General features: G+C 47.5%; 1 protein-coding gene across 2 annotated transcripts; it reads right to left on the reverse strand.

Moving 5' to 3' along the window:
* Nucleotides 1-57,026: 57,026 nt before the first annotated feature.
* Nucleotides 57,027-110,718, reverse strand: CENPF (centromere protein F). Of its 2 annotated transcripts, none has more exons than XM_037497953.2 (20): nucleotides 110,646-110,718; nucleotides 108,033-108,228; nucleotides 106,934-107,130; nucleotides 104,511-104,632; nucleotides 104,040-104,131; nucleotides 101,175-101,466; nucleotides 99,950-100,152; nucleotides 95,563-95,688; nucleotides 95,106-95,234; nucleotides 83,874-83,996; nucleotides 78,435-78,570; nucleotides 73,695-77,008; nucleotides 69,884-72,628; nucleotides 68,297-68,449; nucleotides 66,211-66,384; nucleotides 65,765-65,926; nucleotides 63,816-63,978; nucleotides 62,601-63,062; nucleotides 61,608-61,786; nucleotides 57,027-59,829 (listed from the first exon to the last, which is right to left on the reverse strand). In XM_037497953.2, the coding sequence occupies exons 2-20, from the start codon at nucleotides 108,192-108,194 to the stop codon at nucleotides 59,671-59,673; spliced, it is 9,093 nt and encodes a 3,030-aa protein (XP_037353850.1). In that variant the 5' UTR covers nucleotides 108,195-108,228; nucleotides 110,646-110,718; the 3' UTR covers nucleotides 57,027-59,670. The 2 variants fall into 2 exon arrangements, with proteins under 2 accessions (XP_037353850.1, XP_037353851.1); XM_037497954.2 differs by lacking the exon at nucleotides 110,646-110,718 and adding an exon at nucleotides 110,354-110,408.
* Between the last annotated feature and the right edge of the window lie 16,730 nt (nucleotides 110,719-127,448).

The raw sequence follows: 127,448 nt of genomic DNA on the forward strand, positions 1-127,448 counted from the left end.
ATTGCAACCCCCTTATTTTGACCCCAATCCCTCCCCTCCCTGCCCCTCACCCCCCATAGAGTGTCTCTGGTTCATAGTTGTTTTTTGATTTTGATTTTCACTTTCTTATAGCTATTCATTTTCCTGGTCCCTTATTTAAGTTTTCTAGATTCTTGCTATGAGAGCTTCCATATGATCCAGCAATTCCACTCCTAGGTATTTACCCAAAGGACACAGAAACATCAATTCCAAAGAGCACCTGCACCCCTATGTTTATAGCAGCAATGTTTACAATAATTAAGCTTTGGAAACAGCCCAAATGCCCAAAAATAGATGACTGGATCAAGAAGATGTGGTACATATATACCATGGAATATTACTCAGCATTCAAAAAAGATAAACACATGCAATTTGCAGCAACATGGATGGCGCTGGAAGGGATCATGCTCAGCAACATAAGCCAGAAAGAAAAAGAAAAATACCAGATGGTCTCACTCATAGCAGGAATCTAGAAAACTTAAATAAGGGACGAGGAAAATGAATAACTATAAGAAAGTGAAAATCAGAGATCATCACTTTCTATGTGAAAAAAGTATTGCTATAACATGAAAAATCATTGGCAGTTTCTGGAATAATGGTTAAGAGAGATTTGAGATGGCAAGTGGTTCAGATCCACGTTCCAATAGCCAGGGCCTCGTGGATGAAATCTGTGAAATGTAGCTTCTTGGCCACAAAAGGAAGATAGAGATGCCTACCTCCCAGCTCCTGCCAGATGAGGCCTGCTAGAAAGGTGCTGCAGGCCTGGGCCTAGTAATTGCTCAGGGAAATAACACCTGTGTCTTGATGGTGGTGGTGGCAAAGATATTGGCTGATGGCAATGAAAAGCCTAGAATGAACAGGACATGACACTTCATTTGCAAAGACATCTCCAGGGAGCCCAAGTCCTGATGGTGCCAGGCCTGGGCTTGGGAGCACTGAGGAACTCCTGCACGCACACTTCAGGAACAGGGCTCGGAAACTTACCCCATACATTGTGATGAAATTCTCTTCAATTTATTAAACAGGTTTTGGTACTGAAACAGCTTCTGCTTGCTGAATGCATTTCAGGCCACTAAATCAGGATTTCTTGAATTCAACCCTGAAGCCATGAAATGCAGCCTCAAGAAAATATTTCATATTATTCTGTCATTTAGTTCACTTTTCTCAGCGTAAAATATAGATAAGACACAAAGTGGCAACCTTACTCCAAGAAAGAATCTCATGCATTTTTCATATATTAATCTACCTCAAGTACCCTGAATCTGGAACTAGCTTTTTTGAATTATATTTATGACAGTCTACCATCTGCAAGTGAGATTCCAGCTAGCAAGAAGGAAATATTTCTATACACCAGAGAGGCATACAAAATTCGGTGCTGCAGCAGGAAAAGAGGGGTGTCACTGTGTGTCCTGCAGCACCCCTCACAAGGTGGACTGTCTGAAGAGGAGTTGAAGATCAAAAGGTCTCCTGAGTCGCACCAGACAGGAAACAGAATGCCTCTCATCTGGGCATTTGTTTCACTGATTATTCCCCAGAAACCAAGGCTTGCGTTAGTTCGCTCTGGATTAAGGGATAAAATGAAAATGGAAATTTTCCCGGAATATTCAGAGATAGAATTTGTTTTATATATAGCACATGTCTTTTTCAGTGCTGAGACAGCCGAGTAACAGCACAGATTGGCAGACATGATGTATGGAATAATAAACCCAGACACAGCGATTTCTATCTCTGATTTTCTAAGAGTTTGGCTTAGGAACACTCACTGCTACGTTGGTAGTGTGTTTACTCTCTTGGCAACTCATTTCTTGTTGTATTGGAAAGTGTTAACTGCAAATTTTAAAGTCTTTTTAAAATTCTGATTCTGCCATCGATAGTACTTGCTAACAGCATGAAATTTTAAATTAAATTTTAGCTTATATGATAAAGTCTAATGCAGAGACTTAATAATGAAACCGTGTTGTCAATATAAAAATACAGACGCATCCATTCACTAGTGGTAAGTGAAGAAGCAGAAGTACAAATTTTTCAATCAACTTGGATTAAAACCAGTGAAATGACCTATCTGTTGCAGGAGTAGTGACATCGCAGCCTTGTTAATGCTGTTGACAAATATTCCAACATCCTCCCCGCTCTGGACGCGTACAAGATGTATCTGTTTCTTGGTACTCCCCTAACAGTGCCAGGAGCAGCGGAAACATGTTCTTACTCTTCTGGAAGCTGCAAGTTCATGATGAAGGTGCTGGCAGAGTTGGTACTTCCAGCTCGGAGAGGCACGCTGACCAGGCCCCACCAGCCCCCTTCCTCCACCTTCTCCTTCCTTCCTCTCCCTCCTCCCCAACCTACTGCTGTCCTGGGCCAACTTCCCTCCCATTAGGTCATCTCAGTCCAAATCTCCCCATCTCTTGGGGATATCAACATCATATTGGATTCAGGCCCACGCCAGGACCTCATTTTAAGTTGATGACTTCTGGAATGACCCTATTCCCAAAGGTCACCTTCACAGGCATGGGGGTGGGACTTCACACCTTGGCAGGCAGTTTCTGCTGACCACAGTGTCCCCTCTCCCATCTACTTTGAGTACCACCTGCTTATATGCTTGTCACCATCAGTGAAATGCACACAGGCCCCATGGTCACTCAGCACCTGCTGGATGCCTCTGTCCACCAGAGCGAGTGTCCCCAGAGGCGCTGAGATACACCCTCAGCCTGACGCCTGGGCGCTGGGCTCCGCCTCTCTTTGGACATCATGAACAAGAAATCAGTCTTCCCAGCAAGGAATCATGGGAGGCTCAGGGCTCTTATGATCACAGCTCAGCAGAGTCTCTGCACAACATATAAAAGCTGGTACCTAGGAGCCGAGCTCTGGAAATAAAAACCTAAACTCTGCTGTCAGCCTAGGGGTCAGCTGGCAAATGGCAATAAAAGTGCTGGCAGAGGATGGACAGGCAGTGACAGCGATGGGAAAACGCACCTGTGGCAACATGGGAAGAGACCACCTGCTGGATTTGCAGCTTAAGGGGAGCAGAGGAGGAGCAAACACTCCTCAACTTCCATCAGCACATGGAAGCTGATGTTGCCTTTGACAGGGGCCTGCGGGGTGGGGGCAATGCGGGGAGATGAGCTCAGAAATGCGTCACCCCAAACGATGACAAAGCCCAGGGACTCTGGGACTCAGGGGCTGGAGGCAACAGCTTCAAATGGCAACATATACTGGGGGATGGGCCTCCCTGGTGACGCAAGGGGTTAAGCACCTCACTATGAAGCAATCCGCAGCCTCTGCAGTACAAGTTTGATCCCCGGCAGGCCAGAGAGCAACCCACAGGGCAAAGCAGACCTCTCCTGTCTCGCACACTGCTCCCCTCAGCAATGTATTTCAGTCAGTCTGCCTGTTCTGCTCCCCACTCTGTCTCTGGTGAATCCCCTCACCTCCCACATTTCTGGTCTGTACCCCAGCTCTTATGTGCATAAATAAATCTTTAAAAAAATGTACTGGGGGTGTCCAGCACAGGGGGTGCCCAGGGTACACTGGGGGTGTCCACTACTGTGGGTGCCCTGGGGGTATTCAGCACTGCAGTGCCTTGGGAGTGTCCAGGGGGCACTGGGGGTTTCCAGGGGGCACTGGGAGTGCCTGGCATGGTGGGTGTCCTGGGGGTATCCAGGCAGCAGGGGGTTGTCCAGCATTGCTGGTGTCCTGGGTGTGTCCAGGCGGTACTGGGATGTCCAGTGGAAAATGCTGCAAGCCATCTGAATGTTCCCTTTTTTCCTTCCAAATCTATGCTTTAACGTCTGCCTTCAACTGGTACATTATGTTTGTAGAGGCAGGAGAGGTCTGCTGCACCATGTGGGTTTCTCCCTGGCCAGGATAAAACTTATGCCATACTGCAGAGGTTCCGGATAGCTTCATGGTACTGCAACTTAACCCCTTGCGCCACCAGGGAGGGATGCCCCAGTTTTTTATCATCTTTATCACACTCATGCCCTTGCTCTATAGTAAATACTGCAGGAAGGAAAACAGTCATGCCCCCTATGGACTGGCAGAAACCACAGTGACCCATGCTCACCAGGCGGGAAAACACTTGCCACTGTCACCCTCCCAAGCAAAGGACATAAACACCACACTGCAGGCACCAGCATGGAAGGACTTGTACTCACGTGGCATTGGGTTCTATTAGCTTCCCCAAAGATATCAAGCTGTCAAGATTCTGACAAATTTATTTCATTTTCTGACCACACCTGATATCCACCGCTTAAAAGTCCAAATTCAACAACAGATCACTGCCTGGGGTTTCAGAAAACCCTGGGAAGCTGCCACTTGGTGTGCCGGTGGCCTTGTTCTCACACACATGTCTGGGTCCCAGCCAGTTCCCAGGCCATCCCTTTTTGGGGGATTGAGTCATAGCCTTCATTTATCATGCTTTCCATTGAAGAGCTGCAAAGTCTCCTCTCAAACACCATTATTGGGGTACACTGGAGTATGCACCATTACCCTTGTTCTACCAAATGGCTTAGCAATGTATCAAAATTACTGCATGAATTCGAAAGCTTTAAAATAGTCTGAAATTTTAAATTTGAAAATATCCTGCAAAAATAACCCCAAATTGCCACATCTGTCTAGAAATTTATCCTAAGAAAATTTACCCTAAAAGATGGCATCAGACATGCACATAATAAATCTGAGTACAGCCTGGTTTGTAATATTACAATTTGGAAAGAACTGAAATGTCTAGCAGTAAAAAATAGCTAAGAAAACTGTAGTCATTTTCTCAGAAATGCTCTAGGAAATGATATACAAAATCACTGACTTATGAAGAAGCAACACATTAGTACTCAGCCCCAAATGTAGGGGGGTTCTAAAAAAGAAAAATTGTAAAAACAATAACTTGTCATTTTCTGAATGATGTGACTTTTGCAGTAGTTTTCAAATGTATAAAATTTGTGATTTCCTTTACTTTTCTTTATACATATTCAAGTTTGAACTTGATTTTGATTTTGTCATTTTGTCTTTTTTTTAATGAAGGTCCTCCAAATGTAAAAATCTGGACCTCACCAATATTCTAGATTCATTTGCAATCTAGAAAAAGTCTATACCTGGACCAAAATATGCCAAGACAGTGGCGACAAGGAAACCATCAAGATTGTGGGGGTTTTGTTTCATTTTATCTTGTTGCACCCTGCTCACCCTCTTTTCCAAATTTCCAGTACTACGCATGTGTTACTTCATCATTTACACTTGCAGTTTGGTAAATGAATCAAAAATAGTTTGGCAAATAGATTTAAAAATTTAAAAAGAGATCAGAGTCGGCTCAACATGGCAGCGAGGAAACGCTGCTAGTAAGACCTCCCATAAAAAAAAAAGTTAATAGGGAGGAAAAGCAGCAGGTCCCTGTGAGAACCGGGACATGGAAGATAAATGGACAACTCTGGCAAACTGCCCAGAGAAGAAAGTTGCCCTAAAAGTGGACTAGAAGGGAGGGAAGCTCAGAAACCTGATACCCTCCCCCACCCACAAAGTCGGCACTCTCCAACCAACAGAAAGGAGGAAAAAAAAAACTAAAAAACTAAAACAACCAACAAGAACAAACTATGCATCAAGCAGGACTGTGAGTGGAAAGGAACTATTTCAGCCACCACACCCTGTGAACTGGAACTATGGAGAACCATGCAGGAATCACCGTGAGGTGAGCAAAAGGCTCCAGGCACCATGAGAGAAAAACAAAGACTCCGAGGAGACCTACAAATAGGCCAAGGCTGGCTGGTAAGTTTGTGCGGAAAAGCGGTGTGTTTGAAAAGCATACGCGGATCACGGCTGCCCAGGTCCCCGCGCCTGCAACCTAGGCTTGTGGGGAGATGCGTGGGAGCCCTCCTTGAGGTGAATGTCCCTCACTGAGTAATCAGAAACCAGGCTCCCAGACACAAGAGCTGGGTGCAAATGCGCCATTTCTGTGGACACTGAACTGGGCTATAGCCTGCATCCTGGACCCGAGGGCTTTGGAACTGAGACCCGGGGCACAAAAATCGGGGTGTGGGATACCCACGACAATGGGGCACGGGGCAGACACAGCACCCCACGCCATTGAGGCACTCCACACCACTCCCACTCTGTTTCCCCAGACCCACAGGGTAAAAAAACTGTTTCCGAAGGACACTAGGAAAGATCTCTTGCACTGCCTAGTGACCAGAAAAAAAACACCAACACCCTATATTTGGAATCCAGGGATCCCCAAAACACCCTCAGGCACTGAGAGAGGGAAGGCCACTCAAAAGGGGGTAAGGAAGGAAATAAGGCATGGAGCAAGACCACATCCTGGAAATGAGAGCCAGGTACAGGATCCGGGCCGTGGGATGTGCCATAGCAGCGGGCACTGCACAGGGTGACAGCCAGCATTTTGAATCTGACAGCCTTGGAACTGAGACCTAGAGTGCAGAATTCAGAGCACAGGATCCATACAGCTGCGGGCATGACACCAGGTGAAAACAGGGCAGACACAGCACCCAATAAGAGCCCCTGTGTTGAGGTGCTCCCCTCCACCCCCCCGACCTCTACTCAGAGAACCACTGGGAAAAAACACAGGTCAGCAAGTACAGGTTCCTGGCACCACCTCGTGACCAGAACTAAATACCCAACTAGCTGATTCCATGTTGGAACTGAGTAAATACAGAGGGAGGGAACTGTAAGGGACAGAGCCCAGCAACACAGCATCAACACCTTGGTGGAGTTTTGGCTTAACAGTGCTGGCCTCAGTCTGGTAAACAGTTTCCGACACCCCTAAAGGAGCACTCCAAAGAGATGCCCGCCAACACCAGTGGCACAATGTCCCAATGCATAGAACTAATTAGAAAGCAAACAACAGGGAGAAGAAAAAATATAAATAACCAAGCAAGCCAGTAGGAAGACACACCACAAAAAAAAATACAGTCACCAGAGATCAACAATGACATGGAAGAACTTCTTGGCCTATCAGATAATTAATAATCATCCTGATTAAAAAGCAGAAGGAAACAAAAAGGAAAAAAATGATTTGAGACAAATAAAAACTGAACTGAAGAATGAAACTGAGGCCTTAAGAAAGGAAAGAAAAGAAACACAGGAGATAAAAAGATTACTAGAGGAGATAAAGAACTCTGGGAAAAGCAATGAAAACAGAATCGATGAAATGGAAGAACGGATCAGTACTATCAATGATACAGAAATAAAAAGAGCCAGAAGAAAAAAGGAGAGAGAAGTACAAATGAAGCAGTATGAGGAGACTCTTAGACAATTATCAGACTCCATGAAAAGAGGAAATATAAAAATTATAGGCATTCCAGAAGGTGAAGAGAGAGACAAAGGAATTGAGAAATTATTCAAGGAGATAATTGAAGAAAATTTCCCAAGCATGAAAAAGGAGATGAATATAGACATACAAGAAGCGAGAAGAACTCCCAATTACTATAATGAAAAGAAAACTGCAGCAAGACACCTAATAGTAAAGTTTGCAAGAGTCCAAGACAAGAAAAAATAATGAAACTTGCAAGAGGGAAGAAACAGATAACTTATAAGGGAAAACCAATCAGGTTAACTTCTGACTTCTCTGAAGAAACATTATGGGCAAGAAGAGAATGGAATAACATATTCAGCAAATTTCAAGACAGCAAATGCCAACCAAGAATACTTTACCCTGCAAAGCTCTCCTTCCTCTACGAAGAAAAAATATGGACCTTCTCCGGCAAACAGAAACTCCAGAAATTCATTACAACTAAACCCCCACTCCAAAAAATTCTACAAGAAGTCCTAAAGCCAAAACCAACAGAGGAATGAACAAGAAGAACAGAATAAAGCAAGGAATAAAATCACAAAAAAAGACAAACAAAATGGCAAACACAGATGCCAACGTATCAATATTAACTCTAAATGTAAATGGATTAAACTCATCAATAAAAAGACACAAAGTAGCAGGCTGGATTAAAAAACAAAATCCAACCTTCTGCTGTCTCCAGGAAACACATTTAACCACAAAAGATAAAGACAGACTGAAAGTAAAAGGTTGGAGAACAATCCTACAAGCAAATGGACCAAAAAAGAAGGCAGGAACAGCCATACTTATATCAGATGAAATAGACTTCAAATTAAAAAAGGTGAAAAGAGACATAGATGGACACTCCATTATAATCAAGGGGACAATATATAAGGAAAATATAACTCTCATCAACATATACTCACCAAATGAAGGGACACCAAAATATATTAGACAATTATTATCAGCTCTGAAAACAGACATTAAAGAAAATACATATATAGTGGGAGACTTCAACACCCCACTCTCACCAATGGGCAGATCAACGAGACAAAAAATAAACAAAGACACTAGAGCCCTAAATAAAGACATAGAACTCATGGACTTAACAGACATCTATAGGACACTGCACCCAAAAAAAATCCGGGTATACATTTTTCTCAAGTGCACATGGATCATTCTCCAGAATCAATCACATACTGGGCCACAAGACAAACATTAATAGATACATGAAGATCAAAATCATTCCAACTATCTTCTCTGATCATAAAGGCATTAAGCTAGAAATAAATCATGAAAAGAAAACAAGGAACCTTCCCACTTCATGGAGATTGAAATCTACACTACTGGAAGACCACTGGACTAATGCGGGGATCAAAGAAGAAATTAAAAATACTTTGAGTTGAATGACAAAGAAGACACCACTTTTCCAGAATGTATGGGATGCAGCAAAAGCAGTAATGAGAGGAAAATATATAGCAATACAGGCTCACATCACCAAACAGGAAAGAACTCAAAGAAACAACCTAATCTCACATCTCAAAGAAATAGAAAAAGAACAACAAAAAAACCCTAAAGCCAGTAGAAAAAAGGAAATAATAAAAATCAAAGCAGAAATAAATGAATTAGAAATTAAAAAAACAATCCAAAAGATCAATGAAACCAAAAGTTGATTCTTTGAAAAAATAAACAAAATAGACAAAACTCTAGTAAGGCTCACAAAGAAAAAATGGGGGAAAACACATATAAATAGGATTATAAATGAAAGAGGAGAAATCACAACAGACTCAGTAGAAATCAAAAGAATAATAAGAGATTACTATGAACACTTATACGCAAACAAATTCAACAACCTAGAAGAGATAGACAAATTCCTAGAACAATATAATCATCCAAAGCTGGACAAAGAAGAAATAGAACAACTAAACATACCAATTACAAGACGCGAAATTGAAGAAGTAATCAAAGCACTCCCCAAAAACAAAAGCCCAGGCCCAGACGGCTTCACAAATGAATTCTACCAAACGTTCAGCAGTGAATTAGTGCCTATGCTACACAAACTCCTTCAAAAAATTGAAAAAGAAGGAATACCAACAAATACGTTCTACGAAGCCAACATTACACTAATACCAAAACCCAACAAAGACAGCACAAAAAAAGAAAATTACAGGCCAATCTCCCTAATGAACACTGATACGAAATCCTCAACAAAATCCTTGCCAACAGAATCCAACAATGCATCCATAAGATAATTCACCACAACCAAGTAGGATTTATTCCAGGGACACAAGGATGGTTCAACATCCGAAAATCGATCAATGTTATCCAATACATCAACAAAAAGAAATATAAAAACCTTATGACAATATCCATAGACCTTGAGAAAGCATTTGACAAAGTACAACACCCATTTATGATAAGGGCCCTTGAAATTCTCAGGATACAAGGAACATACCTCAACATCATAAAAGCCATATATGACAAGCCCACAGCCAATATCATTCTCAATGGTGAAAAGCTGAAAGCATTCCCATTAAGATCTGGAACAAGACAAGAATGTCCACCCTCACCACTGCTTTTCAACATAATACTGGAAGTCCTAGCCAGAGCAATAAGACAAGAGAAAGACATACAAGGCATCCAAATAGGCAGTCAAAGGAAGCAGTCAAACTATCACTATTTGTGGACGATATGATAGATAATACACATAGAGAAACCCAAAAACTTCACAGAAAAACTAATTAAACTAATCAGTTCAGTAAAGTGGCAGGATACACAAGGTCAATGCACAAAAATCAGTATCCTTCCTATACACAAACAATAAATCTGAAGAAGAATAAATCAAGAAAACCATCCCTTTTATTATCAAACCAAAAAAAATCAAATACTTGGGATTAAACTGAACAAAAGAAGTAAAGGACCTGTACAAAGAAAACTATAAAACACTGTTAAAAGAAATAGAAATAGACACAAAGAAATGGAAAGACATCCCCTGCTCATGGATTGGAAGAATTAACATTATCAAAATGGCCATCCTACCAAAAGCAATCTACAGATTCAATGCTATTCCAATTAAAATTTCAATGTCATTCTTCAAAGAAATAGAAAAAAATATTGATGAAATTCATATGGAGCCACCAAAAACCCTGAATAGCCAAAACCCTCCTGAAAAAAAAAGAAGGGAATTGGAGGCATCACTCTCCCAGATTTCAAGCTATACTACAAAGCCATAGTAATCAAAACTGCATGGTATTGGAACCAGAACAGACACACGGACCAATGGAACCAGATAGAAAACCCAGAAATAAACCCACAGATTTATGGTCAACTAATCTTTGACAAAGGAGCAAAGAATATGTGCTGGAGCAAAGAAAGTTTGTTCAATAAATTGTGCTAGGAAAACTGGGTCGCTACATGCAAAACAATAAAATTTGACTACTACCTCACACCATGCACAAAAACCAACTCAAAGTAGATTAAAGAACTAGACAAGACCTGAAACCATAAAATATATAGAAGGAAATATAGGCGAAACACTACATGACATGCACCTCAAAGACATCTTTACAGATACATCACCCAAAGCAGTGATAGTGAAGGCAAAGATAAACAGCTGGGACTACATCAAATTAAAGAGCTTCTGCACAGCAAAAGTGACAATAACCAAAATGAGGAGACTCCACACTGACTGGGAGAAAATTTTTGCACACAACACTAATGATAAAGGACTGATCACAAAAATCTACAAAAAGCTGATGAGACTCAACAAAAACAAAGAAAATAATCCAGTCAAAAAATGGGCAGAAGAGCTAAAAAGAAACTTCTCCAAAGAGGAAATATAAATGGCCAGCAGGCATATGAGAAAATGTTCAACATCATTTGCAATCAGGGAAATGCAAATCAAAACTACAATGAGATACCATCTTACACCAGTGAGAATGGCACATTCTAAAAAACTAGCAACAACAAATGTTGGTGAGGATGTGGAGAAAAAGGAACTCTCCTGCACTGCTGGTGGGAGTGCAAACTTGTCCAACCACTATGGAAAGCTGTGTGGAGATTCCTCAACCTACTAAAGATAGAGCTTCCATATGATCCAGCAATTCCACTAGGTATTTACCCAAAGGACACAGAAACATTAATTCCAAAGAGCACCTGCACCTCTATGTTTACAGCAGCACTATTTGTAAGAGCTAAGCTTTGGAAACAACACAAATGCCCAAAAATAGATGACTGGATCAAGAAGATGTGGTACATATACACCATGGAATATTACTCAGCAATCAAAAATGATAAACACATGCAATTTGCAACAACATGGATGGAGCTAGAAGGGATCATGCTCAGCGAAATAAGCCAGAAAGAAAAAGAAAAATACCGGATGGTCTCACTCATAGCAAGAATCTAGAAAACCTTAATAAGGGACCAGGAAAAAGAATAACTATAAGAAAAAAAATCAAAATCAAAAAACAACTATAAACCAGAGACACACTATCAGGGGTGGGGCAGGGAAAGGAGGGATTGGGGTCAAAATAAAGGGGTTGCAATTGTATGGGGAATATAAAAATAAAATTAAAAAATAAAAATAATAAAAAAATAAAGAAGAATGTGCATCAGAGTAAAAAAAATTAAAAAATAAAAAAATAAAAAGTTAAAAAGACACAATAAAAATTGCAAAGTATTTTCCATACTGACAACCATATCTCATATCTTTTTCATCCCCCTGATTTGAATTAAAAGAATGATTTAAAAACTAATGACCCTTACATACTCTGTCTCAGCCTGGACGTGTAAGAAGAGCACCTTACAGATAGTAAGCGCTCAGTGACAACCCGAGCAAAAACATCAAGGCAAGACCAAAACATCAAGGCAAGGCCAGTCTGTCAAAGAAATAAAACTCCTTGAAAACAACCTCTTTTATGGTTAACTGTCTTGCTATACTTTTTTATTTTGTAAACTTAGTAAATTGTTAACTTAGCCTGTGAATTAACTTCCTATGGATTACTTAAAAGTTATTCTGGGAGGGGCCTCCCCTGTGGCGCAGCGGTTGAGCTCTGGGTTGCGAAACAGCTCGTATCTGGTTCGATTCCTGGCTGCTCCCCGGCCACTGGAGGAGGGTCCCACATGGCGTACAGACCTCTCCTGCCCCCCCACCACTGCTCCCCTCAGCAGTGTACTTCGGTCCTTCTGCCTGCTCTGCCCCTGCTGCACCTCCCCCTGCAGTGACCCTTAGGGCTAATGGCTTGCGCCACGGTCCCTAGGTCCGGCTGGGCAACCAGCGCGCAGGCGGAGAACAGCAAAACCCCCTGAAGATATACTTGCTGCACCTCCTCCTGCAGTGACCTCTAGGAATCCCTAGGTCCGGCTGGGCAACCAGCGCGCAGGAGGAGAACAGCAAAAAACCGCCTGAAGACATAGATAAGACGGAAGCCTGTTGAAAGATAACGACCACCAGGAGCCACTACAGGAATGCTGTCCGCTCGGAAACTTATCTCACCTTCTCTAGACCCACAAACTTTATTCTAATACAACTGTCTCTCTAAAATCTTTTCTCTTTCTCTGTTTAAAAGGTCATTGGTTTGCCGATTAAAAAAGAACATACAAAATCTAATAACTAGGCTGATTCAAATGAAACGTTACTAAACTCTGTGTATTAATTGAACTGCTAGCTTAATAATTTCTCTGTTGTATACTTAGCCTTGTTAGTATTAATCTAAATGATAAAAATATTACATTGTGAAAAGTAAAATTCACCTGTGTTAATTAATAGTAATAGTGAGTAGTTAAAACAAAAAGTAATCATATAAAACAAAAAGAAAAATTAATAGCCTAACTACTTAGGAATGCGCCTGGGTCCAGATGTAAATCACTGCCCTGTCAATGATAAGCTAAACCTATAAGCAAGCTGATTTCTTCACTGATGTTCGCCATTCCTATGCTTTTAGAAAACATATATATACTGGTCACCAACTCAAATAAAATTACACTCAGATTTTCACTCTTGAAGTGTGTCTGTTTGTCATTTCTTTAACCGAATCCCTGACCACCCTGCGCAGTCTCTCAACCCTGAGACGGCCTCATCGTCTACTGCTGTGCTGGTCCGCGGCATGCCCCCCGCTCTGGCTTTGGTGAATTCTCTCACCCTCCCGTGCTTCTGACTGTACCCAGTGCTTGAATAAATAAAAAAATAAATCTTTTTTAAAAAAAAAAAAAAAAGTTATTCTGGGAAAATATCAAATTGCAACCCAGGCCTAAGAGAATGATGAACCACCTCTCACAGGCCGTCCTCTCTAGGTGTGAAGACAGAAAATAATCAAACAGACAGCCTGCTCTCTAGAGTCTTGTAGCATTATGGAAGAAGAAAGATCTGTGCAATGAAGGACGCCATGAACAGTTAATCCTCATCACTATTTGTAAAACTACCTGAACGTCTTAACACTGAGAACTCAAATTCTACACTAAGATGTAAAGTGGGTAGTGCAGGCACACTTGGAAAGATTTGGGGAAGGAAATTATCAAAATGGGCAACAGCTTTCCAGGCGCAGTATCTCCAGGACCAGCGGTCCAGCTGGGAGGCCTGCCAGACCGTGGGTGTGCTCGCCAGACTGGGAGCTGGGCTGGTGAAGGCAAGGCCAGCCTGTCGAAGCAAATACTATGTGCTGTGGAGTGAAAAGTCAGTCGTGTTGACTATTTTTCTTTTTTTTTTTTTTTTTTTTTTTTTTTTTTTCGTGTTGACTATTTTTCTATAGTGATATTTGAAAAATTCATCTCTGCCACAGAACTTTAAATGGAAAAACTCAGTGACATAAGCATATTTTAATTGAGGAGTTTAGAAAATCGAAGAATGTCAACTTTTTGTAATTTTTCCACCCAAATTCAGTTTAGTTAACCAAGGTTTATTGTATAACTCATGTTTCTTCCTCTCTTATTCAAACCTGAAAACATGGACATATGTTTAAATTATTTTTCCTTCATTTATTGAACAATGTCACCAAATAAACCAGAATAATTGAGGTGCCTTTGTGTAGATATGGACAGATGAAGAAATCAAGTTTGTAATAATCCATTTAAGAGTCAACGGATGCACTCAGGCCAGCCATAATTTCCCCCAATAGTAAAAGGGAATTATTTTTCACATGCCCATCAGCAACTCTATTAAATTTGTTTCTAGAAATTACGACAGTTAATTCATTTCCTGGTAGAGAGAGAACATTAGCTCTCCTGGCCCAGAGTTTCAGGAAATAATATGATGAGACCAGACAATTTCTGGTTCAGAAACCAGAATTTTTTTTTATACTCTGAGTCCTCACTGCAGTTCATATACAGATACAGAATTTGACCCCCTTGTATTTGTTCATATCAGATACTGTGACTCCTAAATAGGGTTTTTAAGGCCACCAGGAAAGAATAGAAGACAGGAGAAAATGAAAATAAATATTAAAAATAGAAATGAGAGTATGAAAATGGACAGCAGAATCCTGCAGTCTCACCCTCTCTGCAGAGGGAAGACCCCATCAGATCCACGAGCTCAGCATCGCCAGCCAGGAAGAGGGAACTCCTGTCTCATACCTCATACAGACTCAGAAACATCAGGCTGTGTGACCCAAATCTCCCCAGAAGAAATTGGCCTGCGGGTACATACAATTACAGTCACAAGACCCACCTCGGTCTACCACAACAATAGCAGCAGGCCCAGCCCCTCTCCCCCAGGTCAAGGGCCCCTGGGGGCATCTCTTCCAGGCACCTGGTAGCCCCTCACTTGCTGCCCCTGTTCTCAGAGGTCCCCAGGACTTGGAAATAAAGCCCCCAACCATCATCCCCTCCCATTCTCCCCATAACGGGGCTAACCGCACCTGTGCTGTTCTGTCCCTTACTGGGCTAACCCCCTGTGCTGTAACCAGCCCTGCAGATTCACCCAATTTCTTTGAAGAAAAGAAAGGAAAAAGAACCACCTAAAGGTGCATATTTTCTTTTTGTTCTTTTCTGGCTTTGCCTTGAACTTCTTTCTCAGTCACTCCCCCCAAGGCACTGGTAAACCGGATGTCAACTTCTTACATGATTAACCAGACATTTGTGATGAATGGGCCCAGGTCCATACGATGAACACATGCCGCTCTCCGCCTGTCATTCTACCACTTCCTCCTACTAGAGTCTCATCTGCAACACTAATGGGGGGCTGAGGGTCAAGGGATGGGTCAAGAAGAGTGGGGTGGGGGTGAAGTGGAGGACGCTCTTGTAGTTCTGCGGGATCATGTGCGCTGGCATTAACAGGTGGAGACCCAGGTTTTGAGAACCACTGCCCCAGTGGTGGCTGGCTCCTCCATTTCCCATCTGCAAAGGGGGTCAATGTGGTGAATACAGCATTATTTTAAAATCTGACACATACAGGCCTCTCAATATATACTTTATGTCAGCAAAATTGGGTCTTGAGAACAAAAATTCCTCTGTTTTGTCCACTCTAAGTAAATGTGAAAATTGAAAAAAAAAATATCTTCCTCTGCTATAGAATATTGCCTTTCTAAGGGACATACATAATTCACAGTGTCGTGGGCAGTGACATAGGAGCTCTCAGCTTGGGCTTCCCGAGGTCTGTTTCATAAAAGAGAAATTTTAATGGTGTCTGCCTAAGGAGGGAAAAGTTCATGGCAAAGTTGAGAATGTCTTGTTTTAAAAAAGAAAAAAAATGTAAAGGAAAGGTAGAGGTTATTGTTGACTCACTCTTGCCACTATCTCATTTTATCATGAGGAGACTCCCAGGAAAATATTTTGGGAATAGCTCAACTTCTGAACATCAGTTCTTGGAAATCATTAGAAAGTACAGTGTGCTGTACTGTAAAGGCTATTCACTGAGGACTGCAAATCCTCATCTATGCCTACAGTAGACATCCGCAGCCCACACACAATGTGAGCACAGAAGCAGCTTCTACCGTTCAGAAAAGAATCTTAAAACTGAAAATTGCAACCAGCCCTCAAGTGGCAACCTGTAGAAGTTTTGTCATTTTCTGATCCCCACAAAGAGTCAAAAATAAAACCTCTGGGCTCTGAGATTGTATCAGTATTTGGGGAGGTCTGATGACTCGCCACTCATAAGCCAGAACTCCAGAGATAAGAGTTAGTGGGAGGAAATCAGGTTTAGAAGGAGTCGGTGACCTTGAAGACATGGGGGTGTCTTCTCACAAAGGCCAACTCCCCAAGCTAGGGAGAAGCAGGGACATCCATGAGGGAGCAGTAAGCAAGGAGAGAGAGTAAAGTGCCCGTGTTGGCAGGATTTCAGAGAAGAGGCAGGGTTTCAACCAGGATCTGCCTTCTTCCAAATTATGTCTCAACCTGACGTGTCACGGCACGTGGGTGTGCTTTTCACCACCACAATGAGGTGGAGGCTTCTCCTCAGCTTCCTTCTACTCCTAATCTTGGTTTCAGCCAGTTTGCCCTGGTTTTCTCTACATGAAACAATAAACAGGAGTCTGCTCAGGACCGACAGGCAAGGACAAGGGACTCACGTTTCCAGGCCCATGACTCAAGGAAGGGTGACATGTTTTGACTGATGGATGCCTAGTTCCACCTAAAGGGTTCTACTCTGATTTCACTTAAATTTCTGAAATTTTTCTTCTAAGAGATCTGCAGGTAGAATGAAAACAACTTTCAGTTTCCAGAAAACCAATTAAAGTATCGACACTTAGTGGGAGGTGGTGGTTTGAGCCTTAAGGGTTATGGAGAGATGAAGGCAAATTCAAAAGATGCGGCTTGAGCTAAGAACAGAGCATAAGTGCCCAAGGACAGAGCAGCAGATCAAGGAGTAGTGTTGCAGCCACACAGTGGATGCTGCTCAGCTATGAGAAGAGAGACTCGTCATTTGCAATAACATGGATGGAAGCGGAGGGGATACCGCTAAGTGAAACAAGTCAGAGGGCAGAAGACACACCAGATGGTACCACTTACACTGGAACATAGAGAAACAAAGCAAAGGGTTTTGTTAAAGCCAAACATAGCAAACCCTAGAAACCTGACTGTAAAATTGAAGCTATGGAGGGGAGGGGGACCACAGAGGACTGTGGTGAGGACTGTGGGTATCTTAGTGGAATCATACACAGGGTAGTAAACCAACGTGACTTTGATAAATCAATAAAAACAAAAGATTTGGTTCTATTCACCTTATTACCTAAGCTTCTCCTTCATTGGTCACTTACTATGCTAGTCCTTGCCGTTCTCCCACTGCTCTGATTTTAAAATTATCTGTTGCGCTTCTCCATCATCTATTCTAACTGCCTTTTTCTACATTCTAAAGAACATCTTTCTCACTGCAAAGGGTTTGGCACAAAACTAAAAACTAACAATTCTGGATTTTTTTCAAGGTTAGTCTGAGTACCATTCATCAGTTCAAGGTTGCAAGCAAAAAACAAGAAAGATGTCAGTGTTGAAATAGGGTGGGAAGCGCTGCAAGTTATAGCATGTTCATGGCTTATTGAAAGGTATAACAACTACATTTAACTGTTTTAAAGAACATTTAATTGCTTCAGCTCACCTCTTGTAGGTTTCGCTACAAAACTTCCCTGTTCCACACAAGGCCATAAACATGGACTGCTCGAGGCCCACCCTGGGGAAGTGCCGGGTGTTGAGAGCTGCGCAGCCGTCCGCTCAGTCCTCCTAGACATTCCCCGGGACCCTTGTCTGAGGTGTCCCAGGGCCTCTCAGGAAGGAGCACACTCAGGCTATTTTGTAATGAACACATCGTAGAAAATTCTCAGTAACAATTTATTTGTATCCCATTTCCCTTTCAATCAAACCGTTTATTGAGCTCCTTCTAAGTGTTCACAACAACCCGTGTGGCTGGCACCTTTGTCATTTCATTTTACAAATAAGGAACATGGTTCAGAAAGGTGAAGGAACGTGACCAAGCTCGCCGTGCTGTTATGGGCAGGCCCAAAGGCCCTCCATTTCAAAGTCAGTGCATTTCTAACACCTTAGAGGCCAGAGCGAATATCAACGTTAGTGCTGACATTTGAGTGTGGCGATGGAGTTTACCTCCTCTGTTCAGAGCAGGAACACAAGATTCAGCAAATACGGGCAAGATTTCTGTCTCAGGACATGCCACCGTGGCATCTTCTATCATGAATATGTAAGCCAAGGGCAGGCCAGCGCCACCCAGAACAGACGGATGAAAGCAAGGGCCGCGGAAGCCAGACAAGGAATGGCAGAAGCTGTATAGTCCCTCAAGATGACACCATGTAGTTGAGGCATTTCCAAAAGTGCAGAACCAAATCCGAATACATAGTGGAAAACAATAATATAAATCCCAAACACAGGCAGTATGGAGAGGGGATTCTGAAGGCTACATGGACAAACAGACTACATGGACAGAAGCCTGCAAACACAGCAAGAACTCTAGGAGACAGACATGTAGGTCGTCACTTATTCATCAACAAACACTATCACATATCAGCTACCACGTGTCAGACATGAAGCTGGGCTTGGGGCAGATTGTGAGCATCTTTCTCTGCCAAGCCAAACTGGGCAGCCTGGAGCTCCCAGTCCTGGCTTCGCGTGTAGACATTACACAGTGGCAGTGGGTCTCTAACCTTCGCTCTCATCTCTGCAAAGTAGGAGTAGGAACACCCACCTCACTGGTGTCTCTGTGGTATTAAACCAGGGAAGGCAAGATACCAGCCTACTGCGGCCACTGGCATCAAGTCCCAGCTCGGTACCTAGTGGAAAGACTTGACTCCGCTGAAGGGGGAGTCGCCGGTGTGTGCTGGAGGGCCCTGAACAGTCAGCGAGTCACCGGAGCAGACCCTCTGCAGTGAGGTTACTGGGATCCCAGCAGGTCATAGGCTCCACCCCTCTAGATAGAAGGCATTGGGTGAAATCGTGTGTAAGGTGCAAAGGAGGGCCTGGGGAAGGGGCCCGAGAAAGGGGCCCCGGGCTTCCCAGGTTAGAGATACATAGGATGGCTGGGAGGGAGGGGGTGCCAGGGCTGTGCTGTGCCCTACACCGCCCAGGGGTCACACGCTGATGTTCAACATGTCGAACATCACCTCCCAGAGTAGCGAAATAGGCATTTTGCTACTCTAAAGTTAGATATAAGATTTCTCTTGTCTATAATGGTGGGACAAAGGGGGTGTTATTTTTCCTGCTCTGGAAGCTGTCATGTGGCTTAGAACAAATGTATTTAAATTGCACACAAATTATTACTCACATTACAAACACATATTCTATAAGAACTCGTTATTTTCTAGAATGAAATCAGCCTTCATCCTATTCTCAAATCTCATAGTGAATCAGATTTTACCATTTAGACAAGGATAAATGGTAAATTTGTTTTACATCCTATGTCTTTTTAAACCATGTAAATTACATACCACTGATCTGTATTCATTACTCAGAATCAATTAATGGACTTTTAAGGTAATACACACAGATACCTCATGGGTAAACGGATCGCTGTTCTGTGCCAGGCAACCTGGTAGCTAGGGCAGTTCGAAGAGCTGCATGAAATCGTTTTTCTCCAAAACACAAGTATCCCATGCTTTTTGAACAAATGAGGAGACTTATCTTTGGCAACTGGAATTTCTTAGAAATGTTATTTCTTAGCAATAACATACCTATATAAATGGTATTTGAAGAATGAAATTCTACAAGAAGGAAAATCTATCCATTTGCTCTAGTTGTTAAAGTCACATGAGGCGTTTGAGTATAATTAGCAGTGTTTGTTCTAATAAGAGTCTTAAGAAGAATTTAGCAAATCACATAAAAGAGCAAAATTATTTTAATCTATCTGCTTTTTTAAAATCTTGTATATCTTCAGAAACTACACATTAAAAGAGAAGTGGGTATTATTCTGAAACTCAACTTCCAATTAAGATGTTTCTAGCTGCTGGGATACGAGGCACCTACATCCGTAAATAAAAATGCCTGTAAGTTTGTTTTAGCAATTCATATGTGAACAATTTTCTGAGTTGATGGTAATCATCCACATAATGATGATAGTGTTAGTGGCAAAAATTTGATTTTTTCAATATAAATGCTTAAGAGTTGGCACTTTAGGAAGTGTGATGTGATTATTTTTAAAATGTGATAATTTTCAAAGCTCACTATAGGAAGAATAAACATTAAACTATGATAAATCCCATTAAGAGACTGTTTAGGGAACCTATAAGTGAAAATATAACATTTCATTAGGAGAAAAACACAGCTGTGTGATGACTCCCCTAAAATGATAAAACTAACAAATGGGAAATTATTTGTGTTAATGCTCTGTAAGTAAATTTTATTATTATGTGTCTCCCTGCACTCACTTCCTGGATTTCGTTCTCTGGCTTTCTACAATATTTGCTGTGAGCCATCTTCTCAAAGAATGGGGATGAGAACTGCAGTGAGTATGGCAACTTCTTGCCCTCTTATTTCCAAAAGCAAACTTAACAACCCTAATGTCAAAGTAAGCCACTAATGCGCCCCCAAAATTCAGAAATATCAACTACATCGTGGTCACTGTTATAAAAACGGATTATAAGCAAGAGTGAGCCTCAATCTCACCCAAATAACCTGAGAGGGGCTCGGAGGGCCGAGGGGGTCATGCCTCAGATCCAGCATGTCCCAGGAGAAATGGGAGTTGAGAGAAGAGGGCATCAGGGAGGACCATCTCCCCTGCAGAGACCTCCAACTTCATCAAGATGCTATAAACAGGGAGGGTATTTTTATGTCATTTTTATTTTAACTTTTTATTGAGGTGACTGGTTGGCACTGCAGAGGATTTAGAGGCCCAGGGGCTCCCCCTTCAGGTGTTACCACACCACACCCGCCACAAGGCACCCCCAGCCATCATCATAGTCCTTGAGCAGATGCTCTCAAAAGGGCACCTGTGTCACCTCCTGGGCCTGCCAGCGGCTACCCCGGCCTCAGCCACTGCACTCTCCTCCTCAGGGCCTCTGGACAGCCCACCTCCCTGCAGCAGAGACTCCCAACACGCACTGCCTCCCACGCCTCTAAACCCACACTGGTGCGCTAACGTCTCCTTTCTCTGACTCTTTTCAGTGCTTACAGTTCACACCACATGATTGAGCTTTTAATTACACACTCTCGTATTGTTCTCTACTTTTATGTCACTCTGATTCTCAGGATGTTACTAAAAATACCGCATGTTCAGGACTCACATCGAACCTCTTTTCTCTGCCATATTCTAGGTCCATCTGACTTCTTCCCTTTTCTTCACGCAGATCTACTGAAACGATTCCTGCCACCATCAGACGTGCTGAAGCTGACGTGGGAGAAGGGTTGGGAGGACTGGAAATCCAGGGCCTGCTGTGAATTTCCAAGCCACTTCACATTTCCAGAATGATCTCACCGACCCCAGTGGGATAATACAGGGGGCTAAGATGATACAGAGAGTATTATCTTTGTTCACTTTTGTTTGGAAAACAAAGAGAAATGAGTGGTGAGTTCTAAATTCTGAAATGTTCGATTCCCCCACTTTGGAAAAATAAGCATATTAAAATGGAATATTTATTCTAAAGTTGTCTCCCACTAGCACCCAAATTTAAAATCCAGATGAGTCACAAGTTTATATTTAATTCAGGGACCAGAACTAGTCAAAGGTCAGCTAAAAACTAAGAAGCTGGTAAATTTTGAGATGTAAAATTATGTTCCCTTAGCGTTTCTCAATGCTCTTTCCAGTGAAACAGTCTCGGGGGTACTGAATTAGCAATGGAGTGACTTGCTGACCAGTGCTAGTCAGACTTGGAAACGTTTTCTTGGAGGAAGTATTTACGGGAGTGTTGCTTCTGGCCATTCTTGCCGAGTGGCTATGTCTTGTGTGTGTGATGCTGTGTATGAGCATGCAGGGGCCATGGCTTTAATAGGGAGCTTTTGTCATGTTAATGGTGCCTCCTTCAAGTGCCTCATTTAAGACTGACATTAACATATTCTTAGGGAACCATGAATATTTTGATTTATTCCCAGATGATAATTTAACATGCCAGGAGATACAGAAAGGTTTTGATACACACACACACACACACACACACACACACACTGAATGACCTCCTGGGTCTTTTCTAGAAGAGGAGAGTCATAGAATGCAGCAAAGCAAAAAATGAAAAAAAAAATCATGATTTATCTCTTCAAAGGAGCTTACACTCTAGACAAGAAAAATAGTTGATTGTTGCCTCAGACTGAATTGGACGCCTCCAAATTCAGGTGTGAATCTCTAAACACCAGTATGGGAGTATTTGAAGACAGGAGTCTAAGAAAGTAATTTAGGTAAATGAGGTCATCTAGATAGAGCCTTCATTCAATAGGACTAGTGTCCTTGTGAGAGGAGACACCAGCACCAGCTCTCTCTTTTTTTTAAGATTTATTTATTTATGCATACAAGAATTGGGGTATAGGCCAAAGTGTGGGGGGTGAGAGGATTCACCAGAGACAGAGTGGGGAATAGAACGGGCAGATTGACTGAAATACACTGCTGAGGGGAGCAGCAGGGAGACAGGAGAGGCATGTGGCACCATGTGGGTAGCTCCCTCACCAGGGATCGAACTCGTGCTGCAGTGGCTGCCAATAGCTTCATAGGTTGCATCTTAACACCTTGCGCCACCAGGGAGGCCCAGCTCTCTTCTCTCTCTCCCCTCCCCTCCCCTTCTCTTCCCCTCTCTTCTCTTTCTCTCCCTCTTTCTCCTCTCTCTCTCTCTCTCTCTCTCTCTCTCTCTCTCTCTCTCTCTCTTTCTCTCTCTCTCTTTCTCTCTCTTTCTTTGCCATTAAGGACACAGCATAAAGGTCTCTGACTGCAGGACTCTCACCAAAACTAACACCTTAACCTTGGACTTCCAGTTTCCACAACTGTAAGAAGTAAAAATCTGTTGTATGAGCCACCCAGGCTGTGTTGTTATATGAACTTAGCCACCTATAAAAATCATCCTTTCAAATTAAAGGATTAACATAAAGGTGGTGGTTCCAGAACAGAGCAATGTATTGGATTAGATTGCTAACTTTAAAATGATTCATTTTATGTGAATTTTGGTTTTAAGAAGTCATTTTTTAAAACTTATTAAGCAAAAACAATTGATGCCTTATGTCGTCAAATTTTAGATGTGAATTGCCAACTAGTTGAGCTCTAATTAAGCTTGGTAATAACTAACACAATTTATTTTCTCCATAAATCTTTCCAGAAAGACTTCAAAGGGTCTGATCCACATCACTGCTAAAATATTAACAAAACAAACAAAGCTGCTCATTTTCTTGCCAGCAACTGAAGAAACAAGATTGTAGAGTGGTGAGAATTCACTGGATCCTCCATTTACACAGGGAAGCTCAGACACATTTATTCAGGAAAGTCTTGAAGTTCTTTCTCTTTTAACAAAATAAAAATTGCTGTTTTAATTCAACAGTGTCACCGTAGGAAGAGGGAAATTTCTCCTACTTCATACTCAGAAGATGAGAATTTAATCTGTGTGTCTAATGAATGAGAGCTATTTAGAAATGGGAATTCAAATGTTTTGTGGATTATGGTCATTTCTTTATCTTCAGAAGCTGATGTATTTGGCTTCTTAGCTGTGTTTGTGTTAATTGTAAGGATTGCATCTGAATTTGCTTCACCTTTCCTGTTGTATGAGTGAAAAATCAAAAAGACATGGAAACATCACAAGCATTTTTGCAATCTCCATTTCTTCCTTTGGATTTCAATAGGGAAGCAATAGGATATAGGGCTTGGGAGTCAGCAGGCAGGAGATTTGACCCTGGTCCAGTCCCTTACAAAACAACCTTGCGGTGCTCATAGTAGGCAGCTGTCATTATCTAAGAAAACAGAGGTTTGAAAGAGAAAAGAGGGGAAGAGTGAAAAGCAAGAGTAGGGAAAGGGGGTGGCAAGGAGGAAGTCTGTCAGAACCTCAAGAGATTAGCTCATCAGTTGTATGTCACCGAAGGGAATGCAATATCCTGACTCTGCCCAGGTGACTCTGATTTTAATATTAAGTTCCTCATTTTCATTGCCCTTTCCTCTCTTGAAGGAGCATTATTTAGACAGTACCATCAGTTTTCCATCTCCTCCTGGGTAGCACTTTGTGAAAACACAGAATTCATGAGCAGGATTTAAAAAAAAATGACAAAACAGGTACCTAAGCAATATGTATGGGGTCAAATTTGAACCCAAGCCAAACATGACAGAAATCTAGCTGTTCAAGCTCTAAACCAGGAAGTGACAAGTTATTTCCTGATGAATTGTTCTAACTAATAAAGCCATAACACACAATGACCATAGGAAAGTCTTGGGAAAAGTTTAAATCATAGCTAAAACCCTCGTACAGAGATAACACAGTGAATGGTTTTTTCCAGTCTTATTTCTAATCTTGTGGTCTTGAGCCATAGCACTACATATTGTTTTCTGGCTTTTTAGTTGGCATTACATCATGCACATTTCTACGTCATTCATGACACGTGACAAACCAAGAACCGTGCGGGAGGAAGCAGAATGAACCCCGGGGCCACTCAACAGTGAGCAAAGCAAGAGTTTTACTAAAGAAACAGGCCAGCTCCAGCAGCAGCCAGCAAGCCTGGGGTTTACATAAGGACAGATAAAGAGGTAGAACAGCTCCCGCGAGGGAGGGATCCCGATGGAGATTTGCCATCCAAGTGACAAGCACGTCAGGGTCTTAGAGCAGCGCTCAGGCTGTGGGTGGTGTTGGTCATGCTGTTTCTTGAGTGTGGCTTGAGTCTTTCATCCCGATATGTTCTTGTCCTCCTGTTAGGCCACACTCTGTCATTTCCCTTCTGTTGCCTCCCCCAGACCCTGTACCTACCTGCCTGTCAAGGCCTAACTCCTCAGTTATTTTCCCCAAATACCATATCTGCTGTGTAGATGTATCTCCGTTCAGTTAACATGAATAAAATATCCGTGCCAAGCCTCCTGCCCCAGCCCACACACTTCCCCTCCTAGTTGCAGTACAGAAAAGTGAGAGGAAACAGCAGCATCAGCCCCAGGGTCTCAGTGTCATCGTTGTCACATATAAATTAAAGATCTAAGGCCTCCCTGGTGGCACAGGAGTTAAGCCTCAGCACTATCAAGTTATCACCAGCCACTGCATGCTGAGTTCGATTCCTGGCCAGGGAGCTGACCCACAGGGTGCAGCAGACCTCTCCTGCTTCCCTGCTGCTCCCCTCAGCAGTGGATTTCAATAGATCCATCTGTTCTGCTCCCCACTCTGCTCTGCACCCCATTCTGCCCCCTCACCCCACCCCCGCACTGCTGGCCTACACCACATAAACAAATAAAAATCTTTTTCACATCCAGTCATCTCCACATCAGTTTTCATGCCACCAGGAAGAGACAACTCATCCCTTCAAGTCCCTCTTGGACCAGAGCATGTTAGCTCTTTAAAGCTCCTCTGGATACGAAGCCATCATCCCAGCCACAGACATGCTCTAACCTTGATTTTTCCTTCGGACAAGGAGGCAAATTGCCAACAAAATTAACTAGGTCAAGTCTCAGCAGATGGCAAGATGATGGTTTCCCCAGAATTTGACCCGTTCTGCCACCACCCTGACATAAAATTAAAAATAAAAGACAGGTCAGGTGCCATGCTGAGCTTTGGCTTTTTGTTTATTCCAAACAAGAAAAAAGTGAAATGCACATTTTCTCTTTAAATCTCTGAAGACAAGAATCAGGGAGCAGCATCTTAAATATTTCACCACCCTTCAATACTTAAATCTCCTAATAAATACTCTGAATTAAACAAATATTTGTTGACAAATGAGTGAATGAATGAGTCGATTTTAATTTTTAATAATGCAGAGATGAAACACCAATGGGCTGAGCTGACTCCTACAAGCACCAGGGCGGGTGATGGAGAACCGGGCTCACCCTGCTTCTTCCGTTTCCTGTTTGTTTATTCTATTTCTTTTCCTTTTTTTTTTTTTTTAAAGATTTATTTATTTATTTATACATGCACTGGGTACAGTCAGAAGTGCGGGAGGGTGAGAGAATTCACCAGAGCCAGAGCGGGGAGAGAACAGGCAGAAGGACCGAAGTACACTGCTGAGGGGAGCGGCGGGCGGCAGGAGAGGTCTGCGCGCCATGTGGGACCTTCACCCAGTGGCCGGGGAGCAGCCAGGGATCCGATCGAACCGGCGCTGCAGAGGCTGCAGGCAGCTTCCGCAGCCCAGGGCTCAACCGCTGCGCCACTAGGGAGGCCCTGTTTATTCTATTTCTGTGCAAGTTACTCTGAATGTTTTACATACATGGTGGAGAGAAAAATCTCTGAGCTTTATAGGTGAGTCTCCCGATCTATACCATTATGTTGAAACGGTTTGTCTTTACAGATGGGTGGATGCATTGAGATAAAGTTGACTGCTCATGTAGCTGTTAATCTTAGCGTGAGCTGGGGAGTGCAGAAACTACAAACTTGGAACCACACTCCAGCTCCTTTATTTTTGTGCCATGTCACCCTGGACCAGGTACTCCAATCCAGTACGGCTATTTCCTCTCCTTCCAAATTTGTGTTCCAGTCTCTCCAGGCCTCTCCCCAGTCAATGAAATTCAACGGTTGGTCTCCCAGCCTCAATTTACAAAATGTGGTGTAAAGCCCTTCCTGCCAGTCAGTCTGGGAGCTCAGCCTCCTGCCAAGTTGGCTCTGCATCGAAGTTCTTTTCTTTTCCAAACCCTAGTGGCATCATTTTGACTTTTCTGCATATCAAATACACAAGCCCTTGATTTCTCTGTTATGATAGTTAATTCACGTACCATACGAGTCCTTGTGAAAGTTTATTTCTGAATATCTGCCATCAGTTTCTTCCCTCCTGGTGTAAGCATGTTACTTAACCATCAAAATGTGAACATTTCCCTCTCACCCCTGCCGGTAACCTGCACTGGGAATTTCTTGACCAGTTGGATGCAGAGGGAGGGTGTGCTAGGACTCTGGGGGGCTGTGTGGCTGCAAATCTTGCAGCTTGGAAAGTTCTTTCTCTTGAAACAATCTGGGGAAGCCCGCCACCAGGTAAGCTTGACTTCTTCGGCACCAGGAATATCATAGGTCCAAGTAACTTGGAGAGGCCTGGAAACTGAGAAGCCAAATGGAGGAAGAGCAGTGCCAGGAGCACAAAGAAGATAGCTAGGGGAATGGGTATTCGAGGCCAATTGATACCACAGGAATCAGGGAAGACATGCCCCAAATCCTAAACTGCAAAATCATAAGCAAAATAAAATGATTGCGTAAGCCAAAAAGTTTTGGCACGGTTTACTACTCAGCAACACAACAAACCTAAACTACTCTTCTTGTAGGAAGTTGGTGTCACCAATCCATCAGTAATCCACGAGTCCTCGATTTTTTCCTGGTGATGTTGATATGAGCTCATCTACTTACACTCCTTCATTTAGTTTCTATTGTCATCTATCACAGACATTTGTTAACAGGAAACGAAGTCTCAATGATAGTTAGACACAGAGCTTATTAGGTAATGAAAGGATTTGAACCCTGGAAGCAGTCCGACAGAGTTTACTCAGTGCGGGCAGTTCCAATAAACACAAGTTTGAATCTAGTTTATATAGACTTAGGAACAGAGAGTCTTTGACATTAAGGACATCATTATTCTTGGCAAGGGGTTTTCTGGTTTAAGTTGTTCTGACCTAAAGATGGTTAGTGCTAGAAAAATGCAATGCAGAATTTAGTCTCTTCTTTTCTGGTACTGCAGAGATGCAAAGTTAAGTCTTTTCAGTTAAATCTTTTTTTTTAATCTGGCTCCTTGGTTATCATTGAAAGGGCTGGCTTTACCAGTAGGCATCAGATTGTGTAGCTGTTTCAGACATGCCGATGGCTTTGCTCTCTTGCCTGTAAGATAGAGGGGAACAAGGGGAGTCTTCTAGAAAACTCTACAACATATTCACACATCTACAAGGCCACTGGCAGAGTTCAAAATAGATTCTGCCTGGAGGAGATGGAGAAATGAACCAGTCTATATAGTAATTGAAGTCTCCAACGCCAGCTTCATGTAACTCCACTGACTTCCAGGGAATGAGGGGAAAATTATACAGGGTTCATTATGTTGGATCAGTTATATAGGGGGATTTCTTTTTTTTTTAAGATGTATTTATTCATGCATACAAGAACCGGGGTATAGGCCAGATGTGCGGAAGCGTGAGAGGTTTCACCAGAGACAGAGCGGGGAAGAGAACAGGCAGATCTACTGAAATACACTGCTGAGAGGAGCAGCAGGCCAGACAGGAGAGGCCTGCTGTGCCATGTGGGTATTTCCCCAGCCGGCCGGGATTGAAGTCGCACTGCAGAGGCTGCGGACAGCTTCACAACGCTGGGCCCAACCACCTGTGCCACCAGGGATACCCACATAGGGGGATATTTCTGATGTAATATTCAAATAAGGGTGATCTCACTCAGCATCTAATTGGGGAAGCTTGCATGGAGAAAATGAATGAAGAGGGCCTTCCTGGTGGTGCAGGGGTTAAGTCTCAGCACTATCAAGCCATAGGCAGTCACTGCATCCTGAGTTTGACACCCAGCCAGGGAGCTGACCCACATGGTGCAGCAGACCTCTCCTATCTCCCCACAGCTCCCCTCAGCAGTGGATTTCAGTAGATCCACCTGTTCTGCACCCCACTCTGTCTTTGGTGAATCCTCTCACCTCCTGCACCTCTGGCCCACACCCCAGTTCCTGTATGCATAAATAAATAAAAATAAACTTTGAAAAAAATCGAATGAAAAGTTCATAGTATGTTGTCTTATATAAGGTGAGTAATATAATTGCAGTTGAATCAAACTTAAGAAACAAGATCATTTATTGGAATTCTTACCTATTCTGCCCTGCAATTCCTTTAGAAAGATAACTGCATTGTTGAAATTATAAGTCCTGAAATCAAAAACCCACTGGTGTTAAGACAGAAAGGCTATGACAAAGAATTGACCATGGAAAATAAAGTCTAAAATAATTTCCTACCCAAAGTAAGAAAGCTACAGCAACACACAATGAAATGAGTGGTAGATGTGTCCTTAGGGAGCCAACATGAGCAGACTAGGGGAATTAAAATTCTTTTAATGAAATATTGAGTTGTCGGAAAAGTCATGACACATTTTTACTTGAAAAACATAGAAAAAATACATCATGACTTTTCCAACAACCTTATATATTTTCCTCACCGTAGTTTTAGGAAAGAAGAGAGAAGAGGATGGAAACAGAAGGTACGGCCAGAACAGACACTGCAGACTTTGGCTCCAGCTTGATGCTCAGCTGACCCTCATCAACCTGTGATCTCTCATCACAGGTTGGCCTTTTGGCTTTTGTGTTTCCATTTTACTAATCTCCTCCAGCCCTTGTTGGAGTCTATTCCTTAGAAATTAAAAGACACTAAGTTTTTTACATTTTCCAGTCTGACATGACATTGATTAATGTAAATATTTAAAGTTTAGAAATCACTAAAATATACACCTTGATCAGGAAAGGAAGGAAGCTGGTGTGTGGGTGTAGTTCATACCCCCCTGGAGCTTCTGTGTCACTCATTAGCCCATCGATGCTTTTGCTTTTATGTTTAAAGGCATTGAGCTATTCGGATCATCTCTGTCTGTTTTTTTATTCTCTCTCGAAGGACCTTTAACTGAGAAAAGACACACTTGGGTTTGATGAGTTGGGTTAGTTTAAACATCTTCAATTTGCGTTTTTGGACATACCTCACATTATTTTTATGTCTTCCAAAGCAAGCTGGAAAATTAAGCCATAGTTTTAATCCAACATGTTCACAGATAGTAAAACATTTCCAACCATCCAATTTTTAAACATATTTTTTATTTCTCCAAAATCTTAAATCATTGGGATACTGTGTTTATTGGTTTAAATTCTTCAGGTCTTGAATAGACACTGCCACCACAGATTTCCCTCTGTGGTGAGAAGCACAGGGGAGAATGAGTATTTAATTCTCTTGTTTTGAAAATCAGTCTCAGGTCACATTCACTTCAAAAGCTTAGGGTCCAACTTTGAAGTTTCCTGTACTTCAAAAGCTTTGCTTTGAAATGTGTTCTGCAGAGCAACACACCAAGCCTCCTGAAATTTAAGGTTTATTGAAACGATTTCCTGTGGTGAAAAATAAAAGCAGAATAATAAATGAGGGAAATCAGCCTAAAAGGAAACTTGAAGAGACATATAAATCCAATTTTCCTTATAAAAAAAAAAACTTTAATGTTTACTTTTACAAAAGTTTTCACCGGCCTTTTCTACATCGCTATGCCATGAATAACGCCACCAAAAAATACAGTTGTTCATCCTAAATAAGAGATTATTGGAAATAGTCTAAGCATTCTTTTCAGTCATCCTGACAGCATTAAAGAGACCAAGAGCATCAGCTAGAGCCTAATGGCGCAATAGAGACCAGCACAGGGTGGGAATGAAGGCACTAATTGCTTTGTAAAGCAAAAGGAATTCAAAGTGTTATTTCAAGAAATGAGGAACAGAAGAAAGCTAATATGAAAGAATGATAGCTTTTTTATTATTTACTAAATAATATTTCCTCTTATGGTAGTTCCTTAAGGACAAGGGTGTTTGTCTGCTTTGCTCACTGCTACGTCTCTTTCATTCCATTGGTGCAGCCACATGTAGGGTTGTAACGTATTTGCTAAATAAATGGCTGCCTTACTGATAAATCACACAGGACACCAGAGAGCAATGTGCCCTCAGCACCAGAACGTAGCAGTTAACACTCACTGAGCATTAAACTCGAGAGCTGGTACAGCCCACAGGCATCAACTCAGCCTCTGCTCCTCCCTGTGAGGTTCAGACCAGCAGGCGATGCCCTGATTTTGCTCTCCTCAAAGGCTGGGGCTCAGTGCCCACCACATGCAGCCGTCAGGACCCACCTTAGCTAGACCCCCAGGGTGCTCACACCTCAGTAAAGTGTGCACAGCCCAGCCGGGGATGGGGGTGGTGGGGCCTCTGGTGCTCAGAGGAGTCCTCTCTTGGCCCAGGGAGCAAGTGTGGTTCGAAGGCAGGGTGGGGTGAATGAGACACACCCGCCCCCTGCGGTTCATGATAACCAAGAGCCCATCTGAAGATGGCACAGGATCCCAAAGGAAACAGAAGTATCTGATCTCCAGGTGCATCCAATGTGAAGTCCATGCAGCAGCTCTTCCCGACAGGTGGGAGAAACATACCAGAGTCCATTTGTAACCTGTGGCTGCAGCCAAAGACTGTTGTTGTAGGTGGCACCCCCTGGAGGGGTGCTGGTGAGGATGGAGCACCAGGGGAAATGTGAACACTATATGCGTGGGGGTGGAGATGCTGATAAGAACTATAAGGGACTGCAGAAGCAGCCACCAGGATTTGGTGTCCAGGATTCAGCTTTCAGGATTTCAGCGTCTTTGGATTTTCAGTGATTTCGGGTTTGGCCAGTCTTGCCCCCACCAACCCGATCTCCCAGAAGGCTGTTGGGGGCCTCTCCAGCAGTCAACCTCTGAAAGGAAAAGTTCAGAGGCTTTGCAGGTAGCCAAGAGACTGAAACTGTTCCCGTTTTTGCTGCTGTTATAACCTGGCAGGGAAGGCGGAGACCCGGGGAGGGCAACTCATTGAGCTGCGAGTGGGGATGATTGTCGGGTCCTTGGGCCACTGCAGCTGCTGTTTTGAGAGTCGCTTGTACTCTGGGGCATCTCGGCAACACCTGTGAGCATCTCCAGTGTGTCTTCTGTCATCATGAGTTGGACCCCAGCCTATTGTCTGGCTGCCACGTGCTTCAGGCCTCATGGTGGGAAGACACCATCTTAGATGCCTTTTGTTTAGAACTTCAAACTCTGGACTCGGCTTCAGGTGAGGTAAACGGTGGCTTCAGTGACTCTTTGTTTTCCCTGGTTTGTTAAATAAATCCTGTTATTGTTTTTCTCTGAACCTGAGGCCTTGCAATTGTGCACACAGATGAAGAATTCAGACAGGGACCAGCAAACTATTAGGGCATGTCCTTGGCCAGTTTTAGTGCCACTTGCTGTTCTGTATCACATCAGCTAGGTCTCTTAGATGTCCAGAAAGACAGCAAGCCCCATGTAGCTTATAGTGTCAGACACTATGCTGGAGTATAAGGTGAGGACACTAAGGTCAGGATGGCAGGCAGGAGAAGGAAGGAGGGAGGAAGGGTGGAGTTATGAAGGACCAAGAAATGTGAGAGAAGACCAGAAGATAAACTCTGACTCAAAGGGAAAGAGAAGGAAGTTTTTCTAAAGATCTATTATGTGCCTGACACTGAATGTGATACTTGCATGCAGTATCTGATTAAATCCCTTAAGATATGCATTAGTATCTGACTTTGCAGATAAAAAGAAAATACCAGAAAAAAGCAAAACCATGAAGTCAGTTCAGAGAAATCCCACATGGCCAAAACTTCAAGACATCAGGAGACATCAGGGAAATGAAAGTCAATACCAAATAAGAGCCCATTTCATAAGATGATTGATGAAAATAAAGACGCCTGAGCACATAGCGTGGCAGCCATGATCCAGCGCCAAAACTGAGATGGTGGTAAGGGGGAGGCAGAAGGGGGGGCACGGGGAGAGGGGTACAAGGGAAAAACAAGATACACTACAGCTATTAATTGGTTCTGAATTGAATCATGGATTCAAGGGTCTCGAGTTTATTATTACATTAATCATTTCTAAGGCCAATTTCTACACCACTGATCTTCATCAGGTGAGCCGGATGGAACAGAGTGGGGATGGGCCCTGTGGCCCTCCTTCTCCCATTTTCACAGTTTTTGAGGTGTGTTTCTACTTCAAGAAAGGAAAAAGTCCCTCCATGGCTTAGTCGACGTATGAGCACATCAAAGGTAAGAATATAACCAACACTTTGAAGTTCTTGAGCTTTCTGTTGATCCGCTGGACTTCTTCCCTGAGGCTATGTTCAGACCCTGGCTTCTCTGCCACCCCACCTGGAGAGCCAGCTGCCATCCAACACCAGCAGCCCAGAAGGCAGCAGCCCAGGACCTGCACTCAGCAGGTACCATCTTGTTGATGGAGGTGGAACTGGCATGCCATATTATTCTAGTTTCAAGGAACAAGTCCTTTGATATTTGTAGACAGGGCAGCACAATCACAAGAGTCTAGTTAACTTCCATGGCCATAGTTATAGTTTGTTTTTTCTGTGTGATAAGAAGCCTTAAGATCCACTCTTGGCAACTTCATATGTTTCCAGTTCTGTCACAACAGAAACCTCTTCACACTGATGAGTTTCAGGGAGTCATAGGGGGGCACATGGTCACCATGGGGAGCCCAGAAAATGTTCTGAAACAATTTCACTAATTTCTAATTATTGAAAATTAGTAATATAGCATTCCTTTGGTTTTATAAAGGCTATTTACAAAAAAACTGCAGTACATGTCCTAACTAAAGAGAAACCTTAGACGAATTCTCTTTGAGATTAGAAAAAGAGAAGACTGTCTTGGTGGTTGAAAGCCTTGCTGACTGAAGGGGTACACACATGCCCCATAAACATTTGTAGCATGACAACCACGGGAACTGTCAGAAAAAAAATAAGAGTTCTTATAATGTCCAGGAGGAAAAAGGTTATTGAATATTATTTCATGTTGTTTGATTTACTGCATGAAAAACTCAAGCAAATTAATTCAACAGACCAACCTAATGGTTCAATAGAACTAATAAGGAAATTCAGTAAATTTATTAGACATAAGACCTATGTACATAAATTAATAGGGTACCCCTATGCCAGCAATACCAGTTAGGAATTATAATGAAAAACAAATTGCAGATCAATTGAAGTTCTTGCTCAACCACACCCCCCCCAAAAAAAAAAAAAAACTCAGTTGCATCAATTGAAACAAATAGCAGTTGATTTTGCTTGCATATCTAACAGTGGGTGGATAGTTGCCTGCAAAGGACACAATTCCATGAGGGCAGTGGTCTCTGTAGCATTCTTGTCTTTTCCTCATGGGTGCATGATAGCTGCTGAGGCTCCAGACATTGCATCCGCATTAAAGGCAGTGTGAAGAGGGGAAAGGCTGTGCCAGGTGCATCCACTGTTCACAGAAAACTTCCCAACAGTAGACTCCAGCTGACATCTCATTGCTGGACAGTTTCACTGGACCCCTGACCAGAAAATCAGTATCTTATTGGGACATCTAGTATCTACACGAGGTGGGGAATTAATGTTTGAATCATACAAACAAAAATGTCTGACATGTAATGTTCACAGTTCTCTAGAACTTTACGGAGTTTTTTAAATTCTATTAAAGGAAATACAAAAGAAGTCACACGAAGAAAAATTAAACATGTTCACAGATGTAACAACTTAATATTGCAATGTGATCAGTTCTTCCAAAAATTAACTTATAAAGTCAAGGTAGCTTAAGTTAGCATCCATGCGAGATTTGAAGGAAAACTTGACAAACTTAACCTAAAATATATAATAGGGGCCTCCCTGGTAGCGCAAGGGGTTAAGTGTCAGTGCTATCAAACTATCCTCAGCCACTGTAGCACAAGTTGGATCCCTGGCCAGGGAGGTGTCCAACATGGCACAGCAGAACTCTCCTGTCTCACCCTCAGCAGTATATTTCAGTGGATCCACCTGTTCTGCTTCCCACTCTGTCTCTAGTAAATCCTTTCACCGCCCCCCCACCCCGCCCTGCACCTCTGGCCTCCACCCCAGCTCTTATATGCATAAAAAAAATAAATCTTTAAAAAATAAAATATATAATAATAAGATAAGATCACAAATAACTAAAATGCTTTTGAAAAAGAACAAGGATAGGGCCTCCCTTAATAGTATTTGTGTAACTAGTTTCCGGTAGCCAAATTAGAGGCAGAAAACACCTCTAAAAGTCACTGAAATTGTGGAGGAATCAGTTGAACCAACTCTTGAAGATTTGCCAGACTTTTCCTGGTATCATTTCATCAAGCACAATGTCAGTACCTACTGTCTGGTCTATGTGCCTTGACATAATCACTACGTGGGCATGCACAACACGTGGAAATTGAATCACATTTGAAAGCGCACTCGATGCAAACCCCTGTGGGTTAGTCAGAGCTGGTGTTTACAGTTCGCCTGTATGCTAAGACTTTAGTAACCCTGAATATGGAGAGGTGGAGCCACTCAGAGCCATTCACATTATCAGTTAAAAAGTGGCCATTTGTTTAAAAAGACACTGATAGTGTAAAAACAAAAATAGCAATACAAAACACAACAAAACAAAAGCAGACAATTATAAACTAGACATCCTGCGGGGGAGGTGGAGGGAGAGAGATCAGAGGGAGGAAGAGAGGAAATCAGAGGGAGGAAAAGAAGAGCTCAGAGGACTGTGGTGAAGGTGCACACGTGCATTGGTGAAGGAAATTCTATGGGGACTACACCTGGGTGGGGGGAGCAAACACAGAGCTTCCATATGAACCAGCAATTCCACTCCTAGGTATTTACCCAAATGACACAGAAACATCAATTCCAAAGGGCACCTGCACCCTGATGTTTATAGCAGCACTGTTTACAATAGCTAAGCTATGGAAACAACCCAAATGCCCAAAAATAGGTGACTGGATCAAGAAGATGTGGTACATATACACCATGGAATATTACTCAGCAATCAAAAAAGATAAACACATGCAATTTGCAGCAACATGGATGGCGCTGGAAGGGATCATGCTCAGCGAAATAAGCCAGAAAGAAAAAGAAAAATACCGGATTGTCTCACTCATAGCAGGAATTTAGAAAACCTAAATAAGGGACCAGGAAAAAGACTAATCAATACAAAGTAAAAATCAAAATCAACAAGCAACTATAAACCAGAGACACACTGGGGGGGGGGGGAGGTCGGGGAAAGGAAGGACTAGAGTCAAAATAAGGGGGGGGTGCAATTGTATGGGGAATATAACCAAAATGAAAATGCATACATTGTGCAAAGATGAAAAAAGATGTAAGAATTATATAAAATATTTAAATAAATAAAAATTATGAACAATTTTGTAAATAAATAAAAACTATGAACAATGATGAAAAAAATAATTTTTTAAAATGATAAAAAATAATAATAACAAAATTAAAAGACATTGATAAACAGACTGGTGAGAGGCAAGGACAGATAAAATCCTGGCAGTGCTGAGAGGCTCCCCCATACCAAAATGAACAGGTGGGGCCTCCCCCGTGGCGCCGCGGTTGAGCTCTGGGTTGCGAAGGTGCCCGCAGCCTCTGCAGCTCCCGTTCGATCCGCGGCTGCTCCCCGGCCACCGGAGGAGGGTCCCGCATGGCGCGCAGACCTCTCCTGCCGCCCGCTGCTCCCCTCAGCAGTGTACTTCGGTCCTTCTGCCTGCTCTGCTCCCCGCTCTGGCTCTGGTGAATTCTCTCACCCTCCCGCGCTTCTGACTTTACCTAATGCTTGTATAAATAAATAAATAAATCTTTAGAAAAAAAAATGAACAGGTGGTCCTGATAATGTCTCTGAAAAGTGGTATAAATACAGGCACCACAGTCGAAGTGATTCGAGGTGCTCTTGGGGTTCAGCCTTGATTCCAAGACTTCCCAGTGGTTTTGAGCAAAGCGCCAGGGTCTTTGGCACCTCCCCTGGGGTGGGGGGGGGTGGGCGGCAATACCAGAATGCTCAGTACCAGATCCAATCACTCCACCTCAGTCTCCCAAACTCTGCCAAGAGGCTCATTACCTTCCCTCCCCCCTTTTTCTACCAACTAATTGCATGCTTATATTTTAACATCGACTCCCCCACACACATATTCATACTATGATTGTATTTATGCATTTGGCTTTGAGTCCTTGAGAAACCCTCCCACTTGTGGAGGTTAGCACTCCAGAGTGCGCCTTATGAAACATCAGTGGTTGTTCAAATTTTCATTTGAATGACATCTAGTAGGCAGTGAACAATCTCCTAAGAAAAAAAAAGTTGAAATCTTTTAAAATCAGTTCATCTTCATGACAAAAAAAGGAACTCTATAGAAAGAAATGAACGGAGTCTGCTCCCCGTCCCAGAGCTCCTGGTCAGCATTCCTCTCCCTTTCTGGAGCTCCTGTGCCGGGAGGTGGCTAAGTGGGTGTTTTCTCAAGTGTCCTCCAGGAGTTACCTTGCAATCACCCAGAGTCAGTCAAGGGTGTAATCTCAACCCCTTTCTGCAGGACATCCTGACACATTTCTTGGTGGTGTTACAGGCCCCAACCCAAAAGACTGGATCCTTTGCCCTCTAGGAAAGAATTCACCAGTGAGCGCCAGATGTCACTGAACCAGGCGAGGCTTTCTTAAAAACTCATGTACAAGGAACCCATCGCTGGAAAGGGCCATGGAGCCGGGCTCCCGAGGGAGTTAGGAGATATCCAAGGGGTCGGTCCATGAGGCAGAGAGGAGGTGTGCAGCAGCAGAGCTTGTTCTGAGCTGGGGTAGGCCCAGGCTGCACAGAGGACCACGTTCCAACTCTGAATGCAGTTCTTGGCCTCCTTCCTCCCTCCAGGAAATTGTGACATACTCACCACCAGGATCTAAGGCTTTTGTCTAAGATAGCGCCTCCTGGTCAGCATGTCATCAGGTGGTTTGTGCTTCCGTGATTCGGGGCTCCTGCTCCAGCAGGGCTGATAGCACTTCTTCCCACCTGCTCATCTGTTTTCTCACCTGTGCTGATTCAGGTGTAGAACTGGATGACTAATCTTTATTTTGTTTACTCCGTGTAGTCACTGCTATACAGGTATGTTAGTCCCTAAACAAAGAAAGCCCCTCGTGATGTAGTGAAAAAGGAGCTCTCCTACACTGCTGGTGGGAGTGCAAACTGGTCCAACCAACCACTATGGAAAGCTGTGTGGAGGCTCCTCAGTCTACTAAAAATGGAGCTACCATATGACCCAGCAATTCCACTCCTAGGGATCTACCCAAAGGACACAAAAACACTGATTCAAAAGAGCACCTGTACCCCTATGTTTATTGCAGCACTATTTACAGTAGGTAAAACCTGAAAACAGCCCAAATACCCCAAAATAGATGACTGGGTCAAGAAGATGTGGTCTGGATACACAATGGAATATTATTCAGCAATCAAAAAAGATAAACTCATGCCATTCGCAGCAACATGGATGGAGCTAGAAGGAATGATGCTCAGTGAAACAAGCCAGAAGGAGAAAGAAAAATATCGATGGTTTCACTTGTAACAGGAATATAAGGGAACCAAATAAGACATCAGTGTAAAAAAATAACAACAGTACAAAACACAACAAAGCAAAAACAGACAATTATAAACCACAGACATCCTGCAGGGGAGGAGGAGGGAGAGGGGTGCGAGGGAGGGAGGGAGGCGCACAGGGGACTGAGGTGATGGTGCGCGGGTGCCTTGATGAAGGATACTCTATGGGACTACGCTTGAACGGGCGGGGAAGCAAATATTGTTTAAAAATGAACAATGTAAAAAATTAAAAAAGGAAAGGAAGCCCCTCAAGAATAACCCCAAATCTCCGCGTGGCCCCGCTCTCTTCTGCTTTGTGCGCAGAGACCCATCTGCTCGGAGCTGCACCAAGGGCCACGCGCTAACGCTCTTCCTTTGACCTCTGGGGGGCGGGGTGGTTAGAGCTGGGCGTCCAGGAGCCCCTGACGCTGTGATGTGCTGCTTCTTAACAATCCACCCAAGAGACGTCTTTGGCAAAGAACAGTTAACAGAAGTTTATCCCCGGAAGGTCGCATGATTTCTGAGACTCGCATGGGCTGCTAGTGCCAGAGAACAGTTCATTCTGGAAACCCAGCAGCATCTCACGCAGAGAAGTGTGGCTCTACACCCCGCTGAAGTGCATGGGTTCATCGACCCAAACCGGTTCTCCAGTGCCTGAGGACAGCACACGGATCGCGCGAGGGGAAGCGGGTTTCCGGGAAGTAGTAAATGAAGCTCCAAAAAAAATAACAAGTCACATACGGGGCAGGAGTGAGTCCAGGTACTGCCCCTCTCACTGAAGTTTTGTATCTTTCCATGACTCATCTTTCTGTTTTCCATGTGACTGTTTCACAATGTTTCAGCACCAATGCAGGTTCCCGCTGTGCTGGGACGGGTTGGGCGGGGCTCGCCGGCCTCACTGCGCGGGGACTCCAGCACAGAGGGCCCAGGGGTCGGGGCGGGAGGTTTGCTGGACGGCCTGCAAGTTAGGGTCAGCGTGTTTATACGGTACGGAGGCTTGACTTCCTTGGCTGCTGGGTCACTTGATCCCCCTTGCTACCCCATCTCCCTGACCTCATTCCTCTTTCCCCCACCATCATGAGAACAGTCTAGAATTTTGCTTTGAAAACAAAGTTTGCTTAGGTAATTTGTGTAGATAGACCCATATGAAATTGTCAATATGTGGCCTACACAAATGGCAGTTCCAAACAGGTCCAACCTAAAAGCCCTCTTCCAATATCATCTGTCAGTGCAGAGAAATACACTCTTAGTTTTAGAAATGTTCCTCTTCAGACTGTTCAGTAGTACACTGCCCTCACCTTCCTACAGCTCAATAACTAATCGTGGACCACGACTTTTATTTTATACTCACAGCAGGACAAGAAGATATTTGACTAGTGATCTAGATTCTGTATTTACTTTAGACTTTCCACCCATGGGGTGGCTAATCCAGCCATCTGCTTCTCTCTGCTGTTGTCCCAACTGGCCTTTCATTTGCATCAGTCACTGTCTCAGTAAACAGACAGGTAAGAACAAGTCAAATTAACTTTCCTGATAGTTTACAGTTTTATTACAAACAGACTGAAGTGAGCTTTAGCAAGAAATCCAGTGCCTAAATCCCCTTTCCTGGGAGAAAATTGAATGCCAATTGCAGATATAATGGGGAAATATCTCCATTATCATCCATAAACTGTCCCCTACCTTCCAAGGTAATATCCATCTAGTCAAATACATTATATGTGTTTATGGGAGGCCAATCACACAAAGCCAAGCAATGTAATCCTCTAGAATGGAAAGCAGAGATGCTGTGAATTCTCAGGAGTATTGTGTGACAGAACTAATCCTGTGTATGAGAAGCACATAAGCAGTTAAATGCATCTTGGAAAACAGGAATAGTAAGCTTTTACTCTGAAATGAAACTTATATTTAGATAATATTTCCTCCTTTATTGAGCTGTAGTAATTTGATGCACTTAGTTAATTATAGTTTGGGTCTATTGTACCCTAAAAAGATCAGTTAACACTCACAAGACCATTTATCCTGTGCCGATTACCCAGAATTCTCTATCTCTGAAAGGAATTCTTACCTAAATACTTCCAAGGTTTTAATTTTACATCTTTTCAGTGCACAAAAATACAACAGACTCCCTACACCTCTGGTTTTAAAGGAATCCTTATCATCCCCATGCTATTCCTGGAAGTTGAGTATCTTCAGTTGCTACAATGAACATTTATGAACATACTTGAAATAAGTGAAAGACAGCCCCAGTAAATCAATGATATAGATGCTTTTTCCTAGAACTAGAGTCACCACAGCAAGATTTTTTTATTGTGAATTGCATATCTTTTTAAGTTCCTTGTACACAGGGATACCGTGAATTGACTGATATTCCACTCATTTTATTCATCAAGGCTTTTATGTTCTGAACCTTAAAATTTGTAACACCTCTATCATTTCATCCCTTCCCTTCAAATTGAACTCAGTGACATCAAATTTCACATATCAGTTGTTAGTCATATTTTTTTTTCTATTTCAACGATGTCTTTCATTTGTCCATTTAAATGATTATCTAGGGCCTCCCTGGTGGCGCAAGGGATTAACCACAGCACTGTGAAGCTATCCACAGCCACTGCAGCATGAGTTCGATTCCCAGCCAGGGAGCTGACCCACAGGCACAGCAGACCTCTCCTGTCTCCCTGCTGCTCCCCTGCGCAGTGAATTTCAGTCAATCCGCTTGTTCTGCTCCGCACTCTATCTCTGGTGAATCCTCTCACCCCCCACACCTCTGGCCTGTACCCCAGTTCTTGTATGCATAAATAAATAAATCTTTAAAAGAAAGTTTATCTACTTAAAAATTCCAAAATGGTGAAAGATTTCGAAAGCAAAATTAACATGACTCATACCTGGCCAAAAATACTTGCCGTATAACTCACAGGAAAACAAATAGGATTTGGATATTAGAAGAAATCCTAAATCTCAATGAGGGATCTTACTGCAATTGGAAAGAAGAAATAGATGTACTTATTTCTATTCCTCTCAATAGAACCAAATAAAAATCCAGGCCCTTTTATGTGAAATAAGCAGAGAAAAATTTGAAAGATGCAGAGAGGGCACATTGGATAAGGACCCTGGGACCCAACGACCAACAGACCACTCAGTTCCTGGGTGTCCTGCTTGAAGCTGCAGAAGCTGCCAGCCCAAAATGACCATTGGAGCCCGGCCACGCCCTGTTGGGTCCACTCACCCCTGACCAGATGACCTACAGTCTAGCGACCCTGGTCTGCTATAGGAGGAAATATTTTGGGGTAAATAGGAATGGTTTAAGAAGAAAGGCAGGGCCTCCCTGATAGTGGCCTAGGGGCTAAGGCTCAGTCTACCACTGCTATGGCCTGAGTTTGATCACTGGCCAGGGAGCTGATCCACACAGTGCAGCACGCCTCTTCTCCCCGCTGTTCCCCTCAGCAGTGTATTTCGATTGATCCACCTCTTCTGCTCCCCACTCTGTCTCTAGGGAATCCTCTCACCCCACACCCTGCACCTCTGGCCTATACCCCAGTTCTTCTATGCAAAAATAAATAAATAAAATCTTTAAAGAAGAAGAAAGGCAATAAAAATGAAGGCCAAAAGACCAAGACTAGCCTCCCTTCCGACACCGACACCATAGTTGTGGAAAGAAAGACCCAGACCCCTTGTCTCTAACACACCTCCCTGTCTCCAAATACAAAATAGAAAAAGGGTCACAGACCAGGGCGAAGAGGCAAGCCCTGTGGGACTCCTGCCATTTGGAACACACTTTCTTTGACATTCTACAGGGGACTGTTCAACAGGGCAGCCTGGGGAGATCAAAGAAAGCACAATCGCCCCAGGCCGCTTAAACAGCCTTAGCAAACCAGTGACTGCAGCCCTGGAATCCTGGTAAATGCATTACTTTGACTCCATTATACACTGACCAAAAAAAACAAAGAAACAAACAAACAAAAAAATGAACTCCCCCCCCCCTCAATTATGCTTTTTTTTTTTTTTAAGATGTATTTATTTATACATATAAGAACTGGGGTATAGGCCAGAGGTGTGGGTAGTGAAAGGATTCAGCAGAGACAAAATGGAGGACAGAACAGGCAGATCAACTGAAATACACTGCTGAGGGGAGCAGTAGAAAGACAGGAGAGGTCTGCTGTGCCATACGGGTAGTTCCCTGGCTGGCCAGGGATCGAACTCGTGCTACAGTTGCTGCAGATAGCTTCATAGGTTGCATCTTAACCCCTTGCGCCACCAGAGAGGCCCAATTATGCTTTCTTAAGATAAGCAAGTATATATAGTCAAAGAGAATAATTGTGTAAAAGCGGACCAAGATAATGTCCTCAAAATGTTTAATGCAATGATTGGTTATAAGGAGCTTGCCCAGTGCTGGCTCCAGCTCCAGCCTTCCCAGACCAGCCTGCAGAGAGATGTGATCTTGTAAGCAGAAAGTCTTTTATCACTGTCATTTGCCCCCTGGTAAAAACGAAAGGAGTGCACAATTTAAAAAAGGTATGTGAAAGGAAGTCTAAAGGAAAATCTATCTTTTTCATGTAGGTTATTCCAGATATTCTAGAACTAATGAGAAATATGCCTTTCTAAAGGAATTCAAGCATTTTTTCTTTTTTTGCCAGCAAAACAAACTTAGAGAATCCCAGGTTGATGTTTTGCCAATTTTAAACTAAGATATTTGTTTGTGTAAGAAAAGACTATTCCAGGAGTTGAGACTGGTTGAAATAACACCAGTACCCTCGAGCTGATGATACCTTTAGCGCTGAGAACCAGAAGTGTCTGCATCACTGGAAATCCAGAAATCGGTGGGATTCGAACCAAACCTGAGTTATATCACAACCTGGAAACTATTTGCAGTGAACATGTCACTTGAACTTAGCAAAAAATGAAAATGTATTATATCCTATTTCTTTTTTATTGAAGTAACATTACAGTGTCAGGTACAAACTCCAGGTGTGTGTCACTGAAAGTCAACACGTATCTGTACTACACTAAGTTCAGCACTCACAGCCCAGTTCCACCCCCGCCGCACCGTCAGGCCTATTTACACACCACACACACACACAAACACACACACACACACACTAGTTTTACCCTGAGCTTTGCTTTTGTTTCTGTTTTTGCCTTTCTTCGTGCTGAGATCACATCTGACAGGACATAAGAGTCACAACTCTGGAGGCAAAACATCACTCTGTGAATTCTAACTTTACTTCTGAATAGCCCTGGCTCATGTTTCTCTATGGCTTTAGTTTCTGTCTCCAGGACCAATGTTAATGTAGCTCTTTGCTGAGCATCTGTGACGCCAAATGTGGTTGACCTTTCGACAACAGGAGTTTGAACGGCCACGTCTAGGTGGGTTTTCTTGTGGACAAACATGATCTCGGGGCGTGATAAATGCAGTCCAGTAAGTAGATGTGTTTTCTGTTTTCTAGATGTGGGGACAGAAATAACTGGGGCATAGGCCAGAGGTGCAGGGGGGTAAAAAGATTCGCCAGAGACAGAGTGGGGAACAGAACAGGCAGACTGACTGAAATCCACTGCTGAGGGGAGCAGCAGGGAGACAGGAGAGGTCTGCTGCACCATGTGGGTAGCTCCCTGGCCAGGGATCAAACTCGTGTTACAGAGGCTGCAGATAGCTTCACAGTGCTGTGCTTAACCCCTTGTGCCACCAGGGAGGCCCCACTTAGGATTCTCTTAATGACATTTTCTTTTCTCTCCTCACTGTATTAAAAGAATATAGTGTATCACATATCACGCATGTACAGATTATGTATGAATCAATCATTTATGTTATGAGTAAGGTTTCCCATCAGCAGCAGGCCGTTCGTAGTTACATCTGGGGTGGGAGGAGTCAAATATCATACTTGGATTTTCAACTATGTGGGCATTGGCGCCCCTAGTCCCAGAGTTGTTCACGGGGGCACTGCCCTCTCTCATATACAAACCACACAATCCTCTCAACCGCCCTGTGAGGTGAGTGCTATTTGCTTTTCCATTTTAAATATGAAAAAACTGAGTCTTAGTGAACTCGAATAACTCCCCAGTTATAGTCTCCTCAGAGACTATAAGCAAAAGAGGTAAGGTCAGCTCCTGACCTTCCTACCTCCTAATCCTGGGTCTGACCCTGGAAGCTGGACAGTACCTAGGGCGTCCTCTCCCCAGATCTGTCTGATGTGGGGACACCTCCCGGTTGCGGGTGGTGTCCGTTCCCTGAACCTCACCATGTCATGAGTGTCCTCAGGGCTGTTGTGCAGAGGTGATGAAAATGTCCTTTATATTTATCTCCCTGACCAGGGAGAACTCTCTGGCAGCACATGGAAGATGTAGAGATCACAGGATAAGTATGAAGATGGTGGGTTACAAAGAAAGCTGTTTTGAAGCATAAAGCAAATATTTATTGAACACCTACAGTGGGCTGTGCATAATTAAGAGACACACACATATACTTCAAAGTAATAGGACTGTAATACAATCAAAAAAGCATTTATTCGAGAATAGAGATCATGACCTGGGTCCACCACGCAGGGGCAGGCCTCAGGGGGTTCCATAATGGACAGGCCCCAGGGCAGAGAGGCGTCTGAAGGACCAACCAGGGAGTGGTATAAGTTTTAGGTCATTTGTTAGAATCTGGGGTCTTCATAACCATCAGCAAATGGCCTTCCTGTCTCTTCCCTGATCACCCAGAGGAGAGAATAGGCACTGCTGCTCTTTTGGAGGCATGATAAGGAAAATCCATGAGAAGTTTTCTGTCATCGTTGCCCACAAAAAATAGTGTCAGGCTCTCACCTCTCACCCAGAGTCTCCACATGGGGCAGCCGGGAGACAACGTGGGCCCTCTCTGACTCCAGACAGGCTCCATGTCGAGGAACAGAGAAAATACCTGCCTTAGTGCACATTGCATTTTATTGGAGGGGGGGATGACTCAGGCGGGAGGACGAGAGACAGTCACACAATAAACGTGACACACGGGTAGATCCTGCGCTCTAGTGACGTGACCAGGGAGACATCAGGCGAGCTCCAGCCATTGAGACACTCCGTGTGGGCTCGCTGGTGTTAGGGCCAGGTGTTTGGCTATTTGTTGTGAGCGATACTTGAGAAAGGAGATGGTTGGAAAACATGCCAGACCCTGTCGCTGCTGCTCCCACACACCTGCAGTGGCTCCACACTCTGGCTCCCCACCCAGAAAGTACCAGTGGGAAGGATGGAGGTAGAGAGAAACAGCCGGAGGCTGCTGCTGCCATCACAGGGGCAAACATGGCATTGATGTGTGGGTGGGACATGGGACATGGTCAGGTTGAAGATATTAGGAAAAGAATGTCCCGACTGGTAGATGTGAAATGTGGGAGAAAGAGTGCGGGTTCCAGTTCACATAGCATGACCCAAACAACTATGGAATTGCCAAAAACTGCCCCTAGTAAGACTGGGGGTAGCACTGTGGGACCGAGGACAGCTCGGGACACTGGCGCCAGAGACACCCCGGGGAACATCTAGTGCAGAAGTCACAAGATGACTGGGTGCCCAAGGAAGAGGTTGGGGCTGGAGCTACAATTGGGAGGAGAGACCAAGAATGGTCTGTGACTTGGAGGAAGGAATTTGACATAAGAGAAAAGACAGCTCATTTTTAGCAAGCACAAGTGAATCGTGAGTTGTCCAGGATCTCAGTGGAAAAGAAAAACGTTAGTGAATTTGTATGAAACCAGAACAGAGATTTCTGCCAATTCTCATTACTCAAAGAAAGTTTGTGTAGGTAGTCCTTAGCAATTTGGATTTGTTTTTTTTGTTTTTTTTTTAAATAGTTATTTTTGTAAAGATGTTCTGAATCTCTATTGGCCTGTTGAAATTCTTAAAATGATGACATGCTAGTGCGTCTTCCCTCAGGAGAGGAAGGGCGATCAGCCTGGGGCAAGGGGCAGCTTGAAAATGTGATACAACTTCTGCTCTCAACATCAAAAATGCCCTCTCAAAGGGACCCTCGAACATCAGTGTGGGAGTGTTGACTGGTGCAGCCCCTACGAAGAACAGTATGGAGGTCCCTAAAAATAGATCTGCCATGTGACCCAGCAATTCTCCTCCTATTCACCCAAAGAACACAAAATCATCAATCCAAAGGGATGGCTACACCCCCCTGTTCACTGCAGCTCTATTCACAGTAGCCAAGTTACGGAAACAACCTAAGCTCCCAAAGACAGTGGAGCGGGTTAAGTAGGTATAGTCTATGTGCATGTGGAATACAACTCAGCCATATAAAAGATGAGATCTTGCCATTTGTGACAAAATGGGTGGAAATGGAGGGGGTGATGCTCTGAGCAAAATAAGTCAGGAGAAAAGCAGATGCTCTGACTTCACTCACATGTTGAGCATCTAGAAACAAGAAAAAGGACCTGACAGAACTAAACCCTAGAAACATGACTGAAGAATTGAGGCTGCTGGCAGGGTTGGGGGGTGGGCAGTAACGGTAGGAACCAAAGAGGGAAGGGCCAGAGGACTGTGTGCAGGACTAAGGGTGGTGCTCCTGGTGACACACATCTGAGGAGGTGTGACTCGATTGCCCCAAATCATCTACAGTTTTGTAAACCAATGTTACGTCGATAAAGAGAAAAAATTAAACGTTCTTCTGGGAACTTCCTCTCTTGTGTCATCTCTTCATTTGTCCTCTTAGTTGACAGAATCACCACATAATCAGATGACTGGCCTTGGGAAGGGAAGCATCTGTTTGTCACCTGGCTTCTCAAGAGAGGAGACCCGGTGGCTCAGCCCAGGCAGCTGCTTCGTGGAGGCAACAGGCCCTCCTGGGCTCCGAGCAGCCATGCAGCTCTGGGCAATGCCACTGCCCCAGCGTGTTTCCAGTGGAGGGAAAGAAGAAAGGTTTCAGTGGCTTGGCCTGTAGGGCCAAAGAAGTGATTTCACTCCCTGCAGAGGCGGATGAGGATCTCCCTGGCGGCCGACTTCAAATTCAAACACTGCCTTCTGTCCCATGCAAACAAAACTGTTTGTTTGAACTGGGCGCTGAGGGATGGTGTTGAAGATCTCCCGCCTGCAAAGTGTTCCTCGGTCTCCCAGATTCAAGCTCAGAGCCACATTCCTGCCACAGTTCCTTGGCGAATCCTCCAGCCACAATATAAAGGGAAGTTTAGTCTGTACCACAAGGAAAATTGCAGCTAGAGGTCAGAGGGGCAAGCTAGATGGCACCCTGACCCAAAGGTGTGCAAGAAATGTAAAAATTCCATTCTGGAAAGTGAGGGGAAAACGAGAACCCCGGGGAGTCACGTCCAGCCGTCAGCCACCCTCCCTGAAGGTGGGTCTTGGAGCTGGAAGCAGAGAATCCTGATGGCAGCAGGAGACAAGCCTGACTCTTCAGGCCTGAGCAAGCCCAGGGCCTGAATTGCTGGGCTCAGAAACGCTGGGGCACACCGGCACTCACACAGGAGAGACTCATGGAGCCAGATGCAGACATGCCTGGTATATGTGGGCCCCGGGGACAGTCGGACACCAGGAGGGGGCTTCAGCCCTTTTTTCCTATCCTCATCCCAGCCAGATCGAACGACTTTAAATGTCCCTAAATTATTTCCAAGGCTTGCTTAGCTTTCACATCGGGGCAACTGTTGAGACTGCAAACGCTGATTTATTAAGCTCACAATAAAACCAAATGCCATTTACAGCAAGACTTTGGGGGAACGAGATATGTTAGAGGCAGCCAGAGGACAAAGTCAAGCACATCTATGCATGGGAGATCTGATTGAGTAAAACACTTACAGAAATTCACCATTGTGGAAACAATAGTTACATAATGGCGAAGCAGACCCCCCCCCCCCCCAGAGCTGAGATCCCTATGAACAGGATTTCCACATCTGCCATTCCAGGTTGCGGGGGACAGGAGGATCTGATCCCCGGGTTTTGTGCCTCAGTGTCCCACTGTGGAGCGGCTGGTTCTCACTCCTTTCACATTTATGGCAGGCCCAGGCACTGGCAACCTGAGCCTTCCAGGAGCCTCTTTCTTTGAATTGCTTATTCTTTGCTGGGCTCACCCCACAAAGTGTAACCGGTGGCTAAAGCCAAAGATTGTTACAGGTGGCACCCCCTGGAGGGGTACTGGTGAGGATGGAGCCCCAGGGGAAATGTGAACACCATATGGGTGGGGGTGGAGAAGCTGATAAGAACTCTAAGAGACCACAGAAGCAGCCCCCAGGATTCAGTGTTCGGAATTCAGCTTTCAGGATTTCAGCATTTTTGGATCTTCAGCGATTCTGGGCTCGGCCAGTCTGCCCCCACCAACCTGATCTCCCAGAAGGCTGTTGGCGGCCTCTGAAGGCCGTGGAGAGGCTCCAACAGCCAACCTCAGGCAAGGAAAGTTCAGAGGCTTTGCAGGTAGCCAAGAGACTGAAACTGTTCCCATTTTTGCTGCTGTTATAACCTGGCAGGGAAGGCGGAGACCCAGGGCGGGCGCCTCATTGAGCTGCAAGTGGGGCTGCTTGTCAGGTCCTTGGGCCGCTGCAGCTGCTGTTTTGAGAGTCGTTTATCTGGTGATGTGCTGGGGAATCTCGGTGGCTCCATGGCTCCATGAGCCTCTCCTGTAGTGTCTTCTGCTATCTCACGAGTTGGACCCAGCCTATTGCCTGGCTGCCACATGCTCCAGGCCTCAGTGGTGGGAAGACACCATCTTGGGAGCATTTGTGTTTAGGACTTTAAAACACTGGACTCAGTGACTCTTCGTTTTCCCTGGTTTGTTAAATAAATCCCATTATTGTCGTTCTCTGACTCGGAGTGCTCTTGTAATTATGCACATGGGTAAAGAACTCAGACTTGGGCATGTCCTTGGCCAGTTTTAGTGCCCCTTGCTACCCTGTATCAAAAGTACACCTATTGCCCTGTCAAGCTTTCAGTCCATATGTATTTGATGTGTCCATGCTCTATCCCAAGCATTGTTCTAGGTACCCTGAGGGAAAGGGGGGAAGCAGAGAGAAGGAGAGGGAGGAGGCGGAGAGAGAGAAATTCCATAACCTCATAGATCCTAGTAAGAGAGACAGGTAGCTTAAGAGGAAAAGGAGGAGGAGGAGGGAGAGGGAGAGCATAAAATACTGAGCAGGTATGAACGCAATAGAACAGATTTATCAACCTGGAAAACGGGCGGGACAGGCCTGCTGGAAAGGTCATCCCCAACAGAGAGCAAAGCAAATGCAAACCCCTGAGACAGGAGAGCAAGGAGAGCAAGGAGGTCAGAGAGGCCAGCACAGAGGACGAGGGCGAGGGCGAGGCTAGAGGGTGGGGTGGGATGAGATGGGTCCAGCGCAGGAAGGTCCTTGCGAGGACGTGACGCTAAGCAGAAGTGAGTCCACAGGAGACTCGGTGCAGAGGAAGGACATTCTCCTGCTTTCTTTAAAGGATAGGCAAGCGCAGACTCGGAGACCCCAGAGAGCAGGAACTTGGAAGTCCCAGTGGGCAAGGAGCATGCCCAACACTGTGCCCGCGTGTTTCAGGGACCCAGACCCCGCTTGTGGGCTCCCTCCCCAGTGCACTATGAGCCCTGAGTCCCAGGATGGAGAGCAGCAGAGGCCGTGATATTGCCTTTGTTTGCACCTAAGCACGCGCTCCCCTCGACAGGTGCGTAGTAAATGCCATCTGAAAACTGAATGAAGCTCATCGGGACAGAGAACTCAGAAAGAGCCACACAATGGAGCCAAATGATCTGCAGTGAAGGAGTAGAGGCCGTTCAACAAAGGACAGTTTTGGCCACACCTGGAACTGAGCTGTTGAACATTCACATGCAGGGCGGGGGCGGGGAGGGGGATGAATCAAGACACCTTATGCCTTTCACAAAAGTTAACTCATGACTGTAAAACTTCTAGAAGAAAGCCTCAGGGAGCTTCCGTGTGGCACTGGGTTTGATGGTGGGTTTTAGATACCACTCTCAAACCAGGAGCCACAAAAGAAAGAATCATTCCATTAGCACTCATGAAAATTTGAAACTTCCACAAAGGGAAGCATTTCCATCACGAGGAGGAAAACCCAGAGAGAAGCAGAAGTGGCTGCCACACAAGGGACTCTGTGAGCACCGCCTCCGAGCACACATGCTCTCGAGGGCCAGATGCTCCTCTGACCTCAGAAGAGCCAACTTCAGGCCACCACAGCTGTCCCCAACCCACGTGGCCGCCTGCTGAGCGATGTGGAAAGTAATGTTTAAATCAGCTCCGTTGTTTCCACTGGGGCTGGCAGGGATGGAGGAGGGAGAGAAGGAGGGAGAAGAGGAGGGAGAGGAGGAGGGAGAGGAGGAGGGGTGGAGGAGGGGTGGAGGAGGGATTGGAGAGAGAAGAGGAAGGAGAGGAGGAGGGAGAGGAGGAAAGAGAAAGAGGAGGGAGAGGAGGAGGGAGAGAAGAAGGGGGTGGAGGAGGGGGTGGAGAGGCAGGAGGAGGGAGAGGAGGAGGGGGTGGAGGAGGGAGAGGGGGAGGGGGTGGAGGAAGAAAAGGAGGAAGAAGAAGCAGAAGAAGGAGGAGGAGAAGGACAGGATGACCAAAGGGCTCACAGTGGTGGCTGCAGCAGTTGCATCTACTATTCCCAGGGGCACAGACGCCGGGGATGAGGAAGGAGTCATCGCAGTGCAATGCAGGTTAGAAGTGCTTTGCTGGTGCTGGTCCTCTCAGGGCAGGACGAGGCTGAGGCTGTGTCAGGAAAACTGTTAACTGAATGCAGATGTGGCCGCTGAAATAAACCACCAGCCCCTGGCAAAGCCGGGGAGTGGAGCTGAGGGGCTCTTCAAGGCGCAATCCATGGCTGCAGGGAGACCAGCGGGAGCTCAAGCCATCAGCAGCCAGTGGCTTGGAGCAGAGCTGGGGTTTGGCTGCACCTGGACACAGCAGAGCGGGCGAACCAGCCAGGAGAGCACGCAGCGGCCTCCTGGGACCATTGTAGAATCAGGGCCTTGCCCGGGAACCCATTGAGGCCCAGGGTCCTCCCTCCCCAGCCTCCGTCAGCCCCTCCTCAGGGCTCACACACCAGCGGTTCCTCAGTGGCACCCCTGGCAGGGTATCCCCATGGCCTTGTCACCCACCTCACCTGTCAGCTCAGTGCCCACCCCCCACTGTGATCCTGGGGGCTTCGCAGGGTGACCTCTCTCAGCACTTCCTGCTGCATCAGCACCCACAGCACTCACGCAACGACTATGCCAGGGTCAGTGTGCCCAGACGACCAACTGAAAGTCCCGGGGCACGTTGACCTCAATAACTAGAACATATATATTGGGAAGAAAAGTAAATGGTTAAAATAAGTCAACAGAAGCTCTTTAATTTGATGTAGTCCCAGCTGTTTATCTTTGCCTTCACTATCACTGCTTTGGGTGATGTGTCTGTAAAGATGTCTTTGATGTGCATATCACGTAGTGTTTCGCCTATATTTCCTCCTATGTATTTTATGGTTTCAGGTCTTATGTCTAGTTCTTTAATCCATTTTGAGTTGATTTTTGTGTATGGTGTGAGGTAGTGGTCAAGCTTCATTCTTTTGCATGTAGCGACCCAGTTTTCCCAGCACCATTTATTGAACAAACTTCTGCACAGCAAAAGAGACAATAACAAAAACAAAGAGAAACCCCACCAACTGGGAGAACATTTTTGCACACAACACTAATGATAAAGGACTGATCACAAAAATCTGCAAAGAGCTGATGAGACTCAACAACAACAAAGAAAATAATCCAGTCAAAAAATGGGCAGAAGAGCTAAAAAGAAACTTCTCTAAAGAGGAAATGCAAATGGCCAACAGGCATATGAACAAATGTTCAACATCACTTGTAATCAGGGAAATGCAAATCAAAACTACCATGAGATACCATCTCACACCAGTGAGAATGGCACTTATTAAAAAAACTAGCAACAACAAATGTTGGCGAGGGTGTGGAGAAAAAGGAACTCTCCTGCACTGTTGGTGGGAGTGCAAACTGGTCCAACCACTGTGGAGAGCTGTGTGGAGATGACATGGATGGCGCTGGAAGGGATCATGCTCAGCGAAATAAGCCAAAAAGAAAAAGAAAAATACCGGATGGTCTCACTCATAGCAGGAATCTAGAAAACTTAAATAAGGGACCAGGAAAATGAATAACTATAAGAAAGTGAAAATCAAAATCAACAAAAAACTATGAACCAGAGACACTTTTAGGGGGGCGGGGGCGGGAGGGGAGGGATTGGGGTCAGAATGGGGGGGCTGCAATTGTATGGGGAATATAAAAATAAAATTTATTATTAAAAAAAATAAAATAAGTCAACATATCAAACCAGAAAAAAAAAAGTTTAGTATATTTTTTAATTTAAACCAAAGTGACAGATAAAGCAGAGTGCAGCAGAAACCCTAGGGGCCTCCAACTAACAGGCCGAGGGGCATCACCCGCTCCCCTGCTTACACCCAGGGAACCCCACGAGGAAGTGCTCCGGGTATCTCAGTTGCAGATAAAAACGCTCACTGAGTTTGTGACACTGTAATAGCACTGTGAGCCATAAACATTATCTGTTCTGTTTCCCAAATTCTGTTTTTACTGTGTGGGCTTTGAAGAGCCTTTGCTTTTGAGGGGCCTTCAGGGGCCACTCCAGCCTGCTTCTCTCCTGCAGGCATAGCCTCCAACAAACCCATGAAATTTCCCTCCAGAATGCAGTCTTTCTGTTAAGTGAGCCCGTGTCTCCAACTTTCTCTTCGCTGCTATCTTAGAGGGGATGCATCAGTGACTGTTTTCCATAAACCCAATGTGTGAAGGGAGGTCTTGAAATTCTGACAGCTTCCAGATGATGATATTTTTTTAAAGATTTATTTATTTTTATACAAGAATTGGGGTACAGGCCAGAGATGCAGGGAGTGAGAGGATTCACCAGAGATAGAGCAGGGAACAGAACAGGCAGACAGACGGACCAAAGTACACTGCTGAGGGGAGCAGCGGGCGAGACAGGAGAGGTCTGTCCCACCATGTGGGTTTCTCCCTGGCCGGGAATTGAACTCATGCTACAGTGGCTGCAATTGCTTCATAGGTTGCGTCTTAACCCCTGCACCACCAGGGAGGCCCCAGATGATGATATTTTTAAAAATTAAAATCCCAATTGTGTAAAGGCATGTGCTGCCATGTTTGAGAGTTACGGCAGAAACACGTGGTGGCCATGGGAGTGGGATCTTGTTCCCACCCCCGAGCCCGGAGACCTCGTCACGGCCTCCCACTAGGTCTCCCGAGTGTCACCCCTTAGCCTAAGGCCAGGGCAGACGCAAGAATGTTCTACCTGTCACAATTCCTTCTGGGCCATGAATGGTCATTTTGAGGGAAAAATCGTACGAATATTTTTTTCACATAGAGGTTCCAAAAGCACCTCTCTGCAGCAAAGGTGTTGGACATGGTGCATGCTGCAGAGGAAGCCATTTCTTCTCCAGCATCTCATTTGCTTCGTCTTCAAGCGACAGATAAAACCCAGATGATGAGGCCAGATTGTTACACTAGAATTTCCGATTGCTCCATATCCATTTGATGCAAGGCTCGTGATAATTGTGATTTAAATTACCTGATGTTTAGGGAAATCACAGTGGGTAGAATCACAAGTCTCCGTAAGCCCAGCATGGGGTGGAGTGGGGGGCATCAAAAATCAAGGGCGTTCTCGTGTCTCCCACGTGAGCCAGGTGTCAGATAGGTGTCCTGAGCCATCTCAGCAGAAACACTTTTCTCTGAGCACCTGGGGAGGGAGACTAGGACCAAGTGGTATAGCAAAGTCGCTCCTGCCCCATCTGCCCTGCCTCGGCTGACAGCGGTGGCACTACAGCTGTGTCAGGAAGCTGGGGGGCGACAGAACATCCTACTACAAGTTGCTTCGAGGAGCAGAAGCTTATTTCCTGGCAGGAGAGGAGCCGAGGCTGGCTGGAGGCCAGCAGGGTGGGCATCAGGGCCCACCATGCAGATCAGGGCTGAGTGTGACTGGCCTGTCTCGCTATCCTTTCCTCCCTGAGAGCCGTCTTCCCCAGCACGGCTGCCAGCTGCTGAGCATGTGGGTTCTGGTGGCGAGAGAGAAGGCAGCGACAGGGCGTGGGGCAGGCATCTCCACTACGGCAACAGGCAATGGTCTGCGGTGGAAAGCAGCCCAAGCTGGTTCACAGAACAAGTCCTCATGAACTTGAGTCCATGAGACACCCCCAAACCAGCACCCCCTCTCCATAAATGAGGTTATGACAAGCCCCAGCGGAGAAGATCTAATTGCATTATGCGTGTAGGAACAAAGTTAAGGACGCTGAATCTGGTTTCTGGTCTTACTAACAGGGTATGACAGTGGGCCCTGCAGTCAGCTTCTCAGCAAGAGCTCGTTGTAGGCTCAAGGGAGGAGGGGCAGCCTCCATTTGTTAGCTCTGACATCAAAATACATTACAGGGGAAAGGGTTAAACTGTCTGGTGAGGGGTGGAAACTAGGTTTCTGATGGTGACAGATGTGAGCAGACACAGCTGCTGAGTCTGTACCCCTCTGAACCTGCAGGCTACACACCAGTGTCGATCGATCAAGGAAATGAAATTTTTAAAGCCACGTGCGAGCCCATGCACATCTGCATGTCCACGAGAGGGGATGCCAGCTGTCCAATGGGGCTACCAACTTGGAAGAGCTCTGGGAGTCTGCTTGGAGCGTGCGTTTTAGAAGATGTGCTCACATTCCTGCGCCGGGCCACGGATCAAGGCATCTTCCTTTCCCCACGGGCCCAGAGGCCCAAGGACAGGACAGCAGCTGCCCTGCAGGCACTGGTGTGGACTGTCCAGGTGCATGGAGACAGCACCGAGGGCGGAGAGAGGATCCCAGGGCCGCTGATGGCCCATCCATGGAGATGACCCTCAAACAGCAAGCAGGTATGTGGAGGCAGGGCCAGGTCTGGCGGCAGTGGGCACGCGGCCTGAAAGTGCAGTTACTTGACAGCTGGACCCCAGGACGCAGAGGCCCGCTTACGCCCAACCCTTGGGGATATGCCTGTGTTTCGACCCTCTAACTATAGGAGGGGGCTCCTGTTCTTTTATGTCCTTGCTAAGACAGCATCAGGGGAAACTGTAGCCAGAGTTGAAATTGCCCACACTTACCACAATGAGACTCTCCTGGAAACCCCACACCAAGTCCATGAGCGCCGCGCGGGGTTAAACAGGCTTAGGTGCAGAGTTGCCCTGATCCCCTCTTCCCCCTTCATGTCTAATATGGGGCTCCAGAGAGAACTGAGTCTGGTGTTTGTCTTCCTTTCCTCTTGGGCGGGGGGTGGGGCGTGCATGGGGGCTCTTAATAAATGAGTTTTGGGACTAAGTCAGTCTTGGTGCAAACTTCATAAGCTCTCTTTCTGGAGTGGTAAAAAGAGAGCCCACTTTGCCAGGTTATTAAACATCAGATGAGATCAAAGCATATGAAACTGCAAGGATTGGGTTTGGTAGATTATTCTGGTGGTTGTGACTTCTGATAACCCCCAAGGTATCCAGGAGGAGACAGCAAGAACCAGGGCAGGAACCAGGGCTAGTGGGAATTCTGTGGGCTGCAACTAAATTTGCAAGGCAACAAAAATGCATGAAGGCTGGGGTTATGTTTCCTCGTGATTTCCTAAATCATCGCTGGAAAGAAATGACTTTTATTTACACAAATACATCAGCGCATGCACGACTGACCTTGCCTGCAGCCTCGGAACCAACAGAAAAGTCCGCACTCTCCCTTTCTGCTATAGGAGCTACTGTTACACCGCAGATGTGCAATATGCACCCCTCCTCCCTCTCAAGACCAGACAGCTCCTGCCCATCACCCCAAGTGCGGAGGCGAGGGTGGGAGCTCCGGGAAAATGGCTATGGGTAAATAGACGCATAAGTGCATTTTTTCCAGTCCAACGATGCTTTGAGATTCTGTCACTTGAAACAAACTTAACAACCATTTTAACACATGAGGGGTTAAATGGACTGTCCAGGGCTAGAATTTAGGCACGATTTGTCATGCTGTTTCTCTACAGAAGTGTAGTCTGTGTTCCGAGTGAATTTGTAAGATCAGTGATCGACTGTGTACAAGTCCATAGAAGTTAAACTCACTCATAAAATAACAGTGGTTTGAGAATGGTGAGAATTTGGCAGAACTTAATTTGAAAGTAATGGATTGTGTTGGGTGAAGATTTATCGGGTTTTTTTTGTTTGTTTGTTTTCTTTTTTTGTGAGACCCTCGCCGGTGGCCGGGGAACGAACCGGCACTGCAGAGGCTGCGGGCAGCCTCACAACCCAGCGCTCAACTGCTGCACCACCAGGGGAGGCCCTATCGGTTTTTTTTTTAAAGATTTATTTATTTATGTGGGCCTCCCCTGTGGCAGAGCGGTTGAGCGCTGGGTTGTGAAGCTGCCCGTAGCCTCTGTGGCGCCGGTTTGATCCCCAGCTGCTCCCCGGCCACCGGGGGAGGGTCCCACATGGCGCGCAGACCTCTCCTGCCGCCCGCTGCTCCCCTCAGCAGTGTACTTCGGTCCTTCTGCCTGCTCTGCTCCCCGCTCTGGCTCTGGTGAATTCTCTCACCCTCCCGTGCTTCTGACTGTACCCAGTGCTTGTATAAACAAACAAACAAAAATAAATAATACATGCCTCTTAAAAAAAATAAATACATAAAATAAAATAAATTAAGATTTATTTATTTATGCATACAAGAGCTGGGGTACAGGCCAGAGATGCAGGGGGTGAGGCGGGGAGGTGAGAGGATTCACCAGAGACAAAGTGGGGAGCAGAACAGGCAGATTGAAGTACACTGCTGAGGGGAGCAGCGGGCGAGTCAGGAGAGGTCTGCTGCGCCATGTGGGTTTCTCCCTGGCCGGCCGCAGATCGAACTCGTGCTGCAGAGGCTGCGGATTGCTTCATAGTGTGGTGCTTAACCCCTTGCGCCACCAGGGAGGCCCGAAGATTTATAGTTTTAAACAGCAGTATTTTTTAAACTCATCTGCGGTGACCTGTCTACAGAATAACCAACACTTTACTCAGTACAAAGTCATAATATAAATAGTCACTAATTTAATCATCATAACTTCAAGATCTGCTAGCAGTGCTGGTTCCAGTTTCACCAAGGAGCCCATAGCAAAGTGAACACGTATATTCAAAGCTTGACACACCTTCAGATTTTCGAAGGTTTCCCACAACAGACATCTTAAAAGGATTTTCTTTCATTTAAGTAAATAATTTTGATACATTGAGTGGTTCCAGTTTTAAGAAACTGAAATTTATAGCTAGGCTCCTTTCTTATTTTTGAAATTCAACAAAAACAAGAAATCTGATATTCATTCACAAACAAGTTGCCTTCCTCCCTGATGGAAGGACATCTCCACTGTAGAGAAGGTGGGGGTGCAAGCAGAATTATTCTCCAGCACCGGACAAGCAAGAAAAGGGCACTGTATTCACGAAGCTGAGGCTAAAACCCTCACCTCTCTGGCCCGACCTCCCCTTCCGTCAGCAAGGATAAGGGGGCAGGTTTGGTGAGACACCTACCGTCTTTACAATCACTGACAAGATCTCCCAGGCCCAAGTCAGTTCACCCAGTGCCTCTCGCTCAGTGGTAGCCTGTCAATGGAGGTGCCAGGGTCACCTCACACAGGTGAACAGTTTGCAGGATGCCTGTGGCTTCCTGGGCTGCGAGCAGTCGAGGTCTGCTCCAGTGAGCCCTGCCACCCAGAATGATGGGGTGGGTGCTGCCTCTGGGTCCTTAGCCTGTTTGAGGCAGGGCGCTGGGTTGTTCTAGAACATGTGTCCTTTCGGGGTTATCACTAGTCGGCAAACCTAATAGAAAGTCCCTTCCGCTAAAGGTAAGGCGCTCAGGGAGACAGAAGTGGAAAGCAGCAACCCCCATCCTGACACGTCCAGCACAGCACTTCCATCCTCCTAAGGAATCAGCCAAGCCCTTTTCTCAAGCACAAAAGAAACAAATAGATATGGAATATAAACCAAGCAGCAGGCCAACTCGCGCGCTAGTGACCTATGACTTTAAAGAATCATGGCTTGGGCCTCCCTGCTGGCGCAGGGGTTAAGCACCCAGGAGCACATGGTGGCCTCAGGATGACTCGCGATGAGACTGCTCCAAACTAACCCCATGCAACTAAAGACATGGGGCCAGGATATCACTTTCAGCCCAGGAATTCTAAGCAGCTGAATATTATTGAGGTGTGATCCAAAGACAGAGACTGCCTTGCCTCACTTATATTTAAAATGTAAGTGATAGAACATGGCAAGGCTGACACATGGAGCCAAGATGAAAGCCACAGCAAATTCTCGGTTAGTGGCGCACGTCCTAGAAAGTTTGTACCCCGAGCAAGGACAGGACACAGACCTGTTCCAAAGTCTCGGAACCTGACAGGGCTCATTATGTCGACATAGCTTCAAACCCGCCGTCTCCCAAGGAGCTGGAAAATTCCACCACCACCTATCCCTGCTGGTACAATGATCATGGCCCGGGCTGGCTGGCAATATTCCCACAGAACCTTTACACTCACATTCTAAATTGGACCTCTTACTACAGCGAACGTGCTCACTAGGTGATTACTATCCCAGCCTCAGTTGTTAGAATCCCTACTTGTATAAGGAGCTGTTAGGGAGAAATGGCATCGGTGTTGACAAAGCATTTATATTAAGGAATCCTTCCTACAGAAAGCAAAGGTGTTTTTTGTTGTTTTTTTTTTAATTAGAAAAAAACGCCACATTTTAGTCAGTACAAGAGCACCACATGTGAGAAACACAGAAAAGTACAAGTGGGACTTAAAGAGAAACAGCACGAGACAGAATAGCTGACATCGACCCTTCGGGGAGCCTGCCACGGCCAAAGGAACCACCACCCCACACGCACAAATGCGGTCATGGGGGCAGAACCCACACCAGGACAGGCAGAACCACACGTCTCCCCACCACCCATGGTTTCCTCCACTTTACGCAACGCGAAGAAATACTTGACATAAAGTTAGTTTACAGCCAACACAGCTGTAGGAGGATCGTCGAGCAAACCTGTATTCTCAGGGAGCTGTTCACTGAAGTGTAAAATGGGCTTCACATTTTTATCTTTGTGCAAAATCCACACACAATAGAAGCTGTGACAGTGCAGCCTCAGCAATGCAGAGATGGGGCTATTCACATGTGGTGAGGAGAACCCATGAGGCTGTAAGCAGGGCTTGCAAACGCCAGCGCTTCCATCCAGTTGGGGCAGCTGAAGAAGAAGCAAGTCCACGTCTGAAGAGCCGCTGCCTTCTAGGCCAGGTGAAGGCTGTCCGGGGCCACCTCTGCCCACCTTGGGTCTCTGTCCTACTGGACCCTGCAGTTCTCGCCGCTTGGGGCCTCGGGTCCCACTTCTGGGTGGGGGGCTGGCCAGTCTCGCTCGGTCATCAGGCCCCCCAGGAGACTGTTGGCTGAACCCCTCAGGGCAGCACCTGGCTCCACTGGGTTTCCCTCTGCCACCTTGACCTGCGACACAAGAACATCTTTTAGAGGCTTAACCCACAGCCACCTCTCCACAGACGAAAACATAAAGCTCACGTCACCAGGTGCCCCTCCCACTGGGGGCTGAGCAGTGCAACACTCCTGTCCTGGGAGCAGGCCCACCTAAGAGTCACCCCCGAGGCCAGAGGCTGCCCCCGGCCACAGGCTGCGCCCCCATCAGAGGCGAGTCTCGGGGTACTGTCCTCTCCACCTCAGTGTGCACAGGGCCCAGGAGAGGCTGGGCTGCCAGTGATAGCCCTGTGTCCCAAAGCCAGGACCTGACCACCCACACGTGTCCTGAGGTCCCGCTGCCACGGGGACTGCCTGTCCACACAACAAAGCTGCTTCAGCAGGGGCTCCCAGCACCTCCTCTCAAGAGCCCCTGTCCAGTACCAAGAGCACTCACAGCCCCCCATGGGGCTCCAGGCAGAGAGCAGGCTGCAGGGACAGTGGGGCTCAGGCCCAGGTGAGCGAAGCTTCTCTTCTTAGAGCCTTGGTCTACTCTGACATGCAACTCCTCACAAAGGAAGGAGAAACCACCAGGGATGACGTCACAAAATGGCTTCCTAACCACCCTGTAAGCCCCTGTGCCTGCAACCCTCGCAGCTCTGTCACAAACGCAGCAGCCTGACATGAGGACACAGCTAAGCTCCAGGCATCACGAGGACCCGCACAGAACCCAAGTCTGCAAACCAGAGGGCAGACGCCAAAGTGAGGAATTGCAGCACAGTGAGCTGCAGGAAAGCTCGGGAAACAGGCCCCTCCCCCCACTTGCCCCCTCCCCACACTTTAGTTTCCTGACCCAAGAGCTCCAGAGACACCCTGACTATAATGGAAGTCCTGAGCCAGCAGAACGCAGCACATAATCCCTTAGTGCATAAAGCTCTCAATATCAGCGAATAGATTGCCAGCCTCGTCCCTGATCTGATCCACTGTGGGGTCGGAGTCCTGGCAAGCAGAGAGCCTGCCCCTCCCCCGGGACAGGCATCCCAGCACCAGACACCGCCCTCACCGCCGTGCACACGCCACAGGCCGTGATCTACATGCTTAAAACCCTGACGAGTGAGCAAAGGAAAAATGACAGAACTTTTAAAACTTCTGAAGCTACTCCAGCAACTTCCAGCAACGTTCCCTGATTCCCAGTTTGAGAAACACTGGAAAAAGAATTCAGTAAAACACACGCTTTCACCTAGCCAGGCGGGAGCTGCTGGAGAGGCTGCAGCCTGGACTGAAGACACCAGCACAGACGTTCTCGATTCGAACAGCAGGCAGGCTCGTGACAAGGCGTTCAGAGGGGGCTATGTCCTAGAGCACCCCAACAATCAAGACAGAGAAACCCATAACAGAACCCCTCTCCCTGAGATGCGTGCGGTTTTTTTCTTTTAATTGAAGTAACACTGCAATGTTAACATTATGTTAGTTTCAGGTGTGCAGGGCTGAGAACTGACACTCATGTGAACAGGAAGTTCGCAATCCTCTTGTCACCACATCTTTGTTCTGTCCTGAATGACCCACCCGCTTCCCCAGCTAACCATTATAGTCCAAAAGTTTATTTTTGTTTTATTTAGTTGATGTGTTTGTTTACCACATACCAGTAAGAGGGGCACTGCTTGTCTTTCCTGTCCGACTGTTGTCACCAAGCACTATACCTTCCTGGTCCATCCACATTGTCACAAACGGCAGGATTTCATCTGTTCCTAGGCTGCAGAGTATCCAAGCCGCATCTTTACCCACATGTCCGCCGATGTGTGCCCAGGACTTACCTTCTGTGATCTGCTGCCCGCAGCTGCAGGTTTGTTGGGCTCCGCCTGATTCTCTTTGTTGAGACTGAGGCGGGGTGAGGGTAACTTCTGGGCAGCTAGGCGAGGGCTGCTCCTGGTGGCCAGGGTGGTTCTCCGAAGGACGTAGGGGCTCGTCTTTCCAGTTGGGATATTAGCAAACCCTAAGGGCAAAAGAGCTGGCTGTCAACATGCTCCTCACTGGAGAACAGCTGACAGACACAGGGGTGGCGCCCAGAGCATGTCCTCTGCCCCGTGGACAGGCAGACCTCACACTCGCCCTGGAGAGGCCATGTCGAATCGGTAACTGACAGCAATTCTCATCAGAAATCTCAGAAGCTGCAATGGTAAAGCAGGGACAGTGGACAGAAAGTTTCCTTTGCTGCTGCTTCCCTGAGGGCCTCCAGGAGCTATTCTTGGAGCTCTGACGAGCACACCAGCATTGCAGGAAAAATTGGACTAGGGGAAGATAAAGGATAATATGGAAAGGAAATCACAAAAGGGCCGCTTTTTGTTTAAAGAGGAAAACAGGGTGTGGGAAAGCCCCTCCGGGACAGTTCTCATGCAGATGCGGGGCTCAGGGGCCTTGTTCGCTCGCCCAGAGGAGCTGGCAGGACCTGGCAACCAAGAGGGTCCCTCAAGGCACCACGGCTCCAGGCAGCCTGACCGGCTGTGAGCAGCACAGGTTTGGTTTCCCGCCCTCTAATGACAAGTACAGAACGGCAGTGAGCACGGGTGGCAAACCATCTGGGATGAGGCTTGCCTAGGAAGGCTTCTGAGCCGTGGTGGCTGAGGACAGCAGGGACAAACCCCAAGGACGACCGCAAAGGGCAGCTCCAGCTGGGGCTGGTGTCCATGCTTCCTCCGGGTCACAGACCATGGGCCCACAAGGCCCAGGATATAACCTAAGAATATCCTGGCACCTGTGTGCTGACATGGCCTGGGGAGGACACAAGGCTGTTTCTAAGCCACACGCACCTTTCTTCACAACCTCCGGAAGCCCCTCAGGCTCAAACATGTCCTCCGTGGGGTGAGGGCTGCTGTGAACGGCTCTCCGGCTTTTCTTGGAAAACGTCTCCGGCGTAGAAGGCATTGTGGCCCCTCCACTCTCCTGAATCCCACTGAGCCTTTGCCTCTTACCGGAAGCTTTATTTGGGTCAAAGGATAACTCCTTCTTCCAAGCAGGAGGGGAAGGAGATGGTTCTAGAACTGCCGAGTCAGGCAACGGACTGTGGGGATGGCATCGGACCGGCTGAGCCCGCAGGAGGTTAAGCTGGGTCTCCAGCATCTCCTTGGCCGTCTCCAGCTTCTCATGGCTGATGAGCAGGGCGCAGTACTTGTCCAGGTACTCATCGGCCTCCTTGCTCTTGGCTTCCAGGGTTTCCTTCAGTTCCTTCATCTCAGCCGCTAACTCCTCCGCACTTGCATCCGCAGTAGCACCTGCAAAGATAAGGTGAAAGCACGTCTCCTGCGACTGCCACCCGTCCAGCGAGCATGGGCACCCAAGCAGGCGGCCCGGCCCTGCGCTTGCTCCAGGAACAGAGGCACACCTGTGCCTGTGCTTAGTCCAGATACTCCTGCCCGGGAGTCCTCACGAGGGAGCGTCCTAGCAGCTGCTTGTTCCCTAAAACCCACCAACGCCTCCACCTGCTATTTCAGTCCACCCAGCACCTTCCCTGTAGTTCATGTGAGCAAGAACTTACTCATCAGGCCCTATCCCGTCCACACTCTCCTGCAAAGATGAATGAAAAGCTACATGGTTGACATGAAAACCACCCAGCCCCGAGCCGCGGCCGACGGAGCACTGGCCTGCCCCACGGTGACCACTGTCCGTGCTGGGGGCACAGGTGTGGCACCTACCAGCCATCATTTCTTTTTATTTTACCTCCACACCCCAAAATACAGCTGACCCCAAGGAGGGGCAAGGACAAGTGGAGTGGGCGGTCTCTCAGTGAGCAAAGCTGGCTCAAGCAGCAATGCCCAGGACGTGGGGCTACACCTGTGCACCCTCCCGCCAGGGACACTGCCGGCTGCCTGGCTTTGGAGGGACGGAGGACACCATCACCTGTTTCACAATGCAGGTTTCATTCTGAATTCCCTTGATGACCCTGAGCTGAGCACAAAATTCAGACTGGAAACGGCTGAGAGCCAGCACAGAGCGCCCACAGGGAAGGTCCTATGCCCCGTGCCCACCTGCCCCCTGGCTCTCCTCCGCAGTGCTGCACTGAGCCAGCTCCTTCTGCAGTGCTTCCTTCTCCTGCTCCAGCTGTTTACAGGATTTGATCAACAACTTGATCTTTCCCTGAGCACGTTCGTTCTCCTTCTTCAGCTGATTTGCATATTTTAGATTGTCCATCTACAAAACAACAGCAATCCCACTTAAAACCTTGCATTTCTTACGAGCATGTGGAATAGTAATTATGAAATTGAACGAGGACTCACGTGCTCCAAATTTAAAATTTGTTGTCTTCAAGTATACATCAGGATGTGCCTAGAACAACTCCCATCCAACCGCCCAGCTTCCCAAGTCTCCTCCATGCCCTGGTTTTGTGGCTCCCGTCTTAGCTCAGTTTCTAACAAAGGCCTTTTAAGGGGGTGCCCGGTGCCCCAGATCCACTGGGAATCATGTTGGGGAGGTGGGGGGCAGGGAGTGCATGGACAGATTCTGGGTGAGAGAACTCTGTTCCGCTTGAAAGCCTCAGTGCCTAAACTGGTTTTTAGTCACAGCAAGTGAAGGCCACCTAGGACCATGACTCACTTGCAACCCGACGCCACCCTAAAGCAGAGAGGGACGGGAACGTGGGTCACAGCTCAGGTCACAGCTCTTAACCATCGCCTATGGCAGCATCCCAAAGAGCTTGGACCTGAGCAGGCACACCACAGCCACGGTCTGCCCCAAGCCCGCTTCACGACGCCTTTTGCCACAGAAACATGAATTTGCTTATCAGTGTCACCCCCAGATCCCACCGGGGTGTAAGGTGACACCCAGCAGGTGATACGTAATATCTAAAACGTATGGATTTCTAGAACAATCTAGATCCAGGAGGCTCAGCTAAGAGAGCAGGACATGAGGGGCAGGCCAGGGGATCTTAAAGAGGCTGGGTGTCATGTTCACAACCCAGGCAGGTCACTCCCCTGTAAACTCCATCCTGAAATGATTTACCAGCAGCGCTGCAGGGGATTTCCACTTCTGAATCCAACCACAGCTGGATTAGAGATCCAGTTAGTATGGTTTCAACAATGCTCATCGACTGGACCTCATTAAAATCTTTACAAGGGGTCTGGCAAAACAGCCCAGAAGCGACCACCACCCCATGCATGGGTGTGCGATCAGACACCACCTGCAGTGAGCTATCCAGGATTCAGAGCAGAAAGAGAGCGGCCCCACAGCTCCATCAACCGCCCTGAAGCCAACATCTGTCCTGGTATGGCAGTAGCAGGACTGGCCAGCAGTCGCGAGCAGTTCCTCCATGCCCAGTCGGTGTGTTCCTGGTGCAAGAGATCTGAGTGCACAGCGCTTGCACCCAGCTGCCCAGGTGCATGTATCCAACACACAAGTAACACCCTGACTTTAAAGTTCCAATCAACCCAAGGATCTCTGTCCTCCAGGCTCACACACGCTGGAAGGATTTCGTTGTGTGACAATGGAAAGGTTGCAGCACCATCTACTGTCTGACAGGCCCAGGCAAGGCCTCACCACCTTCTTCTTCTAAAGTGATTTTGTTCTTTTAAAGAAACGTTTTTCCTAAGAAAAGGTTTTAGGATCCTGGCATGGAGAGATGGGGAGAAAACGCACACACCTGTCCTGGCCCAGCACTCGGCCCCCGGTGAGTCCCAGGAGCCCAGGGAAGCAGATGCACAGACACGGGGAATGACCCCCTCGCCCCCAGCCAAGCTCGGGGCCGCCCAGACCACACATGCCCCATTTGCCTCTAATATTCTCTGGTGGCATGACCAACCGACAGTTTATTCCAGCTGTGAGCCTGAGGCCATTCATTAACTTTTTTGTGAATAACTGAGAAAATTGAGAATGAGGCTCACAATGACCGCAATAACTATCACAAACGTTAAAGTGAAAGCACTTGACCCCAAGCCACGAACAGGCCGCCATCCGTGGGTTGAGGGAGCGAGAAGGGCCATACCTTGCCTCTCTCCAGTTTTTCCAAAAGCTGGGTGGTGGCTGCCAGGGAGCAGCTGAGCTCCTCCTTGCTGGACTTCAAGAGGCCCAGTTCTACCTGCTGGGAGCTGAGACGTTCTTCGTTAGAAGCCAATTTCTCTCGGTAAGCCTGGATTTCCATTTCAGACTAGGGCAGAAAAATGTTACTTTAACTGGGAGATGAAACCCAAAAATATCATAAGGAAGACAAAATAGAGAACAACTGTCCCAAGGCCCTCAATTCATCTTTGCGACTCTCCCATTCTACCCCAGTATGGAAACCCAATTTTTTTAAAACCCCAGTTGCAGACTGAGACCCGCAGAGAGTGGGACAGACGTGGCCTTAATGGGAGGGCGCCCCTTGAGAAGACAGGGTGCAATTATGCCTCGGGGACCCTGGCCTCCAGTCCCAAAGCCCAACCCCATGCCCACCTGCTTGCGGGCATCCAGCAGGGCCTGGTGCGTCTGCTCGGCCTCGCACAGCCGTCGCTCAAGGGCAGCCACCTCTTCTCTCTCTCTCCCTTCCTTCTCAAGCTGCATCTTGTGCTCAGAATCTAAACACTTCTTCAATTCACTATTTTCTTGCAAGAGCTGCTGCAGCTGACCCTGAACAGGAACGTGGTAACATCAGAGGAAAATAAATAAGTGCAAACCGGACATGTCTTCAGGAAGTGCAGAGCACGTGGGGAGGGAACGTAATTCAGGGCAAGCCCAGATCTGCACAGAAGGGCTCAGGACCCACAGTGAAGTTCACACTTCAAGTTCCCCCCAATTTCAGCACTACTGCTGCTCCCACCAGGCTGCCCACTACCCCCAGAGACACAGGCTCTCTGCGTCCCCCTCCCCCAGCCCACGCTGGGCCCACTGCCCAGGCTTCCAGGCCTACTGATTCCAGAACCAACACTGCAGCAAGGCCCAGCCCACCAGCACCGCCACCTGCTGCAGCCCCAGATCCGTTCCCATCTCTGACCCACGGGTCTGCGTGTCCCATAAGTGTCCCCAGGCTCCTGCCCCTCATCCTTCCCTGCACAGACTGGCAGCTGGCCTGGGGGCTGTCTCCACAGGCCACATGGACACGTCCCCTCTCCATCTGATGCCTAAGCTAAACCCGCACCCAGCTGGTTTCACCTCAGCTCCTCTGACTTAGCTCCAGGGGACAAAGCCAAGGGAACCCTCCATCCTCCTCTCACAGAGCCTGGAGCAGGATGGGCACGGCCCCCTCTTCCATCAGCTGCCAAAGCTCAGCATTCTCCTGGCTGGCCTGTCCACATCCCCGTCCTCCTGCTGGTCTTGTCTCCTCTGTCTCCCCACGGGGTTGGGGGCCTCCAGGCCGCACCAACACCTCTGCTCCACCTGTGCCTCTGCTCCACCTGCATTTCCTGCCCTCTCCATTCTCCTCAGGTGCTTCTTACATTCTGAGGTAGCTGAGGGAAGGTGTCCAACCTTCAACCCTCTCCAAGCTCCTGTGTTGCAGCTGCTGTACCTCAAGACCTGCACTGCAGTCCCGACTGACCGGCCACAAGGGCTCCCTCCAGCTTCTAAAGAACACAAAGACCTGCCAACCCTAGGTTTTCCACTCTGCTCTCTAGACCTGGAAAGCTCTTTCCTCTGCCCGTTCTTCTCACAGATGACCAGTGAACCGCAGGTGGAGTCCCCCACACACCCCGTCTGAACAGGGGTGTCCCCATCCCACTTCCACCTACTGCAGGGCGCTGCTTAATGCACTTAACCGTTTGTTTGCACATTTCCTATCTGACAAGGCCAACTCTCAGCCCTACTAGGGCAGGAGCCACAGCTACCAACAACCTCCCGTCCTGCCCCCACAGGACACGTGGCCAGCGAGGCTGCCGCAAGGTCACCCAGCAGGCAGGACTCGGGCGCACTGGCAGGGAAGATTTGCATGGGGCACTGCCAGGAAATCCTGTAATCCAATCGCTGAGATTAAGTGCCAGCGTTTTCTGATTTCGATTATATTAAATGTCTCTTTTAAAGACAAGCACAAGCTCCCCCATTCCTTATACGGGCGATTACACAACTCACTTCTACTTTAGCAATGACTCTGGTCATACTCACAACCCCTGTGTGTCCTGTGCTGCCTCAGTTCCACAGAACAAGGTTGCATCAGCATGGTGGGGCACAGGGGCCCAGCCTTCAGCCAGAGCTGGCCTGCAGGGCTCTCCCCACCTGCCAGCCTGCTGCCCAGGGCTGCCACCTCGCACTGTGCCAGGGGTCCAGGAGCAAGGGAGGCTCAGGCCGGAGCCTGAGAGGGACCAGTCCTGTCCTCCAGGCGCACACCAAGAATGTGCCAGCTTCACACCCAGCTGTGACTGTGCTCGTTCTCCAGACAGGACACTGGGGTCACCTTCCGGGCACACGACAGCCCAGGGGTAGACTACGCCAAGTCTGACTGATGGGATCTGTAAGTAGGGCGGTCCCGTGCAGCAGGAGACCTTATAAGAACACCAGTGGGGGTGGGGGGTGGCAGTGAGGGACCGGGAATCTGCCCGAGGCCACTTACATCACTGTTCTTTATCTCTTCTGACTTCAGTTTCAATTCTTCCGTGAGCCTGCTTTTCTCCCCACTAAATTCTTCCTTCAAGGCCGTCGTTCTCTGTGCCAGCTCCTGCACTTCCCTCTGCAGCTCCATCTCCCTCAGCACCAGGGCGTCCACCTGAAAGTCCATCTTCCATTAGGGTGTGTCAATTCCAATCCATCGCCCTGATACAGCAGCAGACACCTGGCACCCACTTTAGTCTTCAAAAATAAAATGGAAGCCGGCTAATCCCCCTCCACTAATCCACTCAACTGAAATTCTCCAGGCCTACTGGTCAGCTCACTTTTTCTTCTCAGGAAAGATTTAATAAAAGACAGCAATGAGGAAAGGAATGACAAGCAGTGATATGATATTACTAAGTCTGAAAATCCAGCACAGGAGTATTAATGTGATTTAAACTTAGACATCAGAGAAGAGGGGATGAGGCAGAGGGGAAGGTTTTTATCAGTCTCTGCTCAGCTAATCTTACCCTGGCATCGAATCAGAGACAAACCTGCCCACGACTAGCTAAACCTGCCAAAGCTCTGGTGTTGGCATTTGCTCTGCCCGGAGTGCCTGCTCTGATTGCCTGATCACCTCCACCAGAGCTACCCTCTTGAGAGCTGCATGAAAAGTTGAAATTCTTGGAAAATACAGTTAGGATTGATGGCTTTTTCTGGACAGTCCATTTTCTTTTATTATCTGTCCAGTAAAATTTATAATTTGAAAGAATGGCTTTCCTGGATCAGTAAGTAAACACAGAGCAAAGCATTCATTTTCCTTTGATAGTTGAACCTCCTGATAACAGACCTTCCCGTCCATCATCAGCTGACAGGACAGAACACACCCGGGGCCAGGAACCTCAGGTGGGGACAATAGCAACATCTTTACTAGCTCTTGCCCCCAAAGGATTTTTTTTTTTTTTAAAGAATTTATTTATATATTTATTATTTGATACAAGCACTGGGTACAGTCGGAAGCGCGGGAGGGTGAGAGAATTCACCAGAGCCAGAGTGGGGAGCAGAGCAGGAAGAAGGACCGAAGTACACTGCTGAGGGGAGCAGCGGGCTGCAGGAGAGGTCTGCACGCCATGTGGGGACCCTCTGGTGGCCGGGGAGCAGCCGGGGATCGAACCGGTGCTACAGAGGCTGCGGGCAGCTTCGCAACCCAGCGCTCAGCTGCTGCGCCACCGGGGAGGCCCCAAAGGATTTTTTTTTTGAAGGCAGAACAGAGGAGCCCCTTCTGATTCTAACCAGGGACCTCGACTGGGCAGATCTGAGGTGAGGGTGGGAAGCATATTTGAGCAGGAACAGTGCATGCTGACCCAGGCCCCTCCCACATCAGCTGAGGACCCACCCAGCCCACGGAAGTGTCCAGATGCAAGCGTGTGTCAGAGCAAACACGGTTACCACTGCTGGCCAACTCAGCAGCCCAAGCCCTAGAGTCACTGATGCCCAGCACCCGCAGAGTGCAGCCACGACTGCATAGGTTGCCAGAGGAAGACGCCACCCACACGGAGATCTGTGTTCCTCCCTTGAGGCGACACGTTTCCACAGAGATGCCACCACTCACCTTTTCCACCAAGGACACATTTTCCACTTTGGCTGATTCCAGCTCTCGCTCCAGGTCCTGGTGAGACATCCTCAGCGCTTCTAAGGTGTCCTGTAAAGTGTCGTTGTGGGATTGGAGCGCCTGAGTCCGCTGCTCCAGCTCCTCCGTCCGAGTGCCCAGCTGCAGCTCCAGCTCCTGCCAGCGCCGCTGCTCTGCTGCCACCTGCGACAGTTTAGAGACCAGCTGCTCGCGGTCTTGGATTTGGGTGTTGAGCAGCCTGATTTCTTCCTCCTTCTTCTCCAGTCTTTGTTTGCCGTCTCCAACCTCCTCAAGCAGGCCATTCACAGAGGACTGCAAAGCCACGCGACCACACTCAGCCTCCTGCAGGCCTCGCCGCAGCTGTGTCTTCTCAAGTTTGAGCGCTTCCACGCAGAGGCTCAACTCCTGCTCTCTGGCCCTCTGCGCCTCCAGCTCATGGCACGAGGCTGCCACTTTCTCCTTTTGCTCTTTCAACTGAGCCTGGAGCATGTCCACTGCTGTTTGAGATTCTTCTTTCATTTGCTCTTTTTCTTGCTCTTTTTCTTGTAACAGATTTTCCAATGAAGCATTCAGCGCTTCTAACTCAGAGACTCGTCTGTGCTCCTCCTGTAGCTCTTTGCTCAGGTCTTCTTTTTCTGCCTTCCTATTGACAAGCTCTAACTCTAGCACACGGAGGCCAAGAGCCATCTCCTCCAGCTTGGCTCTGAGGGTCTCAGCTTCACGGGCCGCCTGCTCATGCTTCTGGCCAGCTGCCTCGAGCTCTTCTTGCAGGTCGGCAACTTGACCCCGCAGCCAATCTGCCTGGTGCTCACTCTCCTTCAGCTGTCCTAGGACCTGGAGCTGCCGCTTCGCATCTGCTTGCAGCTGGTCTTTCAGCTGCTGGATGCCGGCTCTCAGCGGGTGGGCTTCTGGGGAGGACATGTTCTGCCCTCCGGCCCTGGGGGTCTCCTGGTCACTACACAAGGCCGCCACCTCTGCCTGCAGCTCCATCAGCTGCTTGCACAGTGTATCCGCAGCTGCTCTGGATTCCTCTGCCATTTGTGCGCTTTCTTGCTCCTTTTCCTCCAGGAGGCGCTTCAGCGAAGAGAGGGCCGCATCTGACTCAGACACGTGGCCTCGCTCTTCTTGCAGCTGCTCCACCAGATTTTCTCTGTCGGACCGCAGAGCAGCCAGGTCTGACTGCACACCCTGCAGGTGCCCAGCCATCTCTTCCACTTGTGTTTTCAGGGTCTCCACCTCAGCCTTGGCGTTCTCGGCCTCCATGATCACCAGCTCCTGGCTCTCCTCGGCCACCTGCAGCTCCTGCTCCAGGCGCTCCACGCGGTCCTGCAGGGCATCAGCCCTGCGCTCACTGTCGCGTAGCTGCTCTGAGACGCGGCTCTGCTTCTGCTGGTCAGCCTCTATGCGGACCTGCAGCGCCTCGATGCCACGCCTCAGCTGCCGCACCTCCCCCTGTGTGGAGCTCAGCCTCCCGGCCACCTCCACCTTCTCCAGCAGTGCAGCCTCCAGGGCCCGGGAGACGCGCAGCTTCTCATCATCTGACTGGATCAGCTGCGCCTGCAGGCGCTCAGACTCCCCCACCAGCCACTCCCTCTCTCGGGCCAGCTGTTCCAGCCGGCCTTCCAGCTCCCTCTGCCCGGTAGACAGCGCCTGGGCGTCCCTGTCCGGACTCCGCAACCACTCCTGCAGGTGAGCCTTCTCCCTGGACAGCTCAGCCACCTCCGAGGACTGCATCTGGCGGGGCGGTGACGGGCCCTGGGCCATGTCGGGGTGAGGCCCAGGCGCCCCTGGAGCAGAGTCCTCCGTCTCCACAGAAGTCAGATCCAGGTCTTCACTCTCCTTCGACAGAACACCAACCTCTCTGCGAGGCTGGTTTCTCTTACGGGTGACCACGGAGAGCTCTTGCTCAAGGCAGGCAATGACTTTCCGCTTGTTTGCATTGTCCTCTTCCAGCGACAACTTCTCCATCTGGACTCTCTCCAAGTCCGCCCCCAGGGAGAGAGCCTGGCGCTCCAGGCCTGCGTGCTGGGAGCTCATCCTCTCCAGTTCCTTTTCCACAGCAAGGAATCGCTCCCTCCATCCGGCATTCTCTGGGACCGCGCTCTCTCCCGAGACTTCCTGCGACTGCTGCTCTGTGCCCGCCCCGGGTCTGCAGCCCAGGCCTTCCCAATCCCCTACCCCCTGGTGTGACTCCTGGTTATTGAAAGCAGGGGGTTCCAATTTTTCACTTAACTCTGATTTTTCTTTCTTAAGTTGCTCCACTATTTGCTCCAGTTTCAGGCATGCTGCAATCTTGTCAGCTAGCTGTGCTTCCTGCTGCTTGAGTTTTGAGTCTAACTCTTTCATCTTGCCTAGCAAACCTTCAACTCTTTGGTCACGTTCCTCTATGGCATGCAGTAAACGCACATTCTCATTGGACATCTCCTGGACCTGCACTTGGAGATTCTCAGTGGTCACCTGACCCCCCAGAAAGTCAACAAGATCCAGGGTGCTGGGGCCGGATGGCGACGGCTCAGGACCACCTGCTGGGGGGCTTGGGGCCCTGCCTTCCGCTGGGCGCCCTCCAGGGCTATCTTCTGGCAGCCTGAGGGCCCCGGGCAGGGTTCCTCCCTCCAACTCTGGACGGTCTTGCTGGTCCTCACAGGTGCCGTGGGTGACGTGCTTGGGTGCTCCCCTGCTGCTTTCTGAAGTGGTCACGCGTTCACAGCCCTCACTTCCCCGAGCAGCCTGTAGGTGTAACACAGAAATGAGAATGTATTTCCTGTAGGTGTAACACAGAAATGAGAATGTATTTACTTTTCAAGAAGAATCAGAATAAACAAGCTTAATTACTACTTTACCAAAACTGGCAACTTGCCACTGATAAACACAGCTCTCCCTCCTGAGTATCCATCACCCCAGCACCCAGCAAGGGCTCTCTGTGGGGAAGGGAGCGCTCGGGGAAATCTCTCCAGGCCAGTCATCACTAAAGTGTGACCAATTTAAATTCCTCTATCTTTCTTGCCAGGCATATGCTAGGCAGCCTGGGTATGGAGCTCCCTCTGAGGCTACCAGACTCACAGTAACACTCCGCTTCCACGGTGGCATTAATGATGTTCTTCAATAAAAGCAAGCCGCGGGGGTGCATGACCAGTCACAACCCAGCACTCATGCTCCACATTCATGGGTAAATCACGTGTGAACCTCACTGTCCCCCCACCTGTAAGACAGGGTGCCCCTGCCTCCAACCCCCAATCCTAGAGGAAACTCCAGGGACAGCACACTCAGCTCACACTCAGAAGCTAAATGTCACATTCAATAAAGAAAGAAAAGTGTTTTTCAATGATTGTCATCAAATCATAGATTTGAATGACAGCAAACTATTGGAAAAGTTTCAGCAGCATGATAAACGCCACATAATTTAAAAAAATACATTTTCATGACTAGCTCTGACATTTAAAAAATGTCTGGGAAGAGCAAAGTTTAAATCCAGGTCATGTCACGATGCATAAGCTCTCAGCTACTGCTTCAGAATGAAATAACACACCAGGGGAAGGCCCATCTCCGTGATGTACCAGCTGTCTCCGGGAGACCTGGGCACATGTCCTCAGCAATCCCCGTATGATAGGTTGTAGCTGGAATCGCTTAGAAATCCTTTCCGCAAATAAAATCTATCGTTTCCATAAAGTGCCGATTCTTTACAACACTGTAATACTGTCTTTACATCCCTGAAACCAACCAACACCTTAGATGAGCTGCAAGTTTTGATTCTGGCCCACCATGACGGGGAAAAAGCATGAGCCCAAGTACTTACGTCCACTAGGTCGGTGCCAAGCAGCGACCGTGAGCTCAGGTCCAGGCCTTGCAGCTGCAGGCGTGCCGCCTCGAGCTCCAGGGACAGGTGCTCCGTCTGCTTCTTCTCTGCCGCCAGCTTGGACTCCATCTCCGCCATCACGCTGGCCAGCTGCTGCTGCCACTGCTCCTTCTCTGACAGGTACTCCCTCCGGAGCCCCTCCAGCGCATTCCTCTCGGAGCCCAACAAATGCTGGAGCTCCTGGATTTCCTTGTTTCTCAGCAGGCCTTGACTCTCCATTTTCTCTTCCAGCTGCCTGAGGGAATGCAGGTGCGCCTGACAGAGGGTCTCCAGCTCCTCCACACGGCCCCCTGGGTGAAGTGGGGGGTCCCCCGGGGCCAGAGCCTCCTCCCCCAGGCTGCTGCTCAAGGCGTCCCCATCTGAGTGGCTCAAAAGGGATGTTTCTTCTGTCAGTTCTACAAGATCTTTGTAAAAAAATCCTTCCACGCCTACCGGACGAGGGCTGTCACACACACTGGAAAAAGACGACGACAGAAGGAGCCCCTCCCCGGGCCTGGGCGTCACCTCCTTCACCAAGTCGCCCTGGGCGTCTCTCAGGTCCACGCACAAGGCCGAATTTTCTGCCTTCAACTCGTCCACGTAGGCCTGGAGTGCTGCCATCTTGGAGCTCACCTGGCAGTGCTGATCGTGCAAAGCCCTGTGTTCGCTCTGCAGTGAGGAGAACCGTGCCTGCAGCTCAGCGAAGTGCGCTTGCACTGCCTGGCTTGATGACGTCAAGCATTCGCCAAAACTGCTGTCATCCAGAGGACCCAGGGACGCAGATTCCTGCTTGGCCCCAAACGTGGCTTCTCGCAGTTCTGTCACCAGTTCACCGTGGAGGAGGCTACTTTCATGGTTTAGTGTCCTCACTTCGCTGACCAGCTTCTCTACCTCTGCTGCCATCTTACTTGTTGCTGCCACACATTCTGACCTGGACACATCAAGCTCGGACAGGAGTTGCAGCTTCTCCACCCGCAGGGAGCCGCACACCGTCTCCAGCTCTGCCAGCTTGCTCAGGGCCGCCTGCAGGGCGTCGTGCAGGTGCGTGCTGCAGTCCCTACCTGCCAGCCACTCGCCATGAGCCGAGGTGCATGTTCCTCCTGTGTTCATGTCACAGTCTGGAAGGCCACTGGCTTCTGGTGGCTGAGCATCCTGTGCCAAAGCCCTGGCCTCCGATCCTGCCCAGGCCTGTGTCTCCTGCCTCAGGCGCTCCTTCTCCAGCTCACTCTCCTGAAGCCTCAACTCCAGATTCCTTATCTGAGCTTCTAACTGCCTCAGCTGGGCACCGTAACTGTCTCGAGAAGAGCCTTTCACTCCCAGGTCTGCCTGCAGGAGAGCGTCACCACACTCACTGGTCATGGGGGGGCACGGCTCCAGGGTATGGTACTCACGCTGTATCTGCGCTAACTCCCGCAAGTGCACTTTTTCTCGAGATAAGGCCCGGACTTCCTTTTGCATCTCACTCTGCTCTTCCTTTAACGTCAGGATTTCCTGCTTGAAGGCATCAGCCTCGCTCTGGGAATGGCTCAGGAAGTTGGCCACCCCAGGCCGCACGGCCTCCAGCTCCAGCTCCAAGCACTGGTTTCTCTCTTCTGCTAGCGCTAGTTTTGCCACACATGCCTGGTGCTCCCTTGCAAACGTTTCCTTGAGCTGCTCCAACTCCATCTTTCTATTTTCACAGACACTGGTGCATTCACTGAGCAAGCGTTCTAGCTGGGAGCTCTTTTCTTGTCCTGCTTTGTATTTTTCGCTGAGCTCCTCAAAGGCACTTCCTGTTTCCTCGCATCTTTGTAATAAAGTCAGCCTTTCTTGCTTGTACTGGCTGGATAACTCTGAAATTCTCTTCTCCTTTTCATCTATGCAGAGTGAAAAACTCTCACTTTTCCGGAGTAAGTCCATCTTCTCCTGACTTAAGCTCACGTTCACTTCCTTAAGCCTCCCATTCTCCTGGGTCAGCTCGTGGATTTCCTTTTTATGGAGAGAAATGACTGAGTTCATTTCCTTTTTCTCCAAGCTCAGAGTTTCTGACAGAACTTGCAGCTCCTTGAGAGAGTCTTCCAGTAAATGGTTCCTCCCTCTAATTTCTTGAGTCTCTGCTTTCTGAGCCTTGAATTGCTCGGTCAGCAGTTGCATCTCTTTTTCCTTGTCCTTGAGGGTGCCCAAAGTCTCAGCCATGACATTCTTATGGGCAGAAGCATCTTCTTGCAGCTTACTGATGCGCTGACTTGTCTCGGCCACAAAATCCTGATGCATCTGCTCCGCCTTTATGAGATTTTCTTCTATTTTTTCTCTCATTTGCACCAGCTCTTCACACTGCTTTTGCAGATCTGAGTTCATCTGCTTCTGGGACTCAAGAGAACCTTCCAGTGCAATGACTTTATTTTGCAAGATGGCTGAATTTGGGGGGCTTTGGGCTGCACCACTCCTCTCAGAAGGCAGGCTTTCCTGTTCTCCAATGATGTTTGCAAAGGAATTATCCCTGGCAGCTTGCTGTTCGAAAGCCAGAAGACTTCTGTCACAGGCTGCATTTGCGTCCCGTGGGGAGTCCCTGGAGTGTACCCGGCCCCGGAGGCTCTCACACTCGGCACTCAGGTTGCTGTAGCGCTGGTCTCTGTCCACGATCTCAGCTGACAGCACCTGAAGCTGGTGCTCTAGGTCTTCCACCTGCCCTGTCAGCTGAGCCACCTTCCAGCACATATTCTCCATTTCCTTGCGGTGTTTCTGATCTGAGGACTCGGCCTGCTGCTGGAGCGCCGCACAGGCTTGCTGCTGCACACCCATCTCAGCTGCCTTGCTGTCCAGTGCCGTCTGGAGTAGCCCGACCTCGGCACCCAGCTGCCCTCTCTCCAGCTCCAGTGCGGCAAGGCGCTCACTGCACTCCTCGCTCTTTGCTTGCTGTGTCTTCAGGCAAGTCTCCAAGTGGCTGATCTGGCCCTGCAGGCTTTCCCGTTCTGACTCCATCTGATGTAGACGCTGTTCATTTTCACTTTTCCAGCAAGAAAATTGAGTCTTCTCCTGTCTCAGTTGCTCGCACTCTTTGTGTTTTAACTCCAGCATGCTCAGGATAGTCTGGGACTCATGCTCAGTCCTACTTAACTTCTCATTCAGCTGTTCGATGTGATGCTCCCTCTTCTTGAGAAGGTCCTGGGAGCAATCCCGCTGCTTCTCCAGATCAGCCACGGTGAGCTTCAGCTTCTCCAGCGTCAAGGAATTCTCTTGCTGACTTATCTTTTCTTGAAGATCTCTTAGCATGGCTTCCTGAGACATATTCTTAGCTGTAAATTTTTAAAAAGTTCCTTTTAAGTTGTTAAGCATTCACTAATTTTTTTTTCTACACAAATTCTAAACTCTCAAAAAAAAGAGCCCAAACTCATAGCTTCCTAAGCCCTGCAAGGACCAGCGTGACTGTGTGGTGCTGCCTGGAAGGGAGCACGCGCCTGGGAGTCACCCATATCCGTATCAAGACACGAGAAAACTGCTCATGTGGGATGGGTCGCTTCTTCTAAAGCAGCTTAACAGTGTCATAAAAAATGCCAAAGGATTATTTTCCTAAGCATGTAAAACTTTTCTTCTCTGTGTGTATTTTTTCCCCCATGCAAAGAGAAAACTGAAACAAGGCAGAAATGAAATGGAAAATCCCACTGCCCCAGGAGGAAGACTGATTCCCAGGAGATGACTGCCCTGCCCAGGCCAGCAGCAGGAATGGGCGTTCAGGGCAGCAGTTCTCAGGCCTTTGGGGGCCAGCAAGGGATGTGGCCTCGAGGCAGCCCCCCATGAGCGTTGTCTGGGAGTGTGAGGCCATCTGGGCACCTCTCCCAACCCCACCTCCCCCATGGCTTCTGCCAGGTAATTCGCCTCTGCCCCGTCGGTGCCACTTTGCTGAGAATACCCAGTGCTGGAAAGGCCCACCGCATGTGGGTGAAGGAGAAGAACAGTCCAGAAGCTCAACAGCCATGGCGGGAGCAGGGGTTGCACCTGCAGACCTCACCAACCATGTTTTACCAGCTAAGCTCTGTCGACCCACATAGACTGCAGGCGGGGAAGACGGGGCGGAGAGGGCTGCCAGCCACCGTCCGGGAGGACCTGGGCCAGCCTTCTGGGCACGCTGGCAAGTGCATTCCTCCTGCCCCGGATTTCTTTCAAGAGGAGAGGGCGGCAGCCTGACATGCCTGCCGTGGGGGCCTAAAAGCCCTCTGGGGAGACTGGAATTTAGAAAAGGAAATCGTCACAGAGAGCCAGCAGGTGGGAGACAGGCTGGACCTGCAAATGCCCAGTGGCGTGGAAGGCAGGAGATGCACGTGCACCATGAGGACTGTGAAGGCCACAGGGCATGCAGCTCTGGAGAAGGCAGGAAACCAAACCTGGGTCAAGGCTACCATGGACAACATGGCCACAGCAGTGGGGACGGTTCCAGGATCATGGACCCCTATCAGGGCGGGAGAGGAGGCACCGGGATGTTGCATGCACCAGGATGTTGCACGCTCTGGGAATACAAGCAGGGGCCCTTCCCTTCTGTGGGACAACAGGAGGTGGGACTGCAAAGCACTGAGAGGCGGGGGTGGAGCTCCCAACAAACATGCCCACGCGCCCGGGGACACAGAGCACAGGAGAGAACTAGCTGTGTACCTGCGGCCCGCAAGGTGCCTCAGTGCCCTACCCTGCCCCTCCCGCGGCACACCTGAGAGAGCCACGTCTACTCACCTCTCGTTTCTTTGGCCAAACGCTGGCTCTGGCTCAGGGCCTCCTGGGCCGCCCGCAGCTCTTCCGCCAGGCTGCCCACCTCCCGGGTCCGCTGCTCCAACTGGCCCCGCACCAGGCCACTCTCCTTCTTCAGCTCCTAGAGCACAGACAGCCGGTTACAACCAACACTCGGCCAGGGGACTCCCACCCCAACGGACCGGAGAACCACGTCCAGCTGAACACACTTCCCTCTGCCCCAGCCCGGATGGAGCAGACTATGCGACTGCCATCCGTGTTTCCTGAAGGGGAATCGGAACCAAGGCACGAAACCACCACCTGAGCATCACCTGCCTCGGTCCTGCAACAGCTGTTCCCTGAGCTGCCTGCTGCCTCCACACATGGGAAAGAGCTAGTCCTGAGGAGCGGCCTACTCACAAGGCCCCAGACACCCCCTCCAAGGTCCCATCACTCCTGAAGGCACAAATCAATCTTCGCAAAAATGTGATGTGTTGATGAGCCAAAAAAGTCATATTTCTCACTGTTACAGCATCTGAAAGGCTCACTAGTTGGGGGGAGGGGAAGGGGTATTCATGAATAAAATTACCTCCGATCAATGTCTATCAAGATCAACAATGTCGGGCCTCCCTGGTGGCACAGCGGGTTGAGCACAGCGCTAAGCTGTCCTCAGACCCTGCAGCACACGTTCGATTCCTGGCCTGCCAAGGAGATTCCCACATGGCGTGGCAGACCTCTCCTGTCTCCCTGCTGCTCCCCTCAGCAGTGTATTTCAGTCATATGCCTGTTCTGTTCCCCACTCTGTCTCTGGTGAATCCTCTCACACTCCCAGGCCTCTGCCCTGTACCCCAGCTCTTGGATAAAAATAAATATTTAAAAAAAAAAAAAAAAAAAAAAAAGGATCTACAATGTACAAGATGCTAGAACCGGCGTGTGAAATATGCAAGTACAGCTGAGAGGGCGTCTGCCCAAAGGGCCGGTGCCCAGCAGGCGGGCCTCGTCCCAGGCACTTAGTGCCCCAGGACTCGCTAACTGCTGAGGGGAGAAGCAACCTGTGGGAAGTCAGAGGACGAATGAATTCCAGATGGGGAAGCTGGGCTTCCCCAGCAAGAACAGGTTCTCAGGGCACCTGATCAAATGAGGTGTCCATGCATTAACCTGCAGTGGAGAAGCACAGGGCACCCCACTATCTAGAGACTGGTTGAGTTTTCTAAATCTTAGAAACCAAGCAATATTTATATATGCAATAAAAACGCTCTGGTCACAAGCCATGTACATGTTGTTGTAAGTCCCCTATTCGTATTCCTCAGCCTGTGTTGCAGCCTTCAGCAATTTCAGAGCTGACCAGTAGCTCAGCCCACACTCTGCGCGCCACCCCCGGAAATGAGGATTGGCACTGCCCATCAAAAACTGACAGACTGGACACATCCTTACCTCCCACAGCCTCACATGCCTAGGAGCAAAAAAATAAATCAATAAGGTTTAATATTTTTTTTTAAGCCATTCTCCTAACACAGCCCTCTGAGAAACGGGGAAATTTCGAATCTTAAAGAAACAATTAAGACCCATCCTCCAAAGCCCAACCGTACCAGGAGGAAACAGATGGCCTGGCAGCACTGGGCTGGACGGCTGCCTGCAATTACCAGTCTGGTTACTACCAGCAGATGGGCACTGATGTAGCAAAGCCAAATTCAAGAAAAGCGAGAAGCTGGCTGGGAGAAAGTACCTGAAAACTCGCTGGCGGCGTCTGTCTGTATGTATCCATGTTCATTTCTTTATAAAAATAAGACAAAACCCGTGGCAGCAAGGTGCCTCTGCCCCTTTGTACTAACCCTACCCACCAAGCAGACAAACTAGACCGATGCTCTTTTAAAATAAAGAGATCAATCAGCGCTCGAGGGCAGCTCCAAGCAACCTCAGGAGCGAGAGGCCAGCGTCCAGCCGACGTCGCTGGCGTCATTAAACCACAGAAGCTGTCACCGCCTGTTCACTCTTCGGGCTCAGAATAATCACCACTCAAATGAGATCACAGATGTGAAAGGGAAAGCACCTTAAGCACTTCAACAAGGGTAATGGAGCATTATTAGTAGTATTTCTTTCCCAAATTTGCCAGCTGCCAGATACATGCTCAACACTAAGAGCAGCCGAATGGGTTCAACATAAAAGAACAACTAGAATTTAATCACCGGGGACGACTTAACATTTTTATTTTGCAACTTTATGAAAATCTCTTCATACCCTAAAAATAACAAATCTATCAAATGGCACTGCACCTCCATCTGGAAGCGTGACGAGAAAGCCAGAAGACATGGGGCAAAGCTGGTCCATCAGTAGATGGTGGGGGGTGGAGGGAGGGATAGAAATGTTTCTGCCTCTGTTGGTCTCTGTCCGTCTGTCCCTAACTGGAGACATTTAAATGAAAAGCAAACTCAATGGAAAGAGCAGCATGTCTGTCCACACTGGCATTTGCTCTGCAAATAGATGTTCGGCTAATCCTGGGGCCCAGCAGGCTTATCACGCTATGGCTGCAACCAGCCCAAAAATTTTAAAAGGCCAGAATTTTCAAAATGAACATCTGAAAAGGGATCTGTCAGCTGCCATCCAACAGCAATTAGTTTTCCGAGAGGCTACGGCCACTTAAGACTTGATTGGGCAGCTCATTATCAACAATGAGTTAAGCATACAAGGATATATTCTCCCAGGCATCTCTTGCAAGCACACACGATTTGCAAAATTGGGCACTAGTCTGGAAAAACACAACAAAACTCGCTATCACCACAAGCCAGCTTCAGACCTCAGCAAGTGAGTTCACCCGGATCAGCTAGGGTTTAGGGGCAGGACAAAACAAATCTCAGTGGTGGCAGCCCTGCCAGTCCCCCCGCCCACCCATGAGTGGGACTGGATCCACCCCCTGCGAGCAAAGCCTCTATCATGAAACAAGGGGTGGACACGAGGCCGGCGAAGCACATACCCACGCCCCGCCACACAAGGGTCCTGGAGGCACAGTCAGATGTCGGCCAGCAGCCCCGGTGGCCCTGGCTGTCACGGGAGAGGAGGGGCCGCTGACCGGACTCCATCCACTCTGGCTGAATGGCCACTTTTCCCTGGATGGCCTGTGAGCTGCAATCCCAGCACTGAGCAGCTCTCACTACGAGCAGCACTTTCATGTACCCAACGCAGACAAGGAGCCTTATCGGGACAATTCTCCTTGTTTCATATCCAAAACCTAGGGGCCTGCACATGACTGCGTTGTGCTCCCTAATAATCACACACAGGCAGACAGCCAAGGAGACAGAGCAGGCAGGACTTTAAATGCAAAAAATCTCCAAAGCACTGTCCTCTGGGTGACCACGCGCCCACGGGTGATGACAGACGGGAGAAACAAGAGGCCATCGCTGTGGGGGGGCCCAGAGCAACAGGAAGGGAGCCCAGCAGCCCACGCAGGCGTGGGGGTAGCCAGCACACCAGCTCCGCCAGCCGTTGAAACCTCTGCACAAAGTGACACTGCAAGGGGGAGTCTGGGGAAGCCACATAGCAGGAAGGTGGCGGGCAGCAGTACGAGTCCAGATGCTGCTGACAGTTTCCCTTAAGTCACGCAGCATCTGACTGCGTAATTCTGAACTCAACCCTCTGCCCTCTTGAGATCATCCTCAAAAGCCGCCACCCGCACAAATATAAACTAAGACAAAAATGAAAGGCACTCCTGGCTCTGTGCAAGGCTCGTCCCCAAGACCATCTCCCTGGACCCCTAAACCAGGGAGCATGACATGCGACGGGACAGGCTGCTGGCGTGGAGGTGGCCCCACAGTCCATCAGGTCACAGGGGACACCCGCAGGCCCAGGCCATGGCATCCCAGGCCAAGCGAGCCCCCGTGAAGTGTCTGGACCTGGAAGCCAGGCTCCTGCTCCACCAAAGTGAGTCCAGCCGGCAGCCAGGGAGGGAGGGGCGGCTGCTGGAGGGCCACTCGCACAGGGCAGAGCCCAGCGCCAGTGCAAATGTGCGCAGAAGCATCTGCTGGTGGGTCCCCACTGGCCAAAAGGCAAACATTTGTTTTGCCGAAACAAACATTTCCATTTGAAACTGCTCACTGATGAAGCCATCACGCCAATGGGAACTCTGGGGCGGGGCTGGGCCTCCTGTCCCCGGCAGAACAGGCCCCTGGAGCCACTTCAGCCAGCCGCCTCAGCTACGACAGATGCTCGGTGAGACGAGCCCACCACTGGGACACACGCTGACTCTGGACAGATGCCGGCTTTTCACACAGAATTTAGAAAAAAGAAAAGAATTTTCAGAATCTGAGCAGCGACTGCAAAGTATTCAAGGAAAAAGTAGGAAAACGTCCTTTCCCCCGAGCCGTGTGATGAAGAGACCTCTGTCCGGCTGGCCTTCTTCACTGTTCTATGACCTGTCCTTAAGTGGTTCTTAATTAAGCCCTTTAAGATAAACTCCAGAGCCTCCCCGGTGGCACAGCGGGTTGAACACAGTGCTGGGGGTTGAGTGCAGCGCTGTGAAGCTGTCTGCAGCCTGGGTTCTATTCCAGCCAGCCGGCGAGAATCCCACATGGTGCAGCAGACCTCTCCTGTCTTGCCCACTGCTCCCCTCAGCAGTGTATTTCATCAGTCTGCCTGTTCTGTTCCTCACTGTCTCTGGTGAATCCTCTCACCCTCCCACGCCTCTGACCTGTACCCCAGTTCTTGTATAAATAAATAAAAAAATCTTTAAAAAGAAAAAAAGATAAACTCCAGACCACTGAATCAATTCCGAGGAGTCAAATTAAAGAACGGATAAAGTGCACTGAGAAGCCCCTGGGGCCCCTCAATCTGTATAACAGACACTATTCCATGTAATAAACACGAAGCTTAGGCCTGCCTTCCAAAGTCAGAGTAGCATCATTTCTAATGACTGGATGTTTTTATCAGAATCTTAAATCTGCGTGCACTTTGCCTGTCCTGGGTTTTTGCTTACTTAAATCTATGACTTCCACTAGACTTTTCTATCTGATGACTCACAACTCCTAGGAAATGGATTTAATTCTACCATCAGCAATTTTGTTTCTTTCCATTCAAAAGTTCTCCTCCTTTCTCCTTTCTCCCATCCTTCACTTCTTCCCAGGTGGTTCAAAACAACCTTGGGGAAGGTGGGGGGAGGAAAGGCAGTGTACTTCTTAATCCAAGACACAATTTCCATTAATTGACACTTCAATTGATCAAGGATATTAGTAATTCTATCAGAATTGAAAGCAGAAAAAAACATACATGTCTGTGTACTGACTACATGCAGTGTGACACTTCCGGCAAGTGCATGCCTTCACCATAACTGCTGAGATCCGAGATCTGAGCTGAGAGCTAACATGTGTGCACTTGCATGCACACCCAGTACAGGCTCCCCTCACCCCACCCCACCCCTACGCAGCAGCCCAGAGCCCCACCACCACCCCCACTCACCTCCATGCTCCTCTTCAGTGCATCTTCCCGGGTCTGACTCGCCTGCAAAGCCTGTTCGGTTCTGCAGAACTTGTGCTTGAACTCCTCCAAGCTTTTTTCGAGCTGGTGTTTTATTGCTGTGACCTACAACCAGAAGACAAAGCTTTATTGTATGTTCTTCACTCTTCACAAAGCACTTCTTAGGTAAGACAAGGTCATGGGGCGGTGTCTTCTGGCTGAGACACAGCGGAAATCCCAGTTAGTCACAGCACCGGACTTGACTTAAAATACCGTCATAGCAGCCCATGACAAAACCTGGCAACAAATCATAGATAAGGGGGCTGGGGAGGAAACCGTGAAGGATAAAAAGTCCAACCACAAAAAGTAGAACAACTAAACAGTAATAAGCAACCAACAGTAACATTAATAATAAACTGAAATCAGAAACAAACTGAGAGGACAAACCTGCAATACATAAAACAGAATAAAAATGATACGCCCACAGAGGGGGCGGATCAACATGGCCGTGAGGAAACGCTGCGAGTAAGATCTCCCATTAAAAAAAAGTTAATAGAGAGGAAAAGTGGCAGGTCCCAGTGAGAACTGGGACACGGAAGATAAACGGGCGACTCCAGCAAACTACCCGAAGAAGAAAGTTGCCATTAGAGAGGACTAGAAGGGAGTAAAGCTCAGAACCCTGCTACCCTCTCCCACCCACAAAGTGGGCACTCTCCGACCAACAGAAAGGAGGAAAAAACAAAAAAACTAAAACAACCAACAAGAGCAAACTACACATCAAGCGGGACTGTGAGTGGAAAGGAACTATTTCAGCCACCACACCCCGTGAACTGGAGCAGTGGAGAACCCTGCAGGATTTGCCGCTGAGGTGAGCTAACGGCTCTAGGCACCATTAGAGAAAAAAAAAAGGCTCCCGCAGACTACAAACAGCCCCAGGCCAGCCGGAAGCTTGTGCAGAAAAGCAGCACACTTGAAAAGGATACGCGTGATCCCTTCCAGCACCATCCATGTTGCTGCAAATTGCATGTGTTTATCTTTTTTGAATGCTGAGTAATATTCCATGGTGTATATGGACCACATCTTCTTGATCCAGTCATCTATTTTTGGGCATTTGGGCTGTTTCCAAAGCTTAGCTATTGTAAACAGTGCTGCTATAAACATAGGGATGCAGGTGCTCTTTGGAATTGATGTTTCTGTGTCCTTTGGGTAAATACCTAGGAGTGGAATGGCTGGATCATATGGAAGCTCTCATAGCAAGAATCTAGAAAACTTAAATAAGGGACCAGGAAAATGAATAACTATAAGAAAGTGAAAATCAAAATCAACAAACAACTATGAACCAGAGACATTCTATGGGGGTTGGGGGGATGGGGAGGGGAGGGGTTGGAGTCAAAATAAGGAGGTTGCAATTGTATGGGGAATATAAAAATAAAATTTATTAAAAAAAAAAAAAAGAAAAGAAAGAAAAGGAAACGCAGAGCGCAGCTGCCCAGGTCCCCGCGCCTGTGACCTAGGCTTGCGGGGAGACGTGCGGGGGCCCTCACTGAGGTGAACGTCCCTCACTGAGTAATCAGAAACCAGGCGCCTGGACACAGGAACAGGGTGCAAAAGGCACCATTTCTGCAGACACTGAACTGGGCTACAGACCACGTCCTGGACCTGAGGGCTTTGGATCTGAGACCCGGGGCATGAAATTCAGGGCGAGGGATCCCCACGACAGTGGGGCACAAGGCAGACACAGCACCCCAAAGCCGTTGAGGCTTTCCCCACCACTCCCACTTTGTTCCCCTGTCCCACCCGGTAAAAAAAAAAAAAAAAGCTCCCCAAGGACACTAGGAGAGATCTCTGGCGCCACCTAGCGACCAGAAAAAAACCACCAACACCCCATAGAATAGGGACCTTTCTTTAGTAAAGACTGCTTGAAACCTACAGAAGGCTCCCAGAGGAGTCAGAGGTGAGCTGGAAAGTTCGCCCAAGCCAGGCCCCTTCTGACCAGCAGTCCAAGCCCAGAGTGGGAGCGGGCACCCACGGCCGGGGCAGACTGAGCGCACCGAATCGCCATTTTAGAATAGGGACCATTCTTCAACAAAGACTGCTTAAAACCGGCAGACGGCTCCCGGAGGAGCCAGAGGTGAGCTTGGAAGTTTGCCCACGCCAGGCCCCTTCAGGCCAGCAATCCAAACCCGGGGGGGAGCGGGCAGCCACTGCCAGGGCAGACCGGGCGCGCGGAAGAGTGTGCCTGTTTCCAAAGCGCCATTTTAGAACAGGGACAATTCTTCAATAAAGACTGCTTGAATCTGGCAGAAGGCTCCCTGTGGAGCAGAGGGAGAAGGTCCCCTGCACAGAGGTGAGCTGAAGGCCCCCACAAGCCCGGTCCCACCTGGCAGGAAGTCAAAGCCCAGAGGAGGATCCAGAGATTTGGAACCCAGAGTGCAATCCAGATGCCCCACCTCCAGGGAAGTCCTTGGGACTTCAAGACGCACATTTGTAACTAAACACAGAAGAAGAAGAGATTCTGTGACAATGACCATTAACATACTCAAAGTACCACTGCCTCACTAGACTTCTGGCATAACAGTTTTTGACTAGTTTGGAATACTAGTTTTTGAAACTCCCGAAAGAACACACCAAAAAGATGTCAGCCAGTACCAGTGGCACAGTGTCCCAACACATAAGGCAAATTAGAAGACAGACAGCAGGGAAAAGAAAAACTACACGCAAAGTAGCAACGCCTCAGAAAAAAGACACAGCACAAAAAAAAAAAACCACCCACCAGCTTACAACTACAGTGACTTGGAAGAACTTCTGAGCCTTCCAGAAAAAGAACTTAAAATTGCCATGATGAAAAAACTGATGGAAGTCATTAAAGAAAACAATGCTCAGAAGAATGAAATTGAGTACCTACAGAGGGAAGTAAAAAAAAAAATGCAGGAGATCAAAGAATTAATGGAGGCACTAAAGAACTCTGGAAAAAGCAATGAAAGCAGAATAGATGAAATGGAAGAACGAATAAGTACTCTTGAAGACACAGAAATAAAAAAAACCAAAACAGAAAAGGAAAGAGAAGTACGAAGAAAAAAGACCAAAGAAAGACTTCGGGAACTATCTGACTCCATGAGGAAAGGAAATATAAGAGTTATAGGAATCCCAGAAGGAGAGGAGAGAGATGTAGGAACAGAGAAAATATTCAAGGAAATAATTGAAGAGAACTTTCCAAATGTGAAGAAGGAGCTGAAAATTGATATATAAGAAGCAAGAAGAACACCAAACTTCCATGACGAAAGGAAAAATACAGCAAGACACATAATAGTAAAGCTCCCAAGAATCCAAGACAGTGAAAAAATAATGAAAGCTGACAAAAGGGAAGAAACAGATAACATTCAAAGGAAAACCAATCAGACTGACATCAGACTTCTCCGAGAAACACTACAGGCAAGGAGAGAGTGGAAGGACATAGTCAACAGACTCCAAGAAAACAGATGCCAACCAAGAATACTCTATCTCGCAAAGCTCTCCTTCCTCTATGAAGAAAGAATAAGGACCTTCCCAGACAGAAACTCTGGAATTTCATTACGACTAAACCCCCACTCCAAAAAACACTACAAGGAGTCCTAAAGACAGAACCTCAGAGGAACGAATAACAATGAAAGAAGGCCCCCCCAAAAAAAAGTTATTAAAAGAATAAATAAATAAAATCAAAGAAAAGACAAACACAATGGCAAATACAGATGCTAACATACAAATATTAACTCTAAATGTAAATGGACTAAACTCTTCAATAAAAAGACACAGAGTCCCAGGCTGGATTAAGAAACAAAATCCAACCTTTTGCTGTCTCCAGGAAACACGTTTAGCTACAAAAGATAAAAATAGACTCAAAGTTAAAGGATGGAAAACAATCCTACATGCAAATGGACCAAAAAAGAAAGTAGGAACAGCTGTACTTGTATCAGATAAAACAGATTTCAAACTCAAAAAAGGTAAAAGGAGACCCCAACAGCCACTACATTATGATCAAGGGGACAATACTTCAAGAAGAAATAACACTCATTAACATATATTCACCAAACGAAGGAGCACCAAAATATATCAGACAACTGTTGTCATCTCTGAAAACAGACATCAGAGAAAACACATTCTTAGTGGGAGACTTCAACACACCACTATCAACAATGGATAGATCAACAAGATAAAAAATAAGTAAAGACACTAAAGCTCTAAATAAGGATCTAGAGCGCTTGGGCTTAACAGACATCTATAGAACACTAAACCCAAAAAAATCTGAGTACACATTTATCTCAAGCACACACGGATCATTCTCCAGGATCAATCACATAGTGGGACCCAAGACAAACATCAACAGATACACCAAGATTGAAATCATACCAAGCATCTTTTCTGATCATGAAGGCATCAAACCAGAAATAAACCATAAAAAGAAGGCAAGGAACTCTCCTACCTCATGGAGATTGAAACCCACACTTCTGGAAGACCACTGGAGTAATGAGGAGATCAAAGAAGAAATTAAAAAATTCTTTGAGTTGAATGACAAGGAGGACATCAATTTCCTAAATGTATGGGATGCAGCAAAAGCAGTAATAAGAGGAAAATATATAGCAATAGAGGCTCACATCAAGAAACAAGAAAGAACTCAAAGAAACAACCTAATCTCGAAGCTCAAAGATCTAGAAAAAGAACAACGGAAAAAACCCAAAACCAATAGAAGAAAAGAAATAAATAAAAACAAAAGCAGAAATAAATGAAATTGAAACTAAAAAAACAATCCAAAAGATCAATGAAACCAAGAGCTCGTTCTTCGAAAAAATCAATAAAATAGACAAACCGCTAGCCAGGCTCACAAAGGAAAAAAGGGAGAAAGCACAAATAAACAGGATCATAAATGAAAGGGGAGAAATCACAACGGACACAGTGGAAATCAAAAGAATAATCAGAAACTACTATGAACAGTTGTATGGAAACAAGTTCAACAATCTAGAGGAGATGGACAAATTCCTACAACTCAACAATCACCCAAAGCTATATAAAAAAGAAATAGAACACCTAAACAGACCAATTACAAGCAGCGAAATTAAAATGGTAATCAAAAACCTCCCCAAAAACAAAAGCCCAGGACCTGATGGATTTACAAATGAATTCTACCAAACATTCAGAGACGAATTAGTGCCTATCCTTCACAAACCCTTCCAAAAAACTGCGAAGGAAGGGATAATACCAAACACGTTCTATGAAGCCAACATTACACTAATACCAAAACCGAACAAGGACAACACAAAAAAAGAAAACTACAGGCCAATCTCCCTAATGAACACTGAGGCAAAAATCCTCAATAAAATTTTAGCTATCAGAATCCAACAATGTATCCATAAGATAATTCATCACGACCAAGTAGGATTCATTCCAGGAATACAAGGATGGTTCAGCATCTGAAAATCAATCAACGTTATCCAACACATCAACAAAAAGAAACATAAAAACCATATGATAATATCAATAGATGCCGAGAAAGCTTTCGACAAAGGGCAGCACCCATTCATGATAAAAGCCCCTGAAATTCTTGGGATACAAGGAACATACCTCAACATCATAAAGGCCATATATGACAAGCCAACAGCCAGTATCATTCTCAATGGTGAAAAGCTGAAAGCATTTCCATTAAGATCTGGAACAAGACAAGGATATTCACTCTCACCACTGCTTTTCAATATAATACTGGAAGTCCTAGCCAGAGCAATAAGACAAGAGAAAGACATACAAGGAATCCAAATAGGAAAAGAAGAAGTCAAACTATCACTATTTGCAGATGATATGATAATATACATAGAGAATCCCATAAACTCCACAGAAAAACTAATTCAACTCCTCATCAATCAGTTCAGTAAAGTGGCAGGATACAAAATCAACACGCAAAAGTCAGTAGCCTTCCTACACACAAACAATAAATCTGAAGAAGAAGAAATAAAAAAAAATTCCCTTGTATTATTGAAACAAAAACAAATCAAATACTTGGGAATAAATCTAACAAAAGAGGTAAAAGACCTATACAAAGAAAACTATAAAACACTGTTAAAAGAAATAGAAGACACAAAGAAATCGAAAGACATCCCCTGCTCATGGATTGGAAGAATAAACATTATTAAAATGGCCATCCTATCAAAAGCAATATACAGATTCAATGCTAGTCCAATAAAAATTTCAATGTCATTCTTCAAAGAAATATAACAATGATTGATGAAATTTATATGGAATCACCAAAAACCCCAAACAGCCAAAGCGCTCCTGAAAAAAAAGAAGGGAATGGAAGCATCAGACTCCCAGACTTCAAACTCTACTACAAAGCCATAATCATCAAAACTGTATGGTATTGGCACAAGAACAGACACACAGACCAATGGAATCAAATAGAAAATCCAGAAATAACCCACAGATTTATGGTCAACTAATCTTTGACAAAGGAGCAAAGTATATGCATCGGAGCAAAGAAAGTTTGTTCAATAAATGGTGCTGGGAAAACTGGGTCGCTACATGCAAAAGAATGAAGCTTGACTACTACCTAACACCACGCACAAAAACCAACTCAAAATGGATTAAAGAACTAGACATAAGACCTGAAACCATAAAATACATAGAAGGAAATATAGGCGTAACACTACATGATATGCACATCAAAGACATCTTTACAGACACATCACCCAAAGCAGTGATAGTGAAAGCAAAGATAAACAGCTGGCAATAACAAAAACAAAGAGAAACCCCACCAACTGGGAGAACATTTTTGCACACAACACTAATGAAAAAGGACTGATCACAAAAATCTACAAAGAGCTGATGAGACTCAACAAAAACAAAGAAAATAATCCAGTCAAAAATTGGGCAGAAGAGCTAAAAAGAAACTTCTCTGAAGAGGAAATATAAATGGCCAACAGGCATATGAAAAAATGTTCAACATCACTTGTAATCAGGGAAATGCGAATCAAAACTACCATGAGATACCATCTTACACAAGTGAGAATGGCACATTCTAAAAAACTAGCAACAACAAATGTTGGCGAGGTTGTGGAGAAAAAGGAACTCTTCTGCACTGTTGGTGGGAGTGCAAACTGGTCCAACCACTATGGAGAGAGCTGTGTGGAGATTTCTGGACCTACTAAACATAGAGCTTCCATATGATCCAGCCATTCCACTCCTAGGTATTTACCCAAAGAACACAGAAACATCAATTCCAAAGAGCACCTGCACCCCTATGTTTATAGCAGCACTATTTACAATAGCTAAGCTTTGGAAACGACCCAAATGCCCAAAAATAGATGACTGGATCAAGAAGATGTGGTACATATACACCTTGGAATATTACTCAGCATTCAAAAAAGATAAACACATGCAATTTGCAGCAACATGGATGGAGCTGGAAGGGATCATGCTCAGCGAAATAAGCCAGAAAGAAAAAGAAAAATACCGGATGGTCTCACTCATAGCAGGAACCTAGAAAACTTAAATAAGGGACCAGGAAAAAGAATAACTATAAGAAAGAAAATATCAAAATCAACAAACAACTATGAACCAGAGACACTCTATGGGGGGTGGGGGCAGGGAAAGGAGGGCTTGGGGTCAAAATAAGGGGGTTGTAATTGTATGGGGAATATAAAAATAAAATTTAGATAAAATTAAAAAAAATAAATAAAACATCAAGAGTAATAATAAAAGCAAAAATATATATTACCAAAAAAAAAAAAAAAAAAATGATACGCCCACAGAGGCCTCCCTGGTGGGCAAGGGGTGGCAACGCTGAGAAGCTATTCGCAGCCTCTGCAGCACAAGTTCGATCCCCAGCTAGGGAGCTGACCCACTTGGCACAGCAGTATCTCCTGTCTAGGCGCTGCTCCCCTCAGCAGTGTGTTTCAGTGCATCTGCCTGTTCTGCTTCCCACTCTGTATCTGGTGAATCCTCTCAGCACCCCCTGCACTTCTGGGCCTGCACCTCAGCCCTTGCATAAATAAATAAATCTTTTTAAAAAAGATATATCAGGGCCTCCCTGGTGGTGCAGGCGGTTGAGCGCCGCACTGTGAAGCTGTTGGCAGCCTCTGCAGCACGGGTTTGATCCCGGCCAGCCGGCAAGAATCCCACATGACGTGGCGGACCTCTCCTGTCTCGCCTACTGCTCCCCTCGGCAATGTATTTCGTCAGTCTGCCTGTTCTGTTGTTACCCGCTCTGTCTCTGGTGAATCCTCTCACCCTCCTGCACATCTGGCCTGTACCCCAGCACTTATATAAATAAAATAAATCTTTTTAAAAAAAAATCAATAATCTAACAAACCACGCCTATGATTTCACTAACAAAAAGGCAAACCAATTCTAAAAAGGGGCAAAGAATAGAAACAGAAAATCTTATACCAAAAATGCAAATGGTGGGCCTCCGTGGTGGCGCGGGTGGTTAAGCGCAGCACCGTGAAGCTGTCCGCAGCCTCTGCAGTGCAGGTTCAATGCCGGCCGGCCAGTGAGAATCCCACATGGTGAAGCAGACCTCTCCTGTCTCTCCCGCTGCTCCCCTCAGCAGTGTATTTCTTCAGTCTGCCTGTTCTGTTCCCCACTCTGTCTCCGGTGAATCCTCTCACCCTCCCGCACATCTAGCCTGTACCGCGGTTGTTGTATAAAAATAAATAAATCTTAAAAAAAAAAAAAAGCAAACGGCAAATCAACTTCTGAAAGAAATAACCTCAATGATAATCAAGGGAGAATGAATTAAAACAGGAGGATATTTTTCACTCCTAACTTGGCAACATCTGCAAGCCAGGACGGCCTGCGTTGCGAAAGGGCAGGCGGGACCCTGTCCATCAGGCGGGGAGTGCGGGGGCACCAGCTTTTGGCCAGGCCCATTTGGCAGCGTCTCTCCACTACAGGATACAGATGCTTTGAGGTCATCGATTTCACGTCAGAAACCGGGGTGCTCGCCAGACACGGCCTGGTGATGCAGCAGTTAAGGGAACCACAATAGTCAGGACCTAACTGTCACCCCTGGGAGTGATTCATAAATGCAGCGCAGCCAATGAAAGTAAGGCACAGGCACCACCAGAACGTTCTCTTGTAAACAAAAAACAGAAGCAAAAAGCCCCAATTATACATTTCAAATACTTTTGTAAAGACTCAGAAAGACACTCATTAAATAGGTAACAACAGTTTATCCCAGGAAAGGAGGTTTTTGTTTTTCTTTTTACCGAACGTGGATGGACGGACAGATGGACAGGGGCCAGCACAGGGGACGGGCCCTGTGCTGAGAGAGCAAAGTCAGCCATGCCAGCTCCTCACCCAAAGTCAACACAGCCTGCTCCGCCACATTCTGAATTTGAGTGTTAACCTCTATTCTTCATAAAATAAGAGCCTCTACCTAAGTGAGAAATCCTTCATTTTAGAAAATAAACAAAAAGGAAAACACTAAGAAAACAGACCTCACTCTAACCGTGCCTGCCTCCTTGGACATTCAGGGTAAACTCTAAAATGTGTCAGCCCCTCAGGCAGAGAGGGTCAAGTCCACAGCAGAGTGGGCCCAAGGCACCATCTGAGCTGGGGGCCAAGGGCCACGGGCTGCCACCCACAGGCCTCTCTCCTCCAGGGAGGATGACACAATGGCACTTCTGCCAGACAATGGGCTCCAGTGAGGAAACTTGGGGGCAGGGGGGCACACAAAGTATCTGGGAAGACATCACTGACGCATGAGTGGGAATCTCAAGAAAGTGAGGGTGCACATTGGGGCACGCAAGGTCAGGCACCCCAGGAGCGCCAGGGACCCGCACGTCCTTTCCAGGTGAGGAGGAGGCATGTGGCCACCTCACAGGAGCTCGGGCAGACGCCGGAGGTCAGGGCCCATAGACAGCCAGGCTACACGCTGCAGCCCCTTGGGAATGCCCGGCTCTCAATGAGAGGGGAGGCGGGAGGCAGCAACCCGAGACGGGGGTGATGTGACCCAGTCACATCTAAAGTCTCACTCCCGGGCCGCCCTGCAGGCACAAGGGGTTAAGCACTATACTATAAAGCAATCCGCAGCCTCTGCAAGCGTGAGTTTCATCCCCGCCCGGCCAGGGAGCAACCCACATGGAGCAGCAGACCTCTCCTGCCTCGCCGCTGCTCTCCTCAGCAGTGTACTTCAGTCACTCTGCCTGTTCTGTTCCCCACTCTGTCTCTGGTGAATTCTCTCACCCCCCACATCTCTGGCCTGTACCCCAGCTTGTATTCATACATAAATCTTTAAAAATAAATAAATGAATGCATGAACAAATAAATAAATAAATAAATAAATAAATAAATAAATAAATAAACAAATAAAATAAAGTCTCAGTTCCACCACTGACTGAAGACAGACCAACAGCAGCCAGTACAGAAGCAGGGAGCCCTACCAGGAGACTGTAAGTGACCGGTGAGGATGAGGCTGGACAGAGCACTGGACGTGGTGCAACTCGATGCCTGAGCAGGTAGCAGGGGCAGGAGATGTGTGGCAGCTTCTGGCGTAGCTATTAGATCCTGCTCGATACACATAATGGTGCAAGAGAACTCACCTCTAATGATTCTCGGCTGTACATTTGCTCTCTAGAGATTTTTGTGGCTTAACGCAAAAATGTCAAAAGGGGCCGTTGTACAGTGGTGGCTGAACCGCCCCTGGTAAGAAGCATGATGCAGCCATAAACCCACAGAATGCTCTGAGCCAGCAGCACTTCAATTAGGGAAAAAAGCCTTTCAAAATTTAAAAATCCCAGGAGAGTCAGTGCATCTCCATGGCTACTCTGAGGCATGAGAGATGATGCCAAGGAGGCCGGGCCAGAGCAGCCTGAAGAAAGGAGTTGCTCTTGGCTGGGATAAGGAGGACCAGATGTGTGAAGACGGAGAGGCCAGGGCACGCAGCTGGCCCTGGGACTGCAGAGGGAGCCGCCGCCCCAGGAGCTACGAGCCGGTGCTCCCCAAGAGCTGGCTGCAGAGCAAGGGTGAGCAGTCCCCAGGCAATGCATGGGGACAGCCCCACCTGCTCACGGGGCCCAGACCACAGGACACAGAGGCCTCACACATCTTCAGACCCCAGACCCTCGCCCCCTGCCCCTTCTCTCAAGGAGGAGACCAGGCCCAGCAAGGGCTGGCCTGGGTCTGGCCCACGAGCAGGGTGAGGGCACCCTCACAGGTCAGCAGGGCAGGAGGAGCAAAGGGAAGGGCTGGGGAGTTGGGAGGTTCACCTACTCGGTCCAGGTCGGCCTGCAGGGCATCATGGGCACTCCTGGCTTGCTGCAGCTCCTGTGTCAGTCTGGCCTTCACCTGGGTGCCCTCCTGCTCCAGCGACTGCAAGGCCCGTTGCTGCCGGAAGAGCTCCTGGAAAGCACGGCGTCCGGTCAGAGCAGACACCACAGCAGGAGGCCGGGCCAGGTGCCCCCACTGCCAGGCTAATGGCTCCAGCTCCCCGCTAATGCTCAGGGAGGGGTGGGGGGGCAAAAGAGGACAGAACTGAGCTGACGGTCTCAACTCAGCTCACCCCAAAGTGGGCTTTCCTACAGCAGAGACGGAGACACGCACCCTGCAGGGTGAGTGGGCTCCCCAGGCTGGGGAGCTGCAGAGGCGGGACACCAGTGATCCGGTCCAGTGGCTCCCCACCCAGGGTGTCCTCAGTCTCCCGGACAAACCCCTCCTGCCCCTCACCTACCTCCTGAAACTCCTTCTCTTTCTCCTTGCTTCTCTGTTCCAGGGAGCAGCGGGCACTCTCTGCATTCTGTCGCTGACAACTCAAATCTTCAGTCAGCTTTTTCAGCTTCTGCTCCAAGGCAGTGCACTAGCGACACAAAGCCACACGGAACAGAGTTAGCAGAGGAGGATGCAAGCGCATGAGGTCCAGTAAGGCTGCCAAACACCTGGTTCCAGGTGACCACTGAGTTTCCACATTGTTATTTCATAAAAAGTTGCTTTAAAACTATTAGCCAAACTCGGGGCCTCCCTGGTGGCACAAGAGGTTAAGACGCAACCTATGAAGCTATCCGCAGCCACTGCAGCAAGAGTTCAATTCCCAGCCAAGGACCTATCCACATGATGCAGCAGAACTCTCCTGACTCTCTCACTGCTCCCCTCAGCAGTGTATTTCAGTAGATCTGCCTGTTCTGTTCCCTACTCTGTCTCTGGTGAATCCTCTCACCCCACAGACCTCTGGCCTAGATCTCAGTTCTTGTATGCATAATAAAATAAATCTTAAAAAAAAAAATTAGGGCCTCCCCGGTGGCACAGTGGTTGAGCACTGGGTTGCGAAGCTGCCCACAGCCTCTGCGGCGCCGGTTCGATCCCCAGCTGCTCCCCGGCCACCAGAGGAGGGTCCCACATGGCGCGCAGACCTCTCCTGCCGCCTGCTGCTCCCCTCAGCAGTGTACTTCGGTCCTTCTGCCTGCTCTGCTCCCCCCTCTGGCTCTGGTGAATTCTCTCACCCTCCAGCGCTTCTGACTGTACCCAGTGCTTGTATAAATAAATAAATATATATTTAAAAAAAAAAAATTAGCCAAACTGTAAAACCACAGACTCAGGACAACCCAGCCTGTGCTACAGGGGGTGAAGCCCAACACACAACACCAAGGGCATCCTGATTATGTGGGGACCCCGCAATCCGGAGAGTAATTTGCTTCAAGCATAATAGAAATTTTGTGGAAATTTTAAGTACTGTAATACCTCTTTGCATTATGTGGCCACAATGACACCTTAAGTTTTCCAAAAACGTCAGCAAGGACTTTAACCAAATTTCCATAAGCAATGCAAAGAATATACTTTTACCTTTTTTTATGTAGCCAGCTATCTTTAAAATAAATCTTAAAACTATATGAGAATTTAGGGTGCTTGCGGCCTCCCTGGTGGTCTAGGAGTTCAGTCTCAGGCTATCACCACCAGGGCCTGAGTTCAATCCCCGTCTAGGGACCTACCACAGGGCGCAGCAAACCTCTCCTGTCTCCCACTGCTCCCCTCAGCAGTGTATTTCAGTGGATCCGCCTGTTCTGTCCCCCACTGTCTCTGGTGAGTCCTCACCACCCACACCTCTGGCCTAGACCCCAGTTCTTTTACGCAAAAATAAATAAAATCTTTACCAAAAAAAAAAAAAAAAATGCAGGGTGCTCTTGGAAAATGAAGTTGAACTGAAACAGTCTTAGATCTTGGCATGGTGGTCCCACCCTCTGAATCTCCCCGTCATGTGGCGGTGACCCCACAGCCACCCTGCCCAGCGCCGAGTCCAGGAAGAACTTAAGGACCTGGGGTTGTCCAGGAGAACTCTGGGCCTGAAGGATGGGCCCCAACTTGACAACTCTCCCTACTAACATATGACCCTAAAACTCACAGTCTCATCTAGAGCTATTAGAAATATTAGAAATTTAACAGAGAAGTAATGGAAAAAGAAAACCCCACGGGAGACATTGCCGGAAGGCCAGTCTGGGGCCAATTTCAAAGCAGCCAGAAGTGAAAAAACAAAATGGTCATTAAGAGTTACATGAGTCTGCAAATATCAGGACATTAAAAATACCAAATTCAAAAAGTAAAATACTGAGCCACAGGCTCCCTTTAATCCACTGAGATGATAAGGCCACTTCATCAAGCGGGGACATGAATTCAACAAATACTCATAGGGAGCCCACTCTCTGCCCAGCCCTGTGCTGGCCGGGGATACAAGCACCAAACAGAGCAAGCCCCAGAGGGTCCCAGCTAAAGCCTAGGGATGGTGAACAGTTCAGGGAAAAAGAGGCTCCAACACTTGGCGCCCTCTGCTGCCCCTCCCCCAAACTGCAACATTCCACAGAGGACCCAAGAGCTGAGGCATCTTTCTTGGAGAGACAGTAGGCTGTTAAAAAAGAGCCACCAGCCTCTACCCCAGTTCTTGTATTCATAAATAAATAAATCTTTAGAAAAGGGGCCACTAGTACTATTTGAGTTTTATTAATTTTTTCTAGACATTCTGAAAGAGACAAACAATCCACCAGGAGAACATGACCACTAGGTGTCAGGATCGCTCCAGAATACTCCAAAAATGTGTCTGGGTCTCAAGATTTTGAAAACAAGGTGCTCTTAGCACTTTTGGTAATGCACTCAGTTTTGCTGCCAGCCCCCTTCGCCACCCCACCCTACTTCCACCTGAGGCCAAGTCTCGTGGACCACACACTAGTAATCACTTCACAAAGGAAAATACCAGAAACAGCATATACCCACTAAAGAATACAGCTTTGGGCCTCCCTGGTGGTGCAGCGGGTTGAGCACAGCGCTATGAAGCTGTCCGCAGCCTCTGCAACGAGGGTTCAATTCCCGGCCAGCCAAAGAGAAACCCACATGGCGTGGCAGACCTCTCCTGCCTCGCCCGCTGCTCCCCTCAGCAGTGTCTTCGGTCGGCCTGCTTGTTCTGCTCCCTGCATTGTCTCTGGTAAATTCTCTCACCCTCCCATGCCTCTGGCCTGAACCCCAGTTCTTGTATAAATAAATAAAAAATCTTTAAAAAAAAATACAGCATTGATTTTGGTTAAATTATCCCCATTTCATTTAACAGGTGATTCCAATGGGAGATCAGGGAATGGCACAAATCAAGGATAACTTGATTTCAGCAACAGATCTGACAAGGTCATAATAACATCCCTCAAGGCAAGATGGAGAGAAGGGAACTGAATTTTCAGTTAGGTAGATTCCCTCACTGGGAAAAATGCAGCCAGAAAGCACTAGACAAGCTGGGTTAGGGCCTGGAGGGGAGGGAGGGCCTCATGAAAGCCAGGGAGCAGTGTGCTGGGCGGGGTCCTGGTGAGGCCTTGCATCACCTGGCTAAGCTAGAGCTGGTACCCCGTGACTCGTCACACCGACCCTGCCAGTGCACACGGCAGGGTAAGTAGGATTCTCATATGCAGGAAAGTCTCACTCATTTTCAACTGAAAATGAGCTATGATAACAAGGAACTCAGTGTAATATTATCACCGTACGTTCACAGCACACCGGGTGCCACAGCAACACCTTTATAAGAGTCACCTCAGTCTCGACAACAAGCTTGTGACAAGGGCATCAGTACTAACACCATGGTTAATGAAACAACTGACAGGACCAAAAAAACGAAACCAGCAGACCAATCTCTTGTGAACACACACAAATCCGGGACAATTAGCAAATCAGGAAACTATAGAAACATCGTGAGCAAGCAGTTTATTCCAAAGATCAAAGGCTCATTCAAATATTTGAAAATCAACTTAGCTTCCCCACTGCACTGATGGAGAAGACGTCAAGTGAGGACGAGCCAGAGAGAAAGGCAAAGAGCAGAACAACACCGGGCCTAGAAAAAGAGAATGGTTCAGGCCAAAGCAACACAAACCCTCAACCAACAGGCTGAGTAGCTTGGCCTGGACTAGAGCCTAAAGAAGACTAAGTGGCAGGAGCAGATACACTGGATCCAAAGGACAGAGATAAATTCTTTCTTTGATCCTAAAACTCTTCCCTAGTTCCAGTATATGGGTCAGGTGCCGCGTATACACCATCTTACTCCTCACCGACCCCAGCTCCCCAGGGAAAGGGCCCTGCAGGGTAAGGGCGTAAGTGACTTGTCCAAAGTCAGTTAGGCGAAGGGCAGTCTGAACTTGACCCTGGATCCACCCAACTCTACAGGAACTCCCCAGGTCAACTGCCTCAGAGCTGCTAGTGAAGGGACTCAGCCCGTTTCCCACACTTAGGTCCTCAGAGTGAGGGTTAAGTACTTTACCCAAAGAACTGCCCAGAGGGCCTCCCTGGTGGCGCAAGGGTTTAAGACACAACCTATGAAGCAATCTGCAGCTGCGGCAGCACGAGTACAATTCCTGGCCAGGGAGACACCCACGGCGCAGCAGATTTCTCCTGCCTCCCCACTGCTCCCCTCGGCAGTGGATTTCAGTCAGCCTGCCTTTTTTGTTTCCCACTCTGTCTCTGGTAAATCCTCTCACCCCCTGCATCTCTGGCCTATACCCCAGTGCTTGTATACATAAATAAATAAATCTTTAAAAAAAAAAAAAAAAAAAAAAACGCCCAGAACATGGAGGCGTGTCACTGACCTGTGAGAAGCCACGTACCTTGCTGAAGGCCTGGTCATACTGGGCCGTGGTTCTCACTAGTTCATCCCTATTTTTATTCAAAACTTTCTCTTTTTCAGTTAATTGAACTTTCGCTTTCTCCAGTTGGAGGTGGAGTTCTTGGAATTTATTCCCTTGGCCTTTGAGCTCTTTTTCTTGTCCTTGTAGACGTAGCTCCAACTCTTGAATCTTGCTCCATAACTCTTCAACCACAAACAAAAAATAGCCTTCGATTAATGCATGTTTTTCGCAAAATATTTACAACTACATTCAGCACTGTACCAGCTCTGATGTGCTCAGCGAGACAAACATCAAGTCACGTTAAACGCAAGCTGCTTTAAGAGGATTTCATGCCAATGTTCAGTCTCTTTTTTCATTTGTATTCAAGTAGTCTATCAAAACAGGAGAAATTTTCTTATATTTTCACAGAAAACTTGAGAGAGAAAAATGCTATTCTGAAATTGTGAGCCTTATAGAGGCTGCAACAAAAATGCAGCATCGCTCACACCCTTTGTTAAAATCGCCGCCTGGGTTTGTACACTGCCAAGCTGATATTTGTTTTGTGCCCGTATAGATGCAAATGAGAGCTGAGCAGTGAAAAACTAAGCCTCCCGCATTCTCTAGGCGCTTCACCTCCACTAAAGATCAAGACCGTGTGAGCCTCCCACACTGCCAAGATTAACAATCATTTTTTTTCCCTTTTTTTCCTCACACACACAGTATCAGTTCCAAAGGCATTGGCAGAAAGCTGGGCCTCAGCAATGAACATGGAGGGTGGTTTTCAATATATCACACACTGGAAATTATCAGAGTCTGCAGAGAGGATCCAAGCACCACCTGGTCCCCTTGGCCGTCGGCAGCAGCAGGGGCAGCAGACAAGGTTACAGGTTCACTCCCATACAGACGCCTGCAGCGCAGGGCCAGGCTGTTTTGCCGACCCCCTCCCCCCAACCTCCGCCAGGCTGGGCCAGGCCACAGGCTGGTTCCCCACATGCAGAGGGGCCAAGAAGCGTGGGGAGCCCCAACCTGTTGAAAAGACAGTTTAGCACTTCTTGTCCAGCTTGTCAGCAGACAGACACATTCCCAGTGGCAAGGCCTCGAAATATCAAGAACACAGCCCCACCCCCACCTGGACGCGACCACTGACTCCTCCGCACTTTCCAGGACTGATGAAGTCTGAAATTACCCTCACGGAAATTTAAGCTAAATTAGGTCAAGAAGTTACCTTGATTCTGGGCCTTTAATTGATCCAAAAGTTGAGAATTGCTGGAATTCTCACAGAAACCACTATTAGTATCTCTCTTCCCTGTTTGCAAAGTCCATCTGCTCGGAGTCCCCTCGCACTCCGCAGAAAAGTGAGATGCAGAGAATTCTCTCCCGCTGGGCGTTTTCAGGGCACTGGAGGAGAGGCGGCTGGGGGTAGCTTCCTGCTGCCAGGAGAACACGGATGAGGACGCCTGGTGTCTAGCGATGTCGCGGTGATTCATGGTGCTTTGGAGGAGAGGCTGGCTTGCTCTCTGCAAACACAGAAGCTCTTTAGAAATCTCCATATTCGCGGCTATTTTTTCAAGTAGACATAAAACCAAATGACCGGGCCTCCCCGGTGGCGCAGCAGTTGAGCGCTGGGTTGCGAAGCTGCCCGCGGCCTCTGCGGTGCTGGTTCGATCCCCGGCTGCTCCTCAGCCACCAGAGGAGGGTCCCACATGGCGCGCAGACCTCTCCTGCCGCCCGCTGCTCCCCTCAGCAGTGTACTTCGGTCCTTCTGCCTGTTCTGCTCCCTGTTCTGGCTCTGGTGAATTCTTTCACCCTCCCGCACTTCTGACTGTACCCAGTGCATGTATAAACGAAACAAACAAACAAATAAATAAATAAATAAATAACATGCCTCTAAAAATAAATAAATAAATAAATAAATAAATAAATAAATAAATAAATAAATAAATAAAAAAAAAACCAAATGACCAAGAAGTTAACACTTCCACTGTATTCCAAGAAAGATTTGCCAAGACCAGAGGACCACTGTCAAGTCCAAGCCCCAGGAAGGGGAGTTTCTAGTGGTCAGACTTCAGTCTTGAAGGTTAAATGCATGCCCTCGGAGGACCCATCTATTTAAGAAGGGCTCAGTATTTGCATTTCAGCTGCACTGCTCAAAACCTCCATTCAACATGTGAGTATTCACAGCCATGCTTAATTCTGAAATTGGTTTCCCTTTGTCCTTATAGTTTTGCACAAAGAAAATGAAAGTTAAATAGGACCCCAAAAGAAAGAACTTTCAAAGAATATCACTTCCCACAATGCCACTCCCCCAAAATATCTGTGTTATATAATACACGCCTATGAATTTTTCATAGATTTGAGTTTCTCTTTCGAACTCTCTGCCTCTATTCTGACAAATCTCTGGGTGCGGGCACTGTGTTTTATTTTTTGTAGCCACAGGGAAGGTGTTTTGTTTTGTTTTTTAAGATTTATTTATTTATTTATACAAGCACTGGGTACAGTCAGAAGCGCGGTAGGGTGAGAGAATTCACCGGAGCCAGAGCGGAGAGAACAGGCAGACTGACGAAGTATACTGCTGAGGGGCGCAGCGGGCGGCAGGAGAGGTCTGCGCACCATATGGGACCCTTGCCCGGTGGCCGGGGATCGAACCAGCACTGCAGAGGTTGCCGGCCGCTTTGCAACCCAGCGCTCAACCGCTGCGCCACCGAGGAGGCATGGAAGGCTTAAATTTTATGGAAGCTCACATTTCTCCACAAAATGACTCAAGGAATCAATGTCAGGGGCAGAGCTGACGCCCAAGACTGAGCTGGAGGATGAAGCACAATGATGCTGCTTGCTGAATTATGCCACTTCATAAACATCTTATGTTTAGCAAAAATGCATCATTTCTGGGCCTCCCTGGTGGCGCAGGGGATTGGGCGCCGCACTGTGAAGCAGTCCACAGCCTCTGTAGCAGGCATTCTATCCCTGGCCGGCCAGGGAGCAGCCCACATGGCGCCATGGCGCGGCAGACCTCTCCTGTCTCCCCGCTGATCCCCTCAGCAGTGTATTTCTCTCAGTCTGCCTGTTCTGATCCCAGCTCTGTCTCTGGTGAATCCCCTGACCCCCCACATCTCTGGCCTGCACCCCAGCTCTTGTATACAGGAATGAATAAATCTTAAAAAAAAAATGCACCAGGGCCTCCCCTGGTGGTGCAGGCAGTTGAGCGCCGCACTATGAAGCTGTCCACAGGCTCTGCAGCACTGGTTTGTTCCCGGCCAGCCGGCAAGGGCCCCACATGGCGAAGCAGACCTCTCCTGTCTCGCCTGCTGCTCCCCTCAGCAGTGTATTTCATCAGTCTGCCTGTTCTGTTCCTGTTCTGTCTTTGGTGAATCCTCTCACCCTCCTCCGGGCCTGGACCCCGATTCTTATATAAATAAATAAATCTTAAAAAAAAAAATGCACCAATTCTGTGTCAAATTGGGATGTTTTGGGAGCTTTGTTTGCTTAAGCAAATAACTGTAAGAGACGGGAGAAGTTACATCTGCAGGCACCAGGGGTTTCCAGTGCCAGTCCCTGAACTAGAAGATGGTTCTAGCCCTACATTCTGTCTCTGTTATTGACTTTTATTCTCTTTACCCACCTCTCTCTGCTTGTTTACCCAGAACAAAAAGGAGTTTAAACCCTTGTCAGCAGCTTATTTGCAAGAACTGGGAGAGGATACTGATAATGTTCTCCTCTGAAATAAAAATCTCCTAAATAACAGTCATTAGAGCCCGTGACACTGTTAACAGGACAGAGAACAAGAAGGGGGCAAAGAGATTCTCCTTGCCTTCTCCCTACCTGTTCTCATCATTACCCTTAGCGGGGGAATAATGGCATGGCTGAGGGATTCAACGAACACTTAATGTTTGGGGATAAACCAACTGTGCTACTCTATCTACTCAATCCAACTTATTTGTAAAACCAAAAAATAATCATAACGTTCTTTTACCAGTGGAAGGAAAATGTGTCAGTCCTGTTTAAAGCAGATTCTCCTCCCATCGTATTCTAGCCTCCCCTGGCAGACCTCTGTCCACTGCATGTTCTAGTCCAAGGTTCACAGTAAACTTACTTTAGCCTGCAAGACTTTCACTTCTGCCTCTAGTTTTTTTCGTTCTTCCACTTCTTTGTCATATTTTTCTTTCAGATCTTCATATTTGGAACCTGAACACAGGCAGGGAAATACGATTTTACTTCCATCATTGATTGTGTGAAGGAAGTATCTTGGTGCAACAAATAGAACATTTTGTTTAGGGCAACAGATATGGACCAAATGACTCAGCCATCAAAACACACGGAAATGCAGGTACTCTGAGGATTCTGCAGCTGCATTATTTTAAAACACACCACAGAAGGCGATGTCAAAAATTTAAAGGCTTAACCTGGCAGCAGAACCTGGCTCCACAGACATACAAATGCCTGGGTTACAGGTGGTGACGTTTTTTTAACAACCCAAAAGAGAACTAAATTCAAAGTTGGATTAATTCAAGGTTTAGCAGAATAAAAATCTCAGAGCTATTTAAACCAAGTGGGAAACCCTTACCACTATAATAGTGACTTGGCGTTAGTGAGGTTGCAAACATTTTTTGGGGTGTACTGCAAGGATTCAGCGAGATATCTGCAGAGTGGACAGCCTGTTGGCTTCTTTCAAGTTCAGATTTACACCTGTTAGGAAAGAGAAGACCAAATCAGAGCAAAAACTACCAAATACCAATACCAGCTCCCCAGAGAGTAATAAAGCCACCCTAAGAGTTCTTACCATGTCATCCTTCCAAGACATTTAATAAGAAGTAACTTAAGTGACAGGTGAATTCAGCTCCATCTTCAAAGGAGTTCAACCAAGTTAGGGAAAAAAATGTGTACATCAATATTTACCATGTTATAAGGGCTCTAATAAAGATCTTTAAAAATCACATTAGCAAAGAAGAGCTGGGAGTTAGGGATACATTCCAAGAGATTTTTAATGTGTGGAGCACAGAAAGACACAGAGACATAAAAGAATCTAGAATTTCAAAAACATGGGATAAATGTGTGTTGATGAAGCATCTGCTGTAATTGTGAGTATGTATGACGATACCACGATATTAAGTCACTATAAAAAGTAAACTGACACACCATGTATTACACGACATTTCTGAAACAGCTATAAAGTCAGGGTGTAACAACGCATCTAGAAAAGAGGGGATTGGAAACAAAAAAGCAGAGACAGGGGATTAAATGCCATGTGCATGCACAAGTATCGCTGCCACATGTGTTCTGAGCTTAAAAAAGGACTCAATTCTTGCCCCTCCCTGCTGTCTCTGATTTTCATTTAGCACAGAAACTAAAGGGATGCCTGTCAGGATAGCTAATGACAAGACCGAGTTCTGCCACAGACACACAGCTCAAAACAAGATCTGTGCCCGGGAGAGAAGGAGCAGAGGACAAGCCAGAAATATTGCCCAGCGAATCAGATCACCGGTCAGGCTGGCGGCAGGAGTGACAGCACCGTCCAACACAAGTGTCTCCGTAACATGACAGAAGAAGAAATAAGTGAGTTTCATCTGCAGATGAAACCCAGTGTTTCAAAAAAACTATCATTTCCATTTATAAATAAAAGTTATTATATTATACCAAATCATTGTCGTACAAAAATCACCAAAATGCTGTTGCGCATTTCTCGGTGCTCCATCATCAGAACCTGGACCACTTTCTCAAGATCAAGCACATCTCCATTTGCAGTGGCCTCCCTTCAAGGGCTCAGAAGCCACATGCAGCCAGCAGTCACCCTACTGGGCCGCACAGGTCAAGAGCCCGAGGCGGGACAGACTGCTGACTCCAGGGATCAATCTGGAACAGCCTTGCAAAAGCAGGACTGGGTCCCTGTTCAGATTCACATCCAACCCCTTCCCCTACCCTTTTCTTAAAAAAAAAATAAATAAATAAAAATAAAAGCTTATCAACTGCTAAGGTTTACCAGACTGCTATTCTCTAGATCTTCAGTTTCTCCTAAGCAGCACAACACAGAAAGCATGGAAAAACTGCTCTCTACTAGGTTTAATCAACGAGTTTGCCAAGACTCAGCAGCTTCTGATCAACAACTTGACCCGCCCAGGACCTTCCTGAAACCTGATCAGTGGCCGCCAAAGGAAACGAAGCTCCTGCCTTGGAGGCTCTGACGAGGACTCAAAAACTACAAGCAACCATTTTGTAATTTACAGTTTTTATAGACAACTATGCTCAAGTCTTTACAGTCTCAAGCTCACATCATTTATAAAGTTTCATAAGCATCTCAATAGACCTCATAAACAAGACTATGTCAACTAAAACAGGCATGGTTCTGTGATGCTGAAGATGGAAGAGAGAATGTCAGCAGGGACCCCCGCAGGCCTTCACTTTCTCGCGCTCCAGCCTGGCCTCACAGCATAAGATCCCATCATTCTCTCCTCAGTACCCCCAATTATTCCACCGTCTTCTGCCCCATGACCCTGGCAAAAATCAAGCATGAAGCCTCCTGATGACCTTTTCAGCATTTACATCCAGAAGATGAAACAGTAAATCCATATAACCCTAGAGACTGGCCCTACTAGATCATCCTGGTCTCCAACCTAACCGGAGCCCACATGCTCCTGGGTCCTTACATAATTCCTGAGTCTCTCTCTCTCATTCTCTGCAACAGAGCATGGGCACAAGCCACATTTAACTTCCTCCATCATTTCAGAACGCACTGCAGCCAGCCTGGCATTACTTATCGTTGAGAAGCCAGTGACCAGCACAGTGCCGGGCACGTGGAGCTGTTTAATAAGCAGTGGATAGGCATGTGCCTGCACAAGCGCCAGGCATAACTGAACAGATTCACTTTCCTCAAATCATCACTAACTTCCCTACTGTAATGTGTGATGATCAGATTGTAAGAGTAAAAGAGAAAAGCAGCTAATAAATACACACGAGCCACACCCCTACCCATCCCATCCCAACAAAATTTACCTCTTCAGCTCTTGCTCCAGTTTCTCTATTTGTTTTTTGCTCGAGTTCAGTTGTCCTCCCTGGAAATTCACTTGGGATTCCTTGACCTGAAGGTCATGAGCAATCTTCTGCTTCGTCTTCTCCAGATTCTCACATATCTCCATCAAGCTTTGGTTCTCCCTCTTCAGGTTTATCCCCTCGGTTTTCTCATTCTCCACCTAACAGGACCAGGCGGGGGGAAACCAGTCTCTCACTTCATGAACTGGCCAAGAAGTATTCCAAAACCTGAGGACTATTTTTCTGAGTCAGGGCTGCTATAACCTGCTTGCCAGTGCACCATGAACACAGAAATCTGAGAGGCCCACAGCCAGAGCGAGGGCAGAGAGGAACTTTCTTCCCTCCTTGCTTTGGGCAGAGTGTCCGTGCAAAGAACCTGGAGCAAGTTGTTAGCTGTTAAGGGATGAGATCTTTCCATCTGCAGCCACAAGGATAGAATTGGAGGGGATGAAGCTAAGCAAACTAAGTCACAAGAAGAACAATGAATGCTGAATGGTTCTGCCCCTATGCAAAATATAAAGACACAAAGGAGGAGGCAAAGCCAAATCAAAGCAAACCCTTGGAGCCTGCGGTAGAACCCAGGTTACCAGAGGGGAAGGGCGGAGTCCCATAGGGAGGGAGCCCAGTAGACTGTGGTGGAGGGCTGTGGGTGCTCTGGGATGGCTGGGATGGGCAAGGTGTGGCGACACACTACGAAGAGGGTTGAACCTGTTACCTAAATCATGCCCAGGGTTGAGCCTCCCTGGTGGCACAGGCAGCTGAGCGCCACACTGTGAAGCTGCCCACAGCCTCTGCAGCACTGGTTCGATCCCAGCCAGCCAGAGAGAATCCCACATGGCGCAGCAAACCCCTCCTATCTTGCCCACTGCTCCCCTCAGCAGTGTATTTCAGTCAATCTGCCTGTTCTGTTCCCCACTCTGTCTCTGGTGAATCCTTTTACCCTCCCGCATATCTGGCCTGTACCCGATTCTTGTATAAATAAATAAAATCTTTAAAATAAAAAAAAAAAAAAATCATGCCCAGTGTTGCAGTACCTCGCCGAGCACCCAGGTCCCAGTCATACCTTTTGCTTCTGCTTCTGCAGCGCAGCTTCCAGGGTCTCGAGCTGAAACTGCCTCTGCTGCCTTTCTTTCTTCAGCTTGTCCAGCTGTCCTTCGAGCTCTTGAATTTTCTGCAGCGCCCTTGTGGGCAGGCCTTCCTTCCATTCTTCCAAAGCCCAGCTCATTTTGCACTCCTGTTTTATTCAAACATGTATAAAGCTGAAAAGAATAAGCACACCACTGGTCTTAGCATAGAGGAAAGTCCAGTCAGATACTAATGAATCTACACAGCCGCCTGGAAGACCCCGCTGGGCAAAGTACATCTCAAAAGATGAGGTATATGATGCCGCCTCCATCCCTCTGAGGTGGCTTAAGTGCACTCCCTGATTGTGAAGGGCTTCCCCTTCCATGGCTACCTGCTTTCTAGGCTCAGTTTGTGTCATGCTACCAAACATGAGTATTTTGCTAAAAGTTTCCAGGGGAAGTAGGTCCTAGAAGCAAATAAGACGCAGGACAAGTTATTTTGCAAATGCTCTTCTTTTCCCACTCACATGGGGTCCATCTAGGAAGCTTTTCCCTGAGACCCACAACCTGGTTCCAGTCTCAGGGCACCGCTTCTCCCTCCCCTCCCTCCAGGAGGTTCCCACTGGATAAACTGATGCTGAAAAGAACAAAGAGTGAGCGCCCCACTGGGATGGAATTAGGTAATGGTAAGCTCCGGACAGACCACAACTAGGAACAAGCATGAAAACCTTAAGTGATTCAGGTCCTCCCTGGTGGCACAAAGGGGTTAAGCACAGCACGCAGCCTCTGCAGCACAAGTTTGATCCCCGGCCAGGGAGCTACCCACATGGTGCAGCAGACCTCTCCTGACTCACCAGCTGCTCCCCTCAGCAGTGGATTTCAGTCAATCCGCCTGTTCTGTTCTCCATTCTGTCTCTGGTAAATCCTCTCACCTCCTCCCCCACCGGCACCTCTCTCATACAAGCCCGTATCCCAGTGCTTGTATGCATAAGTAAATAAATCTTTAAAAAAGAAAAGAAAACCTTAATGATTCAAATTCCAGCTTGACCAGCCTGGACATGCTATTTAACTGCTCTCTGCCTTGGTGTCCTCCTTTGTAAAATGATGATCATCCTGCTGGCACCTTCTAAAGCCTCAGAACAGAGTCACCGGGTAAGCTTCTGTTGTGTCCACTGTCCTATCAGACCTTGCCAACACTTGCATTTGTGTTTGGGCCAATGCTACAAAGCAGTAAGGGGTATGAAGGGATAACCTTCCTTCACAGCCTCATCTTAAAGAAATGTAAGCTAGTCCGGAAAGTCTAGCAATTGTTCTATATTCACTGCTAAAGTGTCTTAGAGCTGAAATGAGAGAAAAAGCATTCATTTTCCAGTTATTTCGGCAACAAGGTGAAAATCTGTTTTTTATTACATGAAATCCACAACCATTTTAGGGTTTTGGGTTTTTTTGTTTTTTTTTTTTTTTAAGATTTTCATTCACTTATGCATACAAGAGCTGGGGTACAGGCCAGAGACGCATATAGCATTTTGTTTACATTGACTTCACTCATGAAATTTTTTTCCGTCACAGTCAATTGCTGATAAAATTAATGAAAACAATAAAAAGGTTTCCAAGAATTAAAAAAGAGACCCAAAGGTCTTGGAAAACACATAACATACATGTCAAAGGCCTTGGAAAGCTGTTTTTCCTGTGGGTTTAATTCCTCTCCCCTGCCCCAAAAGCCTGTTTATTTAACACAGCACCTCAAATGCACGCTCATTTGCCCCAAAACTACTGAAATGCCAGCATCGCACGAGCTCACCACAGGCCATGCACAGCCAAGCAGGCGCCCGCTCCTCCAGGCGTGGGTACAGCTGTCACGTCAAGACACCAAAGCCAACAAAATATAGGAGAGCCGTTCAGAGAGAGGACAGCGATGGAGTGGACAAAGACGGGCCCTTCCCTCGCACCCCTGACCACCCTCCGAAGCCCCCCCCCCCCCGCCCCCGGCCCAGGCTCCTTGGGATTAGGGGCCTTAACAGACGACGGTGTCCTCCCCAGCAGTCTGTACGGCGCCTCTGGGCAAAAGGACACAAACACAAACATCTCAAAAGTTAAGATGTAAGCAAAACAAAGGGGGGGGGAGGTGAGATGGAGGGGCGGTGAGGAAAAGCCCGGGGTGTCGGGAGGCTGGGCAGGGCCGCCGTCCCTCGCAGACAGGGCTTCCTATTCAGCTACCCCGAGGCCACTCTTCGGCCCCTCCTGCCCGAATCTCCCGCCGCCAGGAGCCCGGGGAACTGCCCGGGACCCCCCTCAGGCACGGTATCCCCGCTGCCCCTACCTCAGCACCCCGCCCCACGCGAAACCGGGCCCTGGGCTCGAGGACAGGGCGCGTCCCCAGGGCGGGGCAGCGTCTCCGCCGAGGCTCCAGGCGGGGGCGCCGGGCTGCCGGGTCCCCCGCGGGCCCGGATAGGCACGACCGAGTCAGGGGCTCCGGGTTTTCCCGGCCCGGGGCGCCGCCCCCTCCTTCTGGGCAGACCCCCGACGGCGGCGGGCTCGGGTGCGGGGCCCGGAGCGCGATCCCCCGCACCCGGCCGGGGTCCCTCAGAGGCCGGGCCGCGCAGGGCGCTCACCTCGCGGGCGGGGGAAGGGCGGTGGCCCGGCCGGCTCCGAGCAGCCTCCGCAGCCTCAGTCCAGTCAAACCGCCCGCCGCCGCCGCCGTCCGTTTCTATTCGCCCGCTTCCGGCCCCCACCCTTGTCTCCTAGCCGATTGGCCCCGGGGAGCGGCTTCGAGCCAATCCGCTTCCGCCGACTCCGACAGGCCGCCCCTGATTGGTCCTTCCGGATAGATTTAAAAATCCAGGCCCCTCCGGGCGCGGCGCCGGGAGCGCAGTGTTTGGTGGCGGCGCCGACCACGTGCTTCCGCCCGGCGGCCCCGCTCGCCGTCAGGGCGCGGCCTAGCGCCAGGGGCCGCCGGGCCACCCCCGCCCGCCGCCGGGACCCAGACGTCTGGCGCAGCCCTGCGGGGCTTCTGCACCGGGGTCTCGCTGAACGATCCTGAGGGCCAAGAATTCGCGTTTAAAAGTTGACCGTGGCGCACGGAAGCGAAGCAACTTGAGTGAATCTAGGACTGCCAGCTGCCCCTCCTAGCAGCGGCCAGCGGGGCAGGGACCGCAGTGTGCAGAGGGCTCTCGAGCCCCTGTTAGCGGGAACTCCAGGAGAGGACTTTGTAACCAGAAGAATCTTCAAAATAGGGTGTAGGGGCCTCCCCAGTGGCGCAACGGGTTTAGCGCGGCGCTGTGAAGCTGTCCGCACCCTCAGCGGTGCAGGTTCGATCCCCAGCTGGCCAGGGAGAGTCCTACACGGTGCGGCAGACCTCTCTGGTCTCCTCACTGTTCCCCTCGGCAGTGTATTTCAGTAGATCCACCTGTTCTGCTCCCCGTTCTGTCTCTGGTGAGTCCTCTCACCCCCTCCTCTGACCTACACCCCAGTTCTTCTATGCGTAAATAAAAGCAATAAAGAAGTGCAGCATGTCTTGAACAGGGAATCAGGTGATTGTTGGGGAGAGGGTAAAGGTGTTATAGGACAGGGGGAGGGGCAGCCCAAACCCTGCAAACCTGCCTATTCTAAATGGGTTCTGCCATCCGCCGCATCAATACAAAACATAGGAGACTTTAATGGGAAGGAACTTTAATAAAACTAGGAAACAATACAGGTAAGGCAAAGAATCTAGTTTCTAAATGAAGCACCCAAACTTACCCGTCCCCTCGTGGGTAAAAGTCCATCCATATGGGATCGGCCCAGAACAAGGCCCCAAAGCCTGTTACAAGTCTAAAGCATCTTCCAGTGGGGACCCACAGAAAAGGGTCACAAACAACCGGACAAGCCCGGAAGGAAAAGAGCAAAATCAACATCAAGATAAAAACTGCCATTGTCACCTCCCCACGGGTCTCACCCACATCTGTGTCACCCAGTCCACGACCAAAAGACAAGCGCTGCGCAGTTTCTTCACGTGTCTCTAGGCTCCATGCGCCTCCTCCAGGTCTCCTGGCTCCATTCTGCTTCCTTCCTCAGTCTCTTCTGCCGCTTCTCCTCTTCCTGCTCAGCTCCACCCTCCCTTGGGTGGGGCAGGGAACCTCCCCCTTTCCGGGGGACCACCCTGTTACAAAGGGACATAATTTAACCCAAGATCTCTTTACAGCTTTAGTAGCTTGTTTGTAGCTTCATTAGTATTTTCTAAATGTTATCTGAATCAACATGGTTTCTTTCCATTCCATATGCTTTCTATTTATTCTTCTTCCTTTGTTCCACTGCTTAGCACTTCAAGTATAACATTGAATAGATACAATAACAGGGTCTTTCCAATATTAGGGGAAAGCATTCACTCCTTCACTACCACAAATATAATGATGGCTGCTTGTGTTTATCAGACTGAGAAAGTTTCTTTTTAGTCCTGTTTATTGATAATTTATTGACATACAGAAACACACAGGAATGCTACTTAGCTATGAAAAAGATGAGATCCAGCCATTTGCAACAAAGAGGAGGTACAATATGCAAAATACCTGGAGGTATTTTGCAAAGACTGAGAAGTGGGGGGAAGAAGTTGAGGCTTCCAGGGCAATCCTGAATGAATGGGGTCAGAATTCAGAGTAAACTTGCATCCTTCACTCAGGTGCTGCTGAGAGACACCAGAAGGACCAAGCACGCCACCCACTGTGATGTGGCATCTTCCACTGACTTTTCCTCCTTTCCCATCTCACTCTCCCTGCTCCCTACTTGGCTTCCTGGAATTATCACCCAGATCAACTACTTGCTTCCACACCTTTCTTTGTGTCTGATTTTGAGAGAACCCAAATTAAATAAAAGATGTCATATGCACATGATTTATTAATTTTGACAAGTGAGAAATCTGGCTTGGTCTTCTGATTGCTTCAGAAGCTTCTGTTTTGTAGATGGAACCTCAGAAAATCATAATGATTTTGCTGAAGCTGGGGTTTTAGGCCCAGGTGTTCACATAGATAGTGCTAGGGGGAAAAGGATGTCCTAAAGCTAATTCCATACAGTCTTTGTGGACTCCACCCGACCCCAGGCCAAAGCCAAAGACACTGGGAACTTCAAATCCCATCACCACCAAAGGGAAGGTGGCTGGGACCTGAGGGTGGGGTTAAGCAGCCAGGTTGATATAAAAGGCAGACATGTGGGCTTGGGGGACCCCCATTTTGGCTCTCCGCCAGCTGGCAGCATCCGGCCAGCTCTGAGAGTGACTTTGGGTTTCCAGGTCAGCGGATCGGGTAGGACGCATTTAAGACTTTATTTTCCTATTTTCTCCCTGAGTTGTACATTTTCCTTATTTCCTTTTCCCTTGTAAATAAACCTTTTATTAACCTTTTGTGTGTGCCTGTAGTGGAGTATTAATAAGTCCCTTTAAAGCGCGCGGGTGAGGACCCACAGCCAGGCAACCCGTTTCGGGGTTGGCCTATAACAGCAGGACCATGCTTTCATGCCTGTTATATGTAGCTCTAGATTTCTCTTAACTAAAGAGCCATGAAGTTAGCACATTCTTTGGAAAATAAACCATCTTTCAAGTTTGATACTATGGGATTTAAAAATATTTTATTAAACTAACATTGGTTTATGGCATTACAGTTTTCAAGTTACAGACTTATAAATCCACATCTGTATGTATGGCGTTAAGGTCACTACTAAAAGTAGTGGGACCTCCCTGATGATGCAAGGGTTAAAGACAGTGCTCTCAAGCTATCGCCAGCCACTGTGGCACCAGTTCAATCCCCAGTCAGGAAGCTAACCACCTGGTGTGGCAGATATCTCAAGTAAATATCCCCGCAGCTGCCCATCAGCAGTGTATTTCCATAGATCTACCTGTTCTGCTTCCCTCTCTGTCTCTGGTTTGTCCACTGACCCCCCGCACCTCTGGCCTACACCTCAGTTCTTGTATGCATGAATAAATAAATCTTCTAAAAAATAAATAAATAAAAATCTAATTCCATCTTCCACCATCCCTGATATACTTGCCCCCTTCCGCCTTCCCTTCTGGTCATCACTAATTTCATCTTTTTTTTTTTTTGTCTGAAAATATCTTCATTTATTTTTTTTTCTATTTTTTTATTTTAACATTGATCATTTTTCATATTTTTTAGATAATATTTGCTTCCCACCACCCCCTCAGATTGAGTCCCCAAAGAATTTCCTTCCCCAAGGCACCCATGCACCATCTTTTTTATTTTTTGTTTCATTTAGTTCATTCATTTGCTTTTTTCCTTTATGTACCATAGATGAGTGTAATCATATGATCTGTTTCACTGTAGATAATATTCTTTAGGTATATCCACATTTTTACAAGTGGCAGGATTTCATCCTTTTGATAGCCAAGTAATATTCCATTGTGTCTATGAAGCACATCTTCTTTATCCATTCACCTCCTGTTGGGCACTGAGGTTGTTTCAATATCTTGGCTATTGTGAATAATGCTACAATAAATGTGGGTATACATGCGTTTCTCTTTGAATTAGCATTTATATGTTTCTCAAGTAAATATCCAGAAATGGGATAAGTGGCTTTTATGGAATTTCTAGTTTCAATTTTTTGAGGACTCTCCACACTATTTTTCATAATGGCCACATGAGGGCCTCCCTGGTGGCACAGGTGGTTGAGTGCAGCGGTGTGAAGCTGTCTGCAGCCTATGCAGCACTGATTCAATCCCCGCAGCCAAAGAGATACCTATATGTCGGGGCAGACCTCTCCTGTCTTGCCCGCTGCTCCCCTCAGCAGTGTGGTTCAGTCAGTCTGCCTGCTCTGCTTCCCACTCTCTCTGGTGAATCCTCTCACCCTCCCGCGCCTCTGGCCTGTCCCCCCCAGTTCCTTTTTTTTTTTTTTTTTTTTTTGAAGACTTATTTATTTATTTATACAAGCAATGGGTACAGTCAGAAGCGCAGGAGGGTGAGAGAATTCACCAGAGCCAGAGGGAACAGAGCAGGCAGACTGACGAAATACACTGCTGAGGGGAGCAGCGGGCACGGCAGAAGAGGTCTGTCGTGCCATGTGGGACCTTCGCCGGTGGCCGGGGATAGAACCGGCTCTGCAGAGGCTGCGGGCAGCTTCACAGGCCAGCACTCAACCACTGCGCCACCATGGGAGGCCTACCCCCAGTTCTTGTATAAAAATAAATAATTTTGTTAAATAAATAAATAAATCTAAAAAAAAAGGGTCCCATAATGGCCACATGAATATACCTTCCTTCCAACAGCTTCTCAGGGCTTCTCTTCATAGCCTCTCCAAAGTTGCTTATCGTAAAGGGATTTCTTCTCTCTAATAAAGAGAAGCTTGAGGGTACATATTACATTTTCAACATGAGTATGATTTAAATAAATTTTATTGCAAAAATATATATTCAACATCTTGGTATGTTTTGAGTTGATTACAAACACCATATGGACACTCAGTGATATGAACTGAAGCACTAGAAAAAGAATCTAAAACTTCTTAGAAGCTTTTTCAGTTCCCACCGCTAGGTGATCCCCTACCCCTTAGAACGTCTTGAAAAATATTATAACTACTGTGGCACCCACCGGACTCACAACATCCCCCTTTCTCCTTCCCTCTTTTCCTTTCCTCCGTGTATGTAATATTCTCGTTGCCTCTCCTTTTAAAACACCACTTGCTCGTGTAGAGGGAAGTAAATGAAAAACAAATAGTCCACAATCCTACTGCCTATATAATCTTTCTCATGAGCAAAATAATGAAGCAACAGCATGTGCACGTGATAAAAAATTCTAACTTTCAAACAAGATTAGAAGAGATGAATATGGGAAACTAGAATGAACATTGGACATCCACTGGACTCAAATCCTCATTTTATGGTTGGGATAAAAACATTTCTAAAAACTGACACAAAGAGATACTGGCCAAAAAAATGGAAATAAAGGAAATCATTTAAACACATAAAATTTCATCTGTCTGGAATCAATTACCATGTACAGCTCAAGACACTTAAGACTCTTGCAATAGTAACTATTTATGAATAAGATGCAATCGTTTACATACCTACAAAAAAAATCAGTAGTGGGGCCTCCCCGGTGGTACAAGGGGTTAAGTAAGTCTCAGCACTAGGAACTATCTGCAGCCATAGCAGCTCCAATTTGATCCTGGGCCAGGGAGCTGACCCACATGGCGCAGCAGACCTCTCCTGTCTACTCCACTGCTCCCCTCAGCAGTGTACTTCAGTGGATACACCCATTCTGCTCCACTCTCTGTCTCTGGTGAACTCTTTCACCCCCTGCACCTCTGGCCTACATCCCAGCTCTTATATGCATAAATAAATAAATCTTTAAAAAAAATCAGTAGCATTTCTTCCAATGGGAAGAGAAAATTGTCAGGAGAAAAAGTCAGGGAATACCTGTCTCCCTTTTTGCCATCTCCTGCCCCAAGAGCCCAGTGACTGAGGTGAAGGCCAAGGAGTCACAAATGAAATGAGGAAAACTGGGTCCTGCCTGGTGCTCTGGGGGCTGGAGGAAGAGCTGAGGGTAGCGGTGAGGCTCTTGGCTGCTGCAGGCTGCACCTTAATTACCCTTGTTTTCCCTTCCAGAATTTGCTTCTGGAACCCTAGAACTCGAACAGAAGAATGTTTGACTCAGGTCTCCCTGGTGGCGCAAGGGGATAAGCACTGCACTATGAAGCAATTCGTAGCCTCTGTAGCACAAGTTTGATCCCTGGCCAGCCAGAGAGCAACCCAAATGGCGAAGCAGACCTCTCCTGTCTCACCCGCTGCTCCCCTCAGCAGTGTGTTTCAGTCAGTTTGCCTGTTCTGTTCCCCACTCTGTCTCTGGTGAATCTTCTCACCCCCCGCATCTCTGGCCTATACCCCAGCTCTCGTATGCATAAATAAATAAATCTTCAAAAAAAAAAAAAGAATGACTCACTCAAAGACAAGAAACCCTTCTGATTATACAAGTTTCCTTCATCACCAAGAGAAAAGCTATTCTTTCAGGAAAGACTTAAAGCAGGACAGAACCATGTTCTTGAGGAAAGCTGACCTGTTGGCTGACCTCGGACACCTGAAGAGCATTTCCCTTGCCCCTTCCACCTCCCCTGCCTGAGCACCAGGAGGGTACCAACATCTGGGTGCGGGTGCAGGTATCTGTAGAGTAAATAGTTTTCAGGCTTTTCTGTCCTCCTGCCTGATGGGGTACCTGTATTTGTTACATTGTTATAAGTTTACTTCTGTGGGCCATAGGTTTAGTTTTCAGGTATTTGTGGGGGAAAGCAGGGGCAGGAGACAGAGGCAGGAGAGAGGCAGGAAAAGGAAGGGGAGAAAGAACACCAGAGAAGCCCAGAGTGAAGACTTGCAGGGGGCCTGGAGGCCGGAAGGCCCCCTAGCACCCCTGCCTGCCATGTAACTTGTTGCTATACTACATAAAAAAGCTTAATAGGAAATGCAAATCAAAACTACCATGAGATACCATCTTACACCAGTGAGAATGGCACATATTAAAAAAACTAGCAACAGGAAATGTTGGCGAGGTTGTGGAGAAAAAGGAACTCTCCTGCACTGCTGGTGGGAGTGCAAACTGGTCCAACCACTATGGAGAGAGCTGTGTGGAGATTTCTGGACCTACTAAACATAGAGCTTCCATATGATCCAGCAATTCCACTCCTAGGTATTTACCCAAAGGACACAGAAACATCAATTCCAAAGAACACCTGCACCCCTATGTTTATAGCAGCACTGTTTACAATAATTAAGCTTTGGAAACAGCCCAAATGCCCAAAAATAGATGACTGGATCAAGAAGATGTGGTACATATACACCATGGAATATTACTCAGCATTCAAAAAAGATAAACACATGCAATTTGCAGCAACATGGATGGCGCTGGAAGGGATCATGCTCAGCGAAATAAGCCAGAAAGAAAAAGAAAAATACCAGATGGTCTCACTCATAGCAGGAATCTAGAAAACCTAAATAAGGGACCAGGAAAATGAATAACTATAAGAAAGTGAAAATCAAAATCAGCAAAAAACTATGAACCAGAGACACTTTTTGGCGGGTGGGGGGTGGGAGAGGAGGGATTGGGGTCAAAATAGGGGGGTTGCAATTGTATGGGGAATATAAAAATAAAATTCATTATTTAAAAAAAATAAAAAAATAAAAAAGCTTAATAAAAGCCTGAGAAGGCCATTGATGGCTCCAGGACTCTGTTTTACCTGTCTGCTGGTATTATAGATGAACCAGCTCTGTGCCCATCCTGGCACTACAATTGGCATAAGTCTGCAGGATGGTTGGATGCAGATGGGTATGGAGCCCTCCGAAGACCTCAGGAGGGATTGAGGAGCAGACTGTGTTTGCCTGTGACCACACTCCATGAGCGATGGCAGCACAGGTGGTGACGAGAGTCCAAGAACTGTGGGAAGAGCTAGAGATGCTGCAGGAGCATAGGAGGTGGACAAGGTCCGGGAGCTGCGGGACGAGACCTCCAGTGAAGGAGGAGACGGCTCACGAGGACCAGACCAAGACCCCTGAAGCAGCAGAATCAGCCAGGAAGAAAGGATCTCCAAGTCCCCAGCAAGTCTTCCCCCTGGGCTTCTTTTTCCCTTGGTGACTATCTCAATACTCCTCCTATGGCCCACAGAAGTAAGTAAAACAGCTTGCAACAATGTAACAATTGCAGGTACCCCATCAGGCAGGGTAATCCTAATGGTGGGAGGGCAGAAAAGCCTGAAAAATCATTTACCCTACAGGGACCCTTGGAGAGGATGGTATTGTTTGTACACCCTAGGAGATTGGAATCTGGGGGTGGCGGGTGGGCCTAGGTGTGTGAAAGCAGCCTCTGTACTGCCCAGTGATCCTAGGGTCACGGCCTGGAGAGGCAATAGCCAGAGTAGAGGAAGAGGCAGGCATGAGAAGAGCCCAAGATTGGCTGAGGGAGGAGGCCTTCGTCAAGTTCTTTGAAGTCAGGCAGAGTTTGAAAAGCCAACCTAGAAAGGCAAAAGCTGGTGCTGAGATTTGCAATCCCTGAGCGGCTATTAAGCAGCCTAAGTATGTTAAAGAAGGCCAGTGAGTCTCTTAAAATCACCTGTGGGTGATGCCCTGCTCATTGTTGAGTGAGCCTGGTGGTGGAACATGGCTTGTGGTGGAGCCCACAGCCAAAGAGGGGACCCAAGAGAGGCCACAGCTTGTATCCACAGATCCCCAACCTATGTGCATGTGCAAAGGGTTGGCCTGAGTGCAGGGGTCTGCATGTCACATTGGTGGCTATGAAAGCCGAGTGTTAGGAGTGACTGCAGTCAAAACCCCCTGAGGGTTGGGTGATTACCCCCAAAGACAGAATCACCAAACCAAGAGTGAGTGCATCCTGGAGTGGATGCCGTATGGGGCCTGTGACCGAGACCAGAGCTGGAGAAGGCCAGGAAGCCTGATGGCTCCTGGGGTGTGACAGCAGATGCCTGAGTGGTTCCCCCCTCACATGAGCAGCGCCTTTGGCGCAGAAGTAGTGGATCATCTGCTGGTGTCAATAATCGTCTTTTGCCACTAGGTTGGTGCCCTGCCTGGACTTACTTGTGTTCTGTTGTTTTGTTTCATTATTTAGTTGCATTATTTTCTTTTGTGGGCCATGGCTGCAGTGTTTATGTTTGTTAAAGGAAACTTGTACATACTTGCATACATGTAGCCTGTATGGCAGAAAACCCTGAGGGAATGGATTTTAGGGTAAATGATTATCAGACTTGTCTGTCCTCCTGCCATTAGGATTGCCCTGCCTATGGGGCACCTGCATTTGTTACATTGGTATAAAATATGTTATTTACTTCTGTGGGCAATATGTTCAGTATTGAGGTATTCGCCCAGAGAAGCAGAGGCAGGAGAGAGGCGGGAGAAAGGGGCTTCCCTGGTGGTGCAAGGGGTTAAGACGCAACCTATTAAGGTATCCACAGCTGCTGCAGCACAAGTTCGATCCCCGACCAGGAAGAGACCCACGTTGTGCAGCAGACCTCTCCTGACTTGCCAGCTACTCCCCTCAGCAGTGTATTTCAGTCTGCTTGTTCTGTTCCCCACTCTGTCTCTGGTGAATCCTCTCACCCCACACACACACACCTCTGGCCTCTACCCCAGTTCTTGTATGTATAAATAAATCTTTAAAAAAAAAAAAAAAAGAAGAAGAAGGGAGAAAGAACACCAGAGAAACCCAGAGTGAAGACTTGCCAGGGCACCCCTGCCTGCCACTAAGGGCGCCAGGACTCTGTTTTACCCATCTGCTCGTATCATAGATGAACTATCTCTGTGCCCATCCTGGCACTACAACGTAGGAGTGCGGGTATCCAACTGGAGGACACCCCCAAGAGCGACTGCACAGGCCCTAAGGCTGCATACAGGGTGCCTGCATCTCTGCGCCCTTTGCCACCTCACAGGGTGGCTCCGCACTCAGGTCAGCCCCGTCCTTGTAGCCTCACTGGGGATGTGCTCTCCTTTCGCCATTTCTGCTGGTGGTAGTCCCAGCACACACTACGTTTGCAGGGCATGTTAGTCACGAGAGGATTGTAGGATAAGTTAGTGGCTGGCTGCTCTGATGAGTCAGATTGTTTTCATTTATGTGTTGAAAACAGACATTTGGGTCAAAGTTTTGCTTGAGGCAGAAAAGCCTACTTATTGGTTACCTGTCTGAAATGAGAAAGCAAGCCCTGGCAGTTGTCCAGCCCCTGGCAACGCTGAGGGCTCTGGACACTGTAGGCACATGGCTTGTCCACAGGAAATGTAGACACCCATTTGCTTTAGAGCCTTTTATCTCCAAGCCCAAGCAAATGGAAACATGAAACAGCCCAGAGTTCTGATGAATTCTGCAGTTGAGTGTAATAGATGGGCAGCCAGGCCACATCAGAGCTCACAGTGCCCCGGCCGGGTGCAGAGACAGAGGCTGCACCCAGGGGACTGGGTGGAGGGGAGCCCAGTGATGCCTGGGGATGCCAAGGGGGTCTCTTCCTAAGTGAAGCTCATTTGAAAAATTGGTCCAGTCGGCTCTGGATCGCTGGTGCTCCCACGGCCTCATCAGCAGTGAATGAGCACCCCCTCACCCTCCCAAAGTCCCAAGGCAGCAAGTCCCAGGGAGAAAGGCGAATTGCCTGGGTCACTAGTACCAAGTGCTGGACTCAACACGGTAGGCAGAGCCCTTGCACTCCCCTGACATTCTCCTGGGCCATTCAGCTGGGAGCTGGCTGGTAACCTGTGACCATAAAGTCCTCGACATGTCAGCTCACGCTGGGTGGAAGCAGGTGTGGTCTCATGATCATGTAATCCAAATTCCTTTTCCAAGAAAGGGTTTAGAAATATGCTGTTAAGTTGAATTGCCAGCAAACCGGGTGCACACGTACATAGCATATCGATGTGCTTGGCGGCAGGCAGACTCAGGTCCTTCCCCCACAACAGGGAAGTCAAGGGCAAAGGTGAGAAATGCCATCCTCATTGGCTGAGGTTTCCATAAAGCATTCGAATGCCGACTAAATACTTTTTTGATCTGCTGGGTCATAAATAACAACCTAAATCAGCCAGGTCCTCTAAGCACATTGAACACTAGTTTCTGTACGAGATTTGCTCTAAAACCAATATGCTGGGGCCTCCCTGGTGGCACAAGGGAGTAAGTCTCAGCACTATGAAGCTGTCTGCAACTACTGCAGCAAGAGTTCGATCTCCAGCCGGGGAGCTGACCCACAGGGCACAGCAGACCTCTCCTGTTTTGCCCACTACCCACCTCAGCAGAGTATTTCAGTTGATCCGCCTGTTCTGTTCCCACTTTGTCTCTGGTGAATCCTCTCACCCACCGCATCTTGGGCCTATACCCCAGTTCTTTTATGAAAAATGAAAAAGCAAACCAATACGCTGTTAAAATACTATCAAGGGGCACACTGCAGGAGGATCAAAGATGAGAGGTGCCAGGCAGGTCTTTATTAGAAGAGAGCTTACTTTGTTCTCACCTTCCCCACGAAGCTTGAAACCGCAGGGAGTAGCTGCCTGGGTTTGCATTCCACAGCCTGGGCTCATGGGCCAGCTTCCTGCTCCCAGGCTGTGGACTAAGGGGGCGGGGCTGGGGGGGGCGGGGGTGGGGGGATGAATGGCAGGCTTCTCAGTGCTGCAGAACCTGGCTTCCCGCCCCTCGGGTTCTGGGTGCCAGGCCAGGTGTGGTGCTGTCTTTTTTTTTTTAGTTCCTCCTAGAGGTTTGGATTTCACTGAAAGATAACAGAACAGACTGAGCCAGGCATCTGGGCAAGGACCATCTCTAATAAAAACCCACATACCTGTGTTTATCCCAAAAAGGAATGTTTCAGAAGAACCAAACTTGGAAAAGTAATCATTTCCGGGGATCTTCATGGTAGATTTCAGGAATGAAGAGGTAATAATAGAAGAATATGAGTCTTGGGCCAACATAATTTTTTCACCTGGGGGGATGGGCAGATAGCTTCCAGTGACCTCCTCTGCTCTATGCAGCTCACGCCCACCACCATCTTTATTACCATCTGAAGGCAAAGGCTGCCTTCACCGGCCTGCAGGCTCACTCGGCCCCACAGACCTGGGAGTCGTGAGTGATGGAGGGACTAGGTAAATGGACTAGGGTAAAACTGTCTGTGTGTGTATGAATAGCAGAAGAGACAGCCAGCCAGAGAGAAAGAGAGACAGAATTCTAGGACGTATCCTTGTATGGATTAGTATTGAGGGGTTTTTTGGTTTTTTTTTTTTTAAGATTTATTTACTGGTCCTCCCTGGTGGCACAGGCAGTTGAGCACAGCACTGTGAAGCTGTCCGCAGCCTCTGCAGTGCCGGTTCGATCCCCGCAGCCTCGGAGCAACACACATGGTGCAGCAGACCTCTCTTGATTTGCCCACTGCTCCCCGCAGCAGTGTATTTCAGACAGTCTGCATCTGTCCTATACGCCGGTTCTTGTATAAATAAAATAAATCTTTTAAAAAAAATTTATTTACTTACGCATATAAGAACTGGCGTACAGGCCAGAGGTGTGGAAGGTGAGAGGATTCACCAGAGGCAGAGTAGGGAATAGAACAGGCAGATCTACTGAAATCCACTACTGAGGGAGTAGCAGCAAGTCAGGAGAGTTGCGCCATGTGTGTCACCTCCCTGGCTGGGGATTGAACTCATGCTGCAGAGGCTACGAATAGCTTCATAGGCTGCATCTCAACCCCTTGCACCACCAGGGAGGCCCTAGTATTGAGTTTTGCTTTGAATTTTAAACAGAAAACAAATGAAGAGATTTCTGGAACACTGGTATAGGATAAATGATTCTCAGGCTTTTCTGCAATTAGAACTGCCCTGCCTGAAGGACACCTGCATTTATTACATTGTTATAGTTGTGTTGTTACTTCTATGGGCCATGGCAGCAGTATTGAGACATTCACCAAGAGAAGCACAGGCAAGAAGAAAGAACAGGAGAGAGAAAGGGAGAAAGAACACCAGAGAAGACTTGCCAGGGGCTTAGAGGCCTGCCGACCCCCAGCATCCCTGCCTGCCGTGTACCTGGTTGCTGCACTACATGTAAAAGCTCAATAAAAGCCTGAGAAAGCCACCGAGGGCTCCAGGACTCTCCTTTACCCGTCTGCTGGATCAGAGAAAACCTGTTCTGTGCCTTCCTGGCACTACAACTAGGCATTCAAGTAACATGCCCCCATTGATTGCTTCAGAAAGTGTGTTCACCTTTTCTCTGCCCCATTAGCCAGTGATTTTTATGGTCTTATGGCCAAAGGGAGGATCTTGAAGGCAGTGGGAGTGAGCAGGGGAGTTGAATTTTAACCAGGCTGAACTGGAAACCAACTTCCTCTGCAGTCCCAAAACACTTTTTTTTTTTTTTTTGTGGGACCCTTGCTGGCGGGGGAACGAACTGGTGCTGCAGAGGGTGTGGGCAGCCTTGCAGCCCAGCGCTCAACCGCTGTGCCACCAGGGGAGGCCCAGTTCCAAAGCACTTAATGAAGGCTTTCTGCTGGACAGAAGTAGCACAGGCCATTAGCCAGTGCCCCTTAGGCCAGTCCGTGACCCTCTTCAAAGAAGTCTCACCTTTCTCACTAGGGGCAGCCACTCCTGGGGGCGGGCACACACCCTTCTCAGTCCTCATCACTTGGAGCACCCCTACTGTGCTCCTTTCATTCCATCCTTCTTGCTGTGCTAGTCCACTTAGAACTCTCCTCCTGCCCCCTTTAATCCAAACTTTCCCCTCCCTTCAAGCCCAACTCCAGGTCAAGCCCTTCTTACCCCACAGAGGATCTCAAACCAAGGACCCTCTCCTTTCCATAAGCTGCCATTTTCATTTTTTCTGGTAGACTCTGAGCTATCTGGTCAACTCAAGACAAAAGCCCCTCTCTTTTCTTTCCCGCCCATACTTTTCCTTTAGGGAAAAAAATCAGGGTCTTTTCACTTGACTTTTATTGTTATTTACTGTGGCCAGGGAGGCGGCAGAAGTGCCCCTCAGCACTGTTGCATCCACCCACTCAAGGCTGTTTGCTTTTTGCAGAGACTTTATGGCATTAGATTCCCAAAGCCATCTAAAAGAATAGAAGTTGCCTCCCATGAGGACAGAGTGAACTGAAGAAGAGATGAATACTAGTGCCACATCATGTCACTTACATTCCGCCACTTTGGGGAGTATATGGAAAGATTTTTGGGACTATGGGCCAAAGACATCAGTAAGAATGTCCTAGAGGCCCTTTATAAGAAACAAAAAGTAGAAATCCTTTCTTTCTGTTTAGGCTTCCCTAAGTTTTTAGCTCTCCCTTTAAAATAATAGGGAGGATGCAGGGAATAGGCCTTCCCTGAGAAAGGAATGGTCTTTTCTCCCTAGGCTAAATTTCCCCGCCCTGGGAAGTCAAGAGGAAACTGAGGGTGGTCGACTGGCCAGGGTGGGCAGAGATCATGCAAAAGCAAACTGGCTATCCAGAACCTCATTTCCACCTCTGTTCTCCTCAGTTGCTACTTCAAAAGAAAAGAAAGATGGGCTGAACTGAAGATAATCTCCTGCAGGCTTCCTCCTCTGCCTCTGGCTGTCCTCAGGGTAGGAGATCTCTATCAGGAGGAGGAGGCACAGCAGGGGCCCAGGGATTCACAGCCCAGCCACCTCCCTCCACCCCTCAGCCCAGCCAAGGTCATAGATTTAACAGGAGATTCCACATGAAAAAAACCCACATGGCGCAGCAGACCTCTTCTGCCTGGCCCGCTGCTCCTCTCAGCAGTGTATTTCAGCAGACCCCCCCTGTTCTGCTCCCCACTCTCTCTGGTGTATCCGCTCACCCCCCACCCCCGCCGCACCACTGGCTTACACCCCAGTTCTTATATGCATAAATAAACAAATCTTAAAAAAAAAGAAAGAAAATTACTTCTGGTTTCTTGATCTATTCATCAACAGTTTCCAATTTGTCAATACCCTAGATTTTTTGCCAAGTTTGGGAACCTCAGTGTAATTGGGGTAATCAAGAGGGTAATGTAGTCAGGAAGTCACTCAGCCTCAGTAAAGAGCTGTTTTGTGTGTGGGTGTATGCATGGGAGTTGCATGTTTTCAGTGGGGCATGCCTAATATTTATTACTGGTACTGAAAAGTGATTCGGGCGCTGTGCTGGGCGCTGTCTCTCCTAAAGATTTTGCTCTGTCAATTTCCAGTGTATTTGTATATTTCTGCATTGTAATAGGCCACGTCTCTACTGTAAGTCAAAATAAGGGGGAAAAAACCTATTGCAAGGAATATTTCAGGGCTCACACCTAGTAAGTAACACATCTAGATGTTACCCTGGAGAACATCAGGCACTAATTGTTGTAGAATAATCAGGCTCAAGTACAAAAAGGAATAATGCAGGATCATCGGAAGTGACGCCATAAACAGGATGGGCTAGGAGGAAAGGGATCTGTGAGATATGTAAATAGTAAGTTCACATTTATAATCAGTGCTGGCTCTGGGCAGGAGGTTAAGTGAAGACATTCAGGCTTCTGCGCCATTGGCCTCTGTGGCTGACATCTGCAGCCTTGAATGTAGGAGGCACTTGGGATATTGGGCCAGGGACATGAGTGCATGATGGTGGACATCTGGAGTGTGGTGTGGGCATGCATGAGTAGGACACCTGAGCTGAGACACAGGCTATAAGGGCAGCATCACAGGATGTAAGGACAGGATGGCAGAGAGCAGTGGAGAGACCACAAGAAAATGCCGGGGGCTGGGAGGCCTGTGAGCCTCCTGGACCCCAGCCCCACTGCCTGCCCAGTACCTGGTTGCCACACACAAATGGTGTAGAAAGATCATTAAAAGCCCGTAAAAGCCAACAAGGGCTCCAGACTCTCCTTTACCCTTCTGCTCAGATCCATAGAGAAACTTCCCCGTGCCGGGGACCAGCCTCAGCAAAATGTCGTGTCATCCCTATCAGCTAAAGCCTAAGCAAAAAAAGACTCCTCTTATTCGCATGGCCTTCAGCTGGGGGACCGGCTGCTACTCAGCTATCAGAACTTTTTCTACCTAAAAACTCCTTAACTCAAATAGCTTCATTTAAAAACTTTCCCAAGAAACTTCAAGAAAAGGCAAAAAAAGGACCCACTACAATGGTTGTGCTGGATTGCTTGTCAGGCATGCACAACAAACCATCTTCCATTGTCAAGTGGGCCAAACTGCCCAACAACTAATTTCTAAACAATTTTCCGTGCTATTTACTTACAGTATGCTAATACATATAATTTATTGCCTACTATACATTTTAATAAATTTTTCTCTCTCTATGACCAAGAACAAAAAGCAAAGGGATGCCAAATCTTCAGCCCCACGGTGTGAGGCCTTTTCTCTTAGCTGCTTGTCAGTATCCTATCTGGCTGAGGCAACAATGCCCCCTGCAGCATCCCCGTGCCCTGGTTGCCACTACACTGGCCTGTATTAGTTTAGGTGATTTACATAGAATGAAAATCCACCTTCCCAAAATATTTATTTTATAAGTATGGACTTTTTAATACTAGGCTTTCTCCAAAGTGAAGCCCACTGACCACGCCTGATGGAGTCTCAATTTTAAGACAGGGAAATTGTCACTTTTTCCCCTTATGATCTCTTGCCGAGGCCCAGGGAACTCAGCAGTGCCCCTTGGGAGGCCAGCATCCCGGGGTCCAGCACCCAAGGTTCTGGCATAGCTTCCAGCAACTAGTAGAGAGGCATGCCTCCTCTTCCCCACCCTGTCACATGAGCCCAGCCTGCCAAATATTATATTTTAAGATTATTTATTTATGTATGGAAGAACTGCGGTGTAGGCCAGAGGTACAAGGTGCGAGGATTCACCACAGACCAGTGGGGAACAAAACAGGTGGATCCACTGAAATCCACTGCTGAGGGGAGCAGCAGGGAGACAGGAGAGGTCTGCTGTGCCCTGCGGGTCACTCCCTGGCTGGGGATGGAACTCAGGCCTTCGAA

This window comes from Talpa occidentalis, unplaced genomic scaffold (genome assembly GCF_014898055.3).
Source record: "Talpa occidentalis isolate TD23 unplaced genomic scaffold, MPIMG_talOcc4v2.1 talOcc4.8, whole genome shotgun sequence".
NCBI lineage: Eukaryota > Metazoa > Chordata > Mammalia > Eulipotyphla > Talpidae > Talpa > Talpa occidentalis.

Excerpts from the sequence above, each read along its gene's own strand:
- CENPF (XM_037497953.2), bottom strand. The coding sequence starts at position 108,194 with ATGAGCTGGGCTTTGGAAGAATGGAAGGAAGGCCTGCCCACAAGGGCG. Across the intron at positions 100,153-101,174 it reads ATTAAAGGCCCAGAATCAAG|AGTTATGGAGCAAGATTCAA; the intron begins GTAACTTCTTGA and ends TTGTGGTTGAAG. Across the intron at positions 63,979-65,764 it reads AAAAACTGGAGAGAGGCAAG|ATGGACAATCTAAAATATGC; the intron begins GTATGGCCCTTC and ends GTTGTTTTGTAG.